We start from the raw sequence: 140,926 nt of genomic DNA on the forward strand, positions 1-140,926 counted from the left end.
GTGTCATAAGTAAAGGGCCGGCTGGCTTGACCGTTAAAGGGTGCTGTAACCCCCAAAGTACACTCCAGTCCAAACCAAAAAAAATATATATATTTTCTGTGTTTGTGAATTGTGAGCCCAGTAGCCGCACGTGCATCAACAAAGTAGTGCCAAGCGTGCGCCTGTGTCATAAGTAAAGGGCCGGCTGGCTTGACCATTAAAGGGTGCTGTAACCCCCAAAGTACACTCCAGTCCAAACCAAAAAAAAAAATATTTTCTGTGTTTGTGAATTGTGTGCGCAGTAGCCGCACGTGCATCAACAAAGTAGTGCCAAGTGTGCGCCTGTGTCATAAGTAAAGGGCCGGCTGGCTTGACCGTTAAAGGTTGCTGTAACCCCCAAAGTACACTCAAGTCCAAACCAAAAAAAAAAATATTTTCTGTGTTTGTGAATTGTGTGCGCAGTAGCCGCACGTGCATCAACGAAGTAGTGCCAAGCGTGCGCCTGTGTCACTAGTAAAGAGCCGGCTGGCTTGACCGTTAAAGGGTGCTGTAACCCCCAAAGTACACTCCAGTCCATACCAAAAAAAAAATTATTTTCTGTGTTTGTGAATTGTGTGCTCAGTAGCCGCACGTGCATCAACAAAGTAGTGCCAAGCGTGCGCCTGTGTCATAAGTAAAGGGCCGGCTGGCTTGAACGTTAAAGGGTGCTGTAACCCCCAAAGTACACTCCAGTCCAAACCAAAAAAAAAATTATTTTCTGTGTTTGTGAATTGTGTGTGCGCTGTAGCCGCACGTGCATCAACAAAGTAGTGCCAAGCGTGCGCCTGTGTCATAAGTAAAGGGCCGGCTGGCTTGACCGTTAAAGGGTGCTGTAACCCCCAAAGTATACTCCAGTCCAAACCAAAAAAAAAAATATTTTCTGTGTTTGTGAATTGTGTGCGCAGTAGCCGCACGTGCATCAACAAAGTAGTGCCAAGCGTGCGCCTGTGTCACAAGTAAAGGGCCGGCTGGCTTGACCGTTAAAGGGTGCTGTAACCCCCAAAGTACACTCCAGTCCAAACCAAAAAAAAAATTATTTTCTGTGTTTGTGAATTGTGTGCGCAGTAGCCGCACGTGCATCAACAAATTAGTGCCAAGCGTGCGCCTGTGTCATAAGTAAAGGGCCAGCAGGCTTGACCGTTAAAGGGTGCTGTAACCCCCAAAGTACACTCCAGTCCAAACCAAAAAAAAATTATTTTCTGTCTTTGTGAATTGTGTGCGCAGTAGCCGCACGTGCATCAACAAATTAGTGCCAAGCGTGCGCCTGTGTCATAAGTAAAGGGCCGGCAGGCTTGAACGTTAAAGGGTGCTGTAACCCTGAAAGTACACTCCAGTCCAAACCAAAAAAAAAATTAATTTCTGTGCTTGTGAATTGTGTGCGCAGTAGCCGCACGTGCATCAACAAAGTAGTGCCAAGCGTGCGCCTGTGTCATAAGTAAAGGGCCGGCTGGCTTGACCGTTAAAGGGTGCTGTAACCCCCAAAGTACACTCCAAACGAAAAAAATATATATTTTCTGTGTTTGTGAATTGTGTGCGCAGTAGCCGCACGTGCATCAACAAAATAGTGACAAGTGTGCGCCTGTGTCATAAGTAATGGGCCGGCTGGCTTGACCATTAAAGGGTGCTGTAACCCCCAAAGTACACTCCAGTCCAAACCAAAAAAACAATTATTTTCTGTGTTTGTGAATTGTGTGCGCAGTAGCCGCACGTGCATCAACAAAGTAGTGCCAAGCGTACGCCTGTGTCATAAGTAAAGGGCCGGCTGGCTTGACCGTTAAAGGGTGCTGTAACCCCCAAAGTACACTCCAGTCCATACCAAAAAAAAAATTATTTTCTGTGTTTGTGAATTGTGTGCGCAGTAGCCGCACGTGCATCAACAAAGTAGTGCCAAGCGTGCGCCTGTGTCATAAGTAAAGGGCCGGCTGGCTTGACCATTAAAGGGTGCTGTAACCCCCAAAGTACAATCCAGTCCAAACCAAAAAAAAAATTATTTTCTGTGTTTGTGAATTGTGTGCGCAGTAGCCGCACGTGCATCAACAAAGTAGTGCCAAGTGTGCGCCTGTGTCATAAGTAAAGGGCCGGCTGGCTTGACCGTTAAAGGTTGCTGTAACCCCCAAAGTACACTCAAGTCCAAACCAAAAAAAAAAATATTTTCTGTGTTTGTGAATTGTGTGCGCAGTAGCCGCACGTGCATCAACAAAGTAGTGCCAAGCGTGCGCCTGTGTCACAAGTAAAGAGCCGGCTGGCTTGACCGTTAAAGGGTGCTGTAACCCCCAAAGTACACTCCAGTCCATACCAAAAAAAAAATTATTTTCTGTGTTTGTGAATTGTGTGCGCAGTAGCCGCACGTGCATCAACAAAGTAGTGCCAAGCGTGCGCCTGTGTCATAAGTAAAGGGCCGGCTGGCTTGAACGTTAAAGGGTGCTGTAACCCCCAAAGTACACTCCAGTCCAAACCAAAAAAAAAATTAGTTTCTGTGTTTGTGAATTGTGTGCGCAGTAGCCGCACGTGCATCAACAAAGTAGTGCCAAGCGTACGCCTGTGTCATAAGTAAAGGGCCGGCTGGCTTGACTGTTAAAGGGTGCTGTAACCCCCAAAGTACACTCCAGTCCAAACCAAAAAAAATATTATTTTCTGTGTTTGTGAATTGTGTGCGCAGTAGCCGCACGTGCATCAACAAAGTAGTGCCAAGCCTGCGCCTGTGTCATAAGTAAAGGGCCGGCTGGCATGACCTTTAAAGGGTGCTGTAACACCCAAAGTACACTCCAGTCCAAACCAAAAAAAAAATTATTTTCTTTGTTTGTGAATTGTGTGCGCAGTAGCCGCACATGCATCAACAAAGTAGTGCCAAGCGTGCGCCTGTGTCATAAGTAAAGGGCCGGCTGGCTTTACCGTTAAAGGGTGCTCTAACCCCCAAAGTACACTCCAGTCCAAACCAAAAAAACAATTATTTTCTGTGTTTGTGAATTGTGTGTGCAGTAGCCGCACGTGCATCAACAAAGTAGTGCCAAGCGTGCGCCTGTGTCTTAAGTAAAGGGCCGGCTGGCTTGACCATTAAAGGGTGCTGTAACCCCCAAAGTACACTCCAGTCCAAACCAAAAAAAAAATTATTTTCTGTGTTTGTGAATTGTGTGCGCAGTAGCCGCACGTGCATCAACAAAGTAGTGCCAAGCATACGCCTGTGTCATAAGTAAAGGGCCGGCTGGCTTGACCGTTAAAGGGTGCTGTAACCCCCAAAGTACACTCCAGTCCATACCAAAAAAAAAATTATTTTCTGTGTTTGTGAATTGTGTGCGCAGTAGCCGCACGTGCATCAACAAAGTAGTGCCAAGCGTGCGCCTGTGTCATAAGTAAAGGGCCGGCTGGCTTGAACGTTAAAGGGTGCTGTAACCCCCAAAGTACACTCCAGTCCAAACCAAAAAAAATATTATTTTCTGTGTTTGTGAATTGTGTGTGCGCTGTAGCCGCACGTGCATCAACAAAGTAGTGCCAAGCGTGCGCCTGTGTCATAAGTAAAGGGCCGGCTGGCTTGACCGTTAAAGGGTGCTGTAACCCCCAAAGTATACTCCAGTCCAAACCAAAAAAAAAAATATTTTCTGTGTTTGTGAATTGTGTGCGCAGTAGCCGCACGTGCATCAACAAAGTAGTGCCAAGCGTGCGCCTGTGTCACAAGTAAAGGGCCGGCTGGCTTGACCGTTAAAGGATGCTGTAACCCCCAAAGTACACTCCAGTCCAAACCAAAAAAAAAATTATTTTCTGTGTTTGTGAATTGTGTGCGCAGTAGCCGCACGTGCATCAACAAATTAGTGCCAAGCGTGTGCCTGTGTCATAAGTAAAGGGCCAGCAGGCTTGACCGTTAAAGGGTGCTGTAACCCCCAAAGTACACTCCAGTCCAAACCAAAAAAAAATTATTTTCTGTCTTTGTGAATTGTGTGCGCAGTAGCCGCACGTGCATCAACAAATTAGTGCCAAGCGTGCGCCTGTGTCATAAGTAAAGGGCCGGCAGGCTTGAACGTTAAAGGGTGCTGTAACCCCGAAAGTACACTCCAGTCCAAACCAAAAAAAAAATTATTTTCTGTGCTTGTGAATTGTGTGCGCCGTAGCCGCACGTGCATCAACAAAGTAGTGCCAAGCGTGCGCCTGTGTCATAAGTAAAGGGCCGGCTGGCTTGACCGTTATAGGGTGCTGTAACCCCCAAAGTACACTCCAAACCAAAAAAATATATATTTTCTGTGTTTGTGAATTGTGTGCGCAGTAGCCGCACGTGCATCAACAAAATAGTGACAAGTGTGCGCCTGTGTCATAAGTAATGGGCCGGCTGGCTTGACCGTTAAAGGGTGCTGTAACCCCCAAAGTACACTCCAGTCCAAACCAAAAAAACAATTATTTTCTGTGTTTGTGAATTGTGTGCGCAGTAGCCGCACGTGCATCAACAAAGTAGTGCCAAGCGTACGCCTGTGTCATAAGTAAAGGGCCGGCTGGCTTGACTGTTAAAGGGTGCTGTAACCCCCAAAGTACACTCCAGTCCAAACCAAAAAAAATATTATTTTCTGTGTTTGTGAATTGTGTGCGCAGTAGCCGCACGTGCATCAACAAAGTAGTGCCACGCCTGCGCCTGTGTCATAAGTAAAGGGCCAGCTGGCATGACCTTTAAAGGGTGCTGTAACACCCAAAGTACACTCCAGTCCAAACCAAAAAAAAAATTATTTTCTTTGTTTGTGAATTGTGTGCGCAGTATCCGCACGTGCATCAACAAAGTAGTGCCAAGCGTGCGCCTGTGTCATAAGTAAAGGGCCGGCTGGCTTGACCGTTAAAGGGTGCTCTAACCCCCAAAGTACACTCCAGTCCAAACCAAAAAAACAATTATTTTCTGTGTTTGTGAATTGTGTGCGCAGTAGCCGCACGTGCATCAACAAAGTAGTGCCAAGCGTGCGCCTGTGTCTTAAGTAAAGGGCCGGCTGGCTTGACCATTAAAGGGTGCTGTAACCCCCAAAGTACACTCCAGTCCAAACCAAAAAAAAAAATATTTTCTGTGTTTGTGAATTGTGTGCGCAGTAGTCGCACGTGCATCAACAAAGTAGTGCCAAGCGTGCGCCTGTGTCATAAGTAAAGGGCCGGCTGGCTTGACCGTTAAAGGGTGCTGTAACCCCCAAAGTACACTCCAGTCCAAACCAAAAAAAAAATTATTTTCTGTGTTTGTGAATTGTGTGCGCAGTAGCCGCACGTGCCTCAACAAAGTAGTGCCAAGTGTGCACCTGTGTCATAAGTAAAGGGCCGGCTGGCTTGACCGTTAAAGGGTGCTGTAACCCCCAAAGCACACTCCAGTCCAAACCAAAAAAAAAATTATTTTCTGTGTTTGTGAATTGTGTGTGCGCTGTAGCCGCACGTGCATCAACAAAGTAGTGCCAAGCGTGCGCCTGTGTCTCAAGTAAAGGGCCGGCTTGCTTGACCGTTAAAGGGTGCTGTAACCCCCAAAGTACACTCCTGTCCAAACAAAAAAAAAAATAATTTTCTGTGTTTGTGAATTGTGTGCGCAGTAGCCGCACGTGCATCAACAAAGTAGTGCCAAGCGTGCGCCTGTGTCATAAGTAAAGGGCTGGCTGGCTTGACCGTTAAAGGGTGCTGTAACCCCCAAAGTACACTCCAGTCCAAACCAAGAAAAAAATTATTTTCTGTGTTTGTGAATTGTGTGCGCAGTAGCCGCATGTGCATCAACAAAGTAGTGCCAAGTGTGCGCCTGTGTCATAAGTAAAGGGCCGGCTTGCTTGACCATTAAAGGGTGCTGTAACCCCCAAAGTACACTCCAAACCAAAAAAATATATATTTTCTGTGTTTGTGAATTGTGTGCGCAGTAGCCGCACGTGCATCAACAAAGTAGTGCCAAGCGTGCGCCTGTGTCATAAGTAAAGGGCCGGCTGGCTTGACCGTTAAAGGGTGCTGTAACCCCCAAAGTACACTCCAGTCCAAATCAAAAAAAAATTATTTTCTGTGTTTGTGAATTGTGTGCGCAGTAGCCGCACGTGCATCAACAAAGAAGTGCCAAGCGTGCGCCTGTGTCATAAGTAAAGGGCCGGGTGGCTAGACCATTAAAGGGTGCTGTAACCCCCAAAGTACACTCCAGTCCAAACCAAAAAAAAAATTATTTTCTGTGTTTGTGAATTGTGTGCGCAGTAGCTGCACGTGCATCAACAAAGTAGTGCCAAGTGTGCGCCTGTGTCATAAGTAAAGGGCCGGCTGGCTTGACCGTTAAAGGGTGCTGTAACCCCCAAAGTACACTCCAGTCCAAATCAAAAAAAAATTATTTTCTGTGTTTGTGAATTGTGTGCGCAGTAGCCGCACGTGCATCAACAAAGAAGTGCCAAGCGTGCGCCTGTGTCATAAGTAAAGGGCCGGCTGGCTTGACCGTTAAAGGGTGCTGTAACCCCCAAAGTACACTCCAGTCCAAACCAAAAAAAAATTATTTTCTGTGTTTGTGAATTGTGTGCGCAGTAGCCGCACGTGCATCAACAAAGTAGTGCCAAGTGTGCGCCTGTGTAATAAGTAAAGGGCCGGCTGGCTTGACCGTTAAAGGGTGCTGTAACCCCCAAAGTACACTCCAGTCCAAACCAAAAAAAAAAATATTTTCTGAGTTTGTGAATTGTGTGCGCAGTAGCCGCACGTGCATCAACAAAGTAGTGCAAGCGTGCGCCTGTGTCATAAGTAAAGGGCCGGCAGGCTTGACCGTTAAAGGGTGCTGTAACCCCCAAAGTACACTCCAGTCCAAATAAAAAAAAAATTATTTTCTGTGTTTGTGAATTGTGTGCGCAGAAGCCGCACGTGCATCAACAAAGAAGTGCCAAGCGTGCGCCTGTGTCATAAGTAAAGGGCAGGCTGGCTTGACCGTTAAAGGGTGCTGTAACCCGCAAAGTATACTCCAGTCCAAAACAAACAAAAAAATATTTTCTGTGTTTGTGAATTGTGTGCGCAGTAGCCGCACGTGCATCAACAAAGTAGTGCCAAGTGTGCCCCTGTGTCATAAGTAAAGGGCCGGCTGGCTTGACCATTAAAGGGTGCTGTAACCCCCAAAGTATACTCCAGTCCAAACCAAAAAAATATTATTTTCTGTGTTTGTGAATTGTGTGCGCAGTAGCCGCACGTGCATCAACAAAGTAGTGCCAAGCGTGCGCCTGTGTCATAAGTAAAGGGCCAGCTGGCTTGACCATTAAAGGGTGCTGTAACCCCCAAAGTACACTCCAGTCCAAACCAAAAAAAAAATATTTTCTGTGTTTGTGAATTGTGTGCGCAGTAGCCGCACGTGCATCAACAAAGTAGTGCCAAGAGTGTGCCTGTGTCATAAGTAAAGGGCCGGCTGGCTTGATCGTTAAAGGGTGCTGTAACCCCCAAAGTACACTCCAGTCCAAACCAAAAAAAAAATAATTTTCTGTGTTTGTGAATTGTGTGCGCAGTAGCCGCACGTGCATCAACAAAGTAGTGCCAAGCGTGCGCCTGTGTCATAAGTAAAGGGCGGGCTGGCTTGACCATTAAAGGGTGCTGTAACCCCCAAAGTACACTCCAGTCCAAACCAAAAAAATATTATTTTCTGTGTTTGTGAATTGTGTGCGCAGTAGCCGCACGTGCATCAACAAAGTAGTGCCAAGCGTGCGCCTGTGTCATAAGTAAAGGGCCGCAGGCTTGAACGTTAAAGGGTACTGTAACCCTCAAAGTACACTCCAGTCCAAACCAAAAAATAATTATTTTCTGTGTTTGTGAATTGTGTGCGCAGTAGCCGCACGTGCATCAACAAAGTAGTGCCAAGCGTGCGCCTGTGTCATAAGTAAAGGGCCGGCTGGCTTGACCATTAAAGGGTGCTGTAACCCCCAAAGTACACTCCAGTCCAAACAAAAAAAAAATAATTTTCTGTGTTTGTGAATTGTGTGCGCAGTAGCCGCACGTGCATCAACAAAGTAGTGCCAAGCGTGCGCCTGTGTCATAAGTAAAGGGCCGGCTGGCTTGACCGTTAAAGGGTGCTGTAACCCCCAAAGTATACTCCAGTCCAAACCAAAAAAAAAAATATTTTCTGTGTTTGTGAATTGTGTGCGCAGTAGCCGCACGTGCATCAACAAAGTAGTGCCAAGCGTGCGCCTGTGTCACAAGTAAAGGGCCGGCTGGCTTGACCGTTAAAGGGTGCTGTAACCCCCAAAGTACACTCCAGACCAAACCAAAAAAATAATTATTTTCTGTGTTTGTGAATTGTGTGCGCAGTAGCCGCACGTGCATCAACAAAGTAGTGCCAAGCGTGCGCCTGTGTCATAAGTAAAGGGCCGGCTGGCTTGACCATTAAAGGGTGCTGTAACCCCCAAAGTATACTCCAGTCCAAACCAAAAAAAAATTATTTTCTGTGTTTGTGAATTGTGTGCGCAGTAGCCGCACGTGCATCAACAAAGTAGTGCCAAGCGTGCGCCTGTGTCATAAGTAAAGGGCCGGCTTGTTTGACCTTTAAAGGGTGCTGTAACCCCCAAAGTACACTCCAAACCAAAAAAATATATATTTTCTGTGTTTGTGAATTGTGTGCCAACAAAGTAGTGCCAAGTGTGCGCCTGTGTCATAAGTAATGGGCCGGCTGGCTTGACCGTTAAAGGGTGCTGTAACCCCCAAAGTACACTCCGGTCCAAATCAAAAAAAAATTATTTTCTGTGTTTGTGAATTGTGTGCGCAGTAGCCGCACGTGCATCAACAAAGAAGTGCCAAGCGTGCGCCTGTGTCATAAGTAAAGGGCCGGCTGGCTTGACCGTTAAAGGGTGCTGTAACCCCCAAAGTACACTCCAGTCCAAATCAAAAAAAAAATATTTTCTGTGTTTGTGAATTGTGTGCGCAGTAGCCGCACGTGCATCAACAAAGAAGTGCCAAGCGTGCGCCTGTGTCATAAGTAAAGGGCCAGCTGGCTTGACCGTTAAAGGGTGCTGTAACCCCCAAAGTACACTCCAGTCCAAACCAAAAAAAAAATTATTTTCTGTGTTTGTGAATTGTGTGCGCAGTAGCCGCACGTGCATCAACAAAGTAGTGCCAAGCGTACGCCTGTGTCATAAGTAAAGGGCCGGCTGGCTTGACTGTTAAAGGGTGCTGTAACCCCCAAAGTACACTCCAGTCCAAACCAAAAAAAATATTATTTTCTGTGTTTGTGAATTGTGTGCGCAGTAGCCGCACGTGCATCAACAAAGTAGTGCCAAGCCTGCGCCTGTGTCATAAGTAAAGGGCCGGCTGGCATGACCTTTAAAGGGTGCTGTAACACCCAAAGTACACTCCAGTCCAAACCAAAAAAAAAATTATTTTCTTTGTTTGTGAATTGTGTGCGCAGTAGCCGCACGTGCATCAACAAAGTAGTGCCAAGCGTGCGCCTGTGTCTTAAGTAAAGGGCCGGCTTGCTTGACCATTAAAGGGTGCTGTAACCCCCAAAGTACACTCCAGTCCAAACCAAAAAAAAAATATTTTCTGTGTTTGTGAATTGTGTGCGCAGTAGTCGCACGTGCATCAACAAAGTAGTGCCAAGCGTGCGCCTGTGTCATAAGTAAAGGGCCGGCTGGCTTGACCGTTAAAGGGTGCTGTAACCCCCAAAGTACACTCCAGTCCAAACCAAAAAAAAAATTATTTTCTGTGTTTGTGAATTGTGTGCGCAGTAGCCGCACGTGCCTCAACAATGTAGTGCCAAGTGTGCACCTGTGTCATAAGTAAAGGGCCGGCTGGCTTGACCGTTAAAGGGTGCTGTAACCCCCAAAGCACACTCCAGTCCAAACCAAAAAAAAAATTATTTTCTGTGTTTGTGAATTGTGTGTGCGCTGTAGCCGCACGTGCATCAACAAAGTAGTGCCAAGCGTGCGCCTGTGTCTCAAGTAAAGGGCCGGCTGGCTTGACCGTTAAAGGGTGCTGTAACCCCCAAAGTACACTCCTGTCCAAACAAAAAAAAAAATAATTTTCTGTGTTTGTGAATTGTGTGTGCAGTAGCCGCACGTGCATCAACAAAGTAGTGCCAAGCGTGCGCCTGTGTCATAAGTAAAGGGCCGGCTGGCTTGACCGTTAAAGGGTGCTGTAACCCCCAAAGTACACTCCAGTCCAAACCAAGAAAAAAATTATTTTCTGTGTTTGTGAATTGTGTGCGCAGTAGCCGCATGTGCATCAACAAAGTAGTGCCAAGTGTGCGCCTGTGTCATAAGTAAAGGGCCGGCTTGCTTGACCATTAAAGGGTGCTGTAACCCCCAAAGTACACTCCAAACCAAAAAAATATATATTTTCTGTGTTTGTGAATTGTGTGCGCAGTAGCCGCACGTGCATCAACAAAGTAGTGCCAAGCGTGCGCCTGTGTCATAAGTAAAGGGCCGGCTGGCTTGACCGTTAAAGGGTGCTGTAACCCCCAAAGTACACTCCAGTCCAAATCAAAAAAAAATTATTTTCTGTGTTTGTGAATTGTGTGCGCAGTAGCCGCACGTGCATCAACAAAGAAGTGCCAAGCGTGCGCCTGTGTCATAAGTAAAGGGCCGGGTGGCTAGACCGTTAAAGGGTGCTGTAACCCCCAAAGTACACTCCAGTCCAAACCAAAAAAAAATTATTTTCTGTGTTTGTGAATTGTGTGCGCAGTAGCTGCACGTGCATCAACAAAGTAGTGCCAAGTGTGCGCCTGTGTCATAAGTAAAGGGCCGGCTGGCTTGACCGTTAAAGGGTGCTGTAACCCCCAAAGTACACTCCAGTCCAAATCAAAAAAAAATTATTTTCTGTGTTTGTGAATTGTGTGCGCAGTAGCCGCACATGCATCAACAAAGAAGTGCCAAGCGTGCGCCTGTGTCATAAGTAAAGGGCCGGCTGGCTTGACTGTTAAAGGGTGCTGTAACCCCCAAAGTACACTCCAGTCCAAACCAAAAAAAAATTATTTTCTGTGTTTGTGAATTGTGTGCGCAGTAGCCGCACGTGCATCAACAAAGTAGTGCCAAGTGTGCGCCTATGTAATAAGTAAAGGGCCAGTTGGCTTGACCGTTAAAGGGTGCTGTAACCCCCAAAGTACACTCCAGTCCAAACCAAAAAAAAAATTATTTTCTGAGTTTGTGAATTGTGTGCGCAGTAGCCGCACGTGCATCAACAAAGTAGTGCCAAGCGTGCGCCTGTGTCATAAGTAAAGGGCCGGCAGGCTTGACCGTTAAAGGGTGCTGTAACCCCCAAAGTACACTCCAGTCCAAATAAAAAAAAATTTTTTTCTGTGTTTGTGAATTGTGTGCGCAGTAGCCGCACGTGCATCAACAAAGAAGTGCCAAGAGTGCGCCTGTGTCATAAGTAAAGGGCAGGCTGGCTTGACCGTTAAAGGGTGCTGTAACCCCCAAAGTATACTCCAGTCCAAAACAAAAAAAAAATTATTTTCTGTGTTTGTGAATTGTGTGCGCAGTAGCCGCACGTGCATCAACAAAGTAGTGCCAAGTGTGCGCCTGTGTCATAAGAAAAGGGCCGGCTGGCTTGACCGTTAAAGGGTGCTGTAACCCCCAAAGTACACTCCAGTCCAAATCAAAAAAAAATTATTTTCTGTGTTTGTGAATTGTGTGCGCAGTAGCCGCACGTGCATCAACAAAGAAGTGCCAAGCGTGCGCCTGTGTCATAAGTAAAGGGCCGGCTGGCTTGACTGTTAAAGGGTGCTGTAACCCCCAAAGTACACTCCAGTCCAAACCAAAAAAAAATTATTTTCTGTGTTTGTGAATTGTGTGCGCAGTAGCCGCACGTGCATCAACAAAGTAGTGCCAAGTGTGCGCCTGTGTATTAAGTAAAGGGCCGGCTGGCTTGACCGTTAAAGGGTGCTGTAACCCCCAAAGTACACTCCAGTCCAAACCAAAAAAAAAATTATTTTCTGAGTTTGTGAATTGTGTGCGCAGTAGCCGCACGTGCATCAACAAAGTAGTGCCAAGCGTGCGCCTGTGTCATAAGTAAAGGGCCGGCAGGCTTGACCGTTAAAGGGTGCTGTAACCCCCAAAGTACACTCCAGTCCAAATAAAAAAAAAATTATTTTCTGTGTTTGTGAAGTGTGTGCGCAGTAGCCGCACGTGCATCAACAAAGAAGTGCCAAGCGTGCGCCTGTGTCATAAGTAAAGGGCAGGCTGGCTTGACCGTTAAAGGGTGCTGTAACCCCCAAAGTATACTCCAGTCCAAAACAAAAAAAAAATTATTTTCTGTGTTTGTGAATTGTGTGCGCAGTAGCCGCACGTGCATCAACAAAGTAGTGCCAAGTGTGCGCCTGTGTCATAAGTAAAGGGCCGGCTGGCTTGACCATTAAAGGGTGCTGTAACCCCCAAAGTATACTCCAGTCCAAACCAAAAAAAAAATTATTTTCTGTGTTTGTGAATTGTGTGCGCAGTAGCCGCACGTGCATCAACAAAGTAGTGCCAAGTGTGCGCCTGTGTCATAAGTAAAGGGCCAGCTGGCTTGACCATTAAAGGGTGCTGTAACCCCCAAACTACACTCCAGTCCAAATCAAAAAAAAATATTTTCTGTGTTTGTGAATTGTGTGCGCAGTAGCCGCACGTGCATCAACAAAGAAGTGCCAAGCGTGCGCCTGTGTCATAAGTAAAGGGCCGGCTGGCTTGACCGTTAAAGGGTGCTGTAACCCCCAAAGTACACTCCAGTCCAAACCAAAAAAAAAATTATTTTCTGTGTTTGTGAATTGTGTGCGCAGTAGCCGCATGTGCATCAACAAAGTAGTGCTAAGTGTGTGCCTGTGTCATAAGTAAAGAGCCGGCTGGCTTGACCGTTAAAGGGTGCTGTAACCCCCAAAGTACACTCCAGTCCAAACCAAAAAAAAAATTATTTTCTGTGTTTGTGAATTGTGTGCGCAGTAGCCGCACGTGCATCAACAAAGTAGTGCCAAGCGTGCGCCTGTGTCATAAGTAAAGGGCGGGCTGGCTTGACCGTTAAAGGGTGCTGTAACCCCCAAAGTACACTCCAGTCCAAACCAAAAAAAATATTATTTTCTGTGTTTGTGAATTGTGTGCGCAGTAGCCGCACGTGCTTCAACAAAGTAGTGCCAAGCGTGTGCCTGTGTCATAAGTAAAGGGCCAGCTGGCTTGACCATTAAAGGGTGCTGTAACCCCCAAAGTACACTCCAGTCCAAACCAAAAAAAAAAATATTTTCTGTGTTTGTGAATTGTGTGCGCAGTAGCCGCACGTGCATCAACAAAGTAGTGCCAAGAGTGTGCCTGTGTCATAAGTAAAGGGCCGGCTGGCTTGATCGTTAAAGGGTGCTGTAACCCCCAAAGTACACTCCAGTCCAAACCAAAAAAAAAATTTTTTTCTGTGTTTGTGAATTGTGTGCGCAGTAGCCGCACGTGCATCAACAAAGTAGTGCTAAGTGTGCGCCTGTGTCATAAGTAAAGAGCCGGCTGGCTTGACCATTAAAGGGTGCTGTAGCCCCCAAAGTACACTCCAGTCCAAACCAAAAAAAAAATATTTTCTGTGTTTGTGAATTGTGTGCGCAGTAGCCGCACGTGCATCAACAAAGTAGTGCCAAGAGTGTGCCTGTGTCATAAGTAAAGGGCCGGCTGGCTTGATCGTTAAAGGGTGCTGTAACCCCCAAAGTACACTCCAGTCCAAACCAAAAAAAAAATAATTTTCTGTGTTTGTGAATTGTGTGCGCAGTAGCCGCACGTGCATCAACAAAGTAGTGCCAAGCGTGCGCCTGTGTCATAAGTAAAGGGCGGGCTGGCTTGACCGTTAAAGGGTGCTGTAACCCCCAAAGTACACTCCAGTCCAAACCAAAAAAAATATTATTTTCTGTGTTTGTGAATTGTGTGCGCAGTAGCCGCACGTGCATCAACAAAGTAGTGCCAAGCTTGCGCCTGTGTCATAAGTAAAGGGCCGGCAGGCTTGAACGTTAAAGGGTACTGTAACCCTCAAAGTACACTCCAGTCCAAACCAAAAAAATAATTATTTTCTGTGTTTGTGAATTGTGTGCGCAGTAGCCGCACGTGCATCAACAAAGTAGTGCCAAGCGTGCGCCTGTGTCATAAGTAAAGGGCCAGCTGGCTTGACCATTAAAGGGTGCTGTAACCCCCAAAGTACACTCCAGTCCAAACCAAAAAAAAAAATATTTTCTGTGTTTGTGAATTGTGTGCGCAGTAGCCGCACGTGCATCAACAAAGTAGTGCCAAGAGTGTGCCTGTGTCATAAGTCAAGGGCCGGCTGGCTTGACCGTTAAAGGGTGCTGTAACCCCCAAAGTACACTCCAGTCCAAACCAAAAAAAAAGTAATTTTCTGTGTTTGTGAATTGTGTGCGCAGTAGCCGCACGTGCATCAACAAAGTAGTGCCAAGCGTGCGCCTGTGTCATAAGTAAAGGGCCGGCTGGCTTGACCGTTAAAGGGTGCTGTAACCCCCAAAGTACACTCCAGTCCAAACCAAAAAAAAAATAATTTTCTGTGTTTGTGAATTGTGTGCGCAGTAGCCGCACGTGCATCAACAAAGTAGTGCCAAGCGTGCGCCTGTGTCATAAGTAAAGGGCCGGGTGGCTTGACCGTTAAAGGGTGCTGTAACCCCCAAAGTATACTCCAGTCCAAACCAAAAAAAAAAATATTTTCTGTGTTTGTGAATTGTGTGCGCAGTAGCCGCACGTGCATCAACAAAGTAGTGCCAAGCGTGCGCCTGTGTCACAAGTAAAGGGCCGGCTGGCTTGACCGTTAAAGGGTGCTGTAACCCCCAAAGTACACTCCAGACCAAACCAAAAAAATAATTATTTTCTGTGTTTGTGAATTGTGTGCGCAGTAGCCGCACGTGCATCAACAAAGTAGTGCCAAGCGTGCGCCTGTGTCATAAGTAAAGGGCCGGCTGGCTTGACCGTTAAAGGGTGCTGTAACCCCCAAAGTATACTCCAGTCCAAACCAAAAAAAAAATTATTTTCTGTGTTTGTGAATTGTGTGCGCAGTAGCCGCACGTGCATCAACAAAGTAGTGCCAAGCGTGCGCCTGTGTCATAAGTAAAGGGCCGGCTTGTTTGACCTTTAAAGGATGCTGTAACCCCCAAAGTACACTCCAAACCAAAAAAATATATATTTTCTGTGTTTGTGAATTGTGTGCCAACAAAGTAGTGCCAAGTGTGCGCCTGTGTCATAAGTAATGGGTCGGCTGGCTTGACCGTTAAAGGGTGCTGTAACCCCCAAAGTACACTCCAGTCCAAATAAAAAAAAAAATATTTTCTGTGTTTGTGAATTGTGTGCGCAGTAGCCGCACGTGCATCAACAAAGAAGTGCCAAGCGTGCGCCTGTGTCATAAGTAAAGGGCCAGCTGGCTTGACCGTTAAAGGGTGCTGTAACCCCCAAAGTACACTCCAGTCCAAACCAAAAAAAAAATTATTTTCTGTGTTTGTGAATTGTGTGCGCAGTAGCCGCACGTGCATCAACAAAGTAGTGCCAAGCGTGCGCCTGTGTCATAAGTAAAGGGCCGGCTGGCTTGACTGTTAAAGGGTGCTGTAACCCCCAAAGTACACTCCAGTCCAAACCAAAAAAAATATTATTTTCTGTGTTTGTGAATTGTGTGCGCAGTAGCCGCACGTGCATCAACAAAGTAGTGCCGAGCCTGCGCCTGTGTCATAAGTAAAGGGCCGGCTGGCATGACCTTTAAAGGGTGCTGTAACACCCAAAGTACACTCCAGTCCAAACCAAAAAAAAAATTATTTTCTTTGTTTGTGAATTGTGTGCGCAGTAGCCGCACGTGCATCAACAAAGTAGTGCCAAGCGTGCGCCTGTGTCATAAGTAAAGGGCCGGCTGGCTTGACCGTTAAAGGGTGCTCTAACCCCCAAAGTACACTCCAGTCCAAACCAAAAAAACAATTATTTTCTGTGTTTGTGAATTGTGTGCGCAGTAGCCGCACGTGCATCAACAAAGTATTGCCAAGCGTGCGCCTGTGTCTTAAGTAAAGGGCCGGCTTGCTTGACCATTAAAGGGTGCTGTAACCCCCAAAGTACACTCCAGTCCAAACCAAAAAAAAAATATTTTCTGTGTTTGTGAATTGTGTGCGCAGTAGTCGCACGTGCATCAACAAAGTAGTGCCAAGCGTGCGCCTGTGTCATAAGTAAAGGGCCGGCTGGCTTGACCGTTAAAGGGTGCTGTAACCCCCAAAGTACACTCCAGTCCAAACCAAAAAAAAAATTATTTTCTTTGTTTGTGAATTGTGTGCGCAGTAGCCGCACGTGCATCAACAAAGTAGTGCCGAGCCTGCGCCTGTGTCATAAGTAAAGGGCCGGCTGGCATGACCTTTAAAGGGTGCTGTAACACCCAAAGTACACTCCAGTCCAAACCAAAAAAAAAATTATTTTCTTTGTTTGTGAATTGTGTGCGCAGTAGCCGCACGTGCATCAACAAAGTAGTGCCAAGCGTGCGCCTGTGTCATAAGTAAAGGGCCGGCTGGCTTGACCGTTAAAGGGTGCTCTAACCCCCAAAGTACACTCCAGTCCAAACCAAAAAAAACAATTATTTTCTGTGTTTGTGAATTGTGTGCGCAGTAGCCGCACGTGCATCAACAAAGTAGTGCCAAGCGTGCGCCTGTGTCTTAAGTAAAGGGCCGGCTTGCTTGACCATTAAAGGGTGCTGTAACCCCCAAAGTACACTCCAGTCCAAACCAAAAAAAAAATATTTTCTGTGTTTGTGAATTGTGTGCGCAGTAGTCGCACGTGCATCAACAAAGTAGTGCCAAGCGTGCGCCTGTGTCATAAGTAAAGGGCCGGCTGGCTTGACCGTTAAAGGGTGCTGTAACCCCCAAAGTACACTCCAGTCCAAACCAAAAAAAAATTTATTTTCTGTGTTTGTGAATTGTGTGTGCAGTAGCCGCACGTGCCTCAACAATGTAGTGCCAAGTGTGCACCTGTGTCATAAGTAAAGGGCCGGCTGGCTTGACCGTTAAAGGGTGCTGTAACCCCCAAAGCACACTCCAGTCCAAACCAAAAAAAAAATTATTTTCTGTGTTTGTGAATTGTGTGTGCGCTGTAGCCGCACGTGCATCAACAAAGTAGTGCCAAGCGTGCGCCTGTGTCTCAAGTAAAGGGCCGGCTGGCTTGACCGTTAAAGGGTGCTGTAACCCCCAAAGTACACTCCAGTCCAAACCAAAAAAAAAATTATTTTCTGAGTTTGTGAATTGTGTGCGCAGTAGCCGCACGTGCATCAACAAAGTAGTGCCAAGCGTGCGCCTGTGTCATAAGTAAAGGGCCGGCAGGCTTGACCGTTAAAGGGTGCTGTAACCCCCAAAGTACACTCCAGTCCAAATAAAAAAAAATTTTTTTCTGTGTTTGTGAATTGTGTGCGCAGTAGCCGCACGTGCATCAACAAAGAAGTGCCAAGAGTGCGCCTGTGTCATAAGTAAAGGGCAGGCTGGCTTGACCGTTAAAGGGTGCTGTAACCCCCAAAGTATACTCCAGTCCAAAACAAAAAAAAAATTATTTTCTGTGTTTGTGAATTGTGTGCGCAGTAGCCGCACGTGCATCAACAAAGTAGTGCCAAGTGTGCGCCTGTGTCATAAGAAAAGGGCCGGCTGGCTTGACCGTTAAAGGGTGCTGTAACCCCCAAAGTACACTCCAGTCCAAATCAAAAAAAAATTATTTTCTGTGTTTGTGAATTGTGTGCGCAGTAGCCGCACGTGCATCAACAAAGAAGTGCCAAGCGTGCGCCTGTGTCATAAGTAAAGGGCCGGCTGGCTTGACTGTTAAAGGGTGCTGTAACCCCCAAAGAACACTCCAGTCCAAACCAAAAAAAAATTATTTTCTGTGTTTGTGAATTGTGTGCGCAGTAGCCGCACGTGCATCAACAAAGTAGTGCCAAGTGTGCGCCTGTGTATTAAGTAAAGGGCCGGCTGGCTTGACCGTTAAAGGGTGCTGTAACCCCCAAAGTACACTCCAGTCCAAACCAAAAAAAAAATTATTTTCTGAGTTTGTGAATTGTGTGCGCAGTAGCCGCACGTGCATCAACAAAGTAGTGCCAAGCGTGCGCCTGTGTCATAAGTAAAGGGCCGGCAGGCTTGACCGTTAAAGGGTGCTGTAACCCCCAAAGTACACTCCAGTCCAAATAAAAAAAAAATTATTTTCTGTGTTTGTGAAGTGTGTGCGCAGTAGCCGCACGTGCATCAACAAAGAAGTGCCAAGCGTGCGCCTGTGTCATAAGTAAAGGGCAGGCTGGCTTGACCGTTAAAGGGTGCTGTAACCCCCAAAGTATACTCCAGTCCAAAACAAAAAAAAAATTATTTTCTGTGTTTGTGAATTGTGTGCGCAGTAGCCGCACGTGCATCAACAAAGTAGTGCCAAGTGTGCGCCTGTGTCATAAGTAAAGGGCCGGCTGGCTTGACCATTAAAGGGTGCTGTAACCCCCAAAGTATACTCCAGTCCAAACCAAAAAAAAAATTATTTTCTGTGTTTGTGAATTGTGTGCGCAGTAGCCGCACGTGCATCAACAAAGTAGTGCCAAGTGTGCGCCTGTGTCATAAGTAAAGGGCCAGCTGGCTTGACCATTAAAGGGTGCTGTAACCCCCAAACTACACTCCAGTCCAAATCAAAAAAAAATATTTTCTGTGTTTGTGAATTGTGTGCGCAGTAGCCGCACGTGCATCAACAAAGAAGTGCCAAGCGTGCGCCTGTGTCATAAGTAAAGGGCCGGCTGGCTTGACCGTTAAAGGGTGCTGTAACCCCCAAAGTACACTCCAGTCCAAACCAAAAAAAAAATTATTTTCTGTGTTTGTGAATTGTGTGCGCAGTAGCCGCATGTGCATCAACAAAGTAGTGCTAAGTGTGTGCCTGTGTCATAAGTAAAGAGCCGGCTGGCTTGACCGTTAAAGGGTGCTGTAACCCCCAAAGTACACTCCAGTCCAAACCAAAAAAAAAATTATTTTCTGTGTTTGTGAATTGTGTGCGCAGTAGCCGCACGTGCATCAACAAAGTAGTGCCAAGCGTGCGCCTGTGTCATAAGTAAAGGGCGGGCTGGCTTGACCGTTAAAGGGTGCTGTAACCCCCAAAGTACACTCCAGTCCAAACCAAAAAAAATATTATTTTCTGTGTTTGTGAATTGTGTGCGCAGTAGCCGCACGTGCTTCAACAAAGTAGTGCCAAGCGTGTGCCTGTGTCATAAGTAAAGGGCCAGCTGGCTTGACCATTAAAGGGTGCTGTAACCCCCAAAGTACACTCCAGTCCAAACCAAAAAAAAAAATATTTTCTGTGTTTGTGAATTGTGTGCGCAGTAGCCGCACGTGCATCAACAAAGTAGTGCCAAGAGTGTGCCTGTGTCATAAGTAAAGGGCCGGCTGGCTTGATCGTTAAAGGGTGCTGTAACCCCCAAAGTACACTCCAGTCCAAACCAAAAAAAAAATTTTTTTCTGTGTTTGTGAATTGTGTGCGCAGTAGCCGCACGTGCATCAACAAAGTAGTGCTAAGTGTGCGCCTGTGTCATAAGTAAAGAGCCGGCTGGCTTGACCATTAAAGGGTGCTGTAGCCCCCAAAGTACACTCCAGTCCAAACCAAAAAAAAAATATTTTCTGTGTTTGTGAATTGTGTGCGCAGTAGCCGCACGTGCATCAACAAAGTAGTGCCAAGAGTGTGCCTGTGTCATAAGTAAAGGGCCGGCTGGCTTGATCGTTAAAGGGTGCTGTAACCCCCAAAGTACACTCCAGTCCAAACCAAAAAAAAAATAATTTTCTGTGTTTGTGAATTGTGTGCGCAGTAGCCGCACGTGCATCAACAAAGTAGTGCCAAGCGTGCGCCTGTGTCATAAGTAAAGGGCGGGCTGGCTTGACCGTTAAAGGGTGCTGTAACCCCCAAAGTACACTCCAGTCCAAACCAAAAAAAATATTATTTTCTGTGTTTGTGAATTGTGTGCGCAGTAGCCGCACGTGCATCAACAAAGTAGTGCCAAGCTTGCGCCTGTGTCATAAGTAAAGGGCCGGCAGGCTTGAACGTTAAAGGGTACTGTAACCCTCAAAGTACACTCCAGTCCAAACCAAAAAAATAATTATTTTCTGTGTTTGTGAATTGTGTGCGCAGTAGCCGCACGTGCATCAACAAAGTAGTGCCAAGCGTGCGCCTGTGTCATAAGTAAAGGGCCAGCTGGCTTGACCATTAAAGGGTGCTGTAACCCCCAAAGTACACTCCAGTCCAAACCAAAAAAAAAAATATTTTCTGTGTTTGTGAATTGTGTGCGCAGTAGCCGCACGTGCATCAACAAAGTAGTGCCAAGAGTGTGCCTGTGTCATAAGTCAAGGGCCGGCTGGCTTGACCGTTAAAGGGTGCTGTAACCCCCAAAGTACACTCCAGTCCAAACCAAAAAAAAAGTAATTTTCTGTGTTTGTGAATTGTGTGCGCAGTAGCCGCACGTGCATCAACAAAGTAGTGCCAAGCGTGCGCCTGTGTCATAAGTAAAGGGCCGGCTGGCTTGACCGTTAAAGGGTGCTGTAACCCCCAAAGTACACTCCAGTCCAAACCAAAAAAAAAATAATTTTCTGTGTTTGTGAATTGTGTGCGCAGTAGCCGCACGTGCATCAACAAAGTAGTGCCAAGCGTGCGCCTGTGTCATAAGTAAAGGGCCGGGTGGCTTGACCGTTAAAGGGTGCTGTAACCCCCAAAGTATACTCCAGTCCAAACCAAAAAAAAAAATATTTTCTGTGTTTGTGAATTGTGTGCGCAGTAGCCGCACGTGCATCAACAAAGTAGTGCCAAGCGTGCGCCTGTGTCACAAGTAAAGGGCCGGCTGGCTTGACCGTTAAAGGGTGCTGTAACCCCCAAAGTACACTCCAGACCAAACCAAAAAAATAATTATTTTCTGTGTTTGTGAATTGTGTGCGCAGTAGCCGCACGTGCATCAACAAAGTAGTGCCAAGCGTGCGCCTGTGTCATAAGTAAAGGGCCGGCTGGCTTGACCGTTAAAGGGTGCTGTAACCCCCAAAGTATACTCCAGTCCAAACCAAAAAAAAAATTATTTTCTGTGTTTGTGAATTGTGTGCGCAGTAGCCGCACGTGCATCAACAAAGTAGTGCCAAGCGTGCGCCTGTGTCATAAGTAAAGGGCCGGCTTGTTTGACCTTTAAAGGATGCTGTAACCCCCAAAGTACACTCCAAACCAAAAAAATATATATTTTCTGTGTTTGTGAATTGTGTGCCAACAAAGTAGTGCCAAGTGTGCGCCTGTGTCATAAGTAATGGGTCGGCTGGCTTGACCGTTAAAGGGTGCTGTAACCCCCAAAGTACACTCCAGTCCAAATAAAAAAAAAAATATTTTCTGTGTTTGTGAATTGTGTGCGCAGTAGCCGCACGTGCATCAACAAAGAAGTGCCAAGCGTGCGCCTGTGTCATAAGTAAAGGGCCAGCTGGCTTGACCGTTAAAGGGTGCTGTAACCCCCAAAGTACACTCCAGTCCAAACCAAAAAAAAAATTATTTTCTGTGTTTGTGAATTGTGTGCGCAGTAGCCGCACGTGCATCAACAAAGTAGTGCCAAGCGTGCGCCTGTGTCATAAGTAAAGGGCCGGCTGGCTTGACTGTTAAAGGGTGCTGTAACCCCCAAAGTACACTCCAGTCCAAACCAAAAAAAATATTATTTTCTGTGTTTGTGAATTGTGTGCGCAGTAGCCGCACGTGCATCAACAAAGTAGTGCCGAGCCTGCGCCTGTGTCATAAGTAAAGGGCCGGCTGGCATGACCTTTAAAGGGTGCTGTAACACCCAAAGTACACTCCAGTCCAAACCAAAAAAAAAATTATTTTCTTTGTTTGTGAATTGTGTGCGCAGTAGCCGCACGTGCATCAACAAAGTAGTGCCAAGCGTGCGCCTGTGTCATAAGTAAAGGGCCGGCTGGCTTGACCGTTAAAGGGTGCTCTAACCCCCAAAGTACACTCCAGTCCAAACCAAAAAAACAATTATTTTCTGTGTTTGTGAATTGTGTGCGCAGTAGCCGCACGTGCATCAACAAAGTATTGCCAAGCGTGCGCCTGTGTCTTAAGTAAAGGGCCGGCTTGCTTGACCATTAAAGGGTGCTGTAACCCCCAAAGTACACTCCAGTCCAAACCAAAAAAAAAATATTTTCTGTGTTTGTGAATTGTGTGCGCAGTAGTCGCACGTGCATCAACAAAGTAGTGCCAAGCGTGCGCCTGTGTCATAAGTAAAGGGCCGGCTGGCTTGACCGTTAAAGGGTGCTGTAACCCCCAAAGTACACTCCAGTCCAAACCAAAAAAAAAATTATTTTCTTTGTTTGTGAATTGTGTGCGCAGTAGCCGCACGTGCATCAACAAAGTAGTGCCGAGCCTGCGCCTGTGTCATAAGTAAAGGGCCGGCTGGCATGACCTTTAAAGGGTGCTGTAACACCCAAAGTACACTCCAGTCCAAACCAAAAAAAAAATTATTTTCTTTGTTTGTGAATTGTGTGCGCAGTAGCCGCACGTGCATCAACAAAGTAGTGCCAAGCGTGCGCCTGTGTCATAAGTAAAGGGCCGGCTGGCTTGACCGTTAAAGGGTGCTCTAACCCCCAAAGTACACTCCAGTCCAAACCAAAAAAACAATTATTTTCTGTGTTTGTGAATTGTGTGCGCAGTAGCCGCACGTGCATCAACAAAGTAGTGCCAAGCGTGCGCCTGTGTCTTAAGTAAAGGGCCGGCTTGCTTGACCATTAAAGGGTGCTGTAACCCCCAAAGTACACTCCAGTCCAAACCAAAAAAAAAATATTTTCTGTGTTTGTGAATTGTGTGCGCAGTAGTCGCACGTGCATCAACAAAGTAGTGCCAAGCGTGCGCCTGTGTCATAAGTAAAGGGCCGGCTGGCTTGACCGTTAAAGGGTGCTGTAACCCCCAAAGTACACTCCAGTCCAAACCAAAAAAAAATTTATTTTCTGTGTTTGTGAATTGTGTGTGCAGTAGCCGCACGTGCCTCAACAATGTAGTGCCAAGTGTGCACCTGTGTCATAAGTAAAGGGCCGGCTGGCTTGACCGTTAAAGGGTGCTGTAACCCCCAAAGCACACTCCAGTCCAAACCAAAAAAAAAATTATTTTCTGTGTTTGTGAATTGTGTGTGCGCTGTAGCCGCACGTGCATCAACAAAGTAGTGCCAAGCGTGCGCCTGTGTCTCAAGTAAAGGGCCGGCTGGCTTGACCGTTAAAGGGTGCTGTAACCCCCAAAGTACACTCCTGTCCAAACAAAAAAAAAAATAATTTTCTGTGTTTGTGAATTGTGTGCGCAGTAGCCGCACGTGCATCAACAAAGTAGTGCCAAGCGTGCGCCTGTGTCATAAGTAAAGGGCCGGCTGGCTTGACCGTTAAAGGGTGCTGTAACCCCCAAAGTACACTCCAGTCCAAACCAAGAAAAAAATTATTTTCTGTGTTTGTGAATTGTGTGCGCAGTAGCCGCATGTGCATCAACAAAGTAGTGCCAAGTGTGCGCCTGTGTCATAAGTAAAGGGCCGGCTTGCTTGACCATTAAAGGGTGCTGTAACCCCCAAAGTACACTCCAAACCAAAAAAATATATATTTTCTGTGTTTGTGAATTGTGTGCGCAGTAGCCGCACGTGCATCAACAAAGTAGTGCCAAGCGTGCGCCTGTGTCATAAGTAAAGGGCCGGCTGGCTTGACCGTTAAAGGGTGCTGTAACCCCCAAAGTACACTCCAGTCCAAATCAAAAAAAAATTATTTTCTGTGTTTATGAATTGTGTGCGCAGTAGCCGCACGTGCATCAACAAAGAAGTGCCAAGCGTGCGCCTGTGTTATAAGTAAAGGGCCGGGTGGCTAGACCGTTAAAGGGTGCTGTAACCCCCAAAGTACACTCCAGTCCAAACCAAAAAAAAAATTATTTTCTGTGTTTGTGAATTGTGTGCGCAGTAGCTGCACGTGCATCAACAAAGTAGTGCCAAGTGTGCGCCTGTGTCATAAGTAAAGGGCCGGCTGGCTTGACTGTTAAAGGGTGCTGTAACCCCCAAAGTACACTCAAGTCCAAACCAAAAAAAAATTATTTTCTGTGTTTGTGAATTGTGTGCGCAGTAGCCGCACGTGCATCAACAAAGTAGTGCCAAGTGTGCGCCTGTGTAATAAGTAAAGGGCCGGCTGGCTTGACCGTTAAAGGGTGCTGTAACCCCCAAAGTACACTCCAGTCCAAACCAAAAAAAAAATTATTTTCTGAGTTTGTGAATTGTGTGCGCAGTAGCCGCACGTGCATCAACAAAGTAGTGCCAAGCGTGCGCCTGTGTCATAAGTAAAGGGCCGGCAGGCTTGACCGTTAAAGGGTGCTGTAACCCCCAAAGTACACTCCAGTCCAAATAAAAAAAAAATTATTTTCTGAGTTTGTGAATTGTGTGCGCAGTAGCCGCACGTGCATCAACAAAGTAGTGCCGAGCCTGCGCCTGTGTCATAAGTAAAGGGCCGGCTGGCATGACCTTTAAAGGGTGCTGTAACACCCAAAGTACACTCCAGTCCAAACCAAAAAAAAAATTATTTTCTTTGTTTGTGAATTGTGTGCGCAGTAGCCGCACGTGCATCAACAAAGTAGTGCCAAGCGTGCGCCTGTGTCATAAGTAAAGAGCCGGCTGGCTTGACCGTTAAAGGGTGCTCTAACCCCCAAAGTACACTCCAGGCCAAACCAAAAAAAAAATATTTTCTGTGTTTGTGAATTGTGTGCGCAGTAGTCGCACGTGCATCAACAAAGTAGTGCCAAGCGTGCGCCTGTGTCATAAGTAAAGGGCCGGCTGGCTTGACCGTTAAAGGGTGCTGTAACCCCCAAAGTACACTCCAGTCCAAACCAAAAAAAAAATTATTTTCTGTGTTTGTGAATTGTGTGTGCAGTAGCCGCACGTGCCTCAACAATGTAGTGCCAAGTGTGCACCTGTGTCATAAGTAAAGGGCCGGCTGGCTTGACCGTTAAAGGGTGCTGTAACCCCCAAAGCACACTCCAGTCCAAACCAAAAAAAAAATTATTTTCTGTGTTTGTGAATTGTGTGTGCGCTGTAGCCGCACGTGCATCAACAAAGTAGTGCCAAGAGTGCGCCTGTGTCTCAAGTAAAGGGCCGGCTGGCTTGACCGTTAAAGGGTGCTGTAACCCCCAAAGTACACTCCTGTCCAAACAAAAAAAAAAATAATTTTCTGTGTTTGTGAATTGTGTGCGCAGTAGCCGCACGTGCATCAACAAAGTAGTGCCAAGCGTGCGCCTGTGTCATAAGTAAAGGGCCAGCTGGCTTGACCGTTAAAGGGTGCTGTAACCCCCAAAGTACACTCCAGTCCAAACCAAGAAAAAAATTATTTTCTGTGTTTGTGAATTGTGTGCGCAGTAGCCGCATGTGCATCAACAAAGTAGTGCCAAGTGTGCGCCTGTGTCATAAGTAAAGGGCCGGCTTGCTTGACCATTAAAGGGTGCTGTAACCCCCAAAGTACACTCCAAACCAAAAAAATATATATTTTCTGTGTTTGTGAATTGTGTGCGCAGTAGCCGCACGTGCATCAACAAAGTAGTGCCAAGCGTGCGCCTGTGTCATAAGTAAAGGGCCGGCTGGCTTGACCGTTAAAGGGTGCTGTAACCCCCAAAGTACACTCCAGTCCAAATCAAAAAAAAATTATTTTCTGTGTTTGTGAATTGTGTGCGCAGTAGCCGCACGTGCATCAACAAAGAAGTGCCAAGCGTGCGCCTGTGTTATAAGTAAAGGGCCGGGTGGCTAGACCGTTAAAGGGTGCTGTAACCCCCAAAGTACACTCCAGTCCAAACCAAAAAAAAAATTATTTTCTGTGTTTGTGAATTGTGTGCGCAGTAGCTGCACGTGCATCAACAAAGTAGTGCCAAGTGTGCGCCTGTGTCATAAGTAAAGGGCCGGCTGGCTTGACTGTTAAAGGGTGCTGTAACCCCCAAAGTACACTCAAGTCCAAACCAAAAAAAAATTATTTTCTGTGTTTGTGAATTGTGTGCGCAGTAGCCGCACGTGCATCAACAAAGTAGTGCCAAGTGTGCGCCTGTGTAATAAGTAAAGGGCCGGCTGGCTTGACCGTTAAAGGGTGCTGTAACCCCCAAAGTACACTCCAGTCCAAACCAAAAAAAAAATTATTTTCTGAGTTTGTGAATTGTGTGCGCAGTAGCCGCACGTGCATCAACAAAGTAGTGCCAAGCGTGCGCCTGTGTCATAAGTAAAGGGCCGGCAGGCTTGACCGTTAAAGGGTGCTGTAACCCCCAAAGTACACTCCAGTCCAAATAAAAAAAAAATTATTTTCTGTGTTTGTGAATTGTGTGCGCAGTAGCCGCACGTGCATCAACAAAGAAGTGCCAAGCGTGCGCCTGTGTCATAAGTAAAGGGCAGGCTGGCTTGACCGTTAAAGGGTGCTGTAACCCCCAAAGTATACTCCAGTCCAAAACAAAAAAAAAATTATTTTCTGTGTTTGTGAATTGTGTGCGCAGTAGCCGCACGTGCATCAACAAAGTAGTGCCAAGTGTGCGCCTGTGTCATAAGTAAAGGGCCAGCTGGCTTGACCATTAAAGGGTGCTGTAACCCCCAAAGTATACTCCAGTCCAAAACAAAAAAAAAATTATTTTCTGTGTTTGTGAATTGTGTGCGCAGTAGCCGCACGTGCATCAACAAAGTAGTGCCAAGTGTGCGCCTGTGTCATAAGTAAAGGGCCAGCTGGCTTGACCATTAAAGGGTGCTGTAACCCCCAAACTACACTCCAGTCCAAATCAAAAAAAAAATATTTTCTGTGTTTGTGAATTGTGTGCGCAGTAGCCGCACGTGCATCAACAAAGAAGTGCCAAGCGTGCGCCTGTGTCATAAGTAAAGGGCCGGCTGGCTTGACCGTTAAAGGGTGCTGTAACCCCCAAAGTACACTCCAGTCCAAACCAAAAAAAAAATTATTTTCTGTGTTTGTGAATTGTGTGCGCAGTAGCCGCATGTGCATCAACAAAGTAGTGCTATGTGTGCGCCTGTGTCATAAGTAAAGAGCCGGCTGGCTTGACCGTTAAAGGGTGCTGTAACCCCCAAAGTACACTCCAGTCCAAACCAAAAAAAAAATTATTTTCTGTGTTTGTGAATTGTGTGCGCAGTAGCCGCACGTGCATCAACAAAGTAGTGCCAAGCGTGCGCCTGTGTCATAAGTAAAAGGCGGGCTGGCTTGACCGTTAAAGGGTGCTGTAACCCCCAAAGTACACTCCAGTCCAAACCAAAAAAAATATTATTTTCTGTGTTTGTGAATTGTGTGCGCAGTAGCCGCACGTGCTTCAACAAAGTAGTGCCAAGCGTGTGCCTGTGTCATAAGTAAAGGGCCAGCTGGCTTGACCATTAAAGGGTGCTGTAACCCCCAAAGTACACTCCAGTCCAAACCAAAAAAAAAAATATTTTCTGTGTTTGTGAATTGTGTGCGCAGTAGCCGCACGTGCATCAACAAAGTAGTGCCAAGAGTGTGCCTGTGTCATAAGTAAAGGGCCGGCTGGCTTGATCGTTAAAGGGTGCTGTAACCCCCAAAGTACACTCCAGTCCAAACCAAAAAAAAAATTTTCTTCTGTGTTTGTGAATTGTGTGCGCAGTAGCCGCACGTGCATCAACAAAGTAGTGCTAAGTGTGCGCCTGTGTCATAAGTAAAGAGCCGGCTGGCTTGACCATTAAAGGGTGCTGTAACCCCTAAAGTACACTCCAGTCCAAACCAAAAAAAAAATATTTTCTGTGTTTGTGAATTGTGTGCGCAGTAGCCGCACGTGCATCAACAAAGTAGTGCCAAGAGTGTGCCTGTGTCATAAGTAAAGGGCCGGCTGGCTTGATCGTTAAAGGGTGCTGTAACCCCCAAAGTACACTCCAGTCCAAACCAAAAAAAAAATAATTTTCTGTGTTTGTGAATTGTGTGCGCAGTAGCCGCACGTGCATCAACAAAGTAGTGCCAAGCGTGCGCCTGTGTCATAAGTAAAGGGCGGGCTGGCTTGACCGTTAAAGGGTGCTGTAACCCCCAAAGTACACTCCAGTCCAAACCAAAAAAAATTTTATTTTCTGTGTTTGTGAATTGTGTGCGCAGTAGCCGCACGTGCATCAACAAAGTCGTGCCAAGCGTGCGCCTGTGTCATAAGTAAAGGGCCGGCAGGCTTGAACGTTAAAGGGTACTGTAACCCTCAAAGTACACTCCAGTCCAAACCAAAAAAATAATTATTTTCTGTGTTTGTGAATTGTGTGCGCAGTAGCCGCACGTGCATCAACAAAGTAGTGCCAAGCGTGCGCCTGTGTCATAAGTAAAGGGCCAGCTGGCTTGACCATTAAAGGGTGCTGTAACCCCCAAAGTACACTCCAGTCCAAACCAAAAAAAATATTATTTTCTGTGTTTGTGAATTGTGTGCGCAGTAGCCGCACGTGCATCAACAAAGTAGTGCCAAGAGTGTGCCTGTGTCATAAGTAAAGGGCCGGCTGGCTTGACCGTTAAAGGGTGCTGTAACCCCCAAAGTACACTCCAGTCCAAACCAAAAAAAAAGTAATTTTCTGTGTTTGTGAATTGTGTGCGCAGTAGCCGCACGTGCATCAACAAAGTAGTGCCAAGCGTGCGCCTGTGTCATAAGTAAAGGGCCGGCTGGCTTGACCGTTAAAGGGTGCTGTAACCCCCAAAGTACACTCCAGTCCAAACAAAAAAAAAAATAATTTTCTGTGTTTGTGAATTGTGTGCGCAGTAGCCGCACGTGCATCAACAAAGTAGTGCCAAGCGTGCGCCTGTGTCATAAGTAAAGGGCCGGCTGGCTTGACCGTTAAAGGGTGCTGTAACCCCCAAAGTATACTCCAGTCCAAACCAAAAAAAAAAATATTTTCTGTGTTTGTGAATTGTGTGCGCAGTAGCCGCACGTGCATCAACAAAGTAGTGCCAAGCGTGCGCCTGTGTCACAAGTAAAGGGCCGGCTGGCTTGACCGTTAAAGGGTGCTGTAACCCCCAAAGTACACTCCAGACCAAACCAAAAAAATAATTATTTTCTGTGTTTGTGAATTGTGTGCGCAGTAGCCGCACGTGCATCAACAAAGTAGTGCCAAGCGTGCGCCTGTGTCATAAGTAAAGGGCCGGCTGGCTTGACCGTTAAAGGGTGCTGTAACCCCCAAAGTATACTCCAGTCCAAACCAAAAAAAAAATTATTTTCTGTGTTTGTGAATTGTGTGCGCAGTAGCCGCACGTGCATCAACAAAGTAGTGCCAAGCGTGCGCCTGTGTCATAAGTAAAGGGCCGGCTTGTTTGACCTTTAAAGGGTGCTGTAACCCCCAAAGTACACTCCCAACCAAAAAAATATATATTTTCTGTGTTTGTGAATTGTGTGCCAACAAAGTAGTGCCAAGTGTGCGCCTGTGTCATAAGTAATGGGCCGGCTGGCTTGACCGTTAAAGGGTGCTGTAACCCCCAAAGTACACTCCGGTCCAAATCAAAAAAAAATTATTTTCTGTGTTTGTGAATTGTGTGCGCAGTAGCCGCACGTGCATCAACAAAGAAGTGCCAAGCGTGCGCCTGTGTCATAAGTAAAGGGCCGGCTGGCTTGACCGTTAAAGGGTGCTGTAACCCCCAAAGTACACTCCAGTCCAAATCAAAAAAAAAATATTTTCTGTGTTTGTGAATTGTGTGCGCAGTAGCCGCACGTGCATCAACAAAGAAGTGCCAAGCGTGCCCCTGTGTCATAAGTAAAGGGCCAGCTGGCTTGACCGTTAAAGGGTGCTGTAACCCCCAAAGTACACTCCAGTCCAAACCAAAAAAAAAATTATTTTCTGTGTTTGTGAATTGTGTGCGCAGTAGCCGCACGTGCATCAACAAAGTAGTGGTCAAGCGTACGCCTGTGTCATAAGTAAAGGGCCGGCTGGCTTGACTGTTAAAGGGTGCTGTAACCCCCAAAGTACACTCCAGTCCAAACCAAAAAAAATATTATTTTCTGTGTTTGTGAATTGTGTGCGCAGTAGCCGCACGTGCATCAACAAAGTAGTGCCAAGCCTGCGCCTGTGTCATAAGTAAAGGGCCGGCTGGCATGACCTTTAAAGGGTGCTGTAACACCCAAAGTACACTCCAGTCCAAACCAAAAAAAAAATTATTTTCTTTGTTTGTGAATTGTGTGCGCAGTAGCCGCACGTGCATCAACAAAGTAGTGCCAAGCGTGCGCCTGTGTCATAAGTAAAGGGCCGGCTGGCTTGACCGTTAAAGGGTGCTCTAACCCCCAAAGTACACTCCAGTCCAAACCAAAAAAACAATTATTTTCTGTGTTTGTGAATTGTGTGCGCAGTAGCCGCACGTGCATCAACAAAGTAGTGCCAAGCGTGCGCCTGTGTCTTAAGTAAAGGGCCGGCTTGCTTGACCATTAAAGGGTGCTGTAACCCCCAAAGTACACTCCAGTCCAAACCAAAAAAAAAATATTTTCTGTGTTTGTGAATTGTGTGCGCAGTAGTCGCACGTGCATCAACAAAGTAGTGCCAAGCGTGCGCCTGTGTCATAAGTAAAGGGCCGGCTGGCTTGACCGTTAAAGGGTGCTGTAACCCCCAAAGTACACTCCAGTCCAAACCAAAAAAAAAATTATTTTCTGTGTTTGTGAATTGTGTGCGCAGTAGCCGCACGTGCATCAACAAAGTAGTGCCAAGCGTGCGCCTGTGTCTCAAGTAAAGGGCCGGCTGGCTTGACCATTAAAGGGTGCTGTAACCCCCAAAGTACACTCCTGTCCAAACAAAAAAAAAAATAATTTTCTGTGTTTGTGAATTGTGTGCGCAGTAGCCGCACGTGCATCAACAAAGTAGTGCCAAGCGTGCGCCTGTGTCATAAGTAAAGGGCCGGCTGGCTTGACCGTTAAAGGGTGCTGTAACCCCCAAAGTACACTCCAGTCCAAACCAAGAAAAAAATTATTTTCTGTGTTTGTGAATTGTGTGCGCAGTAGCCGCATGTGCATCAACAAAGTAGTGCCAAGTGTGCGCCTGTGTCATAAGTAAAGGGCCGGCTTGCTTGACCATTAAAGGGTGCTGTAACCCCCAAAGTACACTCCAAACCAAAAAAATATATATTTTCTGTGTTTGTGAATTGTGTGCGCAGTAGCCGCACGTGCATCAACAAAGTAGTGCCAAGCGTGCGCCTGTGTCATAAGTAAAGGGCCGGCTGGCTTGACCGTTAAAGGGTGCTGTAACCCCCAAAGTACACTCCAGTCCAAATAAAAAAAAAATTATTTTCTGTGTTTGTGAATTGTGTGCGCAGTAGCCGCACGTGCATCAACAAAGAAGTGCCAAGCGTGCGCCTGTGTCATAAGTAAAGGGCCGGGTGGCTAGACCGTTAAAGGGTGCTGTAACCCCCAAAGTACACTCCAGTCCAAACCAAAAAAAAAATTATTTTCTGTGTTTGTGAATTGTGTGCGCAGTAGCTGCACGTGCATCAACAAAGTAGTGCCAAGTGTGCGCCTGTGTCATAAGTAAAGGGCCGGCTGGCTTGACCGTTAAAGGGTGCTGTAACCCCCAAAGTACACTCCAGTCCAAATCAAAAAAAAATTATTTTCTGTGTTTGTGAATTGTGTGCGCAGTAGCCGCACGTGCATCAACAAAGAAGTGCCAAGCGTGCGCCTGTGTCATAAGTAAAGGGCCGGCTGGCTTGACTGTTAAAGGGTGCTGTAACCCCCAAAGTACACTCCAGTCCAAACCAAAAAAAAATTATTTTCTGTGTTTGTGAATTGTGTGCGCAGTAGCCGCACGTGCATCAACAAAGTAGTGCCAAGTGTGCGCCTGTGTAATAAGTAAAGGGCCGGCTGGCTTGACCGTTAAAGGGTGCTGTAACCCCCAAAGTACACTCCAGTCCAAACCAAAAAAAAAATTATTTTCTGAGTTTGTGAATTGTGTGCGCAGTAGCCGCACGTGCATCAACAAAGTAGTGCCAAGCGTGCGCCTGTGTCATAAGTAAAGGGCCGGCAGGCTTGACCGTTAAAGGGTGCTGTAACCCCCAAAGTACACTCCAGTCCAAATAAAAAAAAAATTATTTTCTGTGTTTGTGAATTGTGTGCGCTGTAGCCGCACGTGCATCAACAAAGAAGTGCCAAGTGTGCACCTGTGTCATAAGTAAAGGGCAGGCTGGCTTGACCGTTAAAGGGTGCTGTAACCCCCAAAGTATACTCCAGTCCAAAACAAAAAAAAAATTATTTTCTGTGTTTGTGAATTGTGTGCGCAGTAGCCGCACGTGCATCAACAAAGTAGTGCCAAGTGTGCGCCTGTGTCATAAGTAAAGGGCCGGCTGGCTTGACCATTAAAGGGTGCTGTAACCCCCAAAGTATACTCCAGTCCAAAACAAAAAAAAAAATATTTTCTGTGTTTGTGAATTGTGTGCGCAGTAGCCGCACGTGCATCAACAAAGTAGTGCCAAGTGTGCGCCTGTGTCATAAGTAAAGGGCCAGCTGGCTTGACCATTAAAGGGTGCTGTAACCCCCAAACTACACTCCAGTCCAAATCAAAAAAAAAATATTTTCTGTGTTTGTGAATTGTGTGCGCAGTAGCCGCACGTGCATCAACAAAGAAGTGCCAAGCGTGCGCCTGTGTCATAAGTAAAGGGCCGGCTGGCTTGACCGTTAAAGGGTGCTGTAACCCCCAAAGTACACTCCAGTCCAAACCAAAAAAAAAATTATTTTCTGTGTTTGTGAATTGTGTGCGCAGTAGCCGCATGTGCATCAACAAAGTAGTGCTAAGTGTGCGCCTGTGTCATAAGTAAAGAGCCGGCTGGCTTGACCGTTAAAGGGTGCTGTAACCCCCAAAGTACACTCCAGTCCAAACCAAAAAAAAAATTATTTTCTGTGTTTGTGAATTGTGTGCGCAGTAGCCGCACGTGCATCAACAAAGTAGTGCCAAGCGTGCGCCTGTGTCATAAGTAAAGGGCGGGCTGGCTTGACCGTTAAAGGGTGCTGTAACCCCCAAAGTACACTCCAGTCCAAACCAAAAAAAATATTATTTTCTGTGTTTGTGAATTGTGTGCGCAGTAGCCGCACGTGCTTCAACAAAGTAGTGCCAAGCGTGTGCCTGTGTCATAAGTAAAGGGCCAGCTGGCTTGACCATTAAAGGGTGCTGTAACCCCCAAAGTACACTCCAGTCCAAACCAAAAAAAAAAATATTTTCTGTGTTTGTGAATTGTGTGCGCAGTAGCCGCACGTGCATCAACAAAGTAGTGCCAAGAGTGTGCCTGTGTCATAAGTAAAGGGCCGGCTGGCTTGATCGTTAAAGGGTGCTGTAACCCCCAAAGTACACTCCAGTCCAAACCAAAAAAAAAATTTTTTTCTGTGTTTGTGAATTGTGTGCGCAGTAGCCGCACGTGCATCAACAAAGTAGTGCTAAGTGTGCGCCTGTGTCATAAGTAAAGAGCCGGCTGGCTTGACCGTTAAAGGGTGCTGTAACCCCCAAAGTACACTCCAGTCCAAACCAAAAAAAAAATTATTTTCTGTGTTTGTGAATTGTGTGCGCAGTAGCCGCACTTGCATCAACAAAGTAGTGCCAAGCGTGCGCCTGTGTCATAAGTAAAGGGCGGGCTGGCTTGACCGTTAAAGGGTGCTGTAACCCCCAAAGTACACTCCAGTCCAAACCAAAAAAAATATTATTTTCTGTGTTTGTGAATTGTGTGCGCAGTAGCCGCACGTGCATCAACAAAGTAGTGCCGAGCGTGCGCCTGTGTCATAAGTAAAGGGCCGGCAGGCTTGAACGTTAAAGGGTACTGTAACCCTCAAAGTACACTCCAGTCCAAACCAAAAAAATAATTATTTTCTGTGTTTGTGAATTGTGTGCGCAGTAGCCGCATGTGCATCAACAAAGTAGTGCCAAGCGTGCGCCTGTGTCATAAGTAAAGGGCCAGCTGGCTTGACCGTTAAAGGGTGCTGTAACCCCCAAAGTACACTCCAGTCCAAACCAAAAAAAAAATAATTTTCTGTGTTTGTGAATTGTGTGCGCAGTAGCCGCACGTGCATCAACAAAGTAGTGCCAAGCGTGCGCCTGTGTCATAAGTAAAGGGCCGGCTGGCTTGACCGTTAAAGGGTGCTGTAACCCCCAAAGTATACTCCAGTCCAAACCAAAAAAAAAATATTTTCTGTGTTTGTGAATTGTGTGCGCAGTAGCCGCACGTGCATCAACAAAGTAGTGCCAAGCGTGCGCCTGTGTCACAAGTAAAGGGCCGGCTGGCTTGACCGTTAAAGGGTGCTGTAACCCCCAAAGTACACTCCAGACCAAACCAAAAAAATAATTATTTTCTGTGTTTGTGAATTGTGTGCGCAGTAGCCGCACGTGCATCAACAAAGTAGTGCCAAGCGTGCGCCTGTGTCATAAGTAAAGGGCCGGCTGGCTTGACCGTTAAAGGGTGCTGTAACCCCCAAAGTATACTCCAGTCCAAACCAAAAAAAAAATTATTTTCTGTGTTTGTGAATTGTGTGCGCAGTAGCCGCACGTGCATCAACAAAGTAGTGCCAAGCGTGCGCCTGTGTCATAAGTAAAGGGCCGGCTTGTTTGACCTTTAAAGGGTGCTGTAACCCCCAAAGTACACTCCAAACCAAAAAAATATATATTTTCTGTGTTTGTGAATTGTGTGCCAACAAAGTAGTGCCAAGTGTGCGCCTGTGTCATAAGTAATGGGCCGGCTGGCTTGACCGTTAAAGGGTGCTGTAACCCCCAAAGTACACTCCGGTCCAAATAAAAAAAAAATTATTTTCTGTGTTTGTGAATTGTGTGCGCAGTAGCCGCACGTGCATCAACAAAGAAGTGCCAAGCGTGCGCCTGTGTCATAAGTAAAGGGCCGGCTGGCTTGACCGTTAAAGGGTGCTGTAACCCCCAAAGTACACTCCAGTCCAAATCAAAAAAAATATATTTTCTGTGTTTGTGAATTGTGTGCGCAGTAGCCGCACGTGCATCAACAAAGAAGTGCCAAGCGTGCGCCTGTGTCATAAGTAAAGGGCCGGCTGGCTTGACCGTTAAAGGGTGCTGTAACCCCCAAAGTACACTCCAGTCCAAACAAAAAAAAAAATTATTTTCTGTGTTTGTGAATTGTGTGCGCAGTAGCCGCACGTGCATCAACAAAGTAGTGCCAAGTGTGCGCCTGTGTCATAAGTAAAGAGCCGGCTGGCTTGACCGTTAAAGGGTGCTGTAACCCCCAAAGTACACTCCAGTCCAAACCAAAAAAAAATTATTTTCTTTCTGAATTGTGTGCGCAGTAGCCGCACGTGCATCAACAAAGTAGTGCCAAGCGTGCGCCTGTGTCATAAGTAAAGGGCGGGCTGGCTTGACTGTTAAAGGATGCTGTAACCCCCAAAGTACACTCCAGTCCAAACCCAAAAAAATATTATTTTCTGTGTTTGTGAATTGTGTGCGCAGTAGCCGCACGTGCATCAACAAAGTAGTGCCAAGTGTGCGCCTGTGTCATAAGTAAAGAGCCGGCTGGCTTGACCGTTAAAGGGTGCTGTAACCCCCAAAGTACACTCCAGTCCAAACCAAAAAAAAAATAATTTTCTGTGTTTGTGAATTGTGTGCGCAGTAGCAGCACGTGCATCAACAAAGTAGTGCCAAGCGTGCGCCTGTGTCATAAGTAAAGGGCTGGCTGGCTTGAACATTAAAGGGTGCTGTAACCCCCAAAGTACACTCCAGTCCAAACCAAAAAAATAATTATTTTCTGTGTTTGTGAATTGTGTGCGCAGTAGCCGCATGTGCATCAACAAATTAGTGCCAAGCGTGCGCCTGTGTCATAAGTAAAGGGCCGGCTGGCTTGACCGTTAAAGGGTGCTGTAACCCCCAAAGTACACTCCAGTCCAAACCAAAAAAAAAATAATTTTCTGTGTTTGTGAATTGTGTGCGCAGTAGCCGCACGTGCATCAACAAAGTAGTGCCAAGCGTGCGCCTGTGTCATAAGTAAAGGGCCGGCTGGCTTGACCGTTAAAGGGTGCTGTAACCCCCAAAGTACACTCCAGTCCAAACCAAAAAAAAAATTATTTTCTGTGTTTGTGAATTGTGTGCGCAGTAGCCGCACGTGCATCAACAAAGTAGTGCCAAGTGTGCACCTGTGTCATAAGTAAAGGGCCAGCTGGCTTGACCGTTAAAGGTTGCTGTAACCCCCAAAGTACACTCCAGTCCAAACCAAAAAAAAAAATATTTTCTGTGTTTGTGAATTGTGTGTGCGCTGTAGCCGCACGTGCATCAACAAAGTAGTGCCAAGCGTGCGCCTGTGTCATAAGTAAAGGGCCGGCTGGCTTGACCGTTAAAGGGTGCTGTAACCCCGAAAGTATACTCCAGTCCAAACCAAAAAAATATATATTTTCTGTGTTTGTGAATTGTGTGCGCAGTAGCCGCACGTGCATCAACAAAGTAGTGCCAAGCGTGCGCCTGTGTCATAAGTAATGGGCCGGCTGGCTTGACCATTAAAGGGTGCTGTAACCCCCAAAGTACACTCCAGTCCAAACCAAAAAAAAAATTATTTTCTGTGTTTGTGAATTGTGTGCGCAGTAGCCGCACGTGCATCAACAAAGTAGTGCCAAGCGTGCACCTGTGTCATAAGTAAAGGGCCAGCTGGCTTGACCGTTAAAGGGTGCTGTAACCCCCAAAGTATTCTCCAGTCCAAACCAAAAAAAAAATTATTTTCTGTGTTTGTGAATTGTGTGCGCAGTAGCCGCACGTGCATCAACAAATTAATGCCAAGCGTGCGCCTGTGTCATAAGTAAAGGGCCGGCAGGTTTGACCGTTAAAGGGTGCTGTAACCCCCAAAGTACACTCCAGTCCAAACCAAAAAAAAAATTATTTTCTGTATTTGTGAATTGTGTGCGCAGTAGCCGCACGTGCATCAACAAAGTAGTGCCAAGCGTGCGCCTGTGTCATAAGTAAAGGGCCGGCAGGCTTGAACGTTAAAGGGTGCTGTAACCCCGAAAGTACACTCCAGTCCAAACCAAAAAAAAAATTATTTTCTGTGTTTGTGAATTGTGTGCGCAGTAGCCGCACGTGCATCAACAAAGTAGTGCCAAGCGTGCGCCTGTGTCATAAGTAAAGGGCCGGCTGGCTTGACCGTTAAAGGGTGCTGTAACCCCCAAAGAACACTCCAGTCCAAACCAAAAAAAAAATTATTTTCTGTGTTTGTGAATTGTGTGCGCAGTAGCCGCACGTGCATCAACAAAGTAGTGCCAAGCGTGCACCTGTGTCATAAGAAAAGGGCCGGCTGGCTTGACCGTTAAAGGGTGCTGTAACCCCCAAAGTACACTCCAGTCCAAACCAAAAAAAAAATTATTTTCTGTGTTTGTGAATTGTGTGCGCAGTAGCCGCACATGCATCAACAAAGTAGTGCCAAGCGTGCGCCTGTGTCATAAGTAAAGGGCTGGCTGTCTTGACCATTAAAGGGTGCTGTAACCCCCAAAGTACACTCCAAACCAAAAAAATATATATTTTCTGTGTTTGTGAATTGTGTGCGCAGTAGCCACACGTGCATCAACAAAGTAGTGCCAAGCGTGCGCCTGTGTCATAAATAATGGGCCAGCTGGCTTGACCGTTAAAGGGTGCTGTAACCCCCAAAGTACACTCCAGTCCAAACCAAAAAAAAAAATATTTTCTGTGTTTGTGAATTGTGTGCGCAGTAGCCGCACGTGCATCAACAAAGTAGTGCCAAGCGTGCGCCTGTGTCATAAGTAAAGGGCCGGCTGGCTTGACCATTAAAGGGTGCTGTAACCCCCAAAGTACACTCTAGTCCAAACAAAAAAAAATATTATTTTCTGTGTTTGTGAATTGTGTGCGCAGTAGCCGCACGTGCATCAACAAAGTAGTGCCAAGCGTGCGCCTGTGTCATAAGTAAAGGGCCGGCTGGCATGACCGTTAAAGGGTGCTGAAACACCCAAAGTACACTCCAGTCCAATCCAAAAAAAAAATTATTTTCTGTGTTTGTGAATTGTGTGCGCAGTAGCCACACGTGCATCAAAAAAGTAGTGCCAAGCGTGCGCCTGTGTCATAAGTAAAGGGCCGGCTGGTTGACCGTTAAAGGGTGCTGTAACCCCCAAAGTACACTCCAGTCCAAACCAAAAAAACATTTTTTTTCTGTGTTTGTGAATTGTGTGCGCAGTAGCCGCACGTGCATCAACAAAGTAGTGCCAAGCGTGCGCCTGTGTCTTAAGTTAAGGGCCAGCTGGCTTGACCATTAAAGGGTGCTGTAACCCCCAAAGTACACTCCAGTCCAAACCAAAAAAAAAATTATTTTCTGTGTTTATGAATTGTGTGCGCAGTAGACGCACGTGCATCAACAAAGTAGTGCCAAGCGTGCGCCTGTGTCATAAGTAAAGGGCCGGCTGGCTTGACCGTTAAAGGGTGCTGTAACCCCCAAAGTACACTCCAGTCCAAACCAAAAAAAAATTATTTTCTGTGTTTGTGAATTGTGTGCGCAATAGCCGCACGTGCCTCAACAAAGTAGTGCCAAGTGTGCGCCTGTGTCATAAGTAAAGGGCAGGCTGGCTTGACCATTAAAGGGTGCTGTAACCCCCAAAGTACACTCCAGTCCAAACCAAAAAAAAAATTATTTTCTGTGTTTGTGAATTGTGTGTGCGCTGTAGCCGCACGTGCATCAACAAAGTAGTGCCAAGCGTGCGCCTGTGTCATAAGTAAAGGGTCGGCTGGCTTGACCGTTAAAGGGTGCTGTAACCCCCAAAGTACCCTCCAAACCAAAAAAATATATATTTTCTATGTTTATGAATTGTGTGCGCAGTAGCCGCACGTGCATCAACAAAGTAGTGCCAAGCGTGCGCCTGTGTCATAAGTAATGGGCCAGCTGGCTTGACCGTTAAAGGGTGCTGTAACCCCCAAAGTACACTCCAGTCCAAACCAAAAAAACAATTATTTTCTGTGTTTGTGAATTGTGTGCGCAGTAGCCGCACGTGCATCAACAAAGTAGTGCCAAGCGTGCGCCTGTGTCATAAGTAAAGGGCCAGCTGGCTTGACCGTTAAAGGGTGCTGTAACCCCCAAAGTACACTCCAGTCCAAACCAAAAAAAAAATTATTTTCTGTGTTTGTGAATTGTGTGCGCAGTAGCAGCACGTGCATCAACAAAGTAGTGCCAAGCGTGTGCCTGTGTCATAAGTAAAGGGCCGGCTGGCTTGACCGTTAAAGGGTGCAGTAACCCCCAAAGTACACTCCAGTCCAAACCAAAAAAAAAATTATTTTCTGTGTTTGTGAATTGTGTGCGCAGTAGCCGCAAGTGCATCAACAAAGTAGTGCCAAGCGTGCGCCTGTGTCATAAGTAAAGGGCCGGCTGGCTTGACCGTTAAAGGGTGCTGTAACCCCCAAAGTACACTCCATTCCAAACCAAAAAAAATTATTTTCTGTGTTTGTGAATTGTGTGCGCAGTAGCCGCACGTGCATCAACAAAGTAGTGCCAAGCGTGCGCCTGTGTCATAAGTAAAGGGCCGGCTGGCTTGACCGTTAAAGGGTGCTGTCACCCCCAAAGTACACTCCAGTCCAAACCAAAAAAAAAATATTTTCTGTGTTTGTGAATTGTGTGCTCAGTAGCCGCACGTGCATCAACAAAGTAGTGCCAAGCGTGCGCCTGTGTCATAAGTAAAGGGCTGGCTGGCTTGACCGTTAAAGGGTGCTGTAACCCCCAAAGTACACTCCAGTCCAAACCAAAAAAAAAAATATTTTCTGTGTTTGTGAATTGTGTGTGCGCTGTAGCCGCACTTGCATCAACAAAGTAGTGCCAAGCGTGCGCCTGTGTCATAAGTAAAGGGCCAGCTGGCTTGACCGTTAAAGGGTGCTGTAACCCCCAAAGTATTCTCCAGTCCAAACCAAAAAAAAAATTATTTTCTGTGTTTGTGAATTGTGTGCGCAGTAGCCGCACGTGCATCAACAAATTAGTGCCAAGCGTGCGCCTGTGTCATAAGTAAAGGGCCGGCAGGTTTGACCGTTAAAGGGTGCTGTAACCCCCAAAGTACACTCCAGTCCAAACCAAAAAAAAAATTATTTTCTGTATTTGTGAATTGTGTGCGCAGTAGCCGCACGTGCATCAACAAAGTAGTGCCAAGCGTGCGCCTGTGTCATAAGTAAAGGGCCAGCTGGCTTGACCGTTAAAGGGTGCTGTAACCCCCAAAGTACACTCCAGTCCAAACCAAAAAAAAAATTATTTTCTGTGTTTGTGAATTGTGTGCGCAGTAGCAGCACGTGCATCAACAAAGTAGTGCCAAGCGTGTGCCTGTGTCATAAGTAAAGAGCCGGCTGGCTTGACCGTTAAAGGGTGCAGTAACCCCCAAAGTACACTCCAGTCCAAACCAAAAAAAAAATTATTTTCTGTGTTTGTGAATTGTGTGCGCAGTAGCCGCACGTGCATCAACAAAGTAGTGCCAAGCGTGCGCCTGTGTCATAAGTAAAGGGCCGGCTGGCTTGACCGTTAAAGGGTGCTGTAACCCCCAAAGTACACTCCATTCCAAACCAAAAAAAATTATTTTCTGTGTTTGTGAATTGTGTGCGCAGTAGCCGCACGTGCATCAACAAAGTAGTGCCAAGCGTGCGCCTGTGTCATAAGTAAAGGGCCGGCTGGCTTGACCGTTAAAGGGTGCTGTCACCCCCAAAGTACACTCCAGTCCAAACCAAAAAAAAAATATTTTCTGTGTTTGTGAATTGTGTGCGCAGTAGCCGCACGTGCATCAACAAAGTAGTGCCAAGCGTGCGCCTGTGTCATAAGTAAAGGGCCGGCTGGCTTGACCGTTAAAGGGTGCTGTAACCCCCAAAGTACACTCCAGTCCAAACCCAAAAAAAAAATATTTTCTGTGTTTGTGAATTGTGTGCGCAGTAGCCGCACATGCATCAACAAAGTAGTGCCAAGCGTGCGCCTGTGTCATAAGTAAAGGGCCGGCAGGCTTGACCATTAAAGGGTGCTGTAACCCCCAAAGTACACTCCAGTCCAAACCAAAAAAATATATATTTTCTGTGTTTGTAAATTGTGTGCGCCGTAGCCGCATGTGCATCAACAAAGTAGTGCCAAGCGTGCGCCTGTGTCATAAGTAAAGGGCCGGCTGGCTTGACCATTAAAGGGTGCTGTAACCCCCAAAGTATACTCCAGTCCATACCAAAAAAAAATTATTTTCTGTGTTTGTAAATTGTGTGCGCCGTTGCCGCACGTGCATCAACAAAGTAGTGCCAAGCGTGCGCCTGTGTCATAAGTAAAGGGTCGGCTGGCTTGACCGTTAAAGGGTGCTGTAACCCCCAAAGTACACTCCAAACCAAAAAAATATATATTTTCTCTGTTTATGAATTGTGTGCGCAGTAGCCGCACGTGCATCAATAAAGTAGTGCCAAGCGTGCGCCTGTGTCATAAGTAAAGGGCCGGCTGGCTTGACCGTTAAAGGGTGCTGTAACCCCCAAAGTACACTCCAGTCCAAACCAAAAAAACAATTATTTTCTGTGTTTGTGAATTGTGTGCACAGTAGCCGCACGTGCATCAACAAAGTAGTGCCAAGCGTGCGCCTGTGTCATAAGAAAAGGGCCAGCTGGCTTGACCGTTAAAGGGTGCTGTAACCCCCAAAGTACACTCCAGTCCAAACCAAAAAAAAAAATATTTTCTGTGGTTGTGACTTGTGTGCGCAGAAGCAGCACGTGCATCAACAAAATAGTGCCAAGCGTGTGCCTGTGTCATAAGTAAAGGGCCGGCTGGCTTGACCATTAAAGGGTGCTGTAACCCCCAAAGTACACTCCAGTCCAAACCAAAAAAAAAATTATTTTCTGTGTTTGTGAATTGTGTGCGCAGTAGCCGCACGTGCATCCACAAAGTAGTGCCAAGCGTGCGCCTGTGTCATAAGTAAAGGGCCGGCTGGCTTGACCGTTAAAGGGTGCTGTAACCCCCAAAGTACACTCCAGTCCAAACCAAAAAAAAATTATTTTCTGTGTTTGTGAATTGTGTGCGCAGTAGCCGCACGTGCATCAACAAAGTAGTGCCAAGCGTGCGCCTGTGTCATAAGTAAAGGGCCGGCTGGCTTGACCGTTAAAGGGTGCTGTAACCCCCAAAGTACACTCCAGTCCAAACCAAAAAAAAAATTATTTTCTGTGTTTGTGAATTGTGTGCGCAGTAGCCGCACGTGCATCAACAAAGTAGTGCCAAGCATGCGCCTGTGTCATAAGTAAAGGGCTGGCTGGCTTGACCGTTAAAGGGTGCTGTAACCCCCAAAGTACACTCCAGTCCAAACCAAAAAAAAAATTATTTTCTGTGTTTGTGAATTGTGTGCGCAGTAGCCGCACATGCATCAACAAAGTAGTGCCATGCGTGCGCCTGTGTCATAAGTAAAGGGCCGGCTGGCTTGACCATTAAAGGGTGCTGTAACCCCCAAAGTACACTCCAGTCCAAACCAAAAAAAAATATATTTTCTGTGTTTGTAAATTGTGTGCGCAGTAGCCGCACGTGCATCAACAAAGTAGTGCCAAGCGTGCGCCTGTGTCATAAGTAAAGGGCCGGCTGGCTTGACCATTAAAAGGTGCTGTAACCCCCAAAGTATACTCCAGTCCAAACCAAAAAAAAAATTGTTTTCTGTGTTTGTGAATTGTGTGCGCAGTAGCCGCACGTGCATCCACAAAGTAGTGCCAAGCATGCACCTGTGTCATAAGTTAAGGGCCGGCTGGCTTGATGGTTAAAGGGTGCTGTAACCCCCAAAGTACACTCCAGTCCAAACCAAAAAAAAAATTATTTTCTGTGTTTGTGAATTGTGTGCGCAGAAGCGGCACATGCATCAACAAAGTAGTGCCAAGCGTGTGCCTGTGTCATAAGTAAAGGGCCGGCTGGCTTGACCATTAAAGGGTGCTGTAACCCCCAAAGTACACTCCAGTCCAAACCAAAAAAATATATATTTTCTGTGTTTGTAAATTGTGTGCGCAGTAGCCGCACGTGCATCAACAAAGTAGTGCCAAGCGTGCGCCTGTGTCATAAGTAAAGGGTCGGCTGGCTTGACCGTTAAATGGTGCTGTAACCCCCAAAGTACACTCCAAACCAAAAAAATATATATTTTCTATGTTTATGAATTGTGTGCGCAGTAGCCGCACGTGCATCAACAAAGTAGTGCCAAGCGTGCGCCTGTGTCATAAGTAATGGGACGGCTGGCTTGACCATTAAAGGGTGCTGTAACCCCCAAAGTACACTCCAGTCCAAACCAAAAAAAAAATAATTTTCTGTGTTTGTGAATTGTGTGCGCAGTAGCCGCACGTGCATCAACAAAGTAGTGCCAAGCGTGCGCCTGTGTCATAAATAAAGGGCCGGCTGGATTGACCATCAAAGGGTGCTGTAACCCCCAAAGTACACTCCAGTCCAAACCAAAAAAAAATGTATTTTCTGTGTTTGTGAATTGTGTGCGCAGTAGCCGCACGTGCATCAACAAAGTAGTGCCAAGTGTGCGCCTGTGTCATAAGTAAAGGGCCGGCAGGCTTGATCGTTAAAGGGTGCTGTAACCCCCAAAGTACACTCCAGTCCAAACCAAAAAGAAAATTATTTTCTGTGTTTGTGAATTGTGTGCGCAGTAGCAGCACGTGCATCAACAAAGTAGTGCCAAGCGTGTGCCTGTGTCATAAGTAAAGGGCCGGCTGGCTTGACCGTTAAAGGGTGCTGTAACCCCCAAAGTACACTCCAGTCCAAACCAAAAAAAAAAATATTTTCTGTGTTTGTGAATTGTGTGCGCAGTAGCCGCACGTGCATCAACAAAGTAGTGCCAAGCGTGCGCCTGTGTCATAAGTAAAGGGCCGGCTGGCTTGACCGTTAAAGGGTGCTGTAACCCCCAAAGTACTCTCCAGTCCAAACCAAAAAAAAATTATTTTCTGTGTTTGTGAATTGTGTGCGCAGTAGCCGCACGTGCATCAACAAAGTAGTGCCAAGCGTGCGCCTGTGTCATAAGTAAAGGGCCGGCTGGCTTGACCGTTAAAGGGTGCTGTAACCCCCAAAGTACACTCCAGTCCAAACCAAAAAAAACAATTTTTTCTGTGTTTGTGAATTGTGTGCGCAGTAGCCGCACGTGCATCAACAAAGTAGTGCCAAGCGTGCGCCTGTGTCATAAGTAAAGGGTCGGCTGGCTTGACTGTTAAAGGGTGCTGTAACCCCCAAAGTACACTCCAAACCAAAAAAATATATATTTTCTATGTTTATGAATTGTGTGCGCAGTAGCCGCACGTGCATCAACAAAGTAGTGCCAAGCGTGCGCCTGTGTCATAAGTAATGGGCCGGCTGGCTTGACCGTTAAAGGGTGCTGTAACCCCCAAAGTACACTCCAGTCCAAAACAAAAAAAAAAATTATTTTCTGTGTTTGTGAATTGTGTGCGCAGTAGCCGCACGTGCATCAACAAATTAGTGCCAAGCGTGCGCCTGTGTCATAAGTAAAGGGCCGGCTGGCTTGACCATTAAAGGGTGCTGTAACCCCCAAAGTATAATCCAGTCCAAACGAAAAAAAAAAATATTTTCTGTGTTTGTGAATTGTGTGCGCAGTAGCCGCACGTGCATCAACAAAGTAGTGCCAAGCGTGCGCCTGTGTCATAAGTAAAGGGTCGGCTGGCTTGACCGTTAAAGGGTGCTGTAACCCCCAAAGTACACTCCAAACCAAAAAAATATATATTTTCTATGTTTATGAATTGTGTGCGCAGTAGCCGCACGTGCATCAACAAAGTAGTGCCAAGCGTGCGCCTGTGTCATAAGTAATGGGCCGGCTGGCTTGACCGTTAAAGGGTGCTGTAACCCCCAAAGTACACTCCAGTCCAAAACAAAAAAAAAAATTATTTTCTGTGTTTGTGAATTGTGTGCGCAGTAGCCTCACTTGCATCAACAAATTAGTGCCAAGCGTGCGCCTGTGTCATAAGTAAAGGGCCGGCAGGCTTGAACTTTAAAGGGTGCTGTAACCCCCAAAGTACACTCCAGTCCAAACCAAAAAAAAAATTATTTTCTGTGTTTGTGAATTGTGTGCGCAGTAGCCGCACGTGCATCAACAAAGTAGTGCCAAGCGTGCGCCTCTGTCATAAGTAATGGGCCGGCAGCCTTGACCATTAAAGGGTGCTGTAACCCCCAAAGTACACTCCAGTCCAAACCAAAAAAAAATATTATTTTCTGTGTTTGTGAATTGTGTGCGCAGTAGCCGCACGTGCATCAACAAAGTAGTGCCAAGCGTGCACCTGTGTCATAAGTAAAGGGCCGGCTGGCTTGACCGTTAAAGGGTGCTGTAACCCCCAAAGTACACTCCAGTCCAAACCAAAAAAACAATTATTTTCTGTGTTTGTGAATTGTGTGCGCAGTAGCCGCACGAGCATCAACAAAGTAGTGCCAAGCGTGCGCCTGTGTCATAAGTAAAGGGCCGGCTGGCTTGACCGTTAAAGGGTGCTGTAACCCCCAAAGTACACTCCAGTCCAAACCAAAAAAAAAATTATTTTCTGTGTTTGTGAATTGTGTGCGCAGTAGCCGCACATGCATCAACAAAGTAGTGCCAAGCATGCGCCTGTGTCATAAGTAAAGGGCCGGCTGGCTTGACCATTAAAGGGTGCTGTAACCCCCAAAGTACATTCCAGTCCAAACCAAAAAAAAAAATATTTTCTGTGTTTGTAAATTGTGTGCGCAGTAGCCGCACGTGCATCAACAAAGTAGTGCCAAGCGTGCGCCTGTGTCATAAGTAAAGGGCCGGCTGGCTTGACCATTAAAGGGTGCTGTAACCCCCAAAGTATACTCCAGTCCAAACCAAAAAAAAAATAATTTTCTGAGTTTGTGAATTGTGTGCGCAGTAGCCGCACGTGCATCAACAAAGTAGTGCCAAGCATGCGCCTGTGTCATAAGTAAAGGGTCAGCTGGCTTGACCGTTAAAGGGTGCTGTAACCCCCAAAGTACACTCCAAACCAAAAAAATATATATTTTCTATGTTTATGAATTGTGTGCGCAGTAGCCGCACGTGCATCAACAAAGTAGTGCCAAGCGTGCGCCTGTGTCATAAGTAATGGGCCGGCTGGCTTGAACGTTAAAGGGTGCTGTAACCGCCAAAGTACACTCCAGTCCAAACCAAAAAAAAAAATATTTTCTGTGTTTGTGAATTGTGTGCGCAGTAGCCGCACGTGCATCAACAAAGTAGTGCCAAGCGTGCGCCTGTGTCACAAGTAAAGGGCCGGCTGGCTTGACCGTTAAAGGGTGCTGTAACCCCCAAAGTACACTCCAGTCCAAACCAAAAAAAATAATATTTTCTGTGTTTGTAAATTGTGTGCGCAGTAGCCGCACGTGCATCAACAAAGTAGTGCCAAGCGTGCGCCTGTGTCATAAGTAATGGGCCGGCTGGCTTGACCATTAAAGGGTGCTGTAACCCCCAAAGTATACTCCAGTCCAAACCAAAAAAAAAATAATTTTCTGTGTTTGTGAATTGTGTGCGCAGTAGCCGCACGTGCATCAACAAAGTAGTGCCAAGCGTGCGCCTGTGTCATAAGTAAAGGGTCAGCTGGCTTGACCATTAAAGGGTGCTGTAACCCCCAATGTACACTCCAAACCAAAAAAATATATATTTTCTATGTTTATGAATTGTGTGCGCAGTAGCCGCACGTGCATCAACAAAGTAGTGCCAAGCGTGCGCCTGTGTCATAAGTAAAGGGTCGGCTGGCTTGACCATTAAAGGGTGCTGTAACCCCCAAAGTACACTCCAATCCAAAGAAATATATATTTTCTATGTTTATGAATTGTGTGCGCAGTAGCCGCACGTGCATCAACAAAGTAGTGCCAAGCGTGCGCCTGTGTCATAAATAAAGGGCCGGCTGGATTGACCATCAAAGGGTGCTGTAACCCCCAAAGTACACTCCAGTCCAAACCAAAAAAAAATGTATTTTCTGTGTTTGTGAATTGTGTGCGCAGTAGCCGCACGTGCATCAACAAAGTAGTGCCAAGTGTGCGCCTGTGTCATAAGTAAAGGGCCGGCAGGCTTGATCATTAAAGGGTGCTGTAACCCCCAAAGTACACTCCATTCCAACCAAAAAAAAATTTATTTTCTGTGTTTGTATTGTGTGTGCGCTGTAGCCGCACGTGCATCAACAAAGTAGTGCCAAGCGTGCGCCTGTGTCATAAGTAAAGGGCCGGCTGGCTTGACCGTTAAAGGGTGCTGTAACCCCCAAAGTACACTCCAGTCCAAACCAAAAAAACAATTATTTTCTGTGTTTGTGAATTGTGTGCGCAGTAGCCGCACGTGCATCAACAAAGTTGTGCCAAGCGTGTGCCTGTGTCATAAGTAAAGGGCCGGCTGGCTTGACCGTTAAAGGGTGCTGTAACCCCCAAAGTACACTCCAGTCCAAACCAAAAAAAAAAATATTTTCTGTGTTTGTGAATTGTGTGCGCAGTAGCCGCACGTGCATCAACAAAGTAGTGCCAAGCGTGCGCCTGTGTCATAAGTAAAGGGCCGGCTGGCTTGACCGTTAAAGGGTGCTGTAACCCCCAAAGTACTCTCCAGTCCAAACCAAAAAAAAATTATTTTCTGTGTTTGTGAATTGTGTGCGCAGTAGCCGCACGTGCATCAACAAAGTAGTGCCAAGCGTGCGCCTGTGTCATAAGTAAAGGGCCGGCTGGCTTGACCGTTAAAGGGTGCTGTAACCCCCAAAGTACACTCCAGTCCAAACCAAAAAAAAATATTTTTTCTGTGTTTGTGAATTGTGTGCGCAGTAGCCGCACGTGCATCAACAAAGTAGTGCCAAGCGTGCGCCTGTGTCATAAGTAAAGGGTCGGCTGGCTTGACCGTTAAAGGGTGCTGTAACCCCCAAAGTACACTCCAAACCAAAAAAATATATATTTTCTATGTTTATGAATTGTGTGCGCAGTAGCCGCACGTGCATCAACAAAGTAGTGCCAAGCGTGCGCCTGTGTCATAAGTAATGGGCCGGCTGGCTTGACCGTTAAAGGGTGCTGTAACCCCCAAAGTACACTCCAGTCCAAAACAAAAAAACAATTATTTTCTGTGTTTGTGAATTGTGTGCGCAGTAGCCGCACGTGCATCAACAAAGTAGTGCCAAGCGTGTGCCTGTGTCATAAGTAAAGGGCCGGCTGGCTTGACCGTTAAAGGGTGCTGTAACCCCCAAAGTACACTCCAGTCCAAACCAAAAAAAAAAATATTTTCTGTGTTTGTGAATTGTGTGCGCAGTAGCCGCACGTGCATCAACAAAGTAGTGCCAAGCGTGCGCCTGTGTCATAAGTAAAGGGCCAGCTGGCTTGACCGTTAAAGGGTGCTGTAACCCCCAAAGTACTCTCCAGTCCAAACCAAAAAAAAATTATTTTCTGTGTTTGTGAATTGTGTGCGCAGTAGCCGCACGTGCATCAACAAAGTAGTGCCAAGCGTGCGCCTGTGTCATAAGTAAAGAGGCCGGCTGGCTTGACCGTTAAAGGGTGCTGTAACCCCCAAAGTACACTCCAGTCCAAACCAAAAAAAAATATTTTTTCTGTGTTTGTGAATTGTGTGCGCAGTAGCCGCACGTGCATCAACAAAGTAGTGCCAAGCGTGCGCCTGTGTCATAAGTAAAGGGCCGGCTGGCTTGACCACTAAAGGGTGCTGTAACCCCCAAAGTACACTCCAGTCCAAACCAAAAAAAAATATATTTTCTGTGTTTGTAAATTGTGTGCGCAGTAGCCGCACGTGCATCAACAAAGTAGTGCCAAGCGTGCGCCTGTGTCATAAGTAAAGGGCCGGCTGGCTTGACCATTAAAAGGTGCTGTAACCCCCAAAGTATACTCCAGTCCAAACAAAAAAAAAATGTATTTTCTGTGTTTGTGAATTGTGTGTGCGCTGTAGCCGCACGTGCATCAACAAAGTAGTGCCAAGCGTGCGCCTGTGTCATAAGTAAAGGGCCGGCTGGCTTGACCGTTAAAGGGTGCTGTAACCCCCAAAGTACACTCCAGTCCAAAACCAAAAAAACAATTATTTTCTGTGTTTGTGAATTGTGTGCGCAGTAGCCGCACGTGCATCAACAATGTAGTGCCAAGCGTGCGCCTGTGTCATAAGTAAAGGGCCAGCTGGCTTGACTTTAAAGGGTGCTGTAACCCCCAAAGTACACTCCAGTCCAAACCAAAAAGAAAATTATTTTCTGTGTTTGTGAATTGTGTGCGCAGTAGCAGCACATGCATCAACAAAGTAGTGCCAAGCGTGTTCCTGTGTCATAAGTAAAGGGCCGGCTGGCTTGACCGTTAAAGGGTGCTGTAACCCCCAAAGTACACTCCAGTCCAAACCAAAAAAAAAAATATTTTCTGTGTTTGTGAATTGTGTGCGCAGTAGCCGCACGTGCATCAACAAAGTAGTGCCAAGCGTGCGCCTGTGTCATAAGTAAAGGGCCGGCTGGCTTGACCGTTAAAGGGTGCTGTAACCCCCAAAGTACTCTCCAGTCCAAACCAAAAAAAAATTATTTTCTGTGTTTGTGAATTGTGTGCGCAGTAGCCGCACGTGCATCAACAAAGTAGTGCCAAGCGTGCGCCTGTGTCATAAGTAAAGGGCCGGCTGGCTTGACCGTTAAAGGGTGCTGTAACCCCCAAAGTACACTCCAGTCCAAACCAAAAAAAAACAATTTTTTTGTGTTTGTGTGAATTGTGTGCGCAGTAGCCGCACGTGCATCAACAAAGTAGTGCCAAGCGTGCGCCTGTGTCATAAGTAAAGGGTCAGCTGGCTTGACTGTTAAAGGGTTCTGTAACCCCCAAAGTACACTCCAAACCAAAAAATATATATTTTCTATGTTTATGAATTGTGTGCGCAGTAGCCGCACGTGCATCAACAAAGTAGTGCCAAGCGTGCGCCTGTGTCATAAGTAATGGGCCGGCTGGCTTGACCGTTAAAGGGTGCTGTAACCCCCAAAGTACACTCCAGTCCAAAACAAAAAAAAATATTATTTTCTGTGTTTGTGAATTGTGTGCGCAGTAGCCGCACGTGCATCAACAAATTAGTGCCAAGCGTGCGCCTGTGTCATAAGTAAAGGGCCGGCTGGCTTGACCATTAAAGGGTGCTGTAACCCCCAAAGTATAATCCAGTCCAAACGAAAAAAAAAAATATTTTCTGTGTTTGTGAATTGTGTGCGCAGTAGCCGCACGTGCATCAACAAAGTAGTGCCAAGCGTGCGCCTGTGTCATAAGTAAAGGGTCGGCTGGCTTGACCATTAAAGGGTGCTGTAACCCCCAAAGTACACTCCAAACCAAAAAAATATATATTTTCTATGTTTATGAATTGTGTGCGCAGTAGCCGTACGTGCATCAACAAAGTAGTGCCAAGCGTGCGCCTGTGTCATAAGTAATGGGCCGGCTGGCTTGACCGTTAAAGGGTGCTGTAACCCCCAAAGTACACTCCAGTCCAAAACAAAAATAAAATTATTTTCTGTGTTTGTGAATTGTGTGCGCAGTAGCCTCACGTGCATCAACAAATTAGTGCCAAGCGTGCGCCTGTGTCATAAGTAAAGGGCCGGCAGGCTTGAACGTTAAAGGGTGCTGTAACCCCCAAAGTACACTCCAGTCCAAACCAAAAAAAATATTATTTTCTGTGTTTGTGAATTGTGTGCGCAGTAGCCGCATGTGCATCAACAAAGTAGTGCCAAGCGTGCGCCTCTGTCATAAGTAATGGGCCGCAGGCTTGACCATTAAAGGGTGCTGTAACCCCCAAAGTACACTCCAGTCCAAACCAAAAAAAATATTATTTTCTGTGTTTGTGAATTGTGTGCGCAGTAGCCGCACGTGCATCATACAAAGTAGTGCCAAGCGTGCGCCTGTGTCATAAGTAAAGGGCTGGCTGGCTTGACCGTTAAAGGGTGCTGTAACCCCCAAAGTACACTCCAGTCCAAACCAAAAAAACAATTATTTTCTGTGTTTGTGAATTGTGTGCGCAGTAGCCGCACGAGCATCAACAAAGTAGTGCCAAGCGTGCGCCTGTGTCATAAGTAAAGGGCCGGCTGGCTTGACCGTTAAAGGGTGCTGTAACCCCCAAAGTACACTCCAGTCCAAACCAAAAAAAAAATTATTTTCTGTGTTTGTGAATTGTGTGCGCAGTAGCCGCACATGCATCAACAAAGTAGTGCCAAGCATGCGCCTGTGTCATAAGTAAAGGGCCGGCTGGCTTGACCATTAAAGGGTGCTGTAACCCCCAAAGTACATTCCAGTCCAAACCAAAAAAAAAAATATTTTCTGTGTTTGTAAATTGTGTGCGCAGTAGCCGCACGTGCATCAACAAAGTAGTGCCAAGCGTGCGCCTGTGTCATAAGTAAAGGGCCGGCTGGCTTGACCATTAAAGGGTGCTGTAACCCCCAAAGTATACTCCAGTCCAAACCAAAAAAAAAATAATTTTCTGAGTTTGTGAATTGTGTGCGCAGTAGCCGCACGTGCATCAACAAAGTAGTGCCAAGCATGCGCCTGTGTCATAAGTAAAGGGTCAGCTGGCTTGACCGTTAAAGGGTGCTGTAACCCCCAAAGTACACTCCAAACCAAAAAAATATATATTTTCTATGTTTATGAATTGTGTGCGCAAGTAGCCGCACGTGCATCAACAAAGTAGTGCCAAGCGTGCGCCTGTGTCATAAGTAATGGGCCGGCTGGCTTGAACGTTAAAGGGTGCTGTAACCGCCAAAGTACACTCCAGTCCAACCAAAAAAAAATATATTTTCTGTGTTTGTGAATTGTGTGCGCAGTAGCCGCACGTGCATCAACAAAGTAGTGCCAAGCGTGCGCCTGTGTCACAAGTAAAGGGCCGGCTGGCTTGACCGTTAAAGGGTGCTGTAACCCCCAAAGTACACTCCAGTCCAAACCAAAAAAATAATATTTTCTGTGTTTGTAAATTGTGTGCGCAGTAGCCCGCACGTGCATCAACAAAGTAGTGCCAAGCGTGCGCCTGTGTCATAAGTAATGGGCCGGCTGGCTTGACCATTAAAGGGTGCTGTAACCCCCAAAGTATACTCCAGTCCAAACCAAAAAAAAAATAATTTTCTGTGTTTGTGAATTGTGTGTGCAGTAGCCGCACGTGCATCAACAAAGTAGTGCCAAGCGTGCGCCTGTGTCATAAGTAAAGGGTCAGCTGGCTTGACCATTAAAGGGTGCTGTAACCCCCAATGTACACTCCAAACCAAAAAAATATATATTTTCTATGTTTATGAATTGTGTGCGCAGTAGCCGCACGTGCATCAACAAAGTAGTGCCAAGCGTGCGCCTGTGTCATAAGTAAAGGGTCGGCTGGCTTGACCATTAAAGGGTGCTGTAACCCCCAAAGTACACTCCAATCCAAAAAAATATATATTTTCTATGTTTATGAATTGTGTGCGCAGTAGCCGCACGTGCATCAACAAAGTAGTGCCAAGCGTGCGCCTGTGTCATAAATAAAGGGCCGGCTGGATTGACCATCAAAGGGTTGCTGTAACCCCAAAGTACACTCCAGTCCAAAACCAAAAAAAAATGTATTTTCTGTGTTTGTGAATTGTGTGCGCAGTAGCCGCACTTGCATCAACAAAGTAGTGCCAAGTGTGCGCCTGTGTCATAAGTAAAGGGCCGGCAGGCTTGATCGTTAAAGGGTGCTGTAACCCCCAAAGTACACTCCAGTCCAAACCAAAAAAAAATTTATTTTCTGTGTTTGTATTGTGTGTGCGCTGTAGCCGCACGTGCATCAACAAAGTAGTGCCAAGCGTGCGCCTGTGTCATAAGTAAAGGGCCGGCTGGCTTGACCGTTAAAGGGTGCTGTAACCCCCAAAGTACACTCCAGAGTCCAAACCAAAAAAACAATTATTTTCTGTGTTTGTGAATTGTGTGCGCAGTAGCCGCACGTGCATCAACAAAGTTGTGCCAAGCGTGTGCCTGTGTCATAAGTAAAGGGCCGGCTGGCTTGACCGTTAAAGGGTGCTGTAACCCCCAAAGTCTCCAGTCCAAACCAAAAAAAAAATATTTTCTGTGTTTGTGAATTGTGTGCGCAGTAGCCGCACGTGCATCAACAAAGTAGTGCCAAGCGTGCGCCTGTGTCATAAGTAAAGGGCCGGCTGGCTTGACCGTTAAAGGGTGCTGTAACCCCCAAAGTACTCTCCAGTCCAAACCAAAAAAAAATTATTTTCTGTGTTTGTGAATTGTGTGCGCAGTAGCCGCACGTGCATCAACAAAGTAGTGCCAAGCGTGCGCCTGTGTCATAAGTAAAGGGCCGGCTGGCTTGACCGTTAAAGGGTGCTGTAACCCCCAAAGTACACTCCAGTCCAAACCAAAAAAAAATATTTTTTCTGTGTTTGTGAATTGTGTGCGCAGTAGCCGCACGTGCATCAACAAAGTAGTGCCAAGCGTGCGCCTGTGTCATAAGTAAAGGGTCGGCTGGCTTGACCGTTAAAGGGTGCTGTAACCCCCAAAGTACACTCCAAACCAAAAAAAAATATATTTTCTATGTTTATGAATTGTGTGCGCAGTAGCCGCACGTGCATCAACAAAGTAGTGCCAAGCGTGCGCCTGTGTCATAAGTAATGGGCCGGCTGGCTTGACCGTTAAAGGGTGCTGTAACCCCCAAAGTACACTCCAGTCCAAAACAAAAAAAAAAATTATTTTCTGTGTTTGTGAATTGTGTGCGCAGTAGCCGCACGTGCATCAACAAATTAGTGCCAAGCGTGCGCCTGTGTCATAAGTAAAGGGCCGGCAGGCTTGAACGTTAAAGGGTGCTGTAACCCCCAAAGTACACTCCAGTCCAAACCAAAAAAAAAATTATTTTCTGTGTTTGTGAATTGTGTGCGCAGTAGCCGCACGTGCATCATCAAAGTAGTGCCAAGCGTGCGCCTCTGTCATAAGTAATGGGCCGGCAGGCTTGACCATTAAAGGGTGCTGTAACCCCCAAAGTACACTCCAGTCCAAACCAAAAAAAAATATTATTTTCTGTGTTTGTGAATTGTGTGCGCAGTAGCCGCACATGCATCAACAAAGTAGTGCCAAGCATGCGCCTGTGTCATAAGTAAAGGGCCGGCTGGCTTGACCATTAAAGGGTGCTGTAACCCGCAAAGTACATTCCAGTCCAAACCAAAAAAAAAAATATTTTCTGTGTTTGTAAATTGTGTGCGCAGTAGCCGCACGTGCATCAACAAAGTAGTGCCAAGCGTGCGCCTGTGTCATAAGTAAAGGGCCGGCTGGCTTGACCATTAAAGGGTGCTGTAACCCCCAAAGTATACTCCAGTCCAAACCAAAAAAAAAATAATTTTCTGAGTTTGTGAATTGTGTGCGCAGTAGCCGCACGTGCATCAACAAAGTAGTGCCAAGCATGCGCCTGTGTCATAAGTAAAGGGTCAGCTGGCTTGACCATTAAAGGGTGCTGTAACCCCCAAAGTACACTCCAAACCAAAAAAAAATATATTTTCTATGTTTATGAATTGTGTGCGCAGTAGCCGCACGTGCATCAACAAAGTAGTGCCAAGCGTGCGCCTGTGTCATAAGTAATGGGCCGGCTGGCTTGAACGTTAAAGGGTGCTGTAACCGCCAAAGTACACTCCAGTCCAAACCAAAAAAAAAAATATTTTCTGTGTTTGTGAATTGTGTGCGCAGTAGCCGCACGTGCATCAACAAAGTAGTGCCAAGCGTGCGCCTGTGTCACAAGTAAAGGGCCGGCTGGCTTGACCGTTAAAGGGTGCTGTAACCCCCAAAGTACACTCCAGTCCAAACCAAAAAAAATAATATTTTCTGTGTTTGTAAATTGTGTGCGCAGTAGCTGCACATGCATCAACAAAGTAGTGCCAAGCGTGCGCCTGTGTCATAAGTAATGGGCCGGCTGGCTTGACCATTAAAGGGTGCTGTAACCCCCAAAGTATACTCCAGTCCAAACCAAAAAAAAAATAATTTTCTGTGTTTGTGAATTGTGTGCGCAGTAGCCGCACGTGCATCAACAATGTAGTGCCAAGCGTGCGCCTGTGTCACAAGTAAAGGGCCGGCTGGCTTGACCGTTAAAGGGTGCTGTAACCCCCAAAGTACACTCCAGTCCAAACCAAAAAAAATAATATTTTCTGTGTTTGTAAATTGTGTGCGCAGTAGCTGCACGTGCATCAACAAAGTAGTGCCAAGCGTGCGCCTGTGTCATAAGTAATGGGCCGGCAGGCTTGAACGTTAAAGGGTGCTGTAACCCCCAAAGTACACTCCAGTCCAAACCAAAAAAAAAATTATTTTCTGTGTTTGTGAATTGTGTGCGCAGTAGCCGCACGTGCATCAACAAAGTAGTGCCAAGCGTGCGCCTCTGTCATAAGTAATGGGCCGGCAGGCTTGACCATTAAAGGGTGCTGTAACCCCCAAAGTACACTCCAGTCCAAACCAAAAAAAATATTATTTTCTGTGTTTGTGAATTGTGTGCGCAGTAGCCGCACATGCATCAACAAAGTAGTGCCAAGCATGCGCCTGTGTCATAAGTAAAGGGCCGGCTGGCTTGACCATTAAAGGGTGCTGTAACCCCCAAAGTACATTCCAGTCCAAACCAAAAAAAAAAATATTTTCTGTGTTTGTAAATTGTGTGCGCAGTAGCCGCACGTGCATCAACAAAGTAGTGCCAAGCGTGCGCCTGTGTCATAAGTAATGGGCCGGCTGGCTTGACCATTAAAGGGTGCTGTAACCCCCAAAGTATACTCCAGTCCAAACCAAAAAAAAAAAATTTTCTGAGTTTGTGAATTGTGTGCGCAGTAGCCGCACGTGCATCAACAAAGTAGTGCCAAGCATGCGCCTGTGTCATAAGTAAAGGGTCAGCTGGCTTGACCATTAAAGGGTGCTGTAACCCCCAAAGTACACTCCAAACCAAAAAAAAATATATTTTCTATGTTTATGAATTGTGTGCGCAGTAGCCGCACGTGCATCAACAAAGTAGTGCCAAGCGTGCGCCTGTGTCATAAGTAATGGGCCGGCTGGCTTGAAAGTTAAAGGGTGCTGTAACCGCCAAAGTACACTCCAGTCCAAACCAAAAAAAAAATATTTTCTGTGTTTGTGAATTGTGTGCGCAGTAGCCGCACATGCATCAACAAAGTAGTGCCAAGCGTGCGCCTGTGTCACAAGTAAAGGGCCGGCTGGCTTGACCGTTAAAGGGTGCTGTAACCCCCAAAGTACACTCCAGTCCAAACCAAAAAAAATAATATTTTCTGTGTTTGTAAATTGTGTGCGCAGTAGCTGCACGTGCATCAACAAAGTAGTGCCAAGCGTGCGCCTGTGTCATAAGTAATGGGCCGGCTGGCTTGACCATTAAAGGGTGCTGTAACCCCCAAAGTGTACTCCAGTCCAAACCAAAAAAAAATAATTTACTGTGTTTGTGAATTGTGTGCGCAGTAGCCGCACGTGCATCAACAAAGTAGTGCCAAGCGTGCGCCTGTGTCATAAGTAAAGGGTCAGCTGGCTTGACCATTAAAGGGTGCTGTAACCCCCAATGTACACTCCAAACCAAAAAAATATATATTTTCTATGTTTATGAATTGTGTGCGCAGTAGCCGCACGTGCATCAACAAAGTAGTGCCAAGCGTGCGCCTGTGTCATAAGTAAAGGGTCGGCTGGCTTGACCGTTAAAGGGTGCTGTAACCCCCAAAGTACACTCCAATCCAAAAAAATATATATTTTCTATGTTTATGAATTGTGTGCGCAGTAGCCGCACGTGCATCAACAAAGTAGTGCCAAGCGTGCGCCTGTGTCATAAGTAATGGGCCGGCTGGCTTGACCGTTAAAGGGTGCTGTAACCCCCAAAGTACACTCCAGTCCAAACCAAAAAAAAAATAATTTTCTGTGTTTGTGAATTGTGTGCGCAGTAGCCGCACATGCATCAACAAAGTAGTGCCAAGCGTGCGCCTGTGTCATAAATAAAGGGCCGGCTGGATTGACCATTAAAGGGTGCTGTAACCCCCAAAGTACACTCCAGTCCAAACCAAAAAAAAATTTATTTTCTGTGTTTGTGAATTGTGTGCGCAGTAGCAGCACGTGCATCAACAAAGTAGTGCCAAGTGTGCGCCTGTGTCATAAGTAAAGGGCCGGCAGCTTGATCGTTAAAGGGTGCTGTAACCCCCAAAGTACACTCCAGTCCAAACCAAAAAAAAAATTATTTTCTGTGTTTGTGAATTGTGTGTGCGCTGTAGCAGCACGTGCATCAACAAAGTAGTGCCAAGCGTGCGCCTGTGTCATAAGTAATGGCCGGCTGGCTTGACCGTTAAAGGGTGCTGTAACCCCCAAAGTACACTCCATTCCAAAACAAAAAAAATAATTATTTTCTGTGTTTGTGAATTGTGTGCGCAGTAGCCGCACGTGCATCATCAAATTAGAGCCAAGCGTGCGCCTGTGTCATAAGTAAAGGGCCGGCAGGCTTCAACGTTAAAGGGTGCTGTAACCCCCAAAGTACACTCCAGTCCAAACCAAAAAAAATATTATTTTCTGTGTTTGTGAATTGTGTGCGCAGTAGCCGCACGTGCATCAACAAAGTAGTGCCAAGCGTGCGCCTCTGTCATAAGTAATGGGCCGCAGGCTTGACCATTAAAGGGTGCTGTAACCCCCAAAGTACACTCCAGTCCAAACCAAAAAAAAATATTATTTTCTGTGTTTGTGAATTGTGTGCGCAGTAGCCGCACGTGCATCAACAAAGTAGTGCCAAGCGTGCGCCTGTGTCATAAGTAAAGGGCCAGCTGGCTTGACCGTTAAAGGGTGCTGTAACCCCAAAGTACACTCCAGTCCAAACCAAAAAAAAAATTATTTTCTGTGTTTGTGAATTGTGTGCGCAGTAGCCGCATGTGCATCAACAAAGTAGTGCCAAGCGTGCGCCTGTGTCATAAGTAAAGGGCTGGCTGGCTTGACCGTTAAAGGGTGCTGTAACCCCCAAAGTACACTCCAGTCCAAACCAAAAAAAAAATTATTTTCTGTGTTTGTGAATTGTGTGCGCAGTAGCCGCACATGCATCAACAAAGTAGTGCCAAGCATGCACTTGTGTCATAAGTAAAGGGCCGGCTGGCTTGACCATTAAAGGGTGCTGTAACCCCCAAAGTACATTCCAGTCCAAACCAAAAAAAAAAATATTTTCTGTGTTTGTAAATTGTGTGCGCAGTAGCCGCACGTGCATCAACAAAGTAGTGCCAAGCGTGCGCCTGTGTCATAAGTAAAGGGTCAGCTGGCTTGACCGTTAAAGTGTGCTGTAACCCCCAAAGTACACTCCAAACCAAAAAAATATATATTTTCTATGTTTATGAATTGTGTGCGCAGTAGCCGCACGTGCATCAACAAAGTAGTGCCAAGCGTGCGCCTTTGTCATAAGTAATGGGCCGGCTGGCTTGAACGTTAAAGGGTGCTGTAACCGCCAAAGTACACTCCAGTCCATACCAAAAAAAAAAATATTTTCTGTGTTTGTGAATTGTGTGCGCAGTAGCAGCACGTGCATCAACAAAGTAGTGCCAAGCGTGCGCCTGTGTCACAAGTAAAGGGCCGGCTGGCTTGACCATTAAAGGGTGCTGTAACCCCCAAAGTACACTCCAGTCCAAACCAAAAAAAATAATATTTTCTGTGTTTGTAAATTGTGTGCGCAGTAGCCGCACGTGCATCAACAAAGTAGTGCCAAGCGTGCACCTGTGTCATAAGTAATGGGCCGGCTGGCTTGACCATTAAAGGGTGCTGTAACCCCCAAAGTATACTCCAGTCCAAACCAAAAAAAAAATAATTTTCTGTGTTTGTGAATTGTGTGCGCAGTAGCCGCACGTGCATCAACAAAGTAGTGCCAAGCGTGCGCCTGTGTCATAAGTAAAGGGTCAGCTGGCTTGACCATTAAAGGGTGCTGTAATCCCCAATGTACACTCCAAACCAAAAAAATATATATTTTCTATGTTTATGAATTGTGTGCGCAGTAGCCGCACGTGCATCAACAAAGTAGTGCCAAGCGTGCGCCTGTGTCATAAGTAAAGGGTCGGCTGGCTTGACCGTTAAAGGGTGCTGTAACCCCCAAAGTACACTCCAAACCAAAAAAATATATACTTTCTATGTTTATGAATTGTGTGCGCAGTAGCCGCACGTGCATCAACAAAGTAGTGCCAAGCGTGCGCCTGTGTCATAAGTAATGGGCCGGCTGGCTTGACCGTTAAAGGGTGCTGTAACCCCCAAAGTACACTCCAGTCCAAACCAAAAAAAAATTTATTTTCTGTGTTTGTGAATTGTGTGCGCAGTAGCAGCACGTGCATCAACAAAGTAGTGCCAAGTGTGCGCCTGTGTCATAAGTAAAGGGCCGGCAGGCTTGATCGTTAAAGGGTGCTGTAACCCCCAAAGTACACTCCAGTCCAAACCAAAAAAAAAATTATTTTCTGTGTTTGTGAATTGTGTGTGCGCTGTAGCCGCACGTGCATCAACAAAGTAGTGCCAAGCGTGCGCCTGTGTCATAAGTAAAGGGCCGGCTGGCTTGACCGTTAAAGGGTGCTGTAACCCCCAAAGTACACTCCAGTCCAAACCAAAAAAACAATTATTTTCTGTGTTTGTGAATTGTGTGCGCAGTAGCAGCACGTGCATCAACAAAGTAGTGCCAAGCGTGCGCCTGTGTCATAAGTAAAGGGCCAGCTGGCTTGACCATTAAAGGGTGCTGTAACCCCCAAAGTACACTCCAGTCCAAACCAAAAAAAAAATTATTTTCTGTGTTTGTGAATTGTGTGCGCAGTAGCAGCACGTGCATCAACAAAGTAGTGCCAAGCGTGTGCCTGTGTCATAAGTAAAGGGCCAGCTGGCTTGACCGTTAAAGGGTGCTGTAACCCCCAAAGTACACTCCAGTCCAAACCAAAAAAAAAATAATTTTCTGTGTTTGTGAATTGTGTGCGCAGTAGCCGCACGTGCATCAACAAAGTAGTGCCAAGCGTGCGCCTGTTTCATAAGTAAAGGGCTGGCTGGCTTGACCGTTAAAGGGTGCTGTAACCCCCAAAGTACACTCCAGTCCAAACCCCCAAAAAAATAATTTTCTGTGTTTGTGAATTGTGTGCGCAGTAGCCGCACGTGCATCAACAAAGTAGTGCCAAACGTGCGCCTGTGTCATAAGTAAAGGGCGGCTGGCTTGACCGTTAAAGGGTGCTGTAACCCCCAAAGTACACTCCAGTCCAAACCAAAAAAAAAATTATTTTCTGTGTTTGTGAATTGTGTGCGCAGTAGCCGCACGTGCATCAACAAAGTAGTGCCAAGCGTGCGCCTGTGTCATAAGTAAAGGGCCGGCTGGCTTGACCGTTAAAGGGTGCTGTAACCCCCAAAGTACACTCCAGTCCAAACCAAAAAAAAAATTATTTTCTGTGTTTGTGAATTGTGTGCGCAGTAGCCGCACGTGCATCAACAAAGTAGTGCCAAGCGTGCGCCTGTGTCATAAGTAAAGGGCCGGCTGGCTTGACCGTTAAAGGGTGCTGTAACCCCCAAAGTACACTCCAGTCCAAACCAAAAAAAAAATAATTTTCTGTGTTTGTGAATTGTGTGCACAGTAGCCGCACGTGCATCAACAAAGTAGTGCCAAGCGTGCGCCTGTGTCATAAGTAAAGGGTCAGCTGTCTTGACCGTTAAAGGGTGCTGTAACCCCCAAAGTACACTCCAAACCAAAAAAATATATATTTTCTATGTTTATGAATTGTGTGCGCAGTAGCCGCACGTGCATCAACAAAGTAGTGCCAAGCGTGCGCCTGTGTCATAAGTAATGGGCCGGCTGGCTTGACCGTTAAAGGGCCTGTAACCCCCAAAGTACACTCCAGTCCAAACCAAAAAAAATATTATTTTCTGTGTTTGTGAATTGTGTGCGCAGTAGCCGCACGTGCATCAACAAAGTAGTGCCAAGCGTGCGCCTGTGTCATAAGTAAAGAGCCAGCTGGCTTGACTGTTAAAGGGTGCTGTAACCCCCAAAGTACACTCCAGTCCAAACCGAAAAAAAAATTATTTTCTGTGTTTGTGAATTGTGTGCGCAGTAGCCGCACGTGCATCAACAAAGTAGTGCCAAGCATGCGCCTGTGTCATAAGTAAACGGCCGGCTGGCTTGACCGTTAAAGGGTGCTGTAACCCCCAAAGTACACTCCAGTCCAAACCAAAAATAAAATTATTTTCTGTGTTTGTGAATTGTGTGTGCGCTGTAGCCGCACGTGCATCAACAAAGTAGTGCCAAGCGTGCGCCTGTGTCATAAGTAAAGGGCTGGCTGGCTTGACCGTTAAAGGGTGCTGTAACCCCAAAAGTATACTCCAGTCCAAACCAAAAAAAATATATTTTCTGTGTTTGTGAATTGTGTGTGCGCTGTAGCCGCACGTGCATCAACAAAGTAGTGCCAAGCGTGCGCCTGTGTCATAAGTAAAGGGCCGGCTGGCTTGACCGTTAAAGGGTGCTGTAACCCCCAAAGTATACTCCAGTCCAAACCAAAAAAAAAAATATTTTCTGTGTTTGTGAATTGTGTGCGCAGTAGCCGCACGTGCATCAACAAAGTAGTGCCAAGCGTGCACCTGTGTCATAAGTAAAGGGCCAGCTGGCTTGACCGTTAAAGGGTGTTGTAACCCCCAAAGTACACTCCAGTCCAAACCAAAAAAAATATATTTTCTGTGTTTGTGAATTGTGTGTGCGCTGTAGCCGCACGTGCATCAACAAAGTAGTGCCAAGCGTGCGCCTGTGTCATAAGTAAAGGGCCGGCTGGCTTGACCGTTAAAGGGTGCTGTAACCCCCAAAGTATACTCCAGTCCAAACCAAAAAAACAATTATTTTCTGTGTTTGTGAATTGTGTGCGCAGTAGCCGCACGTGCATCAACAAAGTAGTGCCAAGCGTGCACCTGTGTCATAAGTAAAGGGCCAGCTGGCTTGACCATTAAAGGGTGTTGTAACCCCCAAAGTACACTCCAGTCCAAACCAAAAAAAAAATTATTTTCTGTGTTTGTGAATTGTGTGCGCAGTAGCCGCACGTGCATCAACAAAGTAGTGCCAAGCGTGCGCCTGTGTCATAAGTAAAGGGCCGGTTGGCTTGACCGTTAAAGGGTGCTGTAACCCCCAAAGTACACTCCAGTCCAAACCAAAAAAAAAAAATATTTTCTGTGTTTGTGAATTGTGTGCGCAGTAGCCGCACATGCATCAACAAAGTAGTGCCAAGCGTGCGCCTGTGTCATAAGTAAAGGGCCGGCTGGCTTGACCATTAAAGGGTGCTGTAACCCCCAAAGTACACTCCAGTCCAATCCAAAAAAAAAAATATTTTCTGTGTTTGTAAATTGTGTGCGCAGTAGCCGCACGTGCATCAACAAAGTAGTGCCAAGCGTGCGCCTGTGTCATAAGTAAAGGGCCAGCTGGCTTGACCATTAAAGGGTGCTGTAACCCCCAAAGTATACTCCAGTCCAAACCAAAAAAAAAATAATTTTCTGTGTTTGTGAATTGTGTGCGCAGTAGCCGCACGTGCATCAACAAAGTAGTGCCAAGCGTGCGCCTGTGTCATAAGTAAAGGGTCAGCTGGCTTGACCGTTAAAGGGTGCTGTAACCCCCAAAGTACACTCCAAACCAAAAAAATATATATTTTCTATGTTTATGAATTGTGTGCGCAGTAGCCGCACGTGCATCAACAAAGTAGTGCCAAGCGTGCGCCTGTGTCATAAGTAATGGGCCGGCTGGCTTGAACGTTAAAGGGTGCTGTAACCGCCAAAGTACACTCCAGTCCAAACCAAAAAAAAAAATATTTTCTGTGTTTGTGAATTGTGTGCGCAGTAGCCGCACGTGCATCAACAAAGTAGTGCCAAGCGTGCGCCTGTGTCACAAGTAAAGGGCCGGTTGGCTTGACCGTTAAAGGGTGCTGTAACCCCCAAAGTACACTCCAGTCCAAACCAAAAAAAAAATATTTTCTGTGTTTGTGAATTGTGTGCGCAGTAGCCGCACGTGCATCAACAAATTAGTGCCAAGCGTGCGCCTGTGTCATAAGTAAATGGCCGGCAGGCTTGAACGTTAAAGGGTGCTGTAACCCCCAAAGTACACTCCAGTCCAAACCAAAAATAAAATTATATTCTGTGTTTGTGAATTGTGTGTGCGCTGTAGCCGCACGTGCATCAACAAAGTAGTGCCAAGCCTGCGCCTGTGTCATAAGTAAAGGGCTGGCTGGCTTGACCGTTAAAGGGTGCTGTAACCCCCAAAGTACACTCCAAACCAAAAAAATATATATTTTCTATGTTTATGAATTGTGTGCGCAGTAGCCGCACGTGCATCAACAAAGTAGTGCCAAGCGTGCGCCTGTGTCATAAGTAATGGGCCGGCTGGCTTGACCGTTAAAGGGTGCTGTAACCCCCAAAGTACACTCCAGTCCAAAACAAAAAAAAAAATTATTTTCTGTGTTTGTGAATTGTGTGCGCAGTAGCCGCACGTGCATCAACAAATTAGTGCCAAGCGTGCGCCTGTGTCATAAGTAAAGGGCCGGCAGGCTTGAACGTTAAAGGGTGCTGTAACCCCCAAAGTACACTCCAGTCCAAACCAAAAAAAAAATTATTTTCTGTGTTTGTGAATTGTGTGCGCAGTAGCCGCACGTGCATCAACAAAGTAGTGCCAAGCGTGCGCCTCTGTCATAAGTAATGGGCCGGCAGGCTTGACCATTAAAGGGTGCTGTAACCCCCAAAGTACACTCCAGTCCAAACCAAAAAAAAATATTATTTTCTGTGTTTGTGAATTGTGTGCGCAGTAGCCGCACATGCATCAACAAAGTAGTGCCAAGCATGCGCCTGTGTCATAAGTAAAGGGCCGGCTGGCTTGACCATTAAAGGGTGCTGTAACCCGCAAAGTACATTCCAGTCCAAACCAAAAAAAAAAATATTTTCTGTGTTTGTAAATTGTGTGCGCAGTAGCCGCACGTGCATCAACAAAGTAGTGCCAAGCATGCGCCTGTGTCATAAGTAAAGGGCCGGCTGGCTTGACCATTAAAGGGTGCTGTAACCCCCAAAGTATACTCCAGTCCAAACCAAAAAAAAAATAATTTTCTGAGTTTGTGAATTGTGTGCGCAGTAGCCGCACGTGCATCAACAAAGTAGTGCCAAGCATGCGCCTGTGTCATAAGTAAAGGGTCAGCTGGCTTGACCATTAAAGGGTGCTGTAACCCCCAAAGTACACTCCAAACCAAAAAAATATATATTTTCTATGTTTATGAATTGTGTGCGCAGTAGCCGCACGTGCATCAACAAAGTAGTGCCAAGCGTGCGCCTGTGTCATAAGTAATGGGCTGGCTGGCTTGAACATTAAAGGGTGCTGTAACCGCCAAAGTACACTCCAGTCCAAACCAAAAAAAAAAATATTTTCTGTGTTTGTGAATTGTGTGCGCAGTAGCCGCACGTGCATCAACAAAGTAGTGCCAAACGTGCGCCTGTGTCACAAGTAAAGGGCCGGCTGGCTTGACCGTTAAAGGGTGCTGTAACCCCCAAAGTACACTCCAGTCCAAACCAAAAAAAATAATATTTTCTGTGTTTGTAAATTGTGTGCGCAGTAGCTGCACGTGCATCAACAAAGTAGTGCCAAGCGTGCGCCTGTGTCATAAGTAATGGGCCGGCTGGCTTGACCATTAAAGGGTGCTGTAACCCCCAAAGTATACTCCAGTCCAAACCAAAAAAAAAATAATTTTCTGTGTTTGTGAATTGTGTGCGCAGTAGCCGCACGTGCATCAACAAAGTAGTGCCAAGCGTGCGCCTGTGTCACAAGTAAAGGGCCGGCTGGCTTGACCGTTAAAGGGTGCTGTAACCCCCAAAGTACACTCCAGTCCAAACCAAAAAAAAAATAATTTTCTGAGTTTGTGAATTGTGTGCGCAGTAGCCGCACGTGCATCAACAAAGTAGTGCCAAGCATGCGCCTGTGTCATAAGTAAAGGGTCAGCTGGCTTGACCATTAAAGGGTGCTGTAACCCCCAAAGTACACTCCAAACCAAAAAAATATATATTTTCTATGTTTATGAATTGTGTGCGCAGTAGCCGCACGTGCATCAACAAAGTAGTGCCAAGCGTGCGCCTGTGTCATAAGTAATGGGCCGGCTGGCTTGAAAGTTAAAGGGTGCTGTAACCGCCAAAGTACACTCCAGTCCAAACCAAAAAAAAAAATATTTTCTGTGTTTGTGAATTGTGTGCGCAGTAGCCGCACATGCATCAACAAAGTAGTGCCAAGCGTGCGCCTGTGTCACAAGTAAAGGGCCGGCTGGCTTGACCGTTAAAGGGTGCTGTAACCCCCAAAGTACACTCCAGTCCAAACCAAAAAAAATAATATTTTCTGTGTTTGTAAATTGTGTGCGCAGTAGCTGCACGTGCATCAACAAAGTAGTGCCAAGCGTGCGCCTGTGTCATAAGTAATGGGCCGGCTGGCTTGACCATTAAAGGGTGCTGTAACCCCCAAAGTATACTCCAGTCCAAACCAAAAAAAAAATAATTTACTGTGTTTGTGAATTGTGTGCGCAGTAGCCGCACGTGCATCAACAAAGTAGTGCCAAGCGTGCGCCTGTGTCATAAGTAAAGGGTCAGCTGGCTTGACCATTAAAGGGTGCTGTAACCCCCAATGTACACTCCAAACCAAAAAAATATATATTTTCTATGTTTATGAATTGTGTGCGCAGTAGCCGCACGTGCATCAACAAAGTAGTGCCAAGCGTGCGCCTGTGTCATAAGTAAAGGGTCGGCTGGCTTGACCGTTAAAGGGTGCTGTAACCCCCAAAGTACACTCCAATCCAAAAAAATATATATTTTCTATGTTTATGAATTGTGTGCGCAGTAGCCGCACGTGCATCAACAAAGTAGTGCCAAGCGTGCGCCTGTGTCATAAGTAATGGGCCGGCTGGCTTGACCGTTAAAGGGTGCTGTAACCCCCAAAGTACACTCCAGTCCAAACCAAAAAAAAAATAATTTTCTGTGTTTGTGAATTGTGTGCGCAGTAGCCGCACATGCATCAACAAAGTAGTGCCAAGCGTGCGCCTGTGTCATAAATAAAGGGCCGGCTGGATTGACCATTAAAGGGTGCTGTAACCCCCAAAGTACACTCCAGTCCAAACCAAAAAAAAATTTATTTTCTGTGTTTGTGAATTGTGTGCGCAGTAGCAGCACGTGCATCAACAAAGTAGTGCCAAGTGTGCGCCTGTGTCATAAGTAAAGGGCCGGCAGGCTTGATCGTTAAAGGGTGCTGTAACCCCCAAAGTACACTCCAGTCCAAACCAAAAAAAAAATTATTTTCTGTGTTTGTGAATTGTGTGTGCGCTGTAGCCGCACGTGCATCAACAAAGTAGTGCCAATCGTGCGCCTGTGTCATAAGTAATGGGCCGGCTGGCTTGACCGTTAAAGGGTGCTGTAACCCCCAAAGTACACTCCATTCCAAAACAAAAAAAATAATTATTTTCTGTGTTTGTGAATTATGTGCGCAGTAGCCGCACGTGCATCATCAAATTAGAGCCAAGCGTGCGCCTGTGTCATAAGTAAAGGGCCGGCAGGCTTCAACGTTAAAGGGTGCTGTAACCCCCAAAGTACACTCCAGTCCAAACCAAAAAAAATATTATTTTCTGTGTTTGTGAATTGTGTGCGCAGTAGCCGCACGTGCATCAACAAAGTAGTGCCAAGCGTGCGCCTCTGTCATAAGTAATGGGCCGGCAGGCTTGACCATTAAAGGGTGCTGTAACCCCCAAAGTACACTCCAGTCCAAACCAAAAAAAAATATTATTTTCTGTGTTTGTGAATTGTGTGCGCAGTAGCCGCACGTGCATCAACAAAGTAGTGCCAAGCGTGCGCCTGTGTCATAAGTAAAGGGCCAGCTGGCTTGACCGTTAAAGGGTGCTGTAACCCCCAAAGTACACTCCAGTCCAAACCAAAAAAAAAATTATTTTCTGTGTTTGTGAATTGTGTGCGCAGTAGCCGCATGTGCATCAACAAAGTAGTGCCAAGCGTGCGCCTGTGTCATAAGTAAAGGGCTGGCTGGCTTGACCGTTAAAGGGTGCTGTAACCCCCAAAGTACACTCCAGTCCAAACCAAAAAAAAAATTATTTTCTGTGTTTGTGAATTGTGTGCGCAGTAGCCGCACATGCATCAACAAAGTAGTGCCAAGCATGCACCTGTGTCATAAGTAAAGGGCCGGCTGGCTTGACCATTAAAGGGTGCTGTAACCCCCAAAGTACATTCCAGTCCAAACCAAAAAAAAAAATATTTTCTGTGTTTGTAAATTGTGTGCGCAGTAGCCGCACGTGCATCAACAAAGTAGTGCCAAGCGTGCGCCTGTGTCATAAGTAAAGGGCCAGCTGGCTTGACCATTAAATGGTGCTGTAACCCCCAAAGTATACTCCAGTCCAAACCAAAAAAAAAATAATTTTCTGTGTTTGTGAATTGTGTGCGCAGTAGCCGCACGTGCATCAACAAAGTAGTGCCAAGCGTGCGCCTGTGTCATAAGTAAAGGGTCAGCTGGCTTGACCGTTAAAGTGTGCTGTAACCCCCAAAGTACACTCCAAACCAAAAAAATATATATTTTCTATGTTTATGAATTGTGTGCGCAGTAGCCGCACGTGCATCAACAAAGTAGTGCCAAGCGTGCGCCTGTGTCATAAGTAATGGGCCGGCTGGCTTGAACGTTAAAGGGTGCTGTAACCGCCAAAGTACACTCCAGTCCAAACCAAAAAAAAAAATATTTTCTGTGTTTGTGAATTGTGTGCGCAGTAGCAGCACGTGCATCAACAAAGTAGTGCCAAGCGTGCGCCTGTGTCACAAGTAAAGGGCCGGCTGGCTTGACCATTAAAGGGTGCTGTAACCCCCAAAGTACACTCCAGTCCAAACCAAAAAAAATAATATTTTCTGTGTTTGTAAATTGTGTGCGCAGTAGCCGCACGTGCATCAACAAAGTAGTGCCAAGCGTGCGCCTGTGTCATAAGTAATGGGCCGGCTGGCTTGACCATTAAAGGGTGCTGTAACCCCCAAAGTATACTCCAGTCCAAACCAAAAAAAAAATAATTTTCTGTGTTTGTGAATTGTGTGCGCAGTAGCCGCACGTGCATCAACAAAGTAGTGCCAAGCGTGCGCCTGTGTCATAAGTAAAGGGTCAGCTGGCTTGACCATTAAAGGGTGCTGTAATCCCCAATGTACACTCCAAACCAAAAAAATATATATTTTCTATGTTTATGAATTGTGTGCGCAGTAGCCGCACGTGCATCAACAAAGTAGTGCCAAGCGTGCGCCTGTGTCATAAGTAAAGGGTCAGCTGGCTTGACCGTTAAAGAGTGCTGTAACCCCCAAAGTACACTCCAAACCAAAAAAATATATATTTTCTATGTTTATGAATTGTGTGCGCAGTAGCCGCACGTTCATCAACAAAGTAGTGCCAAGCGTGCGCCTGTGTCATAAGTAATGGGCCGGCTGGCTTGACCGTTAAAGGGTGCTGTAACCCCCAAAGTACACTCCAGTCCAAACCAAAAAAAAAATAATTTTCTGTGTTTGTGAATTGTGTGCGCAGTAGCCGCACATGCATCAACAAAGTAGTGCCAAGCGTGCGCCTGTGTCATAAATAAAGGGCCGGCTGGATTGACCATTAAAGGGTGCTGTAACCCCCAAAGTACACACCAGTCCAAACCAAAAAAAAATTTATTTTCTGTGTTTGTGAATTGTGTGCGCAGTAGCAGCACGTGCATCAACAAAGTAGTGCCAAGTGTGCGCCTGTGTCATAAGTAAAGGGCCGGCAGGCTTGATCGTTAAAGGGTGCTGTAACCCCCAAAGTACACTCCAGTCCAAACCAAAAAAAAAATTATTTTCTGTGTTTGTGAATTGTGTGTGCGCTGTAGCCGCACGTGCATCAACAAAGTAGTGCCAAGCGTGCGCCTGTGTCATAAGTAAAGGGCCGGCTGGCTTGACCGTTAAAGGGTGCTGTAACCCCCAAAGTACACTCCAGTCCAAACCAAAAAAACAATTATTTTCTGTGTTTGTGAATTGTGTGCGCAGTAGCAGCACGTGCATCAACAAAGTAGTGCCAAGCGTGCGCCTGTGTCATAAGTAAAGGGCCAGCTGGCTTGACCATTAAAGGGTGCTGTAACCCCCAAAGTACACTCCAGTCCAAACCAAAAAAAAAATTATTTTCTGTGTTTGTGAATTGTGTGCGCAGTAGCAGCACGTGCATCAACAAAGTAGTGCCAAGCGTGTGCCTGTGTCATAAGTAAAGGGCCGGCTGGCTTGACCGTTAAAGGGTGCTGTAACCCCCAAAGTACACTCCAGTCCAAACCAAAAAAAAAATAATTTTCTGTGTTTGTGAATTGTGTGCGCAGTAGCCGCACGTGCATCAACAAAGTAGTGCCAAGCGTGCGCCTGTTTCATAAGTAAAGGGCTGGCTGGCTTGACCGTTAAAGGGTGCTGTAACCCCCAAAGTACACTCCAGTCCAAACCCCCAAAAAAATAATTTTCTGTGTTTGTGAATTGTGTGCGCAGTAGCTGCACGTGCATCAACAAAGTAGTGCCAAGCGTGCGCCTGTGTCATAAGTAAAGGGCCGGCTGGCTTGACCGTTAAAGGGTGCTGTAACCCCCAAAGTACACTCCAGTCCAAACCAAAAAAAAAATTATTTTCTGTGTTTGTGAATTGTGTGCGCAGTAGCCGCACGTGCATCAACAAAGTAGTGCCAAGCGTGCGCCTGTGTCATAAGTAAAGGGCCGGCTGGCTTGACCATTAAAGGGTGCTGTAACCCCCAAAGTACACTCCAGTCCAAACCAAAAAAAAAATTATTTTCTGTGTTTGTGAATTGTGTGCGCAGTAGCCGCACGTGCATCAACAAAGTAGTGCCAAGCGTGCGCCTGTGTCATAAGTAAAGGGCCGGCTGGCTTGACCATTAAAGGGTGCTGTAACCCCCAAAGTACACTCCAGTCCAAACCAAAAAAAAAATAATTTTCTGTGTTTGTGAATTGTGTGCACAGTAGCCGCACGTGCATCAACAAAGTAGTGCCAAGCGTGCGCCTGTGTCATAAGTAAAGGGTCAGCTGTCTTGACCGTTAAAGGGTGCTGTAACCCCCAAAGTACACTCCAAACCAAAAAAATATATATTTTCTATGTTTATGAATTGTGTGCGCAGTAGCCGCACGTGCATCAACAAAGTAGTGCCAAGCGTGCGCCTGTGTCATAAGTAATGGGCCGGCTGGCTTGACCGTTAAAGGGTCCGTAACCCCCAAAGTACACTCCAGTCCAAACCAAAAAAAATATTATTTTCTGTGTTTGTGAATTGTGTGCGCAGTAGCCGCACGTGCATCAACAAAGTAGTGCCAAGCGTGCGCCTGTGTCATAAGTAAAGAGCCAGCTGGCTTGACTGTTAAAGGGTGCTGTAACCCCCAAAGTACACTCCAGTCCAAACCGAAAAAAAAATTATTTTCTGTGTTTGTGAATTGTGTGCGCAGTAGCCGCACGTGCATCAACAAAGTAGTGCCAAGCATGCGCCTGTGTCATAAGTAAACGGCCGGCTGGCTTGACCGTTAAAGGGTGCTGTAACCCCCAAAGTACACTCCAGTCCAAACCAAAAAAAATAATAATTTTCTGTGTTTGTGAATTGTGTGCGCAGTAGCCGCACGTGCATCAACAATGTAGTGCCAAGCGCGCGCCTGTGTCATAAGTAAAGGGCCGGCTGGCTTGACCGTTAAAGGGTGCTGTAACCCCCAAAGTACACTCCAGTCCAAACCAAAAATAAAATTATTTTCTGTGTTTGTGAATTGTGTGTGCGCTGTAGCCGCACGTGCATCAACAAAGTAGTGCCAAGCGTGCGCCTGTGTCATAAGTAAAGGGCTGGCTGGCTTGACCGTTAAAGGGTGCTGTAACCCCAAAAGTATACTCCAGTCCAAACCAAAAAAAAAATATTTTCTGTGTTTGTGAATTGTGTGTGCGCTGTAGCCGCACGTGCATCAACAAAGTAGTGCCAAGCGTGCGCCTGTGTCATAAGTAAAGGGCCGGCTGGCTTGACCGTTAAAGGGTGCTGTAACCCCCAAAGTATACTCCAGTCCAAACCAAAAAAAAAAATATTTTCTGTGTTTGTGAATTGTGTGCGCAGTAGCCGCACGTGCATCAACAAAGTAGTGCCAAGTGTGCGCCTGTGTCATAAGTAAAGGGCCGGCTGGCTTGACCGTTAAAGGGTGCTGTAACCCCCAAAGTACACTCCAGTCCAAACCAAAAAAACAATTATTTTCTGTGTTTGTGAATTGTGTGCGCAGTAGCCGCACGTGCATCAACAAAGTAGTGCCAAGCGTGCACCTGTGTCATAAGTAAAGGGCCAGCTGGCTTGACCGTTAAAGGGTGTTGTAACCCCCAAAGTACACTCCAGTCCAAACCAAAAAAAAAATTATTTTCTGTGTTTGTGAATTGTGTGCGCAGTAGCCGCACGTGCATCAACAAAGTAGTGCCAGGCGTGCGCCTGTGTCATAAGTAAAGGGCCGGTTGGCTTGACCGTTAAAGGGTGCTGTAACCCCCAAAGTACACTCCAGTCCAAACCAAAAAAAAAATATATTTTCTGTGTTTGTGAATTGTGTGCGCAGTAGCCGCACATGCATCAACAAAGTAGTGCCAAGCGTGCGCCTGTGTCATAAGTAAAGGGCCGGCTGGCTTGACCATTAAAGGGTGCTGTAACCCCCAAAGTACACTCCAGTCCAATCCAAAAAAAAAAATATTTTCTGTGTTTGTAAATTGTGTGCGCAGTAGCCGCACGTGCATCAACAAAGTAGTGCCAAGCGTGCGCCTGTGTCATAAGTAAAGGGCCAGCTGGCTTGACCATTAAAGGGTGCTGTAACCCCCAAAGTATACTCCAGTCCAAACCAAAAAAAAAATAATTTTCTGTGTTTGTGAATTGTGTGCGCAGTAGCCGCACGTGCATCAACAAAGTAGTGCCAAGCGTGCGCCTGTGTCATAAGTAAAGGGTCAGCTGGCTTGACCGTTAAAGGGTGCTGTAACCCCCAAAGTACACTCCAGTCCAAACCAAAAAATAAAATTATATTCTGTGTTTGTGAATTGTGTGTGCGCTGTAGCCGCACGTGCATCAACAAAGTAGTGCCAAGCCTGCGCCTGTGTCATAAGTAAAGGGCTGGCTGGCTTGACCGTTAAAGGGTGCTGTAACCCCAAAAGTATACTCCAGTCCAAACCAAAAAAAAATATTTTCTGTGTTTGTGAATTGTGTGTGCGCTGTAGTCGCACGTGCATCAACAAAGTAGTGCCAAGCGTGCGCCTGTGTCATAAGTAAAGGGCCGGCTGGCTTGACCGTTAAAGGGTGCTGTAACCCCCAAAGTATACTCCAGTCCAAACCAAAAAAAAAATTATTTTCTGTGTTTGTGAATTGTGTGCGCTGTAGCCGCACGTGCATCAACAAAGTAGTGCCAAGCGTGCGCCTGTTTCATAAGTAAAGGGCTGGCTGGCTTGACCGTTAAAGGGTGCTGTAACCCCCAAAGTACACTCCAGTCCAAACCCCCAAAAAAATAATTTTCTGTGTTTGTGAATTGTGTGCGCAGTAGCCGCACGTGCATCAACAAAGTAGTGCCAAGCGTGCGCCTGTGTCATAAGTAAAGGGCCGGCTGGCTTGACCGTTAAAGGGTGCTGTAACCCCCAAAGTACACTCCAGTCCAAACCAAAAAAAAAATTATTTTCTGTGTTTGTGAATTGTGTGCGCAGTAGCCGCACGTGCATCAACAAAGTAGTGCCAAGCGTGCGCCTGTGTCATAAGTAAAGGGCCGGCTGGCTTGACCGTTAAAGGGTGCTGTAACCCCCAAAGTACACTCCAGTCCAAACCAAAAAAAAAATTATTTTCTGTGTTTGTGAATTGTGTGCGCAGTAGCCGCACGTGCATCAACAAAGTAGTGCCAAGCGTGCGCCTGTGTCATAAGTAAAGGGCCGGCTGGCTTGACCATTAAAGGGTGCTGTAACCCCCAAAGTACACTCCAGTCCAAACCAAAAAAAAAATAATTTTCTGTGTTTGTGAATTGTGTGCACAGTAGCCGCACGTGCATCAACAAAGTAGTGCCAAGCGTGCGCCTGTGTCATAAGTAAAGGGTCAGCTGTCTTGACCGTTAAAGGGTGCTGTAACCCCCAAAGTACACTCCAAACCAAAAAAATATATATTTTCTATGTTTATGAATTGTGTGCGCAGTAGCCGCACGTGCATCAACAAAGTAGTGCCAAGCGTGCGCCTGTGTCATAAGTAATGGGCCGGCTGGCTTGACCGTTAAAGGGTCCGTAACCCCCAAAGTACACTCCAGTCCAAACCAAAAAAAATATTATTTTCTGTGTTTGTGAATTGTGTGCGCAGTAGCCGCACGTGCATCAACAAAGTAGTGCCAAGCGTGCGCCTGTGTCATAAGTAAAGAGCCAGCTGGCTTGACTGTTAAAGGGTGCTGTAACCCCCAAAGTACACTCCAGTCCAAACCGAAAAAAAAATTATTTTCTGTGTTTGTGAATTGTGTGCGCAGTAGCCGCACGTGCATCAACAAAGTAGTGCCAAGCATGCGCCTGTGTCATAAGTAAACGGCCGGCTGGCTTGACCGTTAAAGGGTGCTGTAACCCCCAAAGTACACTCCAGTCCAAACCAAAAAAAATAATAATTTTCTGTGTTTGTGAATTGTGTGCGCAGTAGCCGCACGTGCATCAACAATGTAGTGCCAAGCGCGCGCCTGTGTCATAAGTAAAGGGCCGGCTGGCTTGACCGTTAAAGGGTGCTGTAACCCCCAAAGTACACTCCAGTCCAAACCAAAAATAAAATTATTTTCTGTGTTTGTGAATTGTGTGTGCGCTGTAGCCGCACGTGCATCAACAAAGTAGTGCCAAGCGTGCGCCTGTGTCATAAGTAAAGGGCTGGCTGGCTTGACCGTTAAAGGGTGCTGTAACCCCAAAAGTATACTCCAGTCCAAACCAAAAAAAAAATATTTTCTGTGTTTGTGAATTGTGTGTGCGCTGTAGCCGCACGTGCATCAACAAAGTAGTGCCAAGCGTGCGCCTGTGTCATAAGTAAAGGGCCGGCTGGCTTGACCGTTAAAGGGTGCTGTAACCCCCAAAGTATACTCCAGTCCAAACCAAAAAAAAAAATATTTTCTGTGTTTGTGAATTGTGTGCGCAGTAGCCGCACGTGCATCAACAAAGTAGTGCCAAGTGTGCGCCTGTGTCATAAGTAAAGGGCCGGCTGGCTTGACCGTTAAAGGGTGCTGTAACCCCCAAAGTACACTCCAGTCCAAACCAAAAAAACAATTATTTTCTGTGTTTGTGAATTGTGTGCGCAGTAGCCGCACGTGCATCAACAAAGTAGTGCCAAGCGTGCACCTGTGTCATAAGTAAAGGGCCAGCTGGCTTGACCGTTAAAGGGTGTTGTAACCCCCAAAGTACACTCCAGTCCAAACCAAAAAAAAAATTATTTTCTGTGTTTGTGAATTGTGTGCGCAGTAGCCGCACGTGCATCAACAAAGTAGTGCCAAGCGTGCGCCTGTGTCATAAGTAAAGGGCCGGTTGGCTTGACCGTTAAAGGGTGCTGTAACCCCCAAAGTACACTCCAGTCCAAACCAAAAAAAAAAATATATTTTCTGTGTTTGTGAATTGTGTGCGCAGTAGCCGCACATGCATCAACAAAGTAGTGCCAAGCGTGCGCCTGTGTCATAAGTAAAGGGCCGGCTGGCTTGACCATTAAAGGGTGCTGTAACCCCCAAAGTACACTCCAGTCCAATCCAAAAAAAAAAATATTTTCTGTGTTTGTAAATTGTGTGCGCAGTAGCCGCACGTGCATCAACAAAGTAGTGCCAAGCGTGCGCCTGTGTCATAAGTAAAGGGCCAGCTGGCTTGACCATTAAAGGGTGCTGTAACCCCCAAAGTATACTCCAGTCCAAACCAAAAAAAAAATAATTTTCTGTGTTTGTGAATTGTGTGCGCAGTAGCCGCACGTGCATCAACAAAGTAGTGCCAAGCGTGCGCCTGTGTCATAAGTAAAGGGTCAGCTGGCTTGACCGTTAAAGGGTGCTGTAACCCCCAAAGTACACTCCAGTCCAAACCAAAAATAAAATTATATTCTGTGTTTGTGAATTGTGTGTGCGCTGTAGCCGCACGTGCATCAACAAAGTAGTGCCAAGCCTGCGCCTGTGTCATAAGTAAAGGGCTGGCTGGCTTGACCGTTAAAGGGTGCTGTAACCCCAAAAGTATACTCCAGTCCAAACCAAAAAAAAAATATTTTCTGTGTTTGTGAATTGTGTGTGCGCTGTAGTCGCACGTGCATCAACAAAGTAGTGCCAAGCGTGCGCCTGTGTCATAAGTAAAGGGCCGGCTGGCTTGACCGTTAAAGGGTGCTGTAACCCCCAAAGTATACTCCAGTCCAAACCAAAAAAAAAAATTATTTTCTGTGTTTGTGAATTGTGTGCGCTGTAGCCGCACGTGCATCAACAAAGTAGTGCCAAGCGTGCGCCTGTGTCACAAGTAAAGGGCCGGCTGGCTTGACCGTTAAAGGGTGCTGTAACCCCCAAAGTACACTCCAGTCCAAACCAAAAAAAAATATATTTTCTGTGTTTGTGAATTGTGTGCGCAGTAGCCGCACGTGCATCAACAAAGTAGTGCCAAGTGTGCGCCTGTGTCATAAGTAAAGGGCCGGCTGGCTTGACCGTTAAAGGGTGCTGTAACCCCCAAAGTACACTCCAGTCCAAACCAAAAAAACAATTATTTTCTGTGTTTGTGAATTGTGTGCGCAGTAGCCGCACGTGCATCAACAAAGTAGTGCCAAGCGTGCACCTGTGTCATAAGTAAAGGGCCAGCTGGCTTGACCGTTAAAGGGTGCTGTAACCCCCAAAGTACACTCCAGTCCAAACCAAAAAAAAATTATTTTCTGTGTTTGTGAATTGTGTGCGCAGTAGCCGCACGTGCATCAACAAAGTAGTGCCAAGCGTGCGCCTGTGTCATAAGTAAAGGGCCGGCTGGCTTGACCGTTAAAGGGTGCTGTAACCCCCAAAGTACACTCCAGTCCAAACCAAAAAAAAAAATATTTTCTGTGTTTGTGAATTGTGTGCGCAGTAGCCGCACATGCATCAACAAAGTAGTGCCAAGCGTGCGCCTGTGTCATAAGTAAAGGGCCGGCTGGCTTGACCATTAAAGGGTGCTGTAACCCCCAAAGTACACTCCAGTCCAATCCAAAAAAAAAAATATTTTCTGTGTTTGTAAATTGTGTGCGCAGTAGCGGCACGTGCATCAACAAAGTAGTGCCAAGCGTGCGCCTGTGTCATAAGTAAAGGGCCAGCTGGCTTGACCATTAAAGGGTGCTGTAACCCCCAAAGTATACTCCAGTCCAAACCAAAAAAAAAATAATTTTCTGTGTTTGTGAATTGTGTGCGCAGTAGCCGCACGTGCATCAACAAAGTAGTGCCAAGCGTGCGCCTGTGTCATAAGTAAAGGGTCAGCTGGCTTGACCGTTAAAGGGTGCTGTAACCCCCAAAGTACACTCCAAACCAAAAAAATATATATTTTCTATGTTTATGAATTGTGTGCGCAGTAGCCGCACGTGCATCAACAAAGTAGTGCCAAGCGTGCGCCTGTGTCATAAGTAATGGGCCGGCTGGCTTGAACGTTAAAGGGTGCTGTAACCGCCAAAGTACACTCCAGTCCAAACCAAAAAAAAAAATATTTTCTGTGTTTGTGAATTGTGTGCGCAGTAGCCGCACGTGCATCAACAAAGTAGTGCCAAGCGTGCGCCTGTGTCACAAGTAAAGGGCTGGCTGGCTTGACCGTTAAAGGGTGCTGTAACCCCCAAAGTACACTCCAGTCCAAACCAAAAAAAAAAATTATTTTCTGTGTTTGTGAATTGTGTGCGCAGTAGCCGCACGTGCTTCAACAAATTAGTGCCAAGCGTGCGCCTGTGTCATAAGTAAATGGCCGGCAGGCTTGAACGTTAAAGGGTGCTGTAACCCCCAAAGTACACTCCAGTCCAAACCAAAAAAAAAATTATTTTCTGTGTTTGTGAATTGTGTGCGCAGTAACCGCACATGCATCAACAAAGTAGTGCCAAGCGTGCGCCTGTGTCATAAGTAAACGGCCGGCTGGCTTGAACATTAAAGGGTGCTGTAACCCCCAAAGTACACTCCAGTCCAAACCAAAAATAAAATTATTTTCTGTGTTTGTGAATTGTGTGTGCGCTGTAGTCGCACGTGCATCAACAAAGTAGTGCCAAGCGTGCGCCTGTGTCATAAGTAAAGGGCCGGCTGGCTTGACCATTAAAGGGTGCTGTAACCCCCAAAGTATACTCCAGTCCAAACCAAAAAAAAAATTATTATCTGTGTTTGTGAATTGTGTGCGCTGTATCCGCACGTGCATCATCAAAGTAGTGCCAAGCGTGCGCCTGTGTCACAAGTAATGGGCCGGCTGGCTTGACCGTTAAAGGGTGCTGTAACCCCCAAAGTACACTCCAGTCCAAACCAAAAAAAAAATTATTTTCTGTGTTTGTGAATTGTGTGCGCAGTAGCCGCATGTGCATCAACAAATTAGTGCCAAGCGTGCGCCTGTGTCATAAGTAAAGGACAGGCAGGCTTGAACGTTAAAGGGTGCTGTAACCCCCAAAGTACACTCCAGTCCAAACCAAAAAAAAATATTATTTTCTGTGTTTGTGAATTGTGTGCGCAGTAGCCGCACGTGCATCAACAAAGTAGTGCCAAGCGTGCGCCTGTGTCATAAGTAAAGGGCCGGCTGGCTTGACCGTTATAGGGTGCTGTAACCCCCAAAGTACACTCCAGTCCAAACCAAAAAACAATTATTTTCTGTGTTTGTGAATTGTGTGCGCAGTAGCCGCACGTGCATCAACAAAGTAGTGCCAAGCGTGCGCCTGTGTCATAAGTAAAGGGCCAGCTGGCTTGACCGTTAAAGGGTGCTGTAACCCCCAAAGTACACTCCAGTCCAAACCAAAAAAAAAATTATTTTCTGTGTTTGTGAATTGTGTGTGCGCAGTAGCCGCACGTGCATCAACAAAGTAGTGCCAAGCGTGCGCCTGTGTCATAAGTAAAGGGCCGGCTGGCTTGACCGTTAAAGGGTGCTGTAACCCCCAAAGTACACTCCAGTCCAAACCAAAAAAAAAATAATTTTCTGTGTTTGTGAATTGTGTGCGCAGTAGCCGCACATGCATCAACAAAGTAGTGCCAAGCGTGCGCCTGTGTCATAAGTAAAGGGCCGGCTGGCTTGACCATTAAAGGGTGCTGTAACCCCCAAAGTACACTCCAGTCCAAACCAAAAATATAAATATTTTCTGTGTTTGTAAATTGTTTGCGCAGTAGCCGCACGTGCATCAACAAAGTAGTGCCAAGCGTGCGCCTGTGTCATAAGTAAAGGGCCTGCTGGCTTGACCGTTAAAGGGTGCTGTAACCCCCAAAGTACACTCCAGTTCAAACCAAAAAAAAAAATAATTTTCTGTGTTTGTGAATTGTGTGCGCAGTAGCCGCACGTGCTTCAACAATGTAGTGCCAAGCGTGCGCCTGTGTCATAAATAAAGGGCCGGCTGGCTTGACCGTTAAAGTGTGCTGTAACCCCCAAAGTACACTCCAGTCCAAACCAAAAATAAAATTATTTTCTGTGTTGTGAATTGTGTGTGCGCTGTTGCCGCACGTGCATCAACAAAGTAGTGCCAAGCGTGCGCCTGTGTCATAAGTAAAGGGCTGGCTGGCTTGACCGTTAAAGGGTGCTGTAACCCCAAAAGTATACTCCAGTCCAAACCAAAAAAAAAATATTTTCTGTGTTTGTGAATTGTGTGTCCGCTGTAGCCGCACGTGCATCAACAAAGTAGTGCCAAGCGTGCGCCTGTGTCACAAGTAAAGGGCCGGCTGGCTTGACCGTTAAAGGGTGCTGTAACCCCCAAAGTACACTCCAGTCCAAACCAAAAAAAAATTATTTTCTGTGTTTGTGAATTGTGTGCGCAGTAGCCGCACGTGCATCAACAAATTAGTGCCAAGCGTGCGCCTGTGTCATAAGTAAAGGGCCGGCAGGCTTGAACATTAAAGGGTGCTGTAACCCCCAAAGTACACTCCAGTCCAAACCAAAAAAAAATATTATTTTCTGTGTTTGTGAATTGTGTGCGCAGTAGCCGCACGTGCATCAACAAAGTAGTGCCAAGCGTGCGCCTGTGTCATAAGTAAAGGGCCGGCTGGCTTCACCGTTAAAGGGTGCTGTAACCCCCAAAGTACACTCCAGTCCAAACCAAAAAAATAATTATTTTCTGTGTTTGTGAATTGTGTGCGCAGTAGCCGCACGTGCATCAACAAAGTAGTGCCAAGCGTGCGCCTGTGTCATAAGTAAAGGGCCAGCTGGCTTGACCGTTAAAGGGTGCTGTAACCCCCAAAGTACACTCCAGTCCAAACCAAAAAAAAAATTATTTTCTGTGTTTGTGAATTGTGTGCGCAGTAGCCGCACGTGCATCAACAAAGTAGTGCCAAGCGTGCGCCTGTGTCATAAGTAAAGGGCCGGCTGGCTTGACCGTTAAAGGGTGCTGTAACCCCCAAAGTACACTCCAGTCCAAACCAAAAAAAAAAATATTTTCTGTGTTTGTAAATTGTGTGCGCAGTAGCCACACGTGCATCAACAAAGTAGTGCCAAGTGTGCGCCTGTGTCATAAGTAAAGGGCCGGCTGGCTTGACCATTAAAGGGTGCTGTAACCCCCAAAGTATACTCCAGTCCAAACCCAAAAAAAATTATTTTCTGTGTTTGTGAATTGTGTGCGCAGTAGCCGCACGTGCATCAACAAAGTAGTGCCAAGCGTGCGCCTGTGTCATAAGTAAAGGGCCGGCTGGCTTGATCGTTAAAGGGTGCTGTGACCCCCAAAGTACACTTCAGTCCAAACCGAAAAAAAAAATTATTTTCTGTGTTTGTGAATTGTGTGCGCAGTAGCCGCACGTGCATCAACAAAGTAGTGCCAAGCATGCGCCTGTGTCATAAGTAAAGGGCCGGCTGGCTTGACCGTTAAAGGGTGCTGTAACCCCCAAAGTACACTCCAGTCCAAACCAAAAAAAAAATTATTTTCTGTGTTTGTGAATTGTGTGCGCAGTAGCCGCACATGCATCAACAAAGTAGTGCCAAGCGTGCGCCTGTGTCATAAGTAAAGGGCCGGCTGGCTTGACCATTAAAGGGTGCTGTAACCCCCAAAGTACACTCCAGTCCAAACCAAAAAAAAAAATATTTTCTGTGTTTGTAAATTGTGTGCGCAGTAGCCGCACGTGCATCAACAAAGTAGTGCCAAGTGTGCGCCTGTGTCATAAGTAAAGGGCCGGCTGGCTTGACCATTAAAGGGTGCTGTAACCCCCAAAGTATACTCCAGTCCAAACCAAAAAAAAAATTTTTTTCTGTGTTTGTGAATTGTGTGCGCAGTAGCCGCACGTGCATCAACAAAGTAGTGCCAAGCGTGCGCCTGTGTCATAAGTAAAGGGCCGGCTGGCTTGATCGTTAAAGGGTGCTGTAACCCCCAAAGTACACTCCAGTCCAAACCGAAAAAAAAATTATTTTCTGTGTTTGTGAATTGTGTGCGCAGTAGCCGCACGTGCATCAACAAAGTAGTGCCAAGCATGCGCCTGTGTCATAAGTAAAGGGCCGGCTCGCTTGACTGTTAAAGGGTGCTGTAACCCCCAAAGTACACTCCAGTCCAAACCAAAAAAAAAAATTATTTTCTGTGTTTGTGAATTGTGTGCGCAGTAGCCGCACGTGCATCAACAAAGTAGTGCCAAGCGTGCGCCTGTGTCATAAGTAAAGGGCCGGCTGGCTTGACCGTTAAAGGGTGCTGTAACCCCCAAAGTACACTCCAGTCCAAACCAAAAAAAAAATTATTTTCTGTGTTTGTGAATTGTGTGCGCAGTAGCCGCACGTGCATCAACAAAGAAGTGCCAAGCGTGCGCCTGTGTCATAAGTAATGGGCCGGCTGGCTTGACCGTTAAAGGGTGCTGTAATCCCCAAGTACACTCCTGTCCAAACCAAAAATAAAATTATTTTCTGTGTTTGTGAATTGTGTGTGCGCTGTAGCCGCACGTGCATCAACAAAGTAGTGCCAAGCGTGCGCCTGTGTCATAAGTAAAGGGCCGGCTGGCTTGACCGTTAAAGGGTGCTGTACCCCTAAAGTATACTCCAGTCCAAACCAAAAAAAAAATATTTTCTGTGTTTGTGAATTGTGTGTGCGCTGTAGCCGCACGTGCATCAACAAAGTAGTGTCAAGCGTGCGCCTGTGTCACAAGTAAAAGGCCGGCTGGCTTGACTGTTAAAGGGTGCTGTAACCCCCAAAGTACACTCCAGTCCAAACCAAAAAAATAATTATTTTCTGTGTTTGTGAATTGTGTGCGCTGTATCCGCACGTGCATCAACAAATTAGTGCAAAGCGTGCGCCTGTGTCATAAGTAAAGGGCCAGCAGGCTTGAACGTTAAAGGGTGCTGTAACCCCCAAAGTACACTCCAGTCCAAACCAAAAAAAAATATTATTTTCTGTGTTTGTGAATTGTGTGCGCAGTAGCCGCATGTGCATCAACAAAGTAGTGCCAAGCGTGCGCCTGTGTCATAAGTAAAGGGCCGGCTGGCTTGACCGTTAAAGGGTGCTGTAACCCCCAAAGTACACTCCAGTCCAAACCAAAAAAACAATTATTTTCTGTGTTTGTGAATTGTGTGCGCAGTAGCCGCACGTGCATCAACAAAGGAGTGCCAAGCGTGCGCCTGTGTCATAAGTAAAGGGCCAGCTGGATTGACCGTTAAAGGGTGCTGTAACCCCCAAAGTATACTCCAGTCCAAACCAAAAAAAAAATATTTTCTGTGTTTGTGAATTGTGTGCGCAGTAGCCGCACGTGCATCAACAAAGTAGTGCCAAGCGTGCGCCTGTGTCACAAGTAAAGGGCCGGCTGGCTTGACTGTTAAAGGGTGCTGTAACCCCCAAAGTACACTCCAGTCCAAACCAAAAAAAAAATTATTTTCTGTGTTTGTGAATTGTGTGCGCAGTAGCCGCACGTGCATCAACAAAGTAGTGCCAAGCGTGCGCCTGTGTCATAAGTAAAGGGCCGGCTGGCTTGACCGTTAAAGGGTGCAGTAACCCCCAAAGTACACTCCAGTCCAAACCAAAAAAACAATTATTTTCTGTGTTTGTGAATTGTGTGCGCAGTAGCCGCACGTGCATCAACAAAGTAGTGCCAAGCGTGCGCCTGTGTCATAAGTAAAGGGCCAGCTGGATTGACTATTAAAGGGTGCTGTAACCCCCAAAGTACACTCCAGTCCAAACCGAAAAAAAAATTATTTTCTGTGTTTGTGAATTGTGTGCGCAGTAGCCGCACGTGCATCAACAAAGTAGTGCCAAGCGTGCGCCTGTGTCATAAGTAAAGGGCCGGCTGGCTTGATCATTAAAGGGTGCTGTAACCCCCAAAGTACACTCCAGTCCAAACCAAAAAAAAAAATATTTTCTGTGTTTGTAAATTGTGTGCGCAGTAGCCGCACGTGCATCAACAAAGTAGTGCCAAGCGTGCGCCTGTGTCATAAGTAAAGGGCCGGCTGGCTTGACCATTAAAGAGTGCTGTAACCCCCAAAGTATACTCCAGTCCAAACCAAAAAAAAAATTATTTTCTGTGTTTGTGAATTGTGTGCGCAGTAGCCGCACGTGCATCAACAAAGTAGTGCCAAGCGTGCGCCTGTGTCATAAGTAAAGGGTCAGATGGCTTGACCGTTAAAGGGTGCTGTAACCCCCAAAGTACACTCCAAACCAAAAAAATATATATTTTCTGTGTTTGTGAATTGTGTGCGCAGTAGCCGCACGTGCATCAACAAAGTAGTGCCAAGCGTGCGCCTGTGTCATAAGTAAAGGGCCGGCAGACTTGACCGTTAAAGGGTGCTGTAACCCCCAAAGTACACTCCAGTCCAAACCAAAAAAAATATTATTTTCTGTGTTTGTGAATTGTGTGCGCAGTAGCCGCAAGTGCATCAACAAAGTAGTGCCAAGCGTGCGCCTGTGTCATAAGTAAAGAGCCAGCTGGCTTGACTGTTAAAGGGTGCTGTAACCCCCAAAGTACACTCCAGTCCAAACCAAAAAAAAAATTATTTTCTGTGTTTGTGAATTGTGTGCACAGTAGCCGCAAGTGCATCAACAAAGTAGTGCCAAGCGTGCGCCTGTGTCATAAGTAAAGGGCCAGCTGGCTTGACCGTTAAAGGGTGCTGTAACCCCCAAAGTACACTCCAGTCCAAACCAAAAAAAAAATTATTTTCTGTGTTTGTGAATTGTGTGCGCAGTAGCCGCACGTGCATCAACAAAGTAGTGCCAAGCGTGCGCCTGTGTCATAAGTAAAGGGCCGGCTGGATTGACCGTTAAAGGGTGCTGTAACCCCCAAAGTACACTCCAGTCCAAACCAAAAAAAATAATTATTTTCTGTGTTTGTGAATTGTGTGCGCAGTAGCCGCACGTGCATCAACAAAGTAGTGCCAAGCGTGCGCCTGTGTCATAAGTAAAGGGCTGGCTGGCTTGACCGTTAAAGGGTGCTGTAACCCCCAAAGTACACTCCAGTCCAAACCAAAAAAAAAAATAATTTTCTGTGTTTGTGAGATGTGTGCGCAGTAGCCGCACGTGCATCAACAAAGAAGTGCCAAGCGTGCGCCTGTGTCACAAGTAAAGGGCCGGCTGGCTTGACCGTTAAAGGGTGCTGTAACCCCCAAAGTACACTCCAGTCCAAACCAAAAAAAAAATTATTTTCTGTGTTTGTGAATTGTGTGTGCAGTAGCCGCAGGTGCATCAACAAATTAGTGCCAAGCGTGCGCCTGTGTCATAAGTAAAGGGTCAGCTGGCTTGACCATTAAAGGGTGCTGTAACCCCCAAAGTACACTCCAAACCAAAAAAATATATATTTTCTATGTTTATGAATTGTGTGCGCAGTAGCCGCACGTGCATCAACAAAGTAGTGCCAAGCGTGCGCCTGTGTCATAAGTAATGGGCCAGCTGGCTTGACCATTAAAGGGTGCTGTAACCCCCAAAGTACACTCCAGTCCAAACCGAAAAAAAAATTATTTTCTGTGTTTGTGAATTGTGTGCGCAGTAGCCGCACGTGCATCAACAAAGTAGTGCCAAGCGTGCGCCTGTGTCATAAGTAAAGGGCCGGCTGGCTTGACCGTTAAAGGGTGCTGTAACCCCCAAAGTACACTCCAGTCCAAACCAAAAAAAATAATTATTTTCTGTGTTTGTGAATTGTGTGCGCAGTAGCCGCACGTGCATCAACAAATTAGTGCCAAGCGTGCGCCTGTGTCATAAGTAAAGGGTCAGATGGCTTGACCGTTAAAGGGTGCTGTAACCCCCAAAGTACACTCCAAACCAAAAAAATATATATTTTCTATGTTTATGAATTGTGTGCGCAGTAGCCGCACGTGCATCAACAAAGTAGTGCCAAGCGTGCGCCTGTGTCATAAGTAATGGGCCGGCTGGCTTGACCGTTAAAGGGTGCTGTAACCCCCAAAGTACACTCCAGTCCAAACCAAAAAAAAAAATATTTTCTGTGTTTGTGAATTGTGTGCGCAGTAGCCGCACGTGCATCAACAAATTAGTGCCAAGCGTGCGCCTGTGTCATAAGTAAAGGGCCGGCAGGCTTGAACGTTAAAGGGTGCTGTAACCCCCAAAGTACACTCCAGTCCAAACCAAAAAAAAAATTATTTTCTGTGTTTGTGAATTGTGTGCGCAGTAGCCGCACGTGCATCAACAAAGTAGTGCCAAGCGTGCGCCTGTGTCATAAGTAAAGGGCCGGCTGGCTTGACCGTTAAAGGGTGCTGTAACCTCCAAAGTACACTCCAGTCCAAAACAAAAAAAATATTATTTTCTGTGTTTGTGAATTGTGTGCGCAGTAGCCGCACGTGCATCAACAAAGTAGTGCCAAGCGTGCGCCTGTGTCATAAGTAAAGGGCTGGCTGGCTTGACCGTTAAAGGGTGCTGTAACCCCAAAGTACACTCCAGTCCAAACCGAAAAAAAATTAATTTTCTGTGTTTGTGAATTGTGTGCGCAGTAGCCGCACGTGCATCAACAAAGTAGTGCCAAGCGTGCGCCTGTGTCATAAGTAAAGGGCCGGCTGGCTTGACCGTTAAAGGGTGCTGTAACCCCCAAAGTACACTCCAGTCCAAACCAAAAAAAAAATTATTTTCTGTGTTTGTGAATTGTGTGCGCAGTAGCCGCACGTGCATCAACAAAGTAGTGCCAAGCGTGCGCCTGTGTCATAAGTAAAGGGCCGGCTGGCTTAACCGTTAAAGGGTGCTGTAACCCCGAAAGTACACTCCTGTCCAAACCAAAAAAAAAATAATTTTCTGTGTTTGTGAATTGTGTGCGCAGTAGCCGCACGTGCATCAACAAAGAAGTGCCAAGCGTGCGCCTGTGTCATAAGTAAAGGGCCGGCTGGCTTGACCGTTAAAGGGTGCTGTAACCCCCAAAGTACACTCCAGTCCAAACCAAAAATAAAATTATTTTCTGTGTTTGTGAATTGTGTGTGCGCTGTAGCCGCACGTGCATCAACAAAGGGCCGGCTGGCTTGACCGTTAAAGGGTGCTGTAACCCCAAAAGTATACTCCAGTCCAAACCAAAAAAAAAATATTTTCTGTGTTTGCGAATTGTGTGTGCGCTGTAGCCGCACGTGCATCAACAAAGTAGTGCCAAGCGTGCGCCTGTGTCATAAGTAAAGGGCCGGCTGGCTTGACCGTTAAAGGGTGCTGTAACCCCCAAAGTATACTCCAGTCCAAACCAAAAAAATATATATTTTCTGTGTTTGTGAATTGTGTGCGCAGTAGCCGCACGTGCATCAACAAAGTAGTGCCAAGCGTGCGCCTGTGTCATAAGTAAAGGGCCGGCTGGCTTGACCGTTAAAGGGTGCTGTAACCCCAAAGTACACTCCAGTCCAAACCGAAAAAAAATTAATTTTCTGTGTTTGTGAATTGTGTGCGCAGTAGCCGCACGTGCATCAACAAAGTAGTGCCAAGCGTGCGCCTGTGTCATAAGTAAAGGGCCGGCTGGCTTAACCGTTAAAGGGTGCTGTAACCCCGAAAGTACACTCCAGTCCAAACCAAAAAAAAAATAATTTTCTGTGTTTGTGAATTGTGTGCGCAGTAGCCGCACGTGCATCAACAAAGAAGTGCCAAGCGTGCGCCTGTGTCATAAGTAAAGGGCCGGCTGGCTTGACCATTAAAGGGTGCTGTAACCCCCAAAGTACACTCCAGTCCAAACCAAAAATAAAATTATTTTCTGTGTTTGTGAATTGTGTGTGCGCTGTAGCCGCACGTGCATCAACAAAGGGCCGGCTGGCTTGACCGTTAAAGGGTGCTGTAACCCCAAAAGTATACTCCAGTCCAAACCAAAAAAAAAAAATTTTCTGTGTTTGTGAATTGTGTGTGCGCTGTAGCCGCACGTGCATCAACAAAGTAGTGCCAAGCGTGCGCCTGTGTCATAAGTAAAGGGCCGGCTGGCTTGACCGTTAAAGGGTGCTGTAACCCCCAAAGTATACTCCAGTCCAAACCAAAAAAAAAATATTTTCTGTGTTTGTGAATTGTGTGCGCAGTAGCTGCACGTGCATCAACAAAGTAGTGCCAAGCGTGCGCCTCTGTCACAAATGGCCGGCTGGCTTGACCATTAAAGGGTGCTGTAACCCCCAAAGTACACTCCAGTCCAAACCCAAAAAAAAATTATTTTCTGTGTTTGTGAATTGTGTGCGCAGTAGCCGCACGTGCATCAACAAATTAGTGCCAAGCGTGCGCCTGTGTCATAAGTAAAGGGCCGGCAGGCTTGAACGTTAAAGGGTGCTGTAACCCCCAAAGTACACTCCAGTCCAAACCAAAAAAAAATATTATTTTCTGTGTTTGTGAATTGTGTGCGCAGTAGCCGCACGTGCATCAACAAAGTAGTGCCAAGCGTGCGCCTGTGTCATAAGTAAAGGGCCGGCTGGCTTGACCGTTAAAGGGTGCTGTAACCCCCAAAGTACACTCCAGTCCAAACCAAAAAAACAATTATTTTCTGTTTGTGAATTGTGTGCGCAGTAGCCGCATGTGCATCAACAAAGAAGTGCCAAGCGTGCGCCTGTGTCATAAGTAATGGGCCGGCTGGCTTGACCGTTAAAGGGTGCTGTAATCCCCAAAGTACACTCCTGTCCAAACCAAAAATAAAATTATTTTCTGTGTTTGTGAATTGTGTGTGCGCTGTAGCCGCACGTGCATCAACAAAGTAGTGCCAAGCGTGCGCCTGTGTCATAAGTAAAGGGCCGGCTGGCTTGACCGTTAAAGGGTGCTGTACCCCTAAAGTATACTCCAGTCCAAACCAAAAAAAAAATATTTTCTGTGTTTGTGAATTGTGTGTGCGCTGTAGCCGCACGTGCATCAACAAAGTAGTGTCAAGCGTGCGCCTGTGTCACAAGTAAAAGGCCGGCTGGCTTGACTGTTAAAGGGTGCTGTAACCCCCAAAGTACACTCCAGTCCAAACCAAAAAAATAATTATTTTCTGTGTTTGTGAATTGTGTGCGCTGTATCCGCACGTGCATCAACAAATTAGTGCAAAGCGTGCGCCTGTGTCATAAGTAAAGGGCCAGCAGGCTTGAACGTTAAAGGGTGCTGTAACCCCCAAAGTACACTCCAGTCCAAACCAAAAAAAAATATTATTTTCTGTGTTTGTGAATTGTGTGCGCAGTAGCCGCATGTGCATCAACAAAGTAGTGCCAAGCGTGCGCCTGTGTCATAAGTAAAGGGCCGGCTGGCTTGACCGTTAAAGGGTGCTGTAACCCCCAAAGTACACTCCAGTCCAAACCAAAAAAACAATTATTTTCTGTGTTTGTGAATTGTGTGCGCAGTAGCCGCACGTGCATCAACAAAGTAGTGCCAAGCGTGCGCCTGTGTCATAAGTAAAGGGCCAGCTGGATTGACCGTTAAAGGGTGCTGTAACCCCCAAAGTATACTCCAGTCCAAACCAAAAAAAAAATATTTTCTGTGTTTGTGAATTGTGTGCGCAGTAGCCGCACGTGCATCAACAAAGTAGTGCCAAGCGTGCGCCTGTGTCACAAGTAAAGGGCCGGCTGGCTTGACTGTTAAAGGGTGCTGTAACCCCCAAAGTACACTCCAGTCCAAACCAAAAAAAAAATTATTTTCTGTGTTTGTGAATTGTGTGCGCTGTATCCGCACGTGCATCAACAAATTAGTGCAAAGCGTGCGCCTGTGTCATAAGTAAAGGGCCAGCAGGCTTGAACGTTAAAGGGTGCTGTAACCCCCAAAGTACACTCCAGTCCAAACCAAAAAAAAATATTATTTTCTGTGTTTGTGAATTGTGTGCGCAGTAGCCGCACGTGCATCAACAAAGAAGTGCCAAGCGTGCGCCTGTGTCATAAGTAAAGGGCCGGCTGGCTTGACCGTTAAAGGGTGCAGTAACCCCCAAAGTACACTCCAGTCCAAACCAAAAAAACAATTATTTTCTGTGTTTGTGAATTGTGTGCGCAGTAGCCGCACGTGCATCAACAAAGTAGTGCCAAGCGTGCGCCTGTGTCATAAGTAAAGGGCCAGCTGGATTGACCATTAAAGGGTGCTGTAACCCCCAAAGTACACTCCAGTCCAAACCGAAAAAAAAATTATTTTCTGTGTTTGTGAATTGTGTGCGCAGTAGCCGCACGTGCATCAACAAAGTAGTGCCAAGCGTGCGCCTGTGTCATAAGTAAAGGGCCGGCTGGCTTGATCATTAAAGGGTGCTGTAACCCCCAAAGTACACTCCAGTCCAAACCAAAAAAAAATATATTTTCTGTGTTTGTAAATTGTGTGCGCAGTAGCCGCACGTGCATCAACAAAGTAGTGCCAAGCGTGCGCCTGTGTCATAAGTAAAGGGCCGGCTGGCTTGACCATTAAAGAGTGCTGTAACCCCCAAAGTATACTCCAGTCCAAACCAAAAAAAAAATTATTTTCTGTGTTTGTGAATTGTGTGCGCAGTAGCCGCACGTGCATCAACAAAGTAGTGCCAAGCGTGCGCCTGTGTCATAAGTAAAGGGTCGGATGGCTTGACCGTTAAAGGGTGCTGTAACCCCCAAAGTACACTCCAAACCAAAAAAATATATATTTTCTGTGTTTGTGAATTGTGTGCGCAGTAGCCGCACGTGCATCAACAAAGTAGTGCCAAGCGTGCGCCTGTGTCATAAGTAAAGGGCCGGCAGACTTGACCGTTAAAGGGTGCTGTAACCCCCAAAGTACACTCCAGTCCAAACCAAAAAAAATATTATTTTCTGTGTTTGTGAATTGTGTGCGCAGTAGCCGCAAGTGCATCAACAAAGTAGTGCCAAGCGTGCGCCTGTGTCATAAGTAAAGAGCCAGCTGGCTTGACTGTTAAAGGGTGCTGTAACCCCCAAAGTACACTCCAGTCCAAACCAAAAAAAAAATTATTTTCTGTGTTTGTGAATTGTGTGCACAGTAGCCGCAAGTGCATCAACAAAGTAGTGCCAAGCGTGCGCCTGTGTCATAAGTAAAGGGCCAGCTGGCTTGACCGTTAAAGGGTGCTGTAACCCCCAAAGTACACTCCAGTCCAAACCAAAAAAAAAATTATTTTCTGTGTTTGTGAATTGTGTGCGCAGTAGCCGCACGTGCATCAACAAAGTAGTGCCAAGCGTGCGCCTGTGTCATAAGTAAAGGGCCGGCTGGATTGACCGTTAAAGGGTGCTGTAACCCCCAAAGTACACTCCAGTCCAAACCAAAAAAAATAATTATTTTCTGTGTTTGTGAATTGTGTGCGCAGTAGCCGCACGTGCATCAACAAAGTAGTGGCAAGCGTGCGCCTGTGTCATAAGTAAAGGGCTGGCTGGCTTGACCGTTAAAGGGTGCTGTAACCCCCAAAGTACACTCCAGTCCAAACCAAAAAAAAAAATAATTTTCTGTGTTTGTGAGATGTGTGCGCAGTAGCCGCACGTGCATCAACAAAGAAGTGCCAAGCGTGCGCCTGTGTCACAAGTAAAGGGCCGGCTGGCTTGACCGTTAAAGGGTGCTGTAACCCCCAAAGTACACTCCAGTCCAAACCAAAAAAAAAATTATTTTCTGTGTTTGTGAATTGTGTGTGCAGTAGCCGCAGGTGCATCAACAAATTAGTGCCAAGCGTGCGCCTGTGTCATAAGTAAAGGGTCAGCTGGCTTGACCATTAAAGGGTGCTGTAACCCCCAAAGTACACTCCAAACCAAAAAAATATATATTTTCTATGTTTATGAATTGTGTGCGCAGTAGCCGCACGTGCATCAACAAAGTAGTGCCAAGCGTGCGCCTGTGTCATAAGTAATGGGCCAGCTGGCTTGACCATTAAAGGGTGCTGTAACCCCCAAAGTACACTCCAGTCCAAACCGAAAAAAAAATTATTTTCTGTGTTTGTGAATTGTGTGCGCATTAGCCGCACGTGCATCAACAAAGTAGTGCCAAGCGTGCGCCTGTGTCATAAGTAAAGGGCCAGCTGGCTTGACCGTTAAAGGGTGCTGTAACCCCCAAAGTACACTCCAGTCCAAACCAAAAAAAATAATTATTTTCTGTGTTTGTGAATTGTGTGCGCAGTAGCCGCACGTGCATCAACAAATTAGTGCCAAGCGTGCGCCTGTGTCATAAGTAAAGGGTCAGATGGCTTGACCGTTAAAGGGTGCTGTAACCCCCAAAGTACACTCCAAACCAAAAAAATATATATTTTCTATGTTTATGAATTGTGTGCGCAGTAGCCGCACGTGCATCAACAAAGTAGTGCCAAGCGTGCGCCTGTGTCATAAGTAATGGGCCGGCTGGCTTGACCGTTAAAGGGTGCTGTAACCCCCAAAGTACACTCCAGTCCAAACCAAAAAAAAAAATATTTTCTGTGTTTGTGAATTGTGTGCGCAGTAGCCGCACGTGCATCAACAAATTAGTGCCAAGCGTGCGCCTGTGTCATAAGTAAAGGGCCGGCAGGCTTGAACGTTAAAGGGTGCTGTAACCCCCAAAGTACACTCCAGTCCAAACCAAAAAAAAAATTATTTTCTGTGTTTGTGAATTGTGTGCGCAGTAGCCGCACGTGCATCAACAAAGTAGTGCCAAGCGTGCGCCTGTGTCATAAGTAAAGGGCCGGCTGGCTTGACCGTTAAAGGGTGCTGTAACCTTCAAAGTACACTCCAGTCCAAAACAAAAAAAATATTATTTTCTGTGTTTGTGAATTGTGTGCGCAGTAGCCGCACGTGCATCAACAAAGTAGTGCCAAGCGTGCGCCTGTGTCATAAGTAAAGGGCTGGCTGGCTTGACCGTTAAAGGGTGCTGTAACCCCAAAGTACACTCCAGTCCAAACCGAAAAAAAATTAATTTTCTGTGTTTGTGAATTGTGTGCGCAGTAGCCGCACGTGCATCAACAAAGTAGTGCCAAGCGTGCGCCTGTGTCATAAGTAAAGGGCCGGCTGGCTTGACCGTTAAAGGGTGCTGTAACCCCCAAAGTACACTCCAGTCCAAACCAAAAAAAAAAATTATTTTCTGTGTTTGTGAATTGTGTGCGCAGTAGCCGCACGTGCATCAACAAAGTAGTGCCAAGCGTGCGCCTGTGTCATAAGTAAAGGGCCGGCTGGCTTAACCGTTAAAGGGTGCTGTAACCCCGAAAGTACACTCCAGTCCAAACCAAAAAAAAAATAATTTTCTGTGTTTGTGAATTGTGTGCGCAGTAGCCGCACGTGCATCAACAAAGAAGTGCCAAGCGTGCGCCTGTGTCATAAGTAAAGGGCCGGCTGGCTTGACCGTTAAAGGGTGCTGTAACCCCCAAAGTACACTCGAGTCCAAACCAAAAATAAAATTATTTTCTGTGTTTGTGAATTGTGTGTGCGCTGTAGCCGCACGTGCATCAACAAAGGGCCGGCTGGCTTGACCGTTAAAGGGTGCTGTAACCCCAAAAGTATACTCCAGTCCAAACCAAAAAAAAAATATTTTCTGTGTTTGCGAATTGTGTGTGCGCTGTAGCCGCACGTGCATCAACAAAGTAGTGCCAAGCGTGCGCCTGTGTCATAAGTAAAGGGCCGGCTGGCTTGACCGTTAAAGGGTGCTGTAACCCCCAAAGTATACTCCAGTCCAAACCAAAAAAAGATATATTTTCTGTGTTTGTGAATTGTGTGCGCAGTAGCCGCACGTGCATCAACAATGTAGTGCCAAGCGTGCGCCTGTGTCATAAGTAAAGGGCCAGCTGGCTTGACCGTTAAAGGGTGCTGTAACCCCAAAGTACACTCCAGTCCAAACCGAAAAAAAATTTATTTTCTGTGTTTGTGAATTGTGTGCGCAGTAGCCGCACGTGCATCAACAAAGTAGTGCCAAGCGTGCGCCTGTGTCATAAGTAAAGGGCCGGCTGGCTTAACCGTTAAAGGGTGCTGTAACCCCGAAAGTACACTCCAGTCCAAACCAAAAAAAAAATAATTTTCTGTGTTTGTGAATTGTGTGCGCAGTAGCCGCACGTGCATCAACAAAGAAGTGCCAAGCGTGCGCCTGTGTCATAAGTAAAGGGCCGGCTGGCTTGACCATTAAAGGGTGCTGTAACCCCCAAAGTACACTCCAGTCCAAACCAAAAATAAAATTATTTTCTGTGTTTGTGAATTGTGTGTGCGCTGTAGCCGCACGTGCATCAACAAAGGGCCGGCTGGCTTGACCGTTAAAGGGTGCTGTAACCCCAAAAGTATACTCCAGTCCAAACCAAAAAAAAAATATTTTCTGTGTTTGTGAATTGTGTGTGCGCTGTAGCCGCACGTGCATCAACAAAGTAGTGCCAAGCGTGCGCCTGTGTCATAAGTAAAGGGCCGGCTGGCTTGACCGTTAAAGGGTGCTGTAACCCCCAAAGTATACTCCAGTCCAAACCAAAAAAAAAATATTTTCTGTGTTTGTGAATTGTGTGCGCAGTAGCTGCACGTGCATCAACAAAGTAGTGCCAAGCGTGCGCCTCTGTCACAAATGGCCAGCTGGCTTGACCATTAAAGGGTGCTGTAACCCCCAAAGTACACTCCAGTCCAAACCCAAAAAAAAATTATTTTCTGTGTTTGTGAATTGTGTGCGCAGTAGCCGCACGTGCATCAACAAATTAGTGCCAAGCGTGCGCCTGTGTCATAAGTAAAGGGCCGGCAGGCTTGAACGTTAAAGGGTGCTGTAACCCCCAAAGTACACTCCAGTCCAAACCAAAAAAAAATATTATTTTCTGTGTTTGTGAATTGTGTGCGCAGTAGCCGCACGTGCATCAACAAAGTAGTGCCAAGCGTGCGCCTGTGTCATAAGTAAAGGGCCGGCTGGCTTGACCGTTAAAGGGTGCTGTAACCCCCAAAGTACACTCCAGTCCAAACCAAAAAAACAATTATTTTCTGTTTGTGAATTGTGTGCGCAGTAGCCGCACGTGCATCAACAAAGTAGTGCCAAGCGTGCGCCTGTGTCATAAGTAAAGGGCCAGCTGGCTTGACCATTAGAGGGTGCTGTAACCCCCAATGTACACTCCAGTCCAAACCAAAAAAAAAATTATTTTCTGTGTTTGTGAATTGTGTGCGCAGTAGCAGCACGTGCATCAACAAAGTAGTGCCAAGCGTGTGCCTGTGTCATAAGTAAAGGGCCGGCTGGCTTGACCGTAAAAGGGTGCTGTAACCCCCAAAGTACACTCCAGTCCAAACCAAAAAAAAAATTATTTTCTGTGTTTGTGAATTGTGTGCGCAGTAGCCGCACGTGCATCAACAAAGTAGTGCCAAGCGTGCGCCTGGGTCATAAGTAAAGGGCCGGCTGGCTTGACCGTTAAAGGGTGCTGTAACCCCCAAAGTACACTCGAGTCCAAACCAAAAAAAAATTATTTTCTGTGTTTGTGAATTGTGTGCGCAGTAGCCGCACGTGCATCAACAAAGTAGTGCCAAGCGTGCGCCTGTGTCATAAGTAAAGGGCCGGCTGGCTTGACCGTTAAAGGGTGCTGTAACCCCCAAAGTACACTCCAGTCCAAACCAAAAAAAAAAATTATTTTCTGTGTTTGTGAATTGTGTGCGCAGTAGCCGCACGTGCATCAAAAAAGTAGTGCCAAGCGTGTGCCTGTGTCATAAGTAAAGGGCCGGCTGGCTTGACCGTTAAAGGGTGCTGTAACCCCCAAAGTACACTCCAGTCCAAACCAAAAAAAAAATAATTTTCTGTGTTTGTGAATAGTGTGCGCAGTAGCCTCACGTGCATCAACAAAGAAGTGCCAAGCGTGCGCCTGTGTCATAAGTAAAGAGCCGGCTGGCTTGACCGTTAAAGGGTGCTGTAACCCCCAAAGTACACTCCAGTCCAAACCAAAAAAAAAATTATTTTCTGCGTTTGTGAATTGTGTGCGCTGTAGCCGCTCGTGCATCAACAAAGTAGTGCCAAGTGTGCACCTGTGTCATAAGTAAAGGGCCGGCTGGCTTGACCGTTAAAGGCTGCTGTAACCCCCAAAGTACACTCCAGTCCAAACCAAAAATAAAATTATTTTCTGTGTTTGTGAATTGTGTGTGCGCTGTAGCCGCACGTGCATCAACAAAGTAGTGCCAAGCGTGCGCCTGTGTCATAAGTAAAGGGCCGGCTGGCTTGACCGTTAAAGGGTGCTGTAACCCCAAAAGTATACTCCAGTCCAAACCAAAAAAAAAAATATTTTCTGTGTTTGTGAATTGTGTGCGCAGTAGCCGCATGTACATCAACAAAGTAGTGCCAAGTGTGCGCCTGTGTCACAAGTAAAGGCCCGGCTGGCTTGACCATTAAAGGGTGCTGTAACCCCCAAAGTACACTCCAGTCCAAACCAATAAAAAAATTATTTTCTGTGTTTGTGAATTGTGTGCGCAGTAGCCGCACGTGCATCAACAAATTAGTGGCAATCGTGCGCCTGTGTCATAAGTAAAGGGCCAGCAGGCTTGACCGTTAAAGGGTGCTGTAACCCCCAAAGTACACTCCAGTCCAAACCAAAAAAAAAATTATTTTCTGTGTTTGTGAATTGTGTGCGCAGTAGCCGCACGTGCATCAACAAAGTAGTGCCAAGCGTGCGCCTGTGTCATAAGTAAAGGGCCGGCTGGCTTGACCGTTAAAGGGTGCTGTAACCCCCAAAGTACACTCCAGTCCAAACCAAAAAAAAAATAATTTTCTGTGTTTGTGAATTGTGTGCGCAGTAGCAGCACATGCATCAACAAAGTAGTGCCAAGCGTGCGCCTGTGTCATAAGTAAAGGGCCGGCTGGCTTGACCATTAAAGGGTGCTGTAACCCCCAAAGTATACTCCAGTCCAAACCAAAAAAAAAATTATTTTCTGTGTTTGTGAATTGTGTGCGCAGTAGCCGCACGTGCATCAACAAAGTAGTGCCAAGCGTGCGCCTGTGTCATAAGTAAAGGGTCGGCTGGCTTGACCGTTAAAGGGTGCTGTAACCCCCAAAGTACACTCCAAACCAAAAAAATATATATTTTCTATGTTTATGAATTGTGTGCCCTGTAGACGCACGTGCATCAACAAATTAGTGCCAAGCGTGCGCCTGTGTCATAAGTAAAGGGCCGGCAGGCTTGAACATTAAAGGGTGCTGTAACCCCCAAAGTACACTCCAGTCCAAACCCAAAAAAAAATTATTTTCTGTGTTTGTGAATTGTGTGCGCAGTAGCCGCACGTGCATCAACAAAGAAGTGCCAAGCGTTCGCCTGTGTCATAAGTAAAGGGCCGGCTGGCTTGACCGTTAAAGGGTGCTGTAACCCCCAAAGTACACTCCAGTCCAAACCAAAAAAAAAATTATTTTCTGCGTTTGTGAATTGTGTGCGCAGTAGCCGCACGTGCATCAACAAAGTAGTGCCAAGTGTGCGCCTGTGTCATAAGTAAAGGGCCGGCTGGCTTGACCTTTAAAGGCTGCTGTAACCCCCAAAGTACACTCCAGTCCAAACCAAAAATAAAATTATTTTCTGTGTTTGTGAATTGTGTGTGCGCTGTAGCCCCACGTGCATCAACAAAGTAGTGCCAAGCGTGCGCCTGTGTCATAAGTAAAGGGCCGGCTGGCTTGACCGTTAAAGGGTGCTGTAACCCCAAAAGTATACTCCAGTCCAAACCAAAAAAAAAAATATTTTCTGTGTTTGTGAATTGTGCGCGCAGTAGCCGCACGTGCATCAACAAATTAGTGGCAAGCGTGCGCCTGTGTCATAAGTAAAGGGCCAGCAGGCTTGAATGTTAAAGGGTGCTGTAACCCCCAAAGTACACTCCAGTCCAAACCAAAAAAAAAAATATTTTCTGTGTTTGTGAATTGTGTGCGCAGTAGCCGCACGTGCATCAACAAAGTAGTGCAAAGCGTGCGCCTGTGTCATAAGTAAAGGGCCGGCTGGCTTGACCATTAAAGGGTGCTGTAACCCCCAAAGTACACTCCAGTCCAAACCAAAAAAACATTTATTTTCTGTGTTTGTGAATTGTGTGCGCAGTAGCCGCACGTGAATCAACAAAGTAGTGCCAAGCGTGCGCCTGTGTCATAAGTAAAGGGCCGGCTGGCTTGACCGTTAAAGGGTGCTGTAACCCCCAAAGTACACTCCAGTCCAAACAAAAAAAAAAAATTATTTTCTGTGTTTGTGAATTGTGTGCGCAGTAGCCGCACGTGCATCAACAAAGTAGTGCCAAGCGTGCGCCTGTGACATAAGTAAAGGGCCGGCTGGCTTGACCGTTAAAGGGTGCTGTAACCCCCAAAGTACACTCCAGTCCAAACCAAAAAAAAAATAATTTTCTGTGTTTGTGAATTGTGTGCGCAGTAGCCGCACGTGCATCAACAAAGAAGTGCCAAGCGTGCGCCTGTGTCATAAGTAAAGGGCCGGCTGGCTTGACCGTTAAAGGGTGCTGTAACCCCCAAAGTACACTCCAGTCCAAACCAAAAAAAAAATTATTTTCTGCTTTTGTGAATTGTGTGCGCTGTAGCCGCTCGTGCATCAACAAAGTAGTGCCAAGTGTGCGCCTGTGTCATAAGTAAAGGGCCGGCTGGCTTGACCGTTAAAGGCTGCTGTAACCCCCAAAGTACACTCCAGTCCAAACCAAAAAAATATATATTTTCTGTGTTTGTGAATTGTGTGCGCAGTAGCCGCACGTACATCAACAAAGTAGTGCCAAGTGTGCGCCTGTGTCACAAGTAAAGGCCCGGCTGGCTTGACCGTTAAAGGGTGCTGTAACCCCCAAAGTACACTCCAGTCCAAACCAAAAAAAAAATTATTTTCTGTGTTTGTGAATTGTGTGCGCAGTAGCCGCACGTGCATCAACAAATTAGTGGCAATCGTGCGCCTGTGTCATAAGTAAAGGGCCAGCAGGCTTGACCGTTAAAGGGTGCTGTAACCCCCAAAGTACACTCCAGTCCAAACCAAAAAAAAAATTATTTTCTGTGTTTGTGAATTGTGTGCGCAGTAGCCGCACGTGCATCAACAAAGTAGTGCCAAGCGTGCGCCTGTGTCATAAGTAAAGGGCCGGCTGGCTTGACTATTAAAGGGTGCTGTAACCCCCAAAGTACACTCCAGTCCAAACCAAAAAAAAAATTATTTTCTGTGTATGTGAATTGTGTGCGCAGTAGCCGCACATGCATCAACAAAGTAGTGCCAAGTGTGCGCCTGTGTCATAAGTAAAGGGCCAGCTGGCTTGACCATTAAGGGGTGCTGTAACCCCCAAAGTACACTCGAGTCCAAACCAAAAAAAAATTATTTTCTGTGTTTGTGAATTGTGTGCGCAGTAGCCGCACGTGCATCAACAAAGTAGTGCCAAGCGTGCGCCTGTGTCATAAGTAAAGGGCCGGCTGGCTTGACCGTTAAAGGGTGCTGTAACCCCCAAAGTACACTCCAGTCCAAACCAAAAAAAAAAATTATTTTCTGTGTTTGTGAATTGTGTGCGCAGTAGCCGCACGTGCATCAAAAAAGTAGTGCCAAGCGTGTGCCTGTGTCATAAGTAAAGGGCCGGCTGGCTTGACCGTTAAAGGGTGCTGTAACCCCCAAAGTACACTCCAGTCCAAACCAAAAAAAAAATAATTTTCTGTGTTTGTGAATAGTGTGCGCAGTAGCCTCACGTGCATCAACAAAGAAGTGCCAAGCGTGCGCCTGTGTCATAAGTAAAGAGCCGGCTGGCTTGACCGTTAAAGGGTGCTGTAACCCCCAAAGTACACTCCAGTCCAAACCAAAAAAAAAATTATTTTCTGCGTTTGTGAATTGTGTGCGCTGTAGCCGCTCGTGCATCAACAAAGTAGTGCCAAGTGTGCACCTGTGTCATAAGTAAAGGGCCGGCTGGCTTGACCGTTAAAGGCTGCTGTAACCCCCAAAGTACACTCCAGTCCAAACCAAAAATAAAATTATTTTCTGTGTTTGTGAATTGTGTGTGCGCTGTAGCCGCACGTGCATCAACAAAGTAGTGCCAAGCGTGCGCCTGTGTCATAAGTAAAGGGCCGGCTGGCTTGACCGTTAAAGGGTGCTGTAACCCCAAAAGTATACTCCAGTCCAAACCAAAAAAAAAAATATTTTCTGTGTTTGTGAATTGTGTGCGCAGTAGCCGCATGTACATCAACAAAGTAGTGCCAAGTGTGCGCCTGTGTCACAAGTAAAGGCCCGGCTGGCTTGACCATTAAAGGGTGCTGTAACCCCCAAAGTACACTCCAGTCCAAACCAATAAAAAAATTATTTTCTGTGTTTGTGAATTGTGTGCGCAGTAGCCGCACGTGCATCAACAAATTAGTGGCAATCGTGCGCCTGTGTCATAAGTAAAGGGCCAGCAGGCTTGACCGTTAAAGGGTGCTGTAACCCCCAAAGTACACTCCAGTCCAAACCAAAAAAAAAATTATTTTCTGTGTTTGTGAATTGTGTGCGCAGTAGCCGCACGTGCATCAACAAAGTAGTGCCAAGCGTGCGCCTGTGTCATAAGTAAAGGGCCGGCTGGCTTGACCGTTAAAGGGTGCTGTAACCCCCAAAGTACACTCCAGTCCAAACCAAAAAAAAAATAATTTTCTGTGTTTGTGAATTGTGTGCGCAGTAGCAGCACATGCATCAACAAAGTAGTGCCAAGCGTGCGCCTGTGTCATAAGTAAAGGGCCGGCTGGCTTGACCATTAAAGGGTGCTGTAACCCCCAAAGTATACTCCAGTCCAAACCAAAAAAAAAATTATTTTCTGTGTTTGTGAATTGTGTGCGCAGTAGCCGCACGTGCATCAACAAAGTAGTGCCAAGCGTGCGCCTGTGTCATAAGTAAAGGGTCGGCTGGCTTGACCGTTAAAGGGTGCTGTAACCCCCAAAGTACACTCCAAACCAAAAAAATATATATTTTCTATGTTTATGAATTGTGTGCCCTGTAGACGCACGTGCATCAACAAATTAGTGCCAAGCGTGCGCCTGTGTCATAAGTAAAGGGCCGGCAGGCTTGAACATTAAAGGGTGCTGTAACCCCCAAAGTACACTCCAGTCCAAACCCAAAAAAAAATTATTTTCTGTGTTTGTGAATTGTGTGCGCAGTAGCCGCACGTGCATCAACAAAGAAGTGCCAAGCGTTCGCCTGTGTCATAAGTAAAGGGCCGGCTGGCTTGACCGTTAAAGGGTGCTGTAACCCCCAAAGTACACTCCAGTCCAAACCAAAAAAAAAATTATTTTCTGCGTTTGTGAATTGTGTGCGCAGTAGCCGCACGTGCATCAACAAAGTAGTGCCAAGTGTGCGCCTGTGTCATAAGTAAAGGGCCGGCTGGCTTGACCTTTAAAGGCTGCTGTAACCCCCAAAGTACACTCCAGTCCAAACCAAAAATAAAATTATTTTCTGTGTTTGTGAATTGTGTGTGCGCTGTAGCCCCACGTGCATCAACAAAGTAGTGCCAAGCGTGCGCCTGTGTCATAAGTAAAGGGCCGGCTGGCTTGACCGTTAAAGGGTGCTGTAACCCCAAAAGTATACTCCAGTCCAAACCAAAAAAAAAAATATTTTCTGTGTTTGTGAATTGTGCGCGCAGTAGCCGCACGTGCATCAACAAATTAGTGGCAAGCGTGCGCCTGTGTCATAAGTAAAGGGCCAGCAGGCTTGAATGTTAAAGGGTGCTGTAACCCCCAAAGTACACTCCAGTCCAAACCAAAAAAAAAAATATTTTCTGTGTTTGTGAATTGTGTGCGCAGTAGCCGCACGTGCATCAACAAAGTAGTGCAAAGCGTGCGCCTGTGTCATAAGTAAAGGGCCGGCTGGCTTGACCATTAAAGGGTGCTGTAACCCCCAAAGTACACTCCAGTCCAAACCAAAAAAACATTTATTTTCTGTGTTTGTGAATTGTGTGCGCAGTAGCCGCACGTGAATCAACAAAGTAGTGCCAAGCGTGCGCCTGTGTCATAAGTAAAGGGCCGGCTGGCTTGACCGTTAAAGGGTGCTGTAACCCCCAAAGTACACTCCAGTCCAAACAAAAAAAAAAAAATTATTTTCTGTGTTTGTGAATTGTGTGCGCAGTAGCCGCACGTGCATCAACAAAGTAGTGCCAAGCGTGCGCCTGTGACATAAGTAAAGGGCCGGCTGGCTTGACCGTTAAAGGGTGCTGTAACCCCCAAAGTACACTCCAGTCCAAACCAAAAAAAAAATAATTTTCTGTGTTTGTGAATTGTGTGCGCAGTAGCCGCACGTGCATCAACAAAGAAGTGCCAAGCGTGCGCCTGTGTCATAAGTAAAGGGCCGGCTGGCTTGACCGTTAAAGGGTGCTGTAACCCCCAAAGTACACTCCAGTCCAAACCAAAAAAAAAATTATTTTCTGCTTTTGTGAATTGTGTGCGCTGTAGCCGCTCGTGCATCAACAAAGTAGTGCCAAGTGTGCGCCTGTGTCATAAGTAAAGGGCCGGCTGGCTTGACCGTTAAAGGCTGCTGTAACCCCCAAAGTACACTCCAGTCCAAACCAAAAAAATATATATTTTCTGTGTTTGTGAATTGTGTGCGCAGTAGCCGCACGTACATCAACAAAGTAGTGCCAAGTGTGCGCCTGTGTCACAAGTAAAGGCCCGGCTGGCTTGACCGTTAAAGGGTGCTGTAACCCCCAAAGTACACTCCAGTCCAAACCAAAAAAAAAATTATTTTCTGTGTTTGTGAATTGTGTGCGCAGTAGCCGCACGTGCATCAACAAATTAGTGGCAATCGTGCGCCTGTGTCATAAGTAAAGGGCCAGCAGGCTTGACCGTTAAAGGGTGCTGTAACCCCCAAAGTACACTCCAGTCCAAACCAAAAAAAAAATTATTTTCTGTGTTTGTGAATTGTGTGCGCAGTAGCCGCACGTGCATCAACAAAGTAGTGCCAAGCGTGCGCCTGTGTCATAAGTAAAGGGCCGGCTGGCTTGACTATTAAAGGGTGCTGTAACCCCCAAAGTACACTCCAGTCCAAACCAAAAAAAAAATTATTTTCTGTGTATGTGAATTGTGTGCGCAGTAGCCGCACATGCATCAACAAAGTAGTGCCAAGTGTGCGCCTGTGTCATAAGTAAAGGGCCAGCTGGCTTGACCATTAAGGGGTGCTGTAACCCCCAAAGTGTACTCCAGTCCAAACCAAAAAAAAATTTATTTTCTGTGTTTGTGAATTGTGTGCGCAGTAGCCGCACGTGCATCAACAAAGTAGTGCCAAGCGTGCGCCTGTGTCATAAGTAAAGGGTCGGCTGGCTTGACCATTAAAGGGTGCTGTAACCCCCAAAGTACACTCCAAACCAAAAAAATATATATTTTCTATGTTTATGAATTGTGTGCCCTGTAGCCGCACGTGCATCAACAAATTAGTGCCAAGCGTGCGCCTGTGTCATAAGTAAAGGGCCGGCAGGCTTGAACATTAAAGGGTGCTGTAACCCCCAAAGAACACTCCAGTCCAAACCAAAAAAAAAATTATTTTCTGTGTTTGTGAATTGTGTGCGCAGTAGCCGCACATGCATCAACAAAGTAGTGCCAAGCGTGCGCCTGTGTCATAAGTAAAGTGCCGGCTGGCTTGACCATTAAAGGGTGCTGTAACCCCCAAAGTGTACTCCAGTCCAAACCAAAAAAAAATTTATTTTCTGTGTTTGTGAATTGTGTGCGCAGTAGCCGTACGTGCATCAACAAAGTAGTGCCAAGCGTGCGCCTGTGTCATAAGTAAAGGGTCGGCTGGCTTGACCGTTAAAGGGTGCTGTAACCCCCAAAGTACACTCCAAACCAAAAAAATATATATTTTCTATGTTTATGAATTGTGTGCCCTGTAGCCGCACGTGCATCAACAAATTAGTGCCAAGCGTGCGCCTGTGTCATAAGTAAAGGGCCGGCAGGCTTGAACATTAAAGGGTGCTGTAACCCCCAAAGTACACTCCAGTCCAAACCAAAAAAAAAATTATTTTCTGTGTTTGTGAATTGTGTGCGCAGTAGCCGCACGTGCATCAACAAAGTAGTGCCAAGCGTGCGCCTGTGTCATAAGTAAAGGGCCGGCTGGCTTGACCGTTAAAGGGTGCTGTAACCCCCAAAGTAAACTCCAGTCCAAACCAAAAAAAAAATAATTTTCTGTATTTGTGAATTGTGTGCGCAGTAGCCGCACATGCATCAACTAAGTAGTGCCAAGCGTGCGCCTGTGTCATAAGTAAAGGGCCGGCTGGCTTGACCATTAAAGGGTGCTGTAACCCCCAAAGTATACTCCAGTCCAAACCAAAAAAAAAATTATTTTCTGTGTTTGTGAATTGTGTGCGCAGTAGCCGCACGTGCATCAACAAAGTAGTGCCAAGCGTGCGCCTGTGTCATAAGTAAAGGGTCGGCTGGCTTGACCGTTAAAGGGTGCTGTAACCCCCAAAGTACACTCCAAACCAAAAAAATATATATTTTCTATGTTTATGAATTGTGTGCCCTGTAGCCGCACGTGCATCAACAAATTAGTGCCAAGCGTGCGCCTGTGTCATAAGTAAAGGGCCGGCAGGCTTGAACATAAAAGGGTGCTGTATCCCCCAAAGTACACTCCAGTCCAAACCAAAAAAAAAATTATTTTCTGTGTTTGTGAATTGTGTGCGCAAGTAGCCGCAACTGCATCAACAAAAAAGTTCCAAGCGTTCGCCTGTGTCATAAGTAAAGGGCCGGCTGGCTTGACCGTTAAAGGGTCTTATAACCCCCAAAGTACACTCCAGTCCAAACCAAAAAAACAATTATTTTCTGTGTTTGTGATTTGTGTTCGCAGTAGCCGCACGTGAATCAACAAAGTAGTGCCAAGCGTGCGCCTGTGTCATAAGTAAAGGGCCGGCTGGCTTGGCCGTTAAAGGGTACTGTAACCCCCAAAGTACACTCCAAACCAAAAAAATATATATTTTCTATGTTTATGAATTGTGTGCCCTGTAGCCGCACGTGCATCAACAAATTAGTGCCAAGCGTGCGCCTGTGTCATAAGTAAAGGGCCGGCAGGCTTGAACATAAAAGGGTGCTGTATCCCCCAAAGTACACTCCAGTCCAAACCAAAAAAAAAATTATTTTCTGTGTTTGTGAATTGTGTGCGCAAGTAGCCGCAACTGCATCAACAAAAAAGTTCCAAGCGTTCGCCTGTGTCATAAGTAAAGGGCCGGCTGGCTTGACCGTTAAAGGGTCTTATAACCCCCAAAGTACACTCCAGTCCAAACCAAAAAAACAATTATTTTCTGTGTTTGTGATTTGTGTTCGCAGTAGCCGCACGTGAATCAACAAAGTAGTGCCAAGCGTGCGCCTGTGTCATAAGTAAAGGGCCGGCTGGCTTGGCCGTTAAAGGGTACTGTAACCCCCAAAGTACACTCCAGTCCAAACCAAAAAAAAAAATTATTTTCTGTGTTTGTGAATTGTGTGCGCAGTAGCCGCACGTGCATCAACAAAGTAGTGCCAAGCGTGCGCCTGTGTCATAAGTAAAGGGCCGGCTGGCTTGACCGTTAAAGTGTGCTGTAACCCCCAAAGTACACTCCAGTCCAAACCAAAAAAAAAATAATTTTCTGTGTTTGTGAATTGTGTGCGCAGTAGCCGCACGTGCATCAACAAAGAAGTGCCAAGCGTGCGCCTGTGTCATAAGTAAAGGGCCGGCTGGCTTGACCGTTAAAGGGTGCTGTAACCCCCAAAGTACACTCCAGTCCAAACCAAAAAAAAAATTATTTTCTGCGTTTGTGAATTGTGTGCGCTGTAGCCGCTCGTGCATCAACAAAGTAGTGCCAAGTGTGCGCCTGTGTCATAAGTAAAGGGCCGGCTGGCCTGACCGTTAAAGGCTGCTGTAACCCCCAAAGTACACTCCAGTCCAAACCAAAAATAAAATTATTTTCTGTGTTTGTGAATTGTGTGTGCGCTGTAGCCGCACGTGCATCAACAAAGTAGTGCCAAGCGTGCGCCTGTGTCATAAGTAAAGAGCCGGATGGCTTGACCGTTAAAGGGTGCTGTAACCCCAAAAGTATACTCCAGTCCAAACCAAAAAAAAATATATTTTCTGTGTTTGTGAATTGTGTGCGCAGTAGCCGCACGTACATCAACAAAGTAGTGCCAAGTGTGCGCCTGTGTCACAAGTAAAGGCCCGGCTGGCTTGACCATTAAAGGGTGCTGTAACCCCCAAAGTACACTCCAGACCAAACCAAAAAAAAAATTATTTTCTGTGTGTGAATTGTGTGCGCAGTAGCCGCACGTGCATCAACAAATTAGTGGCAATCGTGCGCCTGTGTCATAAGTAAAGGGCCAGCAGGCTTGACCGTTAAAGGGTGCTGTAAACCCCAAAGTACACTCCAGTCCAAACCAAAAAAAAAATTATTTTCTGTGTTTGTGTATTGTGTGCGCAGTAGCCGCACATGCATCAACAAAGTAGTGCCAAGCGTGCGCCTGTGTCATAAGTAAAGGGCCGGCTGGCTTGACTGTTAAAGGGTGCTGTAACCCCCAAAGTACACTCCAGTCCAAACAAAAAAAAATATTATTTTCTGTGTTTGTGAATTGTGTGCGCAGTAGCCGCACATGCATCAACAAAGTAGTGCCAAGCGTGCGCCTGTGTCATAAGTAAAGGGCCGGCTGGCTTGACCATTAAAGGGTGCTGTAACCCCCAAAGTGTACTCCAGTCCAAACCAAAAAAAAAATTATTTTCTGTGTTTGTGAATTGTGTGTGCAGTAGCCGCACGTGCATCAACAAAGTAGTGCCAAGCGTGCGCCTGTGTCATAAGTAAAGGGTCGGCTGGCTTGACCGTTAAAGGGTGCTGTAACCCCCAAAGTACACTCCAAACCAAAAAAAAATATATTTTCTATGTTTATGAATTGTGTGCCCTGTAGCCGCACGTGCATCAACAAATTAGTGCCAAGCGTGCGCCTGTGTCATAAGTAAAGGGCCGGCAGGCTTGAACATTAAAGGGTGCTGTAACCCCCAAAGTACACTCCAGTCCAAACCAAAAAAAAAATTATTTTCTGTGTTTGTGAATTGTGTGCGCAGTAGCCGCACGTGCATCAACAAAGTAGTGCCAAGCGTGCGCCTGTGTCATAAGTAAAGGGCCGGCTGGCTTGACCTTTAAAGGGTGCTGTAACCCCCAAAGTACACTCCAGTCCAAACCAAAAAAAAAATAATTTTCTGTGTTTGTGAATTGTGTGCGCAGTAGCCGCACATGCATCAACAAAGTAGTGCCAAGCGTGCGCCTGTGTCATAAGTAAAGGGCCGGCTGGCTTGACCATTAAAGGGTGCTGTAACCCCCAAAGTATACTCAAGTCCAAACCAAAAAAAAAATTATTTTCTGTGTTTGTGAATTGTGTGCGCAGTAGCCGCACGTGCATCAACAAAGTAGTGCCAAGCGTGCGCCTGTGTCATAAGTAAAGGGTCGGCTGGCTTGACCGTTAAAGGGTGCTGTAACCCCCAAAGTACACTCCAAACCAAAAAAATATATATTTTCTATGTTTATGAATTGTGTGCCCTGTAGCCGCACGTGCATCAACAAATTAGTGCCAAGCGTGCGCCTGTGTCATAAGTAAAGGGCCGGCAGGCTTGAACATTAAAGGGTGCTGTAACCCCCAAAGTACACTCCAGTCCAAACCAAAAAAAAAATTATTTTCTGTGTTTGTGAATTGTGTGCGCAGTAGCCGCACGTGCATCAACAAAGAAGTGCCAAGCGTTCGCCTGTGTCATAAGTAAAGGGCCGGCTGGCTTGACCGTTAAAGGGTGCTGTAACCCCCAAAGTACACTCCAGTCCAAACCCAAAAAAAAAATATTTTCTGCGTTTGTGAATTGTGTGCGCAGTAGCCGCACGTGCATCAACAAAGTAGTGCCAAGTGTGCGCCTGTGTCATAAGTAAAGGGCCGGCTGGCTTGACCTTTAAAGGCTGCTGTAACCCCCAAAGTACAATCCAGTCCAAACCAAAAATAAAATTATTTTCTGTGTTTGTGAATTGTGTGTGCGCTGTAGCCGCACGTGCATCAACAAAGTAGTGCCAAGCGTGCGCCTGTGTCATAAGTAAAGGGCCGGCTGGCTTGACCGTTAAAGGGTGCTGTAACCCCAAAAGTATACTCCAGTCCAAACCAAAAAAAAAAATATTTTCTGTGTTTGTGAATTGTGCGCGCAGTAGCCGCACGTGCATCAACAAATTAGTGGCAAGCGTGCGCCTGTGTCATAAGTAAAGGGCCAGCAGGCTTGAATGTTTAAGGGTGCTGTAACCCCCAAAGTACACTCCAGTCCAAACCAAAAAAAAAATTATTTTCTGTGTTTGTGAATTGTGTGCGCAGTAGCCGCACGTGCATCAACAAAGTAGTGCAAAGCGTGCGCCTGTGTCATAAGTAAAGGGCCGGCTGGCTTGACCGTTAAAGGGTGCTGTAACCCCCAAAGTACACTCCAGTCCAAACCAAAAAAACAATTATTTTCTGTGTTTGTGAATTGTGTGCGCAGTAGCCGCACGTGAATCAACAAAGTAGTGCCAAGCGTGCGCCTGTGTCATAAGTAAAGGGCCAGCTGGCTTGACCGTTAAAGGGTGCTGTAACCCCCAAAGTACACTACAGTCCAAACCAAAAAAAAAATAATTTTCTGTGTTTGTGAATTGTGTGCGCAGTAGCCGCACGTGCATCAACAAATTAGTGCCAAGCGTGCGCCTGTGTCATAAGTAAAGGGCCGGCAGGCTTGAACGTTAAAGGGTGCTGAAACCCCGAAAGTACACTCCAGTCCAAACCAAAAAAAAATTATTTTCTGTGTTTGTGAATTGTGTGCGCAGTAGCCGCACGTGCATCAACAAAGTAGTGCCAAGCGTGCGCCTGTGTCATAAGTAAAGGGCCGGCTGGCTTGACCATTAAAGGGTGCTGTAACCCCCAAAGTACACTCCAGTCCAAACCAAGAAAAAAAAAATATTTTCTGAGTTTGAGAATTGTGTGCGCAGAAGCCGCACGTGCATCAACAAAGTAGTGGCAAACGTGTGCCTGTGTCATAAGTAAAGGGCCAGCTGGCTTGACCATTAAAGGGTGCTGTAACCCCCAAAGTACACTCCAGTCCAAACCAAAAAAAAAAATATTTTCTGTGTTTGTGAATTGTGTGCGCAGTAGACGCACGTGCATCAACAAATTAGTGCCAAGCGTGCGCCTGTGTCATAAGTAATGGGCCGGCTGGCTTGACCGTTAAAGGGTGCTGTAACCCCCAAAGTACACTCCAGTCCAAACCAAAAAAACAATTATTTTCTGTGTTTGTGAATTGTGTGCGCAGTAGCCGCACGTGCATCAACAAAGTAGTGCCAAGCGTGCGCCTGTGTCATAAGTAAAGGGCCAGCTGGCTTGACCGTTAAAGGGTGCTGTAACCCCCAATGTACACTCCAGTCCAAACCAAAAAAAAAATATTTTCTGTGTTTGTGAATTGTGTGTGCGCAGTAGCCGCACGTGCATCAACAAAGTAGTGCCAAGCGTGCGCCTGTGTCATAAGTAAAGGGCCGGCTGGCTTGACCGTTAAAGGGTGCTGTAACCCCCAAAGTACACTCCAGTCCAAACCAAAAAAAAATATTATTTTCTGTGTTTGTGAATTGTGTGCGCAGTAGCCGCACGTGCATCAACAAAGTAGTGCCAAGCGTGCGCCTGTGTCATAAGTAAAGGGCCGGCTGGCTTGACCGTTAAAGGGTGCTGTAACCCCCAAAGTACACTCCAGTCCAAACCAAAAAAACAATTTTTTTCTGTGTTTGTGAATTGTGTGCGCAGTAGCCGCACGTGCATCAACAAAGTAGTGCCAAGCGTGCGCCTGTGTCATAAGTAAAGGGCCGGCTGGCTTGACCGTTAAAGGGTGCTGTAACCCCCAAAGTACACTCCAGTCCAAACCGAAAAAAAAATTATTTTCTGTGTTTGTGAATTGTGTGCGCAGTAGCCGCACGTGCATCAACAAAGTAGTGCCAAGCGTGCGCCTGTGTCATAAGTAAAGGGCCGGCTGGCTTGACCATTAAAGGGTGCTGTAACCCCCAAAGTACACTCCAGTCCAAACCAAAAAAAATATATTTTCTGTGTTTGTAAATTGTGTGCGCAGTAGCCGCACGTGCATCAACAAAGTAGTGCCAAGCGTGCGCCTGTGTCATAAGTAAAGGCCCCGGCTGGCTTGACCATTAAAGAGTGCTGTAACCCCCAAAGTATACTCCAGTCCAAACCAAAAAAAAAATTATTTTCTGTGTTTGTGAATTGTGTGCGCAGTAGCCGCACGTGCATCAACAAAGTAGTGCCAAGCGTGCGCCTGTGTCATAAGTAAAGGGTCAGATGGCTTGACCGTTAAAGGGTGCTGTAACCCCCAAAGTACACTCCAAACCAAAAAAATATATATTTTCTATGTTTATGAATTGTGTGCGCAGTAGCCGCACGTGCATCAACAAAGTAGTGCCAAGCGTGCGCCTGTGTCATAAGTAATGGGCCGGCTGGCTTGACCGTTAAAGGGTGCTGTAACCCCCAAAGTACACTCCAGTCCAAACCAAAAAAAAATTATTTTCTGTGTTTGTGAATTGTGTGCGCAGTAGCCGCACGTGCATCAACAAATTAGTGCCAAGCGTGCGCCTGTGTCATAAGTAAAGGGCCGGCAGGCTTGAACGTTAAAGGGTGCTGTAACCCCCAAAGTACACTCCAGTCCAAACCAAAAAAAAAATTATTTTCTGTGTTTGTGAATTGTGTGCGCAGTAGCCGCACGTGCATCAACAAAGTAGTGCCAAGCGTGTGCCTGTGTCAAAAGTAATGGGCCGGCAGACTTGACCGTTAAAGGGTGCTGTAACCCCCAAAGTACACTCCAGTCCAAACCAAAAAAAATATAATTTTCTGTGTTTGTGAATTGTGTGCGCAGTAGCCGCACGTGCATCAACAAAGTAGTGCCAAGCGTGCGCCTGTGTCATAAGTAAAGAGCCAGCTGGCTTGACTGTTAAATGGTGCTGTAACCCCCAAAGTACACTCCAGTCCAAACCAAAAAAAAATTATTTTCTGTGTTTGTGAATTGTGTGCACAGTAGCCGCACGTGCATCAACAAAGTAGTGCCAAGCGTGCGCCTGTGTCATAAGTAAAGGCCCGGCTGGCTTGACCGTTAAAGGGTGCTGTAACCCCCAAAGTACACTCCAGTCCAAACCAAAAAAAAAATTATTTTCTGTGTTTGTGAATTGTGTGCGCAGTAGCCGCACGTGCATCAACAAATTAGTGGCAATCGTGCGCCTGTGTCATAAGTAAAGGGCCGGCTGGCTTGACCATTAAAGGGTGCTGTAACCCCCAAAGTGTACTCCAGTCCAAACTAAAAAAAAAATTATTTTCTGTGTTTGAGAATTGTGTGCGCAGTAGCCGCACGTGCATCAACAAAGTAGTGCCAAGCGTGCGCCTGTGTCATAAGTAAAGGGTCGGCTGGCTTGACCGTTAAAGGGTGCTGTAACCCCCAAAGTACACTCCAAACCAAAAAAAAATATATTTTCTATGTTTATGAATTGTGTGCCCTGTAGCCGCACGTGCATCAACAAATTAGTGCCAAGCGTGCGCCTGTGTCATAAGTAAAGGGCCGGTAGGCTTGAACATTAAAGGGTGCTGTAACCCCCAAAGTACACTCCAGTCCAAACCAAAAAAAAAATTATTTTCTGTGTTTGTGAATTGTGTGCGCAGTAGCCGCACTTGCATCAACAAAGAAGTGCCAAGCGTGCGCCTGTGTCATAAGTAAAGGGCCGGCTGGCTTGACCGTTAAAGGGTGCTGTAACCCCCAAAGTACACTCCAGTCCAAACCAAAAAAAAAATTATTTTCTGCGTTTGTGAATTGTGTGTGCAGTAGCCGCACGTGCATCAACAAAGTAGTGCCAAGTGTGCGCCTGTGTCATAAGTAAAGGGCCGGCTGGCTTGACCTTTAAAGGCTGCTGTAACCCCCAAAGTACACTCCAGTCCAAACCAAAAATAAAATTATTTTCTGTGTTTGTGAATTGTGTGTGCGCTGTAGCCGCACGTGCATCAACAAAGTAGTGCCAAGCGTGCGCCTGTGTCATAAGTAAAGGGCCGCCTGGCTTGACCGTTAAAGGGTGCTGTAACCCCAAAAGTATACTCCAGTCCAAACCAAAAAAAAAAATATTTTCTGTTTTTGTGAATTGTGTGCGCAGTAGCCGCACGTGCATCAACAAAGTAGTGCCAAGCGTGCGCCTGTGTCATAAGTAAAGGGCCGGCTGGCTTGACCGTTAAAGGGTGCTGTAACCCCCAAAGTACACTCCAGTCCAAACCAAGAAAAAAAAAAATATTTTCTGAGTTTGAGAATTGTGTGCGCAGTAGCCGCACGTGCATCAACAAAGTAGTGGCAAACGTGTGCCTGTGTCATAAGTAAAGGGCCAGCTGGCTTGACCATTAAAGGGTGCTGTAACCCCCAAAGTACACTCCAGTCCAAACCAAAAAAAAAAAATATTTTCTGTGTTTGTGAATTGTGTGCGCAGTAGCCGCACGTGCATCAACAAATTAGTGCCAAGCGTGCGCCTGTGTCATAAGTAATGGGCCGGCTGGCTTGACTGTTAAAGGGTGCTGTAACCCCCAAAGTACACTCCAGTCCAAACCAAAAAAACAATTATTTTCTGTGTTTGTGAATTGTGTGCGCAGTAGCCGCACGTGCATCAACAAAGTAGTGCCAAGCGTGCGCCTGTGTCATAAGTAAAGGGCCAGCTGGCTTGACCGTTAAAGGGTGCTGTAACCCCCAATGTACACTCCAGTCCAAACCAAAAAAAAAAATTATTTTCTGTGTTTGTGAATTGTGTGTGCGCTGTAGCCGCACGTGCATCAACAAAATAGTGCCAAGCGTGCGCCTGTGTCATAAGTAAAGGGCCGGCTGGCTTGACCGTTAAAGGGTGCTGTAACCCCCAAAGTATACTCCAGTCCAAACCAAAAAAATAAATATTTTCTGTGTTTGTGAATTGTGTGCGCAGTAGCCTCACGTGCATCAACAAAGTAGTGCCAAGCGTGCGCCTGTGTCACAAGTAAAGGGCCGGCTGGCTTGACTGTTAAAGGGTGCTGTAACCCCCAAAGTACACTCCAGTCCAAACCAAAAAAAAAATTATTTTCTGTGTTTGTGAATTGTGTGCGCTGTATCCGCACGTGCATCAACAAATTAGTGCAAAGCGTGCGCCTGTGTCATAAGTAAAGGGCCAGCAGGCTTGAACATTAAAGGGTGCTGTAACCCCCAAAGTACACTCCAGTCCAAACCAAAAAAAAATATTATTTTCTGTGTTTGTGAATTGTGTGCGCAGTAGCCGCACGTGCATCAACAAAGTAGTGCCAAGCGTGCGCCTGTGTCATAAGTAAAGGGCCGGCTGGCTTGACCGTTAAAGGGTGCTGTAACCCCCAAAGTACACTCCAGTCCAAACCAAAAAAACAATTATTTTCTGTGTTTGTGAATTGTGTGCGCAGTAGCCGCACGTGCATCAACAAAGTAGTGCCAAGCGTGCGCCTGTGTCATAAGTAAAGGGCCAGCTGGATTGACCGTTAAAGGGTGCTGTAACCCCCAAAGTACACTCCAGTCCAAACCAAAAAAAAAATTATTTTCTGTGTTTGTGAATTGTGTGCGCAGTAGCAGCACGTGCATCAACAAAGTAGTGCCAAGCGTGCGCCTGTGTCATAAGTAAAGGGCCGGCTGGCTTGACCGTTAAAGGGTGCTGTAACCCCCAAAGTACACTCCAGTCCAAACCGAAAAAAAAATTATTTTCTGTGTTTGTGAATTGTGTGCGCAGTAGCCGCACGTGCATCAACAAAGTAGTGCCAAGCGTGCGCCTGTGTCATAAGTAAAGGGCCGGCTGGCTTGACCATTAAAGGGTGCTGTAACCCCCAAAGTACACTCCAGTCCAAACCAAAAATAAATATATTTTCTGTGTTTGTAAATTGTGTGCGCAGTAGCCGCACGTGCATCAACAAAGTAGTGCCAAGCATGCGCCTGTGTCATAAGTAAAGGGCCGGCTGGCTTGACCATTAAAGAGTGCTGTAACCCCCAAAGTATACTCCAGTCCAAACCAAAAAAAAAATTATTTTCTGTGTTTGTGAATTGTGTGCGCAGTAGCAGCACGTGCATCAACAAAGTAGTGCCAAGCATGCGCCTGTGTCATAAGTAAAGGGTCGGATGGCTTGACCGTTAAAGGGTGCTGTAACCCCCAAAGTACACTCCAAACCAAAAAAATATATATTTTCTATGTTTATGAATTGTGTGCGCAGTAGCCGCACGTGCATCAACAAAGTAGTGCCAAGCGTGCACCTGTGTCATAAGTAATGGGCCGGCTGGCTTGACCGTTAAAGGGTGCTGTAACCCCCAAAGTACACTCCAGTCCAAACCAAAAAAAAATTATTTTCTGTGTTTGTGAATTGTGTGCGCAGTAGCCGCACGTGCATCAACAAATTAGTGCCAAGCGTGCGCCTGTGTCATAAGTAAAGGGCCGGCAGACTTGACCGTTAAAGGGTGCTGTAACCCCCAAAGTACACTCCAGTCCAAACCAAAAAAAATATAATTTTCTGTGTTTGTGAATTGTGTGCGCAGTAGCCGCACGTGCATCAACAAAGTAGTGCCAAGCGTGCGCCTGTGTCATAAGTAAAGAGCCAGCTGGCTTGACTGTTAAAGGGTGCTGTAACCCCCAAAGTACACTCCAGTCCAAACCAAAAAAAAAATTATTTTCTCTGTTTGTGAATTGTGTGCACAGTAGCCGCACGTGCATCAACAAAGTAGTGCCAAGCGTTCGCCTGTGTCATAAGTAAAGGGCCGGCTGGCTTGACTGTTAAAGGGTGCTGTAACCCCCAAAGTACACTCCAGTCCAAACCGAAAAAAAAATTATTTTCTGTGTTTGTGAATTGTGTGCGCAGTAGCCGCACGTGCATCAACAAAGTAGTGCCAAGCGTGCGCCTGTGTCATAAGTAAAGGGCCGGCTGGCTTGACCGTTAAAGGGTGCTGTAACCCCCAAAGTACACTCCAGTCCAAACCAAAAAAAATAATTATTTTCTGTGTTTGTGAATTGTGTGCGCAGTAGCCGCACGTGCATCAACAAAGTAGTGCCAAGCGTGCGCCTGTGTCATAAGTAAAGGGCCGGCTGTCTTGACCGTTAAAGGGTGCTGTAACCCCCAAAGTACACTCCAGTCCAAACCAAAAAAAAAATAATTTTCTGTGTTTGTGAATTGTGTGCGCAGTAGCCGCAAGTGCATCAACAAAGAAGTGCCAAGCGTGCGCCTGTGTCACAAGTAAAGGGCCGGCTGGCTTGACCGTTAAAGGGTGCTGTAACCCCCAAAGTACACTCCAGTCCAAACCAAAAAAAAAATTATTTTCTGTGTTTGTGAATTGTGTGTGCAGTAGCCGCACGTGCATCAACAAATTAGTGCCAAGCGTGCACCTGTGTCATAAGTAAAGGGTCAGCTGGCTTGACCGTTAAAGGGTGCTGTAACCCCCAAAGTACACTCCAAACCAAAAAAATATATATTTTCTATGTTTATGAATTGTGTGCGCAGTAGCCGCACGTGCATCAACAAAGTAGTGCCAAGCGTGCGCCTGTGTCATAAGTAATGGGCCGGCTGGCTTGACCGTTAAAGGGTGCTGTAACCCCCAAAGTACACTCCAGTCCAAACCAAAAATAAATATATTTTCTGTGTTTGTGAATTGTGTGCGCAGTAGCCACACGTGCATCAACAAAGTAGTGCCAAGCGTGCGCCTGTGTCACAAGTAAAGGGCCAGCTGGCTTGACCGTTAAAGGGTGCTGTAACCCCCAAAGTACACTCCAGTCCAAACCAAAAAAAAAATTATTTTCTGTGTTTGTGAATTGTGTGCGCAGTAGCCGTACGTGCATCAACAAATTAGTGCCAAGCGTGCGCCTGTGTCATAAGTAAAGGGCCGGCAGGCTTGAAAGTTAAAGGGTGCTGTAACCCCCAAAGTACACTCCAGTCCAAACCAAAAAAAAATATATTTTCTGTGTTTGTGAATTGTGTGCGCAGTAGCCGCACGTGTATCAACAAAGTAGTGCCAAGCGTGCGCCTGTGTCATAAGTAAAGGGCCGGCTGGCTTGACCGTTAAAGGGTGCTGTAACCTCCAAAGTACACTCCAGTCCAAACCAAAAAAAATATTATTTTCTGTGTTTGTGAATTGTGTGCGCAGTAGCCGCACGTGCATCAACAAAGTAGTGCCAAGCGTGCGCCTGTGTCATAAGTAAAGGGCCAGCTGGCTTGACTGTTAAAGGGTGCTGTATCCCCAAAGTACACTCCAGTCCAAACCAAAAAAAAAATAATTTTCTGTGTTTGTGAATTGTGTGCGCAGTAGCTGCACGTGCATCAACAAAGTAGTGCCAAGCGTGCGCCTGTGTCATAAGTAAAGGGCCGGCTGGCTTGACCGTTAAAGGGTGCTGTAACCCCAAAGTACACTCCAGTGTAAACCGAAAAAAAATTAATTTTCTGTGTTTGTGAATTGTGTGCGCAGTAGCCGCATGTGCATCAACAAAGTAGTGCCAAGCGTGCGCCTGTGTCATAAGTAAAGGGCCGGCTGGCTTGACCATTAAAGGGTGCTGTAACCCCCAAAGTACACTCCAGTCCAAACCAAAAAAAAAAATTATTTTCTGTGTTTGTGAATTGTGTGCGCAGTAGCCGCACGTGCATCAACAAAGTAGTGCCAAGCGTGCGCCTGTGTCATAAGTAAAGGGCCGGCTGGCTTAACCGTTAAAGGGTGCTGTAACCCCGAAAGTACACTCCAGTCCAAACCAAAAAAAAAATAATTTTCTGTGTTTGTGAATTGTGTGCGCAGTAGCCGCACGTGCATCAACAAAGAAGTGCCAAGCGTGCGCCTGTGTCATAAGTAAAGGGCCGGCTGGCTTGACCGTTAAAGGGTGCTGTAACCCCCAAAGTACACTCCAGTCTAAACTAAAAATAAAATTATTTTCTGTGTTTGTGAATTGTGTGTGCGCTGTAGCCGCACGTGCATCAACAAAGTAGTGCCAAGCGTGCGCCTGTGTCATAAGTAAAGGGCCGGCTGGCTTGACCGTTAAAGGGTGCTCTAACCCCAAAAGTATACTCCAGTCCAAACCAAAAAAAAAATATTTTCTGTGTTTGTGAATTGTGTGTGCGCTGTAGCCGCACGTGCATCAACAAAGTAGTGCCAAGCGTGCGCCTGTGTCATAAGTAAAGGGCCGGCTGGCTTGACCGTTAAAGGGTGCTGTAACCCCCAAAGTATACTCCAGTCCAAACCAAAAAAAAAAATATTTTCTGTGTTTGTGAATTGTGTGCGCAGTAGCCGCACGTGCATCAACAAAGTAGTGCCAAGCGTGCGCCTCTGTCACAAGTAAAGGGCCGGCTGGCTTGACCATTAAAGGGTGCTGTAACCCCCAAAGTACACTCCAGTCCAAACCAAAAAAAAAATTATTTTCTGTGTTTGTGAATTGTGTGCGCAGTAGCCGCACGTGCATCAACAAAGTAGTGCCAAGCGTGCGCCTGTGTCATAAGTAATGGGCCGGCTGGCTTGACCGTTAAAGGGTGCTGTAACCCCCAAAGTACACTCCAGTCCCAACCAAAAAAACAATTATTTTCTGTGTTTGTGAATTGTGTGCGCAGTAGCCGCACGTGCATCAACAAAGTAGTGCCAAGCGTGCGCCTGTGTCATAAGTAAAGGGCCAGCTGGCTTGACCATTAGAGGGTGCTGTAACCCCCAATGTACACTCCAGTCCAAACCAAAAAAAAAATTATTTTCTGTGTTTGTGAATTGTGTGCGCAGTAACAGTACGTGCATCAACAAAGTAGTGCCAAGCGTGTGCCTGTGTCATAAGTAAAGGGCCGGCTGGCTTGACCGTAAAAGGGTGCTGTAACCTCCAAAGTACACTCCAGTCCAAACCAAAAAAAAAATTATTTTCTGTGTTTGTGAATTGTGTGCGCAGTAGCCGCACGTGCATCAACAAAGTAGTGCCAAGCGTGCGCCTGGGTCATAAGTAAAGGGCCGGCTGGCTTGACCGTTAAAGGGTGCTGTAACCCCCAAAGTACACTCCAGTCCAAACCAAAAAAAAATTATTTTCTGTGTTTGTGAATTGTGTGCGCAGTAGCCGCACGTGTATCAACAAAGTAGTGCCAAACGTGCGCCTGTGTCATAAGTAAAGGGCCGGCTGGCTTGACTGTTAAAGGGTGCTGTAACCCCCAAAGTACACTCCAGTCCAAACCGAAAAAAAAAAATTATTTTCTGTGTTTGTGAATTGTGTGCGCAGTAGCCGCACGTGCATCAACAAAGTAGTGCCAAGCGTGCGCCTGTGTCATAAGTAAAGGGCCGGCTGGCTTGACCGTTAAAGGGTGCTGTAACCCCCAAAGTACACTCCAGTCCAAACCAAAAAAAAAATTATTTTCTGCATTTGTGAATTGTGTGCGCTGTAGCTGCTCGTGCATCAACAAAGTAGTGCCAAGTGTGCGCCCGTGTCATAAGTAAAGGGCCGGCTGGCTTGACCGTTAAAGGCTGCTGTAACCCCCAAAGTACACTCCAGTCCAAACCAAAAATAAAATTATTTTCTGTGTTTGTGAATTGTGTGTGCGCTGTAGCCGCACGTGCATCAATAAAGTAGTGCCAAGCGTGCGCCTGTGTCATAAGTAAAGGGCCGGCTGGCTTGACCTTTAAAGGGTGCTGTAACCCCTAAAGTATACTCGAGTCCAAACCAAAAAAAAAAATATTTTCTGTGTTTGTGAATTGTGTGCGCAGTAGCCGCACGTACATCAACAAAGTAGTGCCAAGTGTGCGCCTGTGTCACAAGTAAAGGCCCGGCTGGCTTGACCGTTAAAGGGTGCTGTAACCCCCAAAGTACACTCCAGTCCAAACCAAAAAAAAAATTATTTTCTGTGTTTGTGAATTGTGTGCGCAGTAGCCGCACGTGCATCAACAAATTAGTGGCAATCGTGCGCCTGTGTCATAAGTAAAGGGCCAGCAGGCTTGACCGTGAAAGGGTGCTGTAACCCCCAAAGTACACTCCAGTCCAAACCAAAAAAAAAATTATTTTCTGTGTTTGTGAATTGTGTGCGCAGTAGTCGCACGTGCATCAACAAAGTAGTGCCAAGCGTGCGCCTGTGTCATAAGTAAAGGGCCGGCTGGCTTGACCGTTAAAGGGTGCTGTAACCCCCAAAGTACACTCCAGTCCAAACCAAAAAAAAAATTATTTTCTGTGTTTGTGAATTATGTGCGCAGTAGCCGTACATGCATCAACAAAGTAGTGCCAAGCGTGCGCCTGTGTCATAAGTAAAGGGCCGGCTGGCTTGACCATTAAAGGGTGCTGTAACCCCCAAAGTGTACTCCAGTCCAAACCAAAAAAAAATTTATTTTCTGTGTTTGTGAATTGTGTGCGCAGTAGCCGCACGTGCATCAACAAAGTAGTGCCAAGCGTGCGCCTGTGTCATAAGTAAAGGGTCGGCTGGCTTGACCGTTAAAGGGTGCTGTAACCCCCAAAGTACACTCCAAACCAAAAAAATATATATTTTCTATGTTTATGAATTGTGTGCCCTGTAGCCGCACGTGCATCAACAAATTAGTTCCAAGCGTGCGCCTGTGTCATAAGTAAAGGGCCGGCAGGCTTGAACATTAAAGGTTGCTGTAACCCCCAAAGTACACTCCAGTCCAAACCAAAAAAAAAATTATTTGCTGTGTTTGTGAATTGTGTGCGCAGTAGCCGCACGTGCATCAACAAAGAAGTGCCAAGCATGCGCCTGTGTCATAAGTAAAGGGCCGGCTGGCTTGACCGTTAAAGGGTGCTGTAACCCCCAAAGTACACTCCAGTCCAAACCAAAAAAAAAATTATTTTCTGCGTTTGTGAATTGTGTGCGCAGTAGCCGCACGTGCATCAACAAAGTAGTGCCAAGTGTGCGCCTGTGTCATAAGTAAAGGGCCGGCTGGCTTGAACTTTAAAGGCTGCTGTAACCCCCAAAGTACACTCCAGTCCAAACCAAAAATAAAATTATTTTCTGTGTTTGTGAATTGTGTGTGCGCTGTAGCCGCACGTGCATCAACAAAGTAGTGCCAAGCGTGCGCCTGTGTCATAAATAAAGGGCCGGCTGGCTTGACCGTTAAAGGGTGCTGTAACCCCAAAAGTATACTCCAGTCCAAACCCAAAAAAAAAATATTTTCTGTGTTTGTGAATTGTGTGCGCAGTAGCCGCACGTACATCAACAAAGTAGTGCCAAGTGTGCGCCTGTGTCACAAGTAAAGGCCCGGCTGGCTTGACCGTTAAAGGGTGCTGTAACCCCCAAAGTACACTCCAATCCAAACCAAAAAAAAAATTATTTTCTGTGTTTGTGAATTGTGCGCGCAGTAGCCGCACATGCATCAACAAATTAGTGGCAAGCGTGCGCCTGTGTCATAAGTAAAGGGCCAGCAGGCTTGAATGTTAAAGGGTGCTGTAACCCCCAAAGTACACTCCAGTCCAAACCAAAAAAAAAATTATTTTCTGTGTTTGTGAATTGTGTGCGCAGTAGCCGCACGTGCATCAACAAAGTAGTGCCAAGCGTGCGCCTGTGTCATAAGTAAAGGGCCGGCTGGCTTGACCGTTAAAGGGTGCTGTAACCCCCAAAGTACACTTCAGTGCAAACCAAAAAAACAATTATTTTCTGTGTTTGTGAATTGTGTGCGCAGTAGCCGCACGTGAATCAACAAAGTAGTGCCAAGCGTGCGCCTGTGTCATAAGTAAAGGGCCAGCTGGCTTGACCGTTAAAGGGTGCTGTAACCCCCAAAGTACACTACAGTCCAAACCAAAAAAAAAATAATTTTCTGTGTTTGTGAATTGTGTGCGCAGTAGCCGCACGTGCATCAACAAAGTAGTGCCAAGCGTGCGCCTGTATCATAAGTAAAGGGCCGGCTGGCTTGACCGTTAAAGGGTGCTGTAACCCCCAAAGTACACTCCAGTCCAAACCAAAAAAAAAATTATTTTCTGTGTTTGTGAATTGTGTGCGCAGTAGCCGCACGTGCATCAACAAATTAGTGCCAAGCGTGCGCCTGTGTCATAAGTAAAGGGCCGGCTGGCTTGACCGTTAAAGGGTGCTGTAACCCCCAAAGTACACTCCAGTCCAAACCAAAAAAAAAAATATTTTCTGTGTTTGTGAATTGTGTGCGCAGTAGCCGTACATGCATCAACAAAGTAGTGCCAAGCGTGCGCCTGTGTCATAAGTAAAGGGCCGGCTGGCTTGACCATTAAAGGGTGCTGTAACCCCCAAAGTGTACTCCAGTCCAAACCAAAAAAAAATTTATTTTCTGTGTTTGTGAATTGTGTGCGCAGTAGCCGCACGTGCATCAACAAAGTAGTGCCAAGCGTGCGCCTGTGTCATAAGTAAAGGGTCGGCTGGCTTGACCGTTAAAGGGTGCTGTAACCCCCAAAGTACACTCCAAACCAAAAAAATATATATTTTCTATGTTTATGAATTGTGTGCCCTGTAGCCGCACGTGCATCAACAAATTAGTGCCAAGCGTGCGCCTGTGTCATAAGTAAAGGGCCGGCAGGCTTGAACATTAAAGGGTGCTGTAACCCCCAAAGTACACTCCAGTCCAAAGCAAAAAAAATATTATTTTCTGTTTGTGAATTGTGTGCGCAGTAGCCGCACGTGCATCAACAAAGTAGTGCCAAGCGTGCGCCTGTGTCATAAGTAAAGGGCCGGCTGGCTTGACCGTTAAAGGGTGCTGTAACCCCCAAAGTACACTCCAGTCCAAACCAAAGAAAAAATAATTTTCTGTGTTTGTGAATTGTGTGCGCAGTAGCCGCACATGCATCAACAAAGTAGTGCCAAGTGTGTGCCTGTGTCATAAGTAAAGGGCCGGCTGGCTTGACCATTAAAGGGTGCTGTAACCCCCAAAGTATACTCCAGTCCAAACCAAAAAAAAAATTATTTTCTGTGTTTGTGAATTGTGTGCGCAGTAGCCGCACGTGCATCAACAAAGTAGTGCCAAGCGTGCGCCTGTGTCATAAGTAAAGGGTCGGCTGGCTTGACCGTTAAAGGGTGCTGTAACCCCCAAAGTACACTCCAAACCAAAAAAATATATATTTTCTATGTTTATGAATTGTGTGCCCTGTAGCCGCACGTGCATCAACAAATTAGTGCCAAGCGTGCGCCTGTGTCATAAGTAAAGGGCCGGCAGGCTTGAACATTAAAGGGTGCTGTAACCCCCAAAGTACACTCCAGTCCAAACCAAAAAAAAAATTATTTTCTGTGTTTGTGAATTGTGTGCGCAGTAGCCGCACGTGCATCAACAAAGAAGTGCCAAGCGTGCGCCTGTGTCATAAGTAAAGGCCCGGCTGGCTTGACCGTTAAAGGGTGCTGTAACCCCCAAAGTACACTCCAGTCCAAACCAAAAAAAAAATTATTTTCTGTGTTTGTGAATTGTGTGCGCAGTAGCCGCACGTACATCAATAAAGTAGTGCCAAGTGTGCGCCTGTGTCACAAGTAAAGGCCCGGCTGGCTTGACCGTTAAAGGGTGCTGTAACCCCCAAAGTACACTCCAGTCCAAACCAAAAAAAAAATTATTTTCTGTGTTTGTGAATTGTGTGTGCAGTAGATGCACGTGCATCAACAAATTAGTGGCAATCGTGCGCCTGTGTCATAAGTAAAGGGCCAGCAGGCTTGACCGTTAAAGGGTGCTGTAACCCCCAAAGTACACTCCAGTCCAAACCAAAAAAAAAATTATTTTCTGTGTTTGTGAATTGTGTGCGCAGTAGCCGCACGTGCATCAACAAAGTAGTGCCAAGCGTGCGCCTGTGTCATAAGTAAAGAGCCAGCTGGCTTGACTGTTAAAGGGTGCTGTAACCCCCAAAGTACACTCCAGTCCAAACCAAAAAAAAATTATTTTCTGTGTTTGTGAATTGTGTGCGCAGTAGCCGCACGTGCATCAACAAATTAGTGCCAAGCGTGCGCCTGTGTCATAAGTAAAGGGCCGGCAGACTTGACCGTTAAAGGGTGCTGTAACCCCCAAAGTACACTCCAGTCCAAACCAAAAAAAATATAATTTTCTGTGTTTGTGAATTGTGTGCGCAGTAGCCGCACGTGCATCAACAAAGTAGTGCCAAGCGTGCGCCTGTGTCATAAGTAAAGAGCCAGCTGGCTTGACTGTTAAAGGGTGCTGTAACCCCCAAAGTACACTCCAGTCCAAACCAAAAAAAAATTTATTTTCTCTGTTTGTGATTTGTGTGCACAGTAGCCGCACGTGCATCAACAAAGTAGTGCCAAGCGTTCGCCTGTGTCATAAGTAAAGGGCCGGCTGGCTTGACTGTTAAAGGGTGCTGTAACCCCCAAAGTACACTCCAGTCCAAACCGAAAAAAAAATTATTTTCTGTGTTTGTGAATTGTGTGCGCAGTAGCCGCACGTGCATCAACAAAGTAGTGCCAAGCGTGCGCCTGTGTCATAAGTAAAGGGCCGGCTGGCTTGACCGTTAAAGGGTGCTGTAACCCCCAAAGTACACTCCAGTCCAAACCAAAAAAAATAATTATTTTCTGTGTTTGTGAATTGTGTGCGCAGTAGCCGCACGTGCATCAACAAAGTAGTGCCAAGCGTGCGCCTGTGTCATAAGTAAAGGGCCGGCTGTCTTGACCGTTAAAGGGTGCTGTAACCCCCAAAGTACACTCCAGTCCAAACCAAAAAAAAAATAATTTTCTGTGTTTGTGAATTGTGTGCGCAGTAGCCGCAAGTGCATCAACAAAGAAGTGCCAAGCGTGCGCCTGTGTCACAAGTAAAGGGCCGGCTGGCTTGACCGTTAAAGGGTGCTGTAACCCCCAAAGTACACTCCAGTCCAAACCAAAAAAAAAATTATTTTCTGTGTTTGTGAATTGTGTGTGCAGTAGCCGCACGTGCATCAACAAATTAGTGCCAAGCGTGCGCCTGTGTAATAAGTAAAGGGTCAGCTGGCTTGACCGTTAAAGGGTGCTGTAACCCCCAAAGTACACTCCAAACCAAAAAAATATATATTTTCTATGTTTATGAATTGTGTGCGCAGTAGCCGCACGTGCATCAACAAAGTAGTGCCAAGCGTGCGCCTGTGTCATAAGTAATGGGCCGGCTGGCTTGACCGTTAAAGGGTGCTGTAACCCCCAAAGTACACTCCAGTCCAAACCAAAAATAAATATATTTTCTGTGTTTGTGAATTGTGTGCGCAGTAGCCACACGTGCATCAACAAAGTAGTGCCAAGCGTGCGCCTGTGTCACAAGTAAAGGGCCAGCTGGCTTGACCGTTAAAGGGTGCTGTAACCCCCAAAGTACACTCCAGTCCAAACCAAAAAAAAAATTATTTTCTGTGTTTGTGAATTGTGTGCGCAGTAGCCGCACGTGCATCAACAAATTAGTGCCAAGCGTGCGCCTGTGTCATAAGTAAAGGGCCGGCAGGCTTGAACGTTAAAGGGTGCTGTAACCCCCAAAGTACACTCCAGTCCAAACCAAAAAAAAAAATATTTTCTGTGTTTGTGAATTGTGTGCGCAGTAGCCGCACGTGTATCAACAAAGTAGTGCCAAGCGTGCGCCTGTGTCATAAGTAAAGGGCCGGCTGGCTTGACCGTTAAAGGGTGATGTAACCTCCAAAGTACACTCCAGTCCAAACCAAAAAAAATATTATTTTCTGTGTTTGTGAATTGTGTGCGCAGTAGCCGCACGTGCATCAACAAAGTAGTGCCAAGCGTGCGCCTGTGTCATAAGTAAAGGGCCAGCTGGCTTGACTGTTAAAGGGTGCTGTATCCCCAAAGTACACTCCAGTCCAAACCAAAAAAAAAATAATTTTCTGTGTTTGTGAATTGTGTGCGCAGTAGCTGCACGTGCATCAACAAAGTAGTGCCAAGCGTGCGCCTGTGTCATAAGTAAAAGGCCGGCTGGCTTGACCGTTAAAGGGTGCTGTAACCCCAAAGTACACTCCAGTGTAAACCGAAAAAAAATTAATTTTCTGTGTTTGTGAATTGTGTGCGCAGTAGCCGCACGTGCATCAACAAAGTAGTGCCAAGCGTGCGCCTGTGTCATAAGTAAAGGGCCGGCTGGCTTGACCGTTAAAGGGTGCTGTAACCCCCAAAGTACACTCCAGTCCAAACCAAAAAAAAAAATTATTTTCTGTGTTTGTGAATTGTGTGCGCAGTAGCCGCACGTGCATCAACAAAGTAGTGCCAAGCGTGCGCCTGTGTCATAAGTAAAGGGCCGGCTGGCTTAACCGTTAAAGGGTGCTGTAACCCCGAAAGTACACTCCAGTCCAAACCAAAAAAAAAATAATTTTCTGTGTTTGTGAATTGTGTGCGCAGTAGCCGCACGTGCATCAACAAAGAAGTGCCAAGCGTGCGCCTGTGTCATAAGTAAAGGGCCGGCTGGCTTGACCGTTAAAGGGTGCTGAAACCCCCAAAGTACACTCCAGTCTAAACTAAAAATAAAATTATTTTCTGTGTTTGTGAATTGTGTGTGCGCTGTAGCCGCACGTGCATCAACAAAGTAGTGCCAAGCGTGCGCCTGTGTCATAAGTAAAGGGCCGGCTGGCTTGACCGTTAAAGGGTGCTCTAACCCCAAAAGTATACTCCAGTCCAAACCAAAAAAAAAATATTTTCTGTGTTTGTGAATTGTGTGTGCGCTGTAGCCGCACGTGCATCAACAAAGTAGTGCCAAGCGTGCGCCTGTGTCATAAGTAAAGGGCCGGCTGGCTTGACCGTTAAAGGGTGCTGTAACCCCCAAAGTATACTCCAGTCCAAACCAAAAAAAAAAATATTTTCTGTGTTTGTGAATTGTGTGCGCAGTAGCCGCACGTGCATCAACAAAGTAGTGCCAAGCGTGCGCCTCTGTCACAAGTAAAGGGCCGGCTGGCTTGACCATTAAAGGGTGCTGTAACCCCCAAAGTACACTCCAGTCCAAACCAAAAAAAAAATTATTTTCTGTGTTTGTGAATTGTGTGCGCAGTAGCCGCACGTGCATCAACAAAGTAGTGCCAAGCGTGCGCCTGTGTCATAAGTAAAGGGCCGGCTGGCTTGACCGTTAAAGGGTGCTGTAACCCCCAAAGTACACTCCAGTCCCAACCAAAAAAACAATTATTTTCTGTGTTTGTGAATTGTGTGCGCAGTAGCCGCACGTGCATCAACAAAGTAGTGCCAAGCGTGCGCCTGTGTCATAAGTAAAGGGCCAGCTGGCTTGACCATTAGAGGGTGCTGTAACCCCCAATGTACACTCCAGTCCAAACCAAAAAAAAAATTATTTTCTGTGTTTGTGAATTGTGTGCGCAGTAGCAGTACGTGCATCAACAAAGTAGTGCCAAGCGTGTGCCTGTGTCATAAGTAAAGGGCCGGCTGGCTTGACCGTAAAAGGGTGCTGTAACCCCCAAAGTACACTCCAGTCCAAACCAAAAAAAAAATTATTTTCTGTGTTTGTGAATTGTGTGCGCAGTAGCCGCACGTGCATCAACAAAGTAGTGCCAAGCGTGCGCCTGGGTCATAAGTAAAGGGCCGGCTGGCTTGACCGTTAAAGGGTGCTGTAACCCCCAAAGTACACTCCAGTCCAAACCAAAAAAAAATGATTTTCTGTGTTTGTGAATTGTGTGCGCAGTAGCCGCTTGTGTATCAACAAAGTAGTGCCAAACGTGCGCCTGTGTCATAAGTAAAGGGCCGGCTGGCTTGACCGTTAAAGGGTGCTGTAACCCCCAAAGTACACTCCAGTCCAAACCGAAAAAAAAAAATTATTTTCTGTGTTTGTGAATTGTGTGCGCAGTAGCCGCACGTGCATCAACAAAGTAGTGCCAAGCGTGCGCCTGTGTCATAAGTAAAGGGCCGGCTGGCTTGACCGTTAAAGGGTGCTGTAACCCCCAAAGTACACTCCAGTCCAAACCAAAAAAAAAATTATTTTCTGCATTTGTGAATTGTGTGCGCTGTAGCTGCTCGTGCATCAACAAAGTAGTGCCAAGTGTGCGCCCGTGTCATAAGTAAAGGGCCGGTTGGCTTGACCGTTAAAGGCTGCTGTAACCCCCAAAGTACACTCCAGTCCAAACCAAAAATAAAATTATTTTCTGTGTTTGTGAATTGTGTGTGCGCTGTAGCCGCACGTGCATCAATAAAGTAGTGCCAAGCGTGCGCCTGTGTCATAAGTAAAGGGCCGGCTGGCTTGACCTTTAAAGGGTGCTGTAACCCCAAAAGTATACTCCTGTCCAAACCAAAAAAAAAAATATTTTCTGTGTTTGTGAATTGTGTGCGCAGTAGCCGCACGTACATCAACAAAGTAGTGCCAAGTGTGCGCCTGTGTCACAAGTAAAGGCCCGGCTGGCTTGACCGTTAAAGGGTGCTGTAACCCCCAAAGTACACTCCAGTCCAAACCAAAAAAAAAATTATTTTCTGTGTTTGTGAATTGTGTGCGCAGTAGCCGCACGTGCATCAACAAATTAGTGGCAATCGTGCGCCTGTGTCATAAGTAAAGGGCCAGCAGGCTTGACCGTTAAAGGGTGCTGTAACCCCCAAAGTACACTCCAGTCCAAACCAAAAAAAAAATTATTTTCTGTGTTTGTGAATTGTGTGCGCAGTAGCCGCACGTGCATCAACAAAGTAGTGCCAAGCGTGCGCCTGTGTCATAAGTAAAGGGCCGGCTGGCTTGACCGTTAAAGGGTGCTGTAACCCCCAAAGTACACTCCAGTCCAAACCAAAAAAAAAATTATTTTCTGTGTTTGTGAATTGTGTGCGCAGTAGCCGTACATGCATCAACAAAGTAGTGCCAAGCGTGCGCCTGTGTCATAAGTAAAGGGCCGGCTGGCTTGACCATTAAAGGGTGCTGTAACCCCCCAAAGTGTACTCCAGTCCAAACCAAAAAAAAAATTATTTTCTGTGTTTGTGAATTGTGTGCGCAGTAGCCGCACGTGCATCAACAAAGTAGTGCCAAGCGTGCGCCTGTGTCATAAGTAAAGGGTCGGCTGGCTTGACCATTAAAGGGTGCTGTAACCCCCAAAGTACACTCCAAACCAAAAAAATATATATTTTCTATGTTTATGAATTGTGTGCCCTGTAGCCGCACGTGCATCAACAAATTAGTGCCAAGCGTGCGCCTGTGTCATAAGTAAAGGGCCGGCAGGCTTGAACATTAAAGGTTGCTGTAACCCCCAAAGTACACTCCAGTCCAAACCAAAAAAAAAATTATTTGCTGTGTTTGTGAATTGTGTGCGCAGTAGCCGCACGTGCATCAACAAAGAAGTGCCAAGCATGCGCCTGTGTCATAAGTAAAGGGCCGGCTGGCTTGACCGTTAAAGGGTGCTCTAACCCCAAAAGTATACTCCAGTCCAAACCAAAAAAAAAATATTTTCTGTGTTTGTGAATTGTGTGTGCGCTGTAGCCGCACGTGCATCAACAAAGTAGTGCCAAGCGTGCGCCTGTGTCATAAGTAAAGGGCCGGCTGGCTTGACCGTTAAAGGGTGCTGTAACCCCCAAAGTATACTCCAGTCCAAACCAAAAAAAAAAATATTTTCTGTGTTTGTGAATTGTGTGCGCAGTAGCCGCACGTGCATCAACAAAGTAGTGCCAAGCGTGCGCCTCTGTCACAAGTAAAGGGCCGGCTGGCTTGACCATTAAAGGGTGCTGTAACCCCCAAAGTACACTCCAGTCCAAACCAAAAAAAAAATTATTTTCTGTGTTTGTGAATTGTGTGCGCAGTAGCCGCACGTGCATCAACAAAGTAGTGCCAAGCGTGCGCCTGTGTCATAAGTAAAGGGCCGGCTGGCTTGACCGTTAAAGGGTGCTGTAACCCCCAAAGTACACTCCAGTCCCAACCAAAAAAACAATTATTTTCTGTGTTTGTGAATTGTGTGCGCAGTAGCCGCACGTGCATCAACAAAGTAGTGCCAAGCGTGCGCCTGTGTCATAAGTAAAGGGCCAGCTGGCTTGACCATTAGAGGGTGCTGTAACCCCCAATGTACACTCCAGTCCAAACCAAAAAAAAAAATATTTTCTGTGTTTGTGAATTGTGTGCGCAGCAGCAGTACGTGCATCAACAAAGTAGTGCCAAGCGTGTGCCTGTGTCATAAGTAAAGGGCCGGCTGGCTTGACCGTAAAAGGGTGCTGTAACCCCCAAAGTACACTCCAGTCCAAACCAAAAAAAAAATTATTTTCTGTGTTTGTGAATTGTGTGCGCAGTAGCCGCACGTGCATCAACAAAGTAGTGCCAAGCGTGCGCCTGGGTCATAAGTAAAGGGCCGGCTGGCTTGACCGTTAAAGGGTGCTGTAACCCCCAAAGTACACTCCAGTCCAAACCAAAAAAAAATTATTTTCTGTGTTTGTGAATTGTGTGCGCAGTAGCCGCACGTGTATCAACAAAGTAGTGCCAAACGTGCGCCTGTGTCATAAGTAAAGGGCCGGCTGGCTTGACCGTTAAAGGGTGCTGTAACCCCCAAAGTACACTCCAGTCCAAACCGAAAAAAAAAAATTATTTTCTGTGTTTGTGAATTGTGTGCGCAGTAGCCGCACGTGCATCAACAAAGTAGTGCCAAGCGTGCGCCTGTGTCATAAGTAAAGGGCCGGCTGGCTTGACCGTTAAAGGGTGCTGTAACCCCCAAAGTACACTCCAGTCCAAACCAAAAAAAAAATTATTTTCTGCATTTGTGAATTGTGTGCGCTGTAGCTGCTCGTGCATCAACAAAGTAGTGCCAAGTGTGCGCCCGTGTCATAAGTAAAGGGCCGGCTGGCTTGACCGTTAAAGGCTGCTGTAACCCCCAAAGTACACTCCAGTCCAAACCAAAAATAAAATTATTTTCTGTGTTTGTGAATTGTGTGTGCGCTGTAGCCGCACGTGCATCAATAAAGTAGTGCCAAGCGTGCGCCTGTGTCATAAGTAAAGGGCCGGCTGGCTTGACCTTTAAAGGGTGCTGTAACCCCAAAAGTATACTCCAGTCCAAACCAAAAAAAAAAATATTTTCTGTGTTTGTGAATTGTGTGCGCAGTAGCTGCACGTACATCAACAAAGTAGTGCCAAGTGTGCGCCTGTGTCACAAGTAAAGGCCCGGCTGGCTTGACCGTTAAAGGGTGCTGTAACCCCCAAAGTACACTCCAGTCCAAACCAAAAAAAAAAATATTTTCTGTGTTTGTGAATTGTGTGCGCAGTAGCCGCACGTACATCAACAAAGTAGTGCCAAGTGTGCGCCTGTGTCACAAGTAAAGGCCCGGCTGGCTTGACCGTTAAAGGGTGCTGTAACCCCCAAAGTACACTCCAGTCCAAACCAAAAAAAAAATTATTTTCTGTGTTTGTGAATTGTGTGCGCAGTAGCCGCACGTGCATCAACAAATTAGTGGCAATCGTGCGCCTGTGTCATAAGTAAAGGGCCAGCAGGCTTGACCGTTAAAGGGTGCTGTAACCCCCAAAGTACACTCCAGTCCAAACCAAAAAAAAAATTATTTTCTGTGTTTGTGAATTGTGTGCGCAGTAGCCGCACGTGCATCAACAAAGTAGTGCCAAGCGTGCGCCTGTGTCATAAGTAAAGGGCCGGCTGGCTTGACCGTTAAAGGGTGCTGTAACCCCCAAAGTACACTCCAGTCCAAACCAAAAAAAAAATTATTTTCTGTGTTTGTGAATTGTGTGCGCAGTAGCCGTACATGCATCAACAAAGTAGTGCCAAGCGTGCGCCTGTGTCATAAGTAAAGGGCCGGCTGGCTTGACCATTAAAGGGTGCTGTAACCCCCAAAGTGTACTCCAGTCCAAACCAAAAAAAAATTTATTTTCTGTGTTTGTGAATTGTGTGCGCAGTAGCCGCACGTGCATCAACAAAGTAGTGCCAAGCGTGCGCCTGTGTCATAAGTAAAGGGTCGGCTGGCTTGACCGTTAAAGGGTGCTGTAACCCCCAAAGTACACTCCAAACCAAAAAAATATATATTTTCTATGTTTATGAATTGTGTGCCCTGTAGCCGCACGTGCATCAACAAATTAGTGCCAAGCGTGCGCCTGTGTCATAAGTAAAGGGCCGGCAGGCTTGAACATTAAAGGTTGCTGTAACCCCCAAAGTACACTCCAGTCCAAACCAAAAAAAAAATTATTTGCTGTGTTTGTGAATTGTGTGCGCAGTAGCCGCACGTGCATCAACAAAGAAGTGCCAAGCATGCGCCTGTGTCATAAGTAAAGGGCCGGCTGGCTTGACCGTTAAAGGGTGCTGTAACCCCCAAAGTACACTCCAGTCCAAACCAAAAAAAAAATTATTTTCTGCGTTTGTGAATTGTGTGCGCAGTAGCCGCACGTGCATCAACAAAGTAGTGCCAAGTGTGCGCCTGTGTCATAAGTAAAGGGCCGGCTGGCTTGAACTTTAAAGGCTGCTGTAACCCCCAAAGTACACTCCAGTCCAAACCAAAAATAAAATTATTTTCTGTGTTTGTGAATTGTGTGTGCGCTGTAGCCGCACGTGCATCAACAAAGTAGTGCCAAGCGTGCGCCTGTGTCATAAATAAAGGGCCGGCTGGCTTGACCATTAAAGGGTGCTGTAACCCCAAAAGTATACTCCAGTCCAAACCCAAAAAAAAAATATTTTCTGTGTTTGTGAATTGTGTGCGCAGTAGCCGCACGTACATCAACAAAGTAGTGCCAAGTGTGCGCCTGTGTCACAAGTAAAGGCCCGGCTGGCTTGACCGTTAAAGGGTGCTGTAACCCCCAAAGTACACTCCAGTCCAAACCAAAAAAAAAATTATTTTCTGTGTTTGTGAATTGTGCGCGCAGTAGCCGCACATGCATCAACAAATTAGTGGCAAGCGTGCGCCTGTGTCATAAGTAAAGGGCCAGCAGGCTTGAATGTTAAAGGGTGCTGTAACCCCCAAAGTACACTCCAGTCCAAACCAAAAAAAAAATTATTTTCTGTGTTTGTGAATTGTGTGCGCAGTAGCCGCACGTGCATCAACAAAGTAGTGCCAAGCGTGCGCCTGTGTCATAAGTAAAGGGCCGGCTGGCTTGACCATTAAAGGGTGCTGTAACCCCCAAAGTACACTTCAGTGCAAACCAAAAAAACAATTATTTTCTGTGTTTGTGAATTGTGTGCGCAGTAGCCGCACGTGAATCAACAAAGTAGTGCCAAGCGTGCGCCTGTGTCATAAGTAAAGGGCCAGCTGGCTTGACCGTTAAAGGGTGCTGTAACCCCCAAAGTACACTACAGTCCAAACCAAAAAAAAAATAATTTTCTGTGTTTGTGAATTGTGTGCGCAGTAGCCGCACGTGCATCAACAAAGTAGTGCCAAGCGTGCGCCTGTATCATAAGTAAAGGGCCGGCTGGCTTGACCGTTAAAGGGTGCTGTAACCCCCAAAGTACACTCCAGTCCAAACCAAAAAAAAAATAATTTTCTGTGTTTGTGAATTGTGTGCGCAGTAGCCGCACGTGCATCAACAAAGTAGTGCCAAGCGTGCGCCTGGGTCATAAGTAAAGGGCCGGCTGGCTTGACCGTTAAAGGGTGCTGTAACCCCCAAAGTACACTCCAGTCCAAACCAAAAAAAAATTATTTTCTGTGTTTGTGAATTGTGTGCGCAGTAGCCGCACGTGTATCAACAAAGTAGTGCCAAACGTGCGCCTGTGTCATAAGTAAAGGGCCGGCTGGCTTGACCGTTAAAGGGTGCTGTAACCCCCAAAGTACACTCCAGTCCAAACCGAAAAAAAAAAATTATTTTCTGTGTTTGTGAATTGTGTGCGCAGTAGCCGCACGTGCATCAACAAAGTAGTGCCAAGCGTGCGCCTGTGTCATAAGTAAAGGGCCGGCTGGCTTGACCGTTAAAGGGTGCTGTAACCCCCAAAGTACACTCCAGTCCAAACCAAAAAAAAAATTATTTTCTGCATTTGTGAATTGTGTGCGCTGTAGCTGCTCGTGCATCAACAAAGTAGTGCCAAGTGTGCGCCCGTGTCATAAGTAAAGGGCCGGCTGGCTTGACCGTTAAAGGCTGCTGTAACCCCCAAAGTACACTCCAGTCCAAACCAAAAATAAAATTATTTTCTGTGTTTGTGAATTGTGTGTGCGCTGTAGCCGCACGTGCATCAATAAAGTAGTGCCAAGCGTGCGCCTGTGTCATAAGTAAAGGGCCGGCTGGCTTGACCTTTAAAGGGTGCTGTAACCCCAAAAGTATACTCCAGTCCAAACCAAAAAAAAATATATTTTCTGTGTTTGTGAATTGTGTGCGCAGTAGCCGCACGTACATCAACAAAGTAGTGCCAAGTGTGCGCCTGTGTCACAAGTAAAGGCCCGGCTGGCTTGACCGTTAAAGGGTGCTGTAACCCCCAAAGTACACTCCAGTCCAAACCAAAAAAAAAATTATTTTCTGTGTTTGTGAATTGTGTGCGCAGTAGCCGCACGTGCATCAACAAATTAGTGGCAATCGTGCGCCTGTGTCATAAGTAAAGGGCCAGCAGGCTTGACCGTTAAAGGGTGCTGTAACCCCCAAAGTACACTCCAGTCCAAACCAAAAAAAAAATTATTTTCTGTGTTTGTGAATTGTGTGCGCAGTAGCCGCACGTGCATCAACAAAGTAGTGCCAAGCGTGCGCCTGTGTCATAAGTAAAGGGCCGGCTGGCTTGACCGTTAAAGGGTGCTGTAACCCCCAAAGTACACTCCAGTCCAAACCAAAAAAAAAATTATTTTCTGTGTTTGTGAATTGTGTGCGCAGTAGCCGTACATGCATCAACAAAGTAGTGCCAAGCGTGCGCCTGTGTCATAAGTAAAGGGCCGGCTGGCTTGACCATTAAAGGGTGCTGTAACCCCCAAAGTGTACTCCAGTCCAAACCAAAAAAAAATTTATTTTCTGTGTTTGTGAATTGTGTGCGCAGTAGCCGCACGTGCATCAACAAAGTAGTGCCAAGCGTGCGCCTGTGTCATAAGTAAAGGGTCGGCTGGCTTGACCGTTAAAGGGTGCTGTAACCCCCAAAGTACACTCCAAACCAAAAAAATATATATTTTCTATGTTTATGAATTGTGTGCCCTGTAGCCGCACGTGCATCAACAAATTAGTGCCAAGCGTGCGCCTGTGTCATAAGTAAAGGGCCGGCAGGCTTGAACATTAAAGGTTGCTGTAACCCCCAAAGTACACTCCAGTCCAAACCAAAAAAAAAATTATTTGCTGTGTTTGTGAATTGTGTGCGCAGTAGCCGCACGTGCATCAACAAAGAAGTGCCAAGCATGCGCCTGTGTCATAAGTAAAGGGCCGGCTGGCTTGACCGTTAAAGGGTGCTGTAACCCCCAAAGTACACTCCAGTCCAAACCAAAAAAAAAATTATTTTCTGCGTTTGTGAATTGTGTGCGCAGTAGCCGCACGTGCATCAACAAAGTAGTGCCAAGTGTGCGCCTGTGTCATAAGTAAAGGGCCGGCTGGCTTGAACTTTAAAGGCTGCTGTAACCCCCAAAGTACACTCCAGTCCAAACCAAAAATAAAATTATTTTCTGTGTTTGTGAATTGTGTGTGCGCTGTAGCCGCACGTGCATCAACAAAGTAGTGCCAAGCGTGCGCCTGTGTCATAAATAAAGGGCCGGCTGGCTTGACCGTTAAAGGGTGCTGTAACCCCAAAAGTATACTCCAGTCCAAACCCAAAAAAAAAATATTTTCTGTGTTTGTGAATTGTGTGCGCAGTAGCCGCACGTACATCAACAAAGTAGTGCCAAGTGTGCGCCTGTGTCACAAGTAAAGGCCCGGCTGGCTTGACCGTTAAAGGGTGCTGTAACCCCCAAAGTACACTCCAGTCCAAACCAAAAAAAAATTTATTTTCTGTGTTTGTGAATTGTGCGCGCAGTAGCCGCACATGCATCAACAAATTAGTGGCAAGCGTGCGCCTGTGTCATAAGTAAAGGGCCAGCAGGCTTGAATGTTAAAGGGTGCTGTAACCCCCAAAGTACACTCCAGTCCAAACCAAAAAAAAAATTATTTTCTGTGTTTGTGAATTGTGTGCGCAGTAGCCGCACGTGCATCAACAAAGTAGTGCCAAGCGTGCGCCTGTGTCATAAGTAAAGGGCCGGCTGGCTTGACCATTAAAGGGTGCTGTAACCCCCAAAGTACACTTCAGTGCAAACCAAAAAAACAATTATTTTCTGTGTTTGTGAATTGTGTGCGCAGTAGCCGCACGTGAATCAACAAAGTAGTGCCAAGCGTGCGCCTGTGTCATAAGTAAAGGGCCAGCTGGCTTGACCGTTAAAGGGTGCTGTAACCCCCAAAGTACACTACAGTCCAAACCAAAAAAAAAATAATTTTCTGTGTTTGTGAATTGTGTGCGCAGTAGCCGCACGTGCATCAACAAAGTAGTGCCAAGCGTGCGCCTGTATCATAAGTAAAGGGCCGGCTGGCTTGACCGTTAAAGGGTGCTGTAACCCCCAAAGTACACTCCAGTCCAAACCAAAAAAAAAATTATTTTCTGTGTTTGTGAATTGTGTGCGCAGTAGCCGCACGTGCATCAACAAATTAGTGCCAAGCGTGCGCCTGTGTCATAAGTAAAGGGCCGGCTGGCTTGACCGTTAAAGGGTGCTGTAACCCCCAAAGTACACTCCAGTCCAAACCAAAAAAAAAAATATTTTCTGTGTTTGTGAATTGTGTGCGCAGTAGCCGTACATGCATCAACAAAGTAGTGCCAAGCGTGCGCCTGTGTCATAAGTAAAGGGCCGGCTGGCTTGACCATTAAAGGGTGCTGTAACCCCCAAAGTGTACTCCAGTCCAAACCAAAAAAAAATTTATTTTCTGTGTTTGTGAATTGTGTGCGCAGTAGCCGCACGTGCATCAACAAAGTAGTGCCAAGCGTGCGCCTGTGTCATAAGTAAAGGGTCGGCTGGCTTGACCGTTAAAGGGTGCTGTAACCCCCAAAGTACACTCCAAACCAAAAAAATATATATTTTCTATGTTTATGAATTGTGTGCCCTGTAGCCGCACGTGCATCAACAAATTAGTGCCAAGCGTGCGCCTGTGTCATAAGTAAAGGGCCGGCAGGCTTGAACATTAAAGGGTGCTGTAACCTCCAAAGTACACTCCAGTCCAAAGCAAAAAAAAAATTATTTTCTGTTTGTGAATTGTGTGCGCAGTAGCCGCACGTGCATCAACAAAGTAGTGCCAAGCGTGCGCCTGTGTCATAAGTAAAGGGCCGGCTGGCTTGACCGTTAAAGGGTGCTGTAACCCCCAAAGTACACTCCAGTCCAAACCAAAGAAAAAATAATTTTCTGTGTTTGTGAATTGTGTGCGCAGTAGCCGCACATGCATCAACAAAGTAGTGCCAAGTGTGTGCCTGTGTCATAAGTAAAGGGCCGGCTGGCTTGACCATTAAAGGGTGCTGTAACCCCCAAAGTATACTCCAGTCCAAACCAAAAAAAAAATTATTTTCTGTGTTTGTGAATTGTGTGCGCAGTAGCCGCACGTGTATCAACAAAGTAGTGCCAAGCGTGCACCTGTGTCATAAGTAAAGGGTCGGCTGGTTTGACCGTTAAAGGGTGCTGTAACCCCCAAAGTACACTCCAAACCAAAAAAATATATATTTTCTATGTTTATGAATTGTGTGCCCTGTAGCCGCACGTGCATCAACAAATTAGTGCCAAGTGTGCGCCTGTGTCATAAGTAAAGGGCCGGCAGGCTTGAACATTAAAGGGTGCTGTAACCCCCAAAGTACACTCCAGTCCAAACCAAAAAAAAAATTATTTTCTGTGTTTGTGAATTGTGTGCGCAGTAGCCGCACGTGCATCAACAAAGAAGTGCCAAGCGTGCACCTGTGTCATAAGTAAAGGCCCGGCTGGCTTGACCGTTAAAGGGTGCTGTAACCCCCAAAGTACACTCCAGTCCAAACCAAAAAAAAAAATATTTTCTGTGTTTGTGAATTGTGTGCGCAGTAGCCGCACGTACATCAATAAAGTAGTGCCAAGTGTGCGCCTGTGTCACAAGTAAAGGCCCGGCTGGCTTGACCGTTAAAGGGTGCTGTAACCCCCAAAGTACACTCCAGTCCAAACCAAAAAAAAAATTATTTTCTGTGTTTGTGAATTGTGTGCGCAGTAGCCGCACGTGCATCAACAAATTAGTGGCAATCGTGCGCCTGTGTCATAAGTAAAGGGCCAGCAGGCTTGACCGTTAAAGGGTGCTGTAACCCCCAAAGTACACTCCAGTCCAAACCAAAAAAAAAATTATTTTCTGTGTTTGTGAATTGTGTGCGCAGTAGCCGCACGTGCATCAACAAAGTAGTGCCAAGCGTGCGCCTGTGTCATAAGTAAAGGGCCAGCTGGCTTGACCGTTAAAGGGTGCTGTAACCCCCAAAGTACACTCCAGTCCAAACCAAAAAAAAAAATATTTTCTGTGTTTGTGAATTGTGTGCGCAGTAGCCGTACATGCATCAACAAAGTAGTGCCAAGCGTGCGCCTGTGTCATAAGTAAAGGGCCGGCTGGCTTGACCATTAAAGGGTGCTGTAACCCCCAAAGTGTACTCCAGTCCAAACCAAAAAAAAATTTATTTTCTGTGTTTGTGAATTGTGTGCGCAGTAGCCGCACGTGCATCAACAAAGTAGTGCCAAGCGTGCGCCTGTGTCATAAGTAAAGGGTCAGCTGGCTTGACCGTTAAAGGGTGCTGTAACCCCCAAAGTACACTCCAAACCAAAAAAATATATATTTTCTATGTTTATGAATTGTGTGCCCTGTAGCCGCACGTGCATCAACAAATTAGTGCCAAGCGTGCGCCTGTGTCATAAGTAAAGGGCCGGCAGGCTTGAACATTAAAGGGTGCTGTAACCCCCAAAGTACACTCCAGTCCAAACCAAAAAAAAAATTATTTTCTGTGTTTGTGAATTGTGTGCGCAGTAGCCGCACGTGCATCAACAAAGAAGTGCCAAGCGTGCGCCTGTGTCATAAGTAAAGGGCCGGCTGGCTTGACTGTTAAAGGGTGCTGTAACCCCCAAAGTACACTCCAGTCCAAACCAAAAAAAAAATTATTTTCTGCGTTTGTGAATTGTGTGCGCAGTAGCCGCACGTGCATCAACAATGTAGTGCCAAGTGTGCGCCTGTGTCATAAGTAAAGGGCCGGCTGGCTTGAACTTTAAAGGCTGCTGTAACCCCCAAAGTACACTCCAGTCCAAACCAAAAATAAAATTATTTTCTGTGTTTGTGAATTGTGTGTGCGCTGTAGCCGCAAGTGCATCACAAAGTAGTGCCAAGTGTGCGCCCGTGTCATAAGTAAAGGGCCGGCTGGCTTGACCGTTAAAGGCTGCTGTAACCCCCAAAGTACACTCCAGTCCAAACCAAAAATAAAATTATTTTCTGTGTTTGTGAATTGTGTGTGCGCTATAGCCGCACGTGCATCAATAAAGTAGTGCCAAGCATGCGCCTGTGTCATAAGTAAAGGGCCGGCTGGCTTGACCTTTAAAGGGTGCTGTAACCCCAAAAGTATACTCCAGTCCAAACCAAAAAAAATAAAATTTTCTGTGTTTGTGAATTGTGTGCGCAGTAGCCGCACGTACATCAACAAAGTAGTGCCAAGTGTGCGCCTGTGTCACAAGTAAAGGCCCGGCTGGCTTGACCGTTAAAGGGTGCTGTAACCCCCAAAGTACACTCCAGTCCAAACCAAAAAAAAAAATATTTTCTGTGTTTGTGAATTGTGTGCGCAGTAGCCGCACGTGCATCAACAAATTAGTGGCAATCGTGCGCCTGTGTCATAAGTAAAGGGCCAGCAGGCTTGACCGTTAAAGGGTGCTGTAACCCCCAAAGTACACTCCAGTCCAAACCAAAAAAAAAATTATTTTCTGTGTTTGTGAATTGTGTGCGCAGTAGCCGCACGTGCATCAACAAAGTAGTGCCAAGCGTGCGCCTGTGTCATAAGTAAAGGGCCGGCTGGCTTGACCGTTAAAGGGTGCTGTAACCCCCAAAGTACACTCCAGTCCAAACCAAAAAAAAAATTATTTTCTGTGTTTGTGAATTGTGTGCGCAGTAGCCGTACATGCATCAACAAAGTAGTGCCAAGCGTGCGCCTGTGTCATAAGTAAAGGGCCGGCTGGCTTGACCATTAAAGGGTGCTGTAACCCCCAAAGTGTACTCCAGTCCAAACCAAAAAAAAATTTATTTTCTGTGTTTGTGAATTGTGTGCGCAGTAGCCGCACGTGCATCAACAAAGTAGTGCCAAGCGTACGCCTGTGTCATAAGTAAAGGGTCGGCTGGCTTGACCGTTAAAGGGTGCTGTAACCCCCAAAGTACACTCCAAACCAAAAAAATATATATTTTCTATGTTTATGAATTGTGTGCCCTGTAGCCGCACGTGCATCAACAAATTAGTGCCAAGCGTGCGCCTGTGTCATAAGTAAAGGGCCGGCAGGCTTGAACATTAAAGGTTGCTGTAACCCCCAAAGTACACTCCAGTCCAAACCAAAAAAAAAATTATTTTCTGTGTTTGTGAATTGTGTGCGCAGTAGCCGCACGTGCATCAACAAAGAAGTGCCAAGCATGCGCCTGTGTCATAAGTAAAGGGCCGGCTGGCTTGACCGTTAAAGGGTGCTGTAACCCCCAAAGTACACTCCAGTCCAAACCAAAAAAAAAATTATTTTCTGCGTTTGTGAATTGTGTGCGCAGTAGCCGCACGTGCATCAACAAAGTAGTGCCAAGTGTGCGCCTGTGTCATAAGTAAAGGGCCGGCTGGCTTGAACTTTAAAGGCTGCTGTAACCCCCAAAGTACACTCCAGTCCAAACCAAAAATAAAATTATTTTCTGTGTTTGTGAATTGTGTGTGCGCTGTAGCCGCACGTGCATCAACAAAGTAGTGCCAAGCGTGCGCCTGTGTCATAAATAAAGGGCCGGCTGGCTTGACCGTTAAAGGGTGCTGTAACCCCAAAAGTATACTCCAGTCCAAACCCAAAAAAAAAATATTTTCTGTGTTTGTGAATTGTGTGCGCAGTAGCCGCACGTACATCAACAAAGTAGTGCCAAGTGTGCGCCTGTGTCACAAGTAAAGGCCCGGCTGGCTTGACCGTTAAAGGGTGCTGTAACCCCCAAAGTACACTCCAGTCCAAACCAAAAAAAAAATTATTTTCTGTGTTTGTGAATTGTGCGCGCAGTAGCCGCACATGCATCAACAAATTAGTGGCAAGCGTGCGCCTGTGTCATAAGTAAAGGGCCAGCAGGCTTGAATGTTAAAGGGTGCTGTAACCCCCAAAGTACACTCCAGTCCAAACCAAAAAAAAAATTATTTTCTGTGTTTGTGAATTGTGTGCGCAGTAGCCGCACGTGCATCAACAAAGTAGTGCCAAGCGTGCGCCTGTGTCATAAGTAAAGGGCCGGCTGGCTTGACCGTTAAAGGGTGCTGTAACCCCCAAAGTACACTTCAGTGCAAACCAAAAAAACAATTATTTTCTGTGTTTGTGAATTGTGTGCGCAGTAGCCGCACGTGAATCAACAAAGTAGTGCCAAGCGTGCGCCTGTGTCATAAGTAAAGGGCCAGCTGGCTTGACCGTTAAAGGGTGCTGTAACCCCCAAAGTACACTACAGTCCAAACCAAAAAAAAAATAATTTTCTGTGTTTGTGAATTGTGTGCGCAGTAGCCGCACGTGCATCAACAAAGTAGTGCCAAGCGTGCGCCTGTATCATAAGTAAAGGGCCGGCTGGCTTGACCGTTAAAGGGTGCTGTAACCCCCAAAGTACACTCCAGTCCAAACCAAAAAAAAAATTATTTTCTGTGTTTGTGAATTGTGTGCGCAGTAGCCGCACGTGCATCAACAAATTAGTGCCAAGCGTGCGCCTGTGTCATAAGTAAAGGGCCGGCTGGCTTGACCGTTAAAGGGTGCTGTAACCCCCAAAGTATACTCCAGTCCAAACCAAAAAAAAAATTATTTTCTGTGTTTGTGAATTGTGTGCGCAGTAGCCGCACATGCATCAACAAAGTAGTGCCAAGCGTGCGCCTGTGTCATAAGTAAAGGGCCGGCTGGCTTGACCATTAAAGGGTGCTGTAACCCCCAAAGTGTACTCCAGTCCAAACCAAAAAAAAATTTATTTTCTGTGTTTGTGAATTGTGTGCGCAGTAGCCGCACGTGCATCAACAAAGTAGTGCCAAGCGTGCGCCTGTGTCATAAGTAAAGGGTCGGCTGGCTTGACCGTTAAAGGGTGCTGTAACCCCCAAAGTACACTCCAAACCAAAAAAAAATATATTTTCTATGTTTATGAATTGTGTGCCCTGTAGCCGCACGTGCATCAACAAATTAGTGCCAAGCGTGCGCCTGTGTCATTAGTAAAGGGCCGGCAGGCTTGAACATTAAAGGGTGCTGTAACCCCCAAAGTACACTCCAGTCCAAAGCAAAAAAAAAATTATTTTCTGTGTTTGTGAATTGTGTGCGCAGTAGCCGCACGTGCATCAACAAAGTAGTGCCAAGCGTGCGCCTGTGTCATAAGTAAAGGGCCGGCTGGCTTGACCGTTAAAGGGTGCTGTAACCCCCAAAGTACACTCCAGTCCAAACCAAAAAAAAAATAATTTTCTGTGTTTGTGAATTGTGTGCGCAGTAGCCGCACATGCATCAACAAAGTAGTGCCAAGTGTGTGCCTGTGTCATAAGTAAAGGGCCGGCTGGCTTGACCATTAAAGGGTGCTGTAACCCCCAAAGTATACTCCAGTCCAAACCAAAAAAAAAAATTATTTTCTGTGTTTGTGAATTGTGTGCGCAGTAGCCGCACGTGCATCAACAAAGTAGTGACAAGCGTGCGCCTGTGTCATAAGTAAAGGGTCGGCTGGCTTGACCGTTAAAGGGTGCTGTAACCCCCAAAGTACACTCCAAACCAAAAAAATATATATTTTCTATGTTTATGAATTGTGTGCCCTGTAGCCGCATGTGCATCAACAAATTAGTGCCAAGCGTGCGCCTGTGTCATAAGAAAAGGGCCGGCAGGCTTGAACATTAAAGGGTGCTGTAACCCCCAAAGTACACTCCAGTCCAAACCAAAAAAAAAATTATTTTCTGTGTTTGTGAATTGTGTGCGCAGTAGCCGCACGTGCATCAACAAAGAAGTGCCAAGCGTGCGCCTGTGTCATAAGTAAAGGCCCGGCTGGCTTGACCGTTAAAGGGTGCTGTAACCCCCAAAGTACACTCCAGTCCCAAACCAAAAAAAAAATTATTTTCTGTGTTTGTGAATTGTGTGCGCAGTAGCCGCACGTACATAAATAAAGTAGTGCCAAGTGTGCGCCTGTGTCACAAGTAAAGGCCCGGCTGGCTTGACCGTTAAAGGGTGCTGTAACCCCCAAAGTACACTCCAGTCCAAACCAAAAAAAAAATTATTTTCTGTGTTTGTGAATTGTGTGCGCAGTAGCCGCACGTGCATCAACAAATTAGTGGCAATCGTGCGCCTGTGTCATAAGTAAAGGGCCAGCAGGCTTGACCGTTAAAGGGTGCTGTAACACCCAAAGTACACTCCAGTCCAAACCAAAAAAAAAATATTTTCTGTGTTTGTGAATTGTGTGCGCAGTAGCCGCACGTGCATCAACAAAGTAGTGCCAAGCGTGCGCCTGTGTCATAAGTAAAGGGTCGGCTGGCTTGACCGTTAAAGGGTGCTGTAACCCCCAAAGTACACTCAAAACCAAAAAAATATATATTTTCTATGTTTATGAATTGTGTGCCCTGTAGCCGCACGTGCATCAACAAATTAGTGCCAAGCGTGCGCCTGTGTCATAAGTAAAGGGCCGGCAGGCTTGAACATTAAAGGGTGCTGTAACCCCCAAAGTACACTCCAGTCCAAACCAAAAAAAAATTATTTTCTGTTTGTGAATTGTGTGCGCAGTAGCCGCACGTGCATCAACAAAGTAGTGCCAAGCGTGCGCCTGTGTCATAAGTAAAGGGCCGGCTGGCTTGACCGTTAAAGGGTGCTGTAACCCCCAAAGTACACTCCAGTCCAAACCAAAGAAAAAATAATTTTCTGTGTTTGTGAATTGTGTGCGCAGTAGCCACACATGCATCAACAAAGTAGTGCCAAGTGTGTGCCTGTGTCATAAGTAAAGGGCCGGCTGGCTTGACCATTAAAGGGTGCTGTAACCCCCAAAGTATACTCCAGTCCAAAC

This window comes from Taudactylus pleione, unplaced genomic scaffold (genome assembly GCF_031769625.1).
Source record: "Taudactylus pleione unplaced genomic scaffold, aTauple2 ptg000136l, whole genome shotgun sequence".
In the NCBI taxonomy this organism is placed as follows: Eukaryota; Metazoa; Chordata; class Amphibia; order Anura; family Myobatrachidae; genus Taudactylus; species Taudactylus pleione.